This window comes from Canis lupus, chromosome 17, assembly GCF_003254725.2.
Source record: "Canis lupus dingo isolate Sandy chromosome 17, ASM325472v2, whole genome shotgun sequence".
Classification (NCBI taxonomy): domain Eukaryota; kingdom Metazoa; phylum Chordata; class Mammalia; order Carnivora; family Canidae; genus Canis; species Canis lupus.
The window spans coordinates 36,668,747-36,806,489 of NC_064259.1; the positions used below are offsets into that span (position 1 = coordinate 36,668,747).

General features: G+C 39.1%; 3 protein-coding genes across 23 annotated transcripts; 1 reads left to right on the forward strand and 2 right to left on the reverse strand.

The window, feature by feature from the left end:
• Positions 1-5,544: 5,544 nt before the first annotated feature.
• Positions 5,545-41,692, reverse strand: ZC3H8 (zinc finger CCCH-type containing 8). 13 transcript variants are annotated; one of them, XR_007403270.1, is made up of 11 exons: positions 41,523-41,692; positions 29,480-29,576; positions 24,709-24,943; positions 23,788-23,921; positions 22,052-22,174; positions 20,921-21,034; positions 19,637-19,744; positions 18,644-18,693; positions 8,458-10,003; positions 7,629-7,723; positions 5,545-5,958 (listed from the first exon to the last, which is right to left on the reverse strand). XR_007403270.1 is itself a non-coding variant. In XM_049096041.1 (9 exons), exons 1-8 carry the CDS (start codon positions 41,675-41,677, stop codon positions 18,664-18,666), a joined length of 996 nt encoding a protein of 331 aa, XP_048951998.1. In that variant the 5' UTR covers positions 41,678-41,692; the 3' UTR covers positions 5,545-7,723; positions 18,644-18,663. The 13 variants fall into 13 exon arrangements, 5 of the variants coding, with proteins under 5 accessions (XP_048951998.1, XP_048951997.1, XP_048951995.1 ...); XR_007403265.1 differs by having other exon boundaries at positions 5,545-6,146; XR_007403272.1 differs by lacking the exon at positions 8,458-10,003.
• On the forward strand, positions 41,136-109,107 carry ZC3H6 (zinc finger CCCH-type containing 6). 9 transcript variants are annotated; one of them, XM_035700443.2, is made up of 13 exons: positions 41,136-41,197; positions 62,735-62,803; positions 67,088-67,268; positions 74,337-74,456; positions 86,018-86,267; positions 88,621-88,754; positions 93,391-93,507; positions 94,125-94,236; positions 99,848-99,957; positions 100,378-100,631; positions 101,894-102,384; positions 102,904-103,137; positions 106,638-109,107. In XM_035700443.2, the coding sequence occupies exons 5-13, from the start codon at positions 86,042-86,044 to the stop codon at positions 108,101-108,103; spliced, it is 3,144 nt and encodes a 1,047-aa protein (XP_035556336.2). In that variant the 5' UTR covers positions 41,136-41,197; positions 62,735-62,803; positions 67,088-67,268; positions 74,337-74,456; positions 86,018-86,041; the 3' UTR covers positions 108,104-109,107. The 9 variants fall into 9 exon arrangements, with proteins under 9 accessions (XP_035556336.2, XP_025309715.3, XP_048951993.1 ...); XM_049096036.1 differs by lacking the exon at positions 41,136-41,197 and adding an exon at positions 41,204-41,419; XM_049096034.1 differs by lacking the exon at positions 41,136-41,197 and adding an exon at positions 41,456-41,588.
• A 9,996-nt stretch (positions 109,108-119,103) lies between these two features.
• Positions 119,104-136,838, reverse strand: LOC112664988 (uncharacterized). The gene is made up of 7 exons (XM_049095349.1): positions 136,759-136,838; positions 135,444-135,655; positions 131,107-134,513; positions 126,614-126,799; positions 124,885-125,057; positions 121,876-121,993; positions 119,104-120,732 (listed from the first exon to the last, which is right to left on the reverse strand). Exons 1-7 carry the CDS (start codon positions 136,836-136,838, stop codon positions 120,541-120,543), a joined length of 4,368 nt encoding a protein of 1,455 aa, XP_048951306.1. The 3' UTR covers positions 119,104-120,540.
• Between the last annotated feature and the right edge of the window lie 905 nt (positions 136,839-137,743).

Consider the following 137,743-nt stretch of genomic DNA (forward strand, 5'->3'; position numbering starts at 1 on the left):
ACTCCTGGGGAACAGGCTCAGTCACTGTCTACCAAGCACACATTTCAGAAGTCCACATCCTGGCCCAGCCATCCCTTTTTCTTTCTTTCTTTCTTTTTTTTTTAAGATTTTATTTATTTATTCATGAGAGAGAGAGAGAGAGAGAGAGAGAGAGGCAGAGACACAGGCAGAGGGAGAAGCAGGCTCCATGCAGGGAGCCCGACATGGGACTCCATCCCGGGTCTCCAGGACCAGGCCCTGGGCCGAAAGCTGTGCTAAACCGCTGAGCCACAGGGGCTGCCCAAGCCATTCTTTTGTCAAAGATGATCACTTTCTTAGTGTAAGTGCTGCTTTCTTAGTGTAAGTGCTGCTGGGCACCTGGGTGGCTCAGCGGTTGAGCATCTGCCTTTGGCTTAGGGCGTGTCTCTGCCTCTCTCTGTGTCTCTCATGAAAAAATATTTTAAGAATTTAAAATTAAAATAAAAAAATAATAAATTTTAAATAATTAAATAAATTTAGAGCCCCAGAAGAAGGCCATTTGCAGGGGATCCCTGGGTGGTGCAGCGGTTTAGCGCCTGCCTTTGGGCTTCCGGTGCATGGAGCCTGCTTCTCCCTCTGCCTGTGTCTCTGCCTCTCTCTCTCTCTCTCTCTGTGACTATCATAAATAAATAAATAAATAAATAAATAAATAAAAATACCTTAAAAAAAAAAAAGAAGGCCATTTGCAATGAGTACAAAGTCACATTGGGGACATTTCAGAGGCTGATTTTCAAACATGGTGTCCTTCTTTTCTTTTTTTGAAAGAGAAATTGGCTAATGTTATAACTAGTAATGATAGAATTCTATTTCTTTCTGTAGCACCAGCTGAAACAAAGGGCTCAATCAGCATATTTCATAAAGGGAGTCATTGAGTCCAGGGATAAGCAAGGAATTTGGACTCTTAATCCTAACCCTGGATTAGCCTAGAGGCCTGGAAACAAAATCAAAGCCCTTCTCCCCTGGGATCTATCCCTCCCCTGCCTCTCTTCCCCCTCCCCCCTCTTTTCCAGAGGCTTCCCACAGAAGGGGTGTGGCTCTTACTCCCCCAGTGCACCCTCCCTCTGTGGCTTGCTAGTGAAGAAGCACTGCCCTGAGAGTCTCTGCTTTCATCAAAATGAAGTGACATTAGAGAGCAAGGGGAGGACTGGATTACACTCAATTTGTACACTAAGACACAGAATGCATGGCCTGCATTTCCTTTTCCACCTTTTTTTTTTTTAAGATTTTATTTATTTATTCAGAGAGAGACAGAGTGGAGGGAGGGGCAGAAGGTAAGGGAGAGAGAGAATCTCAAGCAGGATTCCTGTTGAACTCGGACCCTGACATGGGGCTCAATCCCAGGACCCTGAGATCATGACCTGAGCCGAAATCCAGTCAGATGTTTAACCAACTAAGCCACCCAGGCGCCCCACTCTTCCTCTTATACAAACAGAAGATACAATTTGTAATCTAGGTCAAAAGTGAGGCGAAACATACACAGATGGGAATTCCACAGAAACTCCTCCAAGGCCAGGCAGGGCCTTCCCCAAACCTGAGACATCTCCCTGGCAGTCTCCACCGGCACCACTGCACACACCTCCCCCTCTTACTGTTGGCAGGGGATGCAGTGGTCAGATCGGCAAGACATTGCCTAGCATTCCCTCTCATGGCTCTCTTTTGCCACACTCTCCCCTTGATAAAAATGAAAAACTGGAATGCTGGGTGGCTCAGTGGTTGAGCATTTGCCTTTGGCTCAGGTCGTGATCCTGGGGAGCTGGGATTGAATCGTGCATCAGGTTTCCCAACAGGGAGCCTGCTTCTCCCTCTCCCTATGTCCCTGCCTCTCTCTGTGTGTCTCTCATGAATAAAATCTTAAAAAAAAAAAAAAAAAAAAGGTGAAAAACTGTGCAGTACTCTAGGATTTACACAAGCCATAAACTGCACCCCTTCACAGCATGCATGTCACAAAGCATCCAAGTATAAACTCCTAACACCTGCTCACTCACAGACAAGACCAGTGACTCTGCCAGCAGCTCTCTAGTTGACAAAATCTGACCCATCCCTGCCAAGACTATCCCATGACTTACTCTAGCCTCAAGAACTCAAATTATTTTTCCTTTAACTCTCTCCTATTGAGAGGGCCCCCAGCCCCCTGAAATGCAAGCTTTCTCTCACTACAGTAAGTAATAAACCTGTCCTAGTTGACTCCAAGTGGGTCCCAGGTGGTCTTAGACCAATGAGCATCAATTTCCAATTTGGGCAACCAGCAGACTCCACCCACAGTCCCTGGATCCACTGGTGTGCGGAGCTCAACCATGAGTGTGTACCATATAGTTGGGGACGACACTGGTTAAGAGTCCTGAATCTGCAAATGAGAAAGGAGACTGGGTAGCATTTAGGTAAAATTGCAAAGCCTCAAAGGCCTGTCACATGTTAAGTGAATGTCACATACAGACCTTCCTTGAATTATGATGGCTATAAGCCCATTCTAAGTTGAAAATATCATGAGTCAAAAGTGCATCTAATACATCTAACCTACTGAACATAGCATAGCCCAGTCTACCTTACACATGCTCAGGACACTTTAGCCCCTGCTCATGTGCTGTTTTAAAAAAAAAAAAAAAATTGGGGGGGGCTCAGGACCCCTTCCTCTTTGGGAGCTTTGTACTATCACTCAGTAAACTTTACAAAATTCAATAAAAATAAAAAATAAGGGGTAGCCCTGGTGGCCCAGTGGTTTAGCGCCGCCTTCAGCCCAGGGTGTGATCCTGGAGTCCCTGGATCGAGTCCCATGTCGGGCTCCCTGCATGGAACCTGCTTCTCCCTCTGCCTGTGTCTCTGCCTCTCTCTCTCTCTCTCTGTCTCTCATGACTAAAAAAAATCTTAAAAAAAATAAATTTTGATAATGATTTAATGAATACTGAATGAGGGTCTTCTATGCACCTGATCCTTGCAGGGAATCCAGCCATGAATAAGACAGAGACATTGAATGCTCTTGTGTTGCTTCCAGAATATCAGGGAGGACAACTGAGGACAAGGAGTGCCAGGGCTGCTGAGCCCAGAAAGGGTGGAGGATGAAGGGCGCCATGCCTGGTATACCTTAAAGCTGGGCCCTGACGACAGAGATGTGGGCCAGGCCTCAGGGGAGAGCAGGCCAACAAGAGGAATAACACCTGCAGGCATGCCTGACGTCCAGGACCCCTATTTTCCAATACTGGGATTTGACCTGGGGGCTGAACAAGAAGTCTTGCTGATTGGAGGGTGGGCCCAGGAGGCTGTTTCACAATCCTTCACGCAGCTCCCATACCATGGCCTAGTCACAGCTATGGTATTCTGAGATTTAACAAAACAGAGGCCATGGGCACAGTGTCTCTCCTTTTGGTACAGGGCACCCTCTTCTCTCTTGCCTTTTGGCCCCTAGATGGGGCAAGGGGGATTGCACACCCCGTTTAAAAAGTCAGAGTCATTCTTCATGTCACCCCCCACCCCCCCCACCCCGTACAGATTTGGTTGGAAGTGCATCCCAAAGAACACAGCCCTGCAGAACTGCTGGCAGGCCAGAGTGGCAGGGGCCAGGGGAGGCCAGGCGGGTTTCTGTTTCCGGAGTGGCCGCGCACATCATCTCCCCAGCTTGGGGAGAACATAGAACCCTTCACAGCAGCACAAGGACAGGCATTCAGGCTCTGAGACAATCAGGAATTCACTGGGACCAGGTTTTCCTTCTTCATGGACTGAAATGACTGTTTTATGTGCATTTGGCTGAAATAAGGAGCATTTCTGTTGATTCCGGGTTCACCTAACAGAGTTCAGCTACACATGGAAGTTTAAATTGGCTTGCAATCTGCCAGCATACAGAAAGCTGAAAAGAGCTGGTGTGTCAGCAGATATGGGGCTGAATCACAAATTTGTTCAGGAAGTCCAAGATTAAAGTCTAGTTTATATTATTATGTAACAAATATACCTGCCAAACAACACATGGAGGCAAATAAATTTGAAGTATTTTTGCATAGGACTCAGCTAGGATATAAAATTTATATTTATCTAAGACTTACTGATGTGAATGGTAAATAAGACCACTTCTGTGGAACTCCTAAAAAAGGTAGTTAAAAATTTGGAACATGAGTGAAGTCCTAAAAACTCAGGAACAAGGAGTATCCTGCCAGAAAGATGAGTCCCTGGATGGCAAGGCAGGAAAAGGGGGAATTCTGAAATAAAAAGAGTAGAAGCTGGCACACATTCAGTCTTCATACCAGTCACAAATATTTCTAAAGTGCAGATAAGAGGGGGGAGAAGAGAAGGTATTATGATGTCAAACAATACTTAAAAGTGAACCAGGGTTTCTACTTCCGGAATGGCAAACTAAATCTCTAAAAATCCACCATTCCATATAAGGCACAAGAGAAATGGCAAAAACAGTCAAAACCAATTTTTTTCAGAATTCTGGAAATTAAAGGCTTACAACAGAGAGAATGTACTCAAGAAAAACAGCTGAATCTTGGTAAAATGCCTTGTGGCAATGACTTGCCCTAAGCTCATTCTCTCCCCAGCTCCACAGCAGCCTTGAAGTACACATGTCTCCACAGCCCCACAACTACAGTAACTGTGAAAACCAGAACCCTAACCCTAGTGGTCACCAGAGAGGGTAGGACAGATTCGGAGCTCCTCAGAAGCTCCATTCCCCGCAGGCTGTCGCTTTTTGAAGTGTGTGACAGTTTACACTATATTCTCAGGGCCTGTCTTCATCTGACCAGACTCAATAGCACTAAGCATACCCAGCACCTACATCTTGGATTATAATTAATATTCCCAGTTAGAAGGAATCTGAGCTCCTCAGAGGCCTGGGGTGGGAATATACAAAATGAGCCCGAACACCTGTCCTTAGTTTATTCAGGTGATTGGCACTTCTTCCACATTATTTGAGGGTTGTTCTCGGCTCTAGACACAAGGCCCTGTCACAACATGGCAACTTATTTCTTCAAGGCCAGTGGGAGAAGCTCCGTTCTAAACTCTGGACCAAGTCTCTTTTAAGGGTTCATACAATTATAGCTTAGGCCCACTTGCGATCATCTCCCCTTTGATTAAACTCCAAACCGACTGATTTAAGACCTCAATTACATCAGAAGTAAAACCACTTCATCTCTGACACATACTGTAAAATAATCATGGGAGTGAAATCCATCATAGAGTAATGCCTATGGAGGAAGTGGTTAAACAGGTCGTGTACACCAGGGGCAAAGTATCTCGGAGCCATCTTAGAGTTCTGCCAACCACAAAGAGAGCAGGGGAAGTTGGGAGACAGAGAGCCAGCCACTCTGCTTCATTTAAGAAACCTTTTTATGTTTTCATAATTTATTAATCCAAAATAAATTTCAGAAGTTTATTTTATATTAAACTTTTGACTATATACATATATAAGTTCAATTAAAAAATTACATTCAAATCTAAACGTCACTAACTTCTTGGCAAGATTTACCCTTTATTATGTACCAGCAAAAAAAAATAACCTGCTGAGTAAAATGTGATATTCCATCAACTGTAAAATTCCAATTGCAGAGATGTTAACTATGAAAATAAAGACATATCCCAGAATAACACATAGCAACGAAAAATACGTCTACTATTTTCTTATGTTATTTTTAAATAATGTGAAAAGTGTTACAAATTTCACAGGAATTGACGCCACTTTGAGGTGAGTTGGGCATCTTATCCCTCCTAACATGTACATTTTCTCCTTTAAATATATTTATTCCTTCCCAGTTTCTGTTCCATGCTGGGAGGGAACACAGCCCTGCCCACTGTCACGTTTCCTCCTCTCTCACACCTGTTTCTTACTCTGTGTTGTCCACAGGAGCAGAGATCGAAAACAGTCTTCGGTGAAGAAGGTGGTCAGGAGAGAAATGTGAACTTTTGCAGACAAATGGAGGTTTGATTCTTGGCTCACATTTACTAGCTTGCCTTTGGCTGTAGGTAACAGGGAACTCAAATCAAAATGGTTTAAAGAGTAAAGAAAATAGGTTATTCATGTGGTATAACAAAATCTGTAGGTTGATATTTTGCAAGGCTGGTGAAGTCCATGGCTCAGTTGTCATCAAGGACCCAGCTTCTTCCCAACTTCCTTCTCTGTCACTTTGGCTGGTTAGCTAGTTCCCCTTGAGGTCATAAGACAGCAACATCAGTTCTTGGTGTCATATTTAGACATGGCAATGTCTAACCTCCTGTGTATCTTAAGAGATGTTAACTCTCCCAGAAGTGTACCAGAGGACATGTATTTATAGTTCAAGCCCAAACCAGCTATTGCAAGAATGGCACTTCCTAGTTGTTGAGACCAGTGGTTTTCAACCTTGGCTATGCTTTAGAATCACCTGGGAGCTACCAAAAATCTCATGTCCACACCCCAGGCTTCCCTGTACCCTGCCCTCTGCCAAAAAAAATCAAGAGTTTCTGGGAGTAGGCTCCAGGCATCACTGTTTAAGTTTCTCTTTAGAAAGATTAAAATGTGAAGCCAAGGTTGGGAACCACAACTTTAGATCCTTGTTGATACAACCCTAAGGGCTGAAGCCAGAGCCCACCATCTACAAAGCACAGATGGTATTATGGAGGAAAGAAGGACACCTAAGCAAAACTGAAATTCTGTTAGGAAAGGGAGAAAACGTGTAATGGTATGCAACTAAGCATATAAGCTATGGAGACTCAGGGCAGGTAATGTCTTCTTACAAACATGGTTTTCTTATCTGTAAATAGCAATAGCAATCACTATTGCTATAATACTCCCTATTATAGGACTGTAACAGGTATTGAAAAGGATTTCCTATGTATGATCCTAGCATTCAGCAGGTGTTTAACCTGAGATATTCTGATCTCACTAAATCCCAAATGTGGCATTTGTGCTTCTAATTGGCAGTATGAACCCCATATTCCTCAGGCCAGATCATCATATCATAGTATTTTGACCTCAACAAGCAATAGCTCAGAAGAAATCTTTGAAAGTAACCCTCCAATGGTTATGCTTATCAAACAGACATGCATCACTGTATGATGGTTATCAAAACCAGTCAGTGAATTGACACACTTGTGCTGGTAGTCAAGAAGCCTATTAAGACAAAGGACAAGTCATTTAACATCTCTGGGGCTGAATTCCTTAAGTTCTACAACCAGATCAAGGTGAAACACTAGAAGACTGTACAGTTCGACTTCTATTATCTTACCAACTGAAAAAAAAAATGAGTTTTGCTGTCTTGTGGCTTTTAGTAACTGACCACAAAAAAAGTTACAGGAAACCTGTCACAAAGAATCTTAGAAATTACAACTATGTTCATTCTACTCATGAAGTAGACCCACGTAAGAACTGTTTGCATGAATTATTAGGAGAGGTGAGGTTTTACATCCCACCTCCATTCTGATAATGAGAGGTTAGATAGCCAGTTTGTCATTTTTGTTTTGGCTCTAAAAAAAAAGCAGAGATAAATTTAAGATAGCCAAGATCACTGTGCTGGCTAAATGATGCAGAAATCCATGTACAGACTTTCCTATCACAACGGTCTTATAGTTCTGGTCCAGAATTTTTTCTGACCAATTATGGTTTTAGTACTCAGGTACTTGCCTGAGCTGCATCAAGGGTCAGGGATATTTACCTCACAGGAGGAAACCAGAAGAGAAGCGAGGAACACATGTCGGCAGGAACTAAACGGGTACAGCTGAGATGGCCATACCATAGGGCACTGAAGACCTGGTGGACAAATGGGTCTTGATTTGAGTACTGCTCGGGGTGGGGACATGGCTAAAGCAGGACACTAGGAAATGGGCTCTAACTGAGGAAAAGAGAGTGAGCTAGAGAGCAGAAAAGTCAGAAAGTGTGAAAGAGGGTGCAATAACCACCTAGATAGAAGACACCCACAGCCTAATGGCTGCTTTAGGTGTGAAGGGGTCTCTCCTCAACTTGATTTAACAGAAGTTAAGAGAGTTCACGAACACAAATATGTTTGCCTCTTTAAAATTGAAGTTGTAAAGGAAGAGTTTTTTTTTTTAACTTCTCTGACTTCTCAGCCCCTCAAACCTCTGCTTGGTCTTCTAAGTTTACAAGTAAGATGATGAGTCCTGCCACTTAGAATATAAACTTATTTTTTTCTTATACATGAACTTTATGGGTAAAAATTTATACCTCATCAGTATTAAAGTATATGTGAGATAACATTATAAGGAAATAAACTGTAGGCTGTCATAGAAGATTAAATATAAGACTTTTTAAGGTTCATGGAAACAGAAAAAATAGAAGGTAAATGTTCTTATTTATTCCCTTTTCTATGCCATTGATCCCATTATCCACCTCAGAGAGTAATATGGCTTATACAAGAAAGTTAAACAGTATTAAAAAAGCATTGTGCCCACAGATGGTAAGTGTGCACAAGTGTTGCTTATTGCTAACCAATGTTAGCTTACATACAGGTTTGCTATAAAACTGACCTTCTAGAATGGTGAGTTATGGGGATCCCTGGGTGGCGCAGCGGTTTGGCGCCTGTCTTTGGCCCAGGGCGCGATCCTGGAGACCCGGGATCGAGTCCCACATTGGGCTCCCAGTGCATGGAGCCTGCTTCTCCCTCTGACTGTGTCTCTGCCTCTCTCTCTGTGATAATCATAAATAAATACATTAATAATAAAAAAAATAAAAATAGAATGGTGAGCTATGTATGACAGGATCTGGAAATCCTTTGAGTTCTATGTGATGTTTAAAAGATACAAAGTATCAATTCTACAGGTAATATAATTACTCCTTTGCACAATTTTATTAAATTATTAAAGACTTTTTTAACGGATCCTTCTGAAGTATCAACTCAACCTCTCTCCTCTGTGTCTTCCACCAATAGCAGCTTTTAGTGCACTGTCTTGCCCTCCACCCTAGCCACCACCAGGAAGTGAACCAATCAACCTAGGAGACAGCAATGGGGCATGAAGAGATGCTAAGGGCATCAGGAGTCTATCCTGATTTCTTCCTTTCCTAGGTCTTGTCTGATAAACCTTTGCTTGAAGTACGTGCAATTCCCTTTCTTGCTTTGGCAGGACTAGGTTACAAGCAAAATAACTGACTCATATTTTCAAATGGACTTGGCTAAGAATTCACTACCTTTGGTATATACTCTGTGTATACAGCAAGTTAGTGATGCTATTATTTTTCCCAGCAATACAACAATATGATAATGACAGTTTCAGTCTCACAGTATTATTCTAATAATAATTAGTACCACTATATAAAAGTACATATTTAGAACCTCATGATTGTGGTTGAAGAATTTTGCCTTTGACTATTAAAGATATCATCACACTTCTAAAATTTACATTTTACACAAGTGTACAATCTCACTAGTTTATGAACCAATGAGAAAGATAACCATTTCCATATCTTGACAACAAAAAAGTTAAGAACTCCAAGTGTAGGAATGGTATAGCAAGAGACATTGTTCCATTTTATTTACAATAGTAAGAAATTGGAAGCAACAAGAAAGTGGTTTTTTAAAAAATATCATAAATCCATAATTTAAGCCATAAAACAAAACTGTGAGCAACCATTAAAAATATGTTGCAAATGTATTTAATGACATGAAAAGATCTAACCATATAGTTATCTACCTATTATCCCAATGTCTTCTTAGAGAAACCTAACAGTTTTCTCTCTTCGATCTCCTAGATCTCTTCATCCTCACTCAGCCTAATCTTGCTTCCTATTTTATTGACAAAACTCAATCAGAAAAGACTTATACAATTTACTACCACAACATCTGCCTACCAGCCAGCATCTCTGCCATGTATGCTACTCTCCTGTTCCACTGGCTGAAACAAGTTGGTGAGGACTAATCCCCTCACTTCTACACTAGATTCTGTCCCATCCGCATCATCCATTAAAGAAGATGCACAACATGATAATGACACAAGAGGGCGCTTTAAATGAGGACGCTTGTAAACCACTCCAAGTCTTGAACGGGCGTAGTCATAAGTACTCTTCATCTATATAAAACTACAGGAAAAAAACAACAAAAACACATCAGCTAGTGAAGATTACCAACTTAGCCACCCCTACTCCCTTCCCTCAAAAAAAAACCATGCACCAGCAGAGAACTGTAACACAGAAATCCAAACTGAATTAAATATCTGTTTAGGAATATGAAAAAACCACCTGATTTTGAAATTCAAAACCTAAGACAAAAACTGAACCAAAGGGCAGACCGGGAGTGCTCAGCTGTTTAGTGCCGCCTTCAGCCCAGGGCATGATCCTGGAGACCCGGCATCAAGTCCGGCATCAAGTCCCACGTCAGGCTCCCTGCATGGAGCCTGCTTCTCCCTCTGCACGTGTCTCTGCCTCTCTCTCTCTCTCTCTCTCTGAATAAATAAAATCTTAAAAAAAAAAAAAAAAAACTGAACAAAAGAATACAAGTAATGAAACAAGAGTTGGCTGATCTCAAAAATGATACAAAAAAGAGATCATGTCAAAAATGTAGACTCTAAGACAGGATAGGAGAAATTTTAATGGAAATTTAATAAGAGTTATTGGATAAAAGTGGAAAAGGAGGGACGCCTGGGTAGCTCAGTGGTTGAGCATGTGCCTTTGGCTCAGGTCGTGATAGCGGGGTCCTGGGATCAAATCCCATGTCGGGCTCCCTGCATGGAGCCTGCTTCTCTCTCTGCCTATGTCTCTGCCTCTCTCTCTCTCTCTCATGAATAAATAAAATCTTTTTTAAAAAAGTGTTAAAAGAACAGAAAGAATAAAAAGAGGAAGAAAGCAAAATTTATAAAAGAACAAAAAAATGCATCATAGAGGGAAAACATATATTTGTAACATAATTTATGTGGTAACTATAATATAAAATGACAGAAGCTAACCTAAACATTCAGTCATTTCAATAAATGTGAATGGGCTTAATTCACTATCAAAAGTAGGAAAGGATTTTATATTTGGCTCATAGAACAAATCCCAACTATATACTACATATAAGAAAGGTTAAAACTTAGACAAACTAAAAAATGAAATGGGGATCCCTGGGTGGCGCAGCGGTTTGGCGCCTGCCTTTGGCCCAGGGCGCGATCCTGGAGACCCGGGATCGAGTCCCACGTCGGGCTCCCGGTGCATGGAGCCTGCTTCTCCCTCTGCCTGTGTCTCTGCCTCATTCTCTCTCTCTCTCTGTGACTATCACAAATAAATTAAAAAAAAAAAATTAAAAAAAAAATGAAATGGTGGGCAAATAAATACTAAAAGCAAATGCAATTAAATTTCCAGTTGCAATATAAAATCTGAAACCACAAGAAGGAACTTTTTGTACTGTTATATTAAAACCCATTAATCTATATTATAGGTTGGATGGATGTTTAATTCATGCATAACCTTGTAACATCATGCCTTACTTATTTGGAAAATATTAGCTTATTAATTTATGCACACCTCTCAAATGTTTGAATTGTACATTATTTAAAACACATCTTAAAATATCACCAGTCTTTAATATCACCAACCAATCTTACTAAAAAGTATAGGAAAGCTTTCAAGCATACAGAAGCAGATCAAATGTTCCAAAATTGTAATTTTTTGCTCAAAAGCCAGAATTTTATCATTGATAACAAATATTTTCAATTATTTTCCTTGAAGTAATGGGATCACTTCATTCATCTGTGAAAAAATACCTGCCAAACATCCACATCTGAAAAAAACTTTGCTGACCCCTCAGTTGTTCGAGTACTCATGAAAAAATGCAGCTAATTCAGCTTGTAATTAAGATAATAGTACACAAATGTTTTTCCTTGAGGATACTTTATACATCTTCCCATTTCGCTACAGGTAATATTGACATGACATTTACTCAAGAATTGAGGTTTAACAACATTAATAATTTTAACTTTCATCAAGAATATTCTTTTTTTCTTTAAGATTTTATTTATTTATTCATGAGAGACACAGAGAGAGAGAGAGAGAGGTAGAGACACAGGCAGAGGGAGAAGCAGGCTCCATGCAGGGAACCCGATGTGGGACTCGATCCTGGGTCTCCAGGATCAGGCCCTGGACTGAAGGCGGCACTACACCGCTGAGCCACCCGGGTTACCCAAGAACATTCTTAAATGAAACTGGCACCAGATACAGATGTTTTCAGAGGTGAATTCTATTTAACTTTCAGAAACCGGACAGTCCCACTAGACAAACTCCTCTAGCGGAAATGCCCCCACTGTTTCCCAATTAAGTATGATGCTCACTTTCTTACTAAAGTATAATATATTTTATCATGTAAAGAAAACATTCATCTACACAGAACTCTACTTCTGAAACTAATAATACACTATATGTTAATTAATTGAATTTAAATTTTAAAAAACCATTCATCTATGTATCTATAATCTATATGTAAAATCTATGACCTGTAAATAGAAAATCTTAAAGCTTCCACAAAAATAGTTAGAATAAATGAATTCAAAGAATAGAAGGATATAAAGTCAACACACAAGAATCAGTTGCATTTCTATATAATAATAATAATAATAATAATAATAATAATAAACAATCTGAAAAGGAAGTTAAGAAAATAATTCATTACTATACCTCGAAAAGAATAAAATTCTTGGGAGTCAACTTAACCAAGATGGTGAAAGACTTGTACAATAAAAACTACAAAGCATTTCTGAAAGAACATAAAGACATAAATAAATAGACATCTTATGTTCATGAATTGGAAAGACTTAATATAGTTAAGTCATCAATAGTGCCCAAAGTGATCTACAGCTTCAATGCATTCACTATCGAAGTCACAATGACCTTCTTTACAGAAACAAAAATCCATCTGAAAATTCACATGGAATTTCAATAGGCCCCAAAGAGCCAAATAATTTTAAAAAAGAACAAAGTTGAGGCTTATACTTCTAAACTTCAAAACTAATTACAAACCTACAATAATTAAATGGTATGGTACTGGCATAAAGACAACATATAAGACCAATAAAACAGAGCTCAGAAATAAACCTTTCCATACATAGTCAATAATTTTTCACAAGGATGCCAAAACCATTCAATGGGGAAATGACAGTCCTTTCAAAAATGGGGCTGGCAGGGCAGCCCCGGTGGCACAGCAGTTTAGCGCCGCCTGCAGCCCGGGGTGTGATCCTGGAGACCCGGGATCGAGTTCCACATCGGGCTTCCTGCATGGAGCCTGCTTCTTCCTCTGCCTGTGTCTCTGCCTCTCTCTCTCTCTCTCTCTCTCTCTGAATAAATAAATAAATAAATCTTTAAAAAAGAAAAAAGGGGGCTGGCAAAACTGGATATCCAAATGCAAAAGAATGATGTTGGAATCTTTCCCAAACACCTCATACAAAAATTAACTCAAAATGCATCAGAAACTTAAATTAAGAGTTAGAACTATATAACTATTAGAAGAAAAGACAGGATACAAGTTTCACAACACTGGGTTCTGCAATGGTTTCTTAAATATGAGACCTAAGGCACAGGCAGCACAAGGAAAAAAAAAAAAGACAATCTGGACTTCATGAAAATTTTAAAATCTTGTGCATCAAAGGACACTGTCAACAGAATGAAAAGGCAACCTATAGAATGGGAGAAAATACTTGCAAGTCCTATATAAGTGAATAAAATCCAGAATATACAGAGAACACCCTAAAACAACAAAACGCTATTCAAAATAGTGCAAAGGACTTGAATAGCCTTTGAATTTCTCCAAAGATGATACACAAATGGCTAATAAGCACTTGAAAGGATGTGCAACAACACTAATCATTAGGAAAACGCAAATTACAACTATGATGAAATGGCTACCACCTCATACCCATTAGGATGGCTACTATCAAATAAAAAAAGAAAAAGAAAGTAACAAGTTTGGTGAGAATGTGGAGAAATTGGAATTCTGCGCATTCCTGGTGGAAATGCAAAATGGTACAGCTACTATGGAAACAATATGGTGGTTCCTTAAAAAATTAAGAACAGAATTATCACATGGCCGAACAATTTCACATCTGCATATATACCCAAAAATGAAAGGAGCTTTCAAAAAGATACATGTACATCATGTTCATACTAGCATTATTCACAGTAGTTAAAACATGGAAGCAACCCAAGTAACCATCAACAGATGAATGAGTAAGCAAAATGTGGTAGCTACATATAATGGAGAATTACTCAGCCTGAAAAAGGATGGAAATTCTGATACATGCCACGTAAATGAACCTTGAGGATATTATGTTAAGTGAAATAAGCCAGTCACAAAAAAACAAGTACTCCAGGATTCCACTTACACGAAGTACCTGGAATTATCCAAATCATAGAGACATAAAGGAGAATGGTGGTTGCCAAGGCTTGGGGGAGGGAAGAAATGGGTAGTTACTGTATAATGGGTTCACAGTTTCAGTTTTGCAAGATGAAAAAGTTCTGAAGATTGGATGCAAAACAATGTGAATATATTTAACTGAACTGAACTGTATGCTTAAAATGGGTACATTATATATAATGTATACTTCAATATAATTGATATTTTTAAAATCTTGTACTAATAAGGCCTAGTCAACAATAAAAATAAAAATAAATAAATAAGAACTGCAAAAAGAATAAAAATCATTATATGCAGATATGTCTACAGAAAAATCCAGAAACATTTACTCATTAATTTAACAGAGAAATTAGCAAAGTTGCTAATTCAATTCAGAAAAATCAACTTTGAAAATAGGAGTAAGAATAACATCCAAAATTATTAAGTATTTGAGGAAAAAAAAAATCTAACAAAAATGTGTAGGCCCACTGGGGCAAATGATAACTTTATCAAAAAAACATTTGAAGACTATAGACAACATATTCATGGACTGAAAAACTCACTTTCAAAAAGCTCTCAATTGTTTCCAAACTGATGTACACAGCTAAAGAAATACTATCAAAAAAACCCCAAAATGGGGATCCCTGGGTGGCTCAGCGGTTTGGCACCTGCCTTCGGCTCAGGGCGTGATCCTGGAGTCCCAGGATCGAGTCCCACGTTAGGCTCCCTGCATGGAGCCTGCTTCTCCCTCTGCCTGTGTCTCTGCCTCTCTCATGAATAAATAAATAAAATCTTTAAAAACAAAACAAAACAAGAAAAACCCCAAAGCATTTGTTTTTGTTTTGCTTTGCTTGGGGGGAGAGGGGTTCGGGAAACTGACTCTAAAATCTACACAGGAGCAAACTAAACACAGAGTAAGCAAAAGGAAGGAAATTTTAAAAATTGATTAGATATCAATAAAAAAATAGAGAACAGGGGATCCCTGGGTGGCGCAGCGGTTTAGCGCCTGCCTTTGGCCCAGGGCGCGATCCTGGAGACCAGGGATCGAGTCCCACGTCAGGCTCCCGGTGCATGGAGCCTGCTTCTCCCTCTGCCTGTGTCTCTGCCTCTCTCTCTCTCTCTCTCTGTGACTATCATAAATAAATAAAAATTTAAAAAAAATAGAGATCAATGAAATCAAGTTGGTTCTTTGAAAGATCAACAAAACAGACATTTAGTTACACTGATCAAGAAAAAAAAAGTAGACTTAAAAGTACCAAAATGAGGAATAAAAGGGGGACACATCACTATGATATAGAACTCAAAATTCTTGACACAGAAATCTCTTCTTGATACAGAAATGTTTTTGATATAGAACTCAAAAGGATTATAAAACAATATTATGGATAAATTTATGCCACCAAAGTAGACAACTTAGATGAAATAGCAAAATTAACAGGAAAATACAAATTACCAAAACTGATTCAAGGAAAAAAAAAAAAAAAAACCCTGAATAAACCCATTAAAAGGAAAGAAACTGAATCAATATGTAAAATCTTCTGTTAAAGAAAAGCTCAGACTCAGGTGTCTTCACTGGTAAATTCTACCACATATTTAAAGAAGAAATAATACCAATCCTTCAAAACCTCTTCCAGAAAATAAAGGAAGAAGGAACATCTCTCAATTCACTTGAAGAAGCCAGTACCCTGACAGCAAAGCTAGAAAAAGACATCATAAGAGAAGAAAGCTATATAGGAATAGAATAAAAATCCTTAATAAAATATTAGCAAACCAAATCCAAAAATATTCAAAACAGGTTATTCGCCATAACCAAGTGGGATTTATCTCAAGAATGCAAGACTGGTTTAACATCTGAATATGTCACAATAATGTACTATATCATGTTAATAGGATAAAGGGGGAAAATGATATGAGCATCTTAGTAAATAAGGAAAACACATTTGACAAAATCCAACACCCATCCACAATAAAAGCTCTCAATAAAATAGAAGGGAACTTCCTCAAACCAATGAAGAGTATCTCTGAAAAACCTACAACTAAAATCATACACAATGGTGAAGGGCTGAATGGTTTTTGCCTAATATCAGGAAATGTCAATGATGTGTACTGTTTCTTCTATGTAACATTGCACAAGAGGTTTTGGCCAGTGAAATCACTCAATCAAAAGAAAGAAAGGCATCCAGTTTAGAAAGGAAGAAGTAAAACTGTCTTTATTCTCAGAGAATATATAGAAATTCCTAAGGAACATACATACACACCTACAGAGCTAATAAATGAGTACAGCAAAGTCTCAGGAAACAAGATCAAAACGCAAAAATCAGTTCTATTTCTCTATACCTGAATATATGATCCAAAAATGAAGTTTAAAAAACATTCCATTCAGGGCACCCGGTGGCCCAGTCAGCTAAGCGGCTGCCTTTGGCTCAGGTCATGATCCCAGGGTCCTGGGATCGAGCCCCACATCTGGCTCCCTGCTCAGCAGGGAGCCTGCTACTCCCTCTCCCCGCCTCCAGCTCCTGCTCTTTCTCACTCTCTCTCTCAAATAAATAAATAAATAAAATATTTTAAAAAATTTTTTAATTAAAAAATAAAAACTATTCCATTCATCAAGAGCATCAAAGAGGAAAAAATATGTGTAAATAAACTTAACACAAGAAGTGTAAACAACATACTTGTACACTGAAAACTATAAAACTGAGAGAAACTAAAATAAATTGAGATACATTCCATATTCACAGAACATAGAACATGGCAATTCTCCACATATCAACGCAAATCTCTGTCAAAATCCCAGCACAGGGCAGCCCGGATGGCTCAGTGGTTTAGCGCTGCCTTCAGCCTAGGGTGTGATCCTGGGGTCCCGGGATCGAGTTCCCTGTTGGGCTGCCTGCATGGAGCCTGCTTCTCCCTCTGCCTGTGTCTCTGCCTCTTTCTCTGTGTATGTCTCTCATGAATAAATAAATAAAATCTTTAAAAAAAAAAATCCCAGCACAGGTTTTTTGCAGAAATTTTCCTAAAATTTATATGGAAAAGCAAAAGATACCAAATAGCCAAAACAATGTTTAAAAAGGTGAATAAAATTGGGGGCAGCTTATATTTCCTTATTTTAATTTTTTTTTTTTTTTTTTTTTTTTTTTATTTATGATAGTCACAGAGAGAGAGAGAGGCAGAGACACAGGCAGAGGGAGAAGCAGGCCCCATGCACCGGGAGCCCGACATGGGATTCGATCCCGGGTCTCCAGGATCATGCCCTGGGCCAAAGGCAGGTGCCAAACCGCTGCGCCACCCAGGGATCCCTATTTCCTTATTTTAAAACTTGATATATGGGACACCTGGGTGGCTCAGTGGTTAAGCATCTGCCTTTGGCTCTGGGTGTGATCCCGGGGTCCTGGGACTGAGTCCCACATCAGGCTCCCTGCATGGAGCTGCTTCTCCCTCTGCCTGTGTCTCTGCCTCTCTCTTTCTGTGTCTCTCGTGAATAAATAAATAAAATCTTTAAAAATAAATAAATAAAAGTAAAAAAAAAAACAACTTGGTATAAAGCCACAGTAATCACAAGACAGTGTGACAACATATACGGATAAACACATGGAACAAGCAACATATAGAGCATAACATATAAAATACAAGGATAAACATATAAAGCAGCAGAACACAACTGAAAGTCTAGAAATTCTTACATTTATAGACAACTGATTTCTGACAAAGGTGTCTAGATCATGAGATCAAGCCCTGCATTGGGCTGTACACTGGGTATGGAGACTGCTTGAGATGCTCTCTTCCCTCTCCCCCTACCCCTTTCCCCTGCTTGCTCACTCATGCTCTTTCTCCACCTCATCAAAAAAAGAAATGTAATGTTGAGTGAAAATAGCAAGTCACCAATAAATACACAGAATATTTATAAAATCCAAACACGGGATCCCTGGGTGGCGCAGCGGTTTAGCGCCTGCCTTTGGCCCAGGGCGCGATCCTGGAGACCTGGGATCAAATCCCACATTGGGCTCCCGGTGCATGGAGCCTGCTTCTCCCTCTGCCTATGTCTCTGCCTCTCTCTCTCTCTCTCTGTGTAACTATCATAAATAAATAAAAAATTTAAAAAAATAAATAAAATCCAAACACAAGCAAAACTAGACTAGTTAGTACATCAAATACAAAAGATAGTGACAAACCAAGAGAGAGAAGCAGGTCCAAGAAGGTGGACATATATATCTATGTATATGTATCAAAAATTTTGTAATTTTTTAGTGAGAGAAGAGAAAGAAAAAGATTTCTATTTTAGAAAATGGAAAAGTCCTATGCTTCCAAGCCAATTTCTAGAGATGCTTCAGAGAGAAAAAAAGAAACATGCTAAATGCTAATTTTACCTTTTTTATGCCTTTTATTTTCATGATGATTTCTTTTCAGTATCCAAAACCTAATATGAAAAAAAATCAATCATTTTTATGCATCAATGTTTAATTCAGCTACATCATAATGCTCTTGTAATTGTCTAGTGATTCCAATACTATTTATTCTAGTAATCGTCTAATATTTACTGTAAGGCCTGAAAGATAACTTTTACATCTATCTTTTTTCCATATATATTTCATACTAGTAACAAAATATTTGGTATGATTTTAGTTCCAGGGTAAGCCTTCATTTTTATAACCTAAAAATATCCAAAAATAAGCATCTTTGACTTTCTAATATTTACATACACTCAAGAGAACCTTCTGCAACACGACGGTATGGCTTGGTTCTAAGATAATCTTTTATTTTCACTTATATTGCAATTTAATTTTGAAGACACTAATTCCAACTACCATACAGAAAATGAGAGTATGTAAATGACTATTATTTTTTAATTTATCTTTCCTTATTGACTAAAAGCATATTTGAAGAAAACTCGTGAAATAACTACTTATGTTTTGATGTAACTCAAAATATTTACCACCCAATGATTCTTAGCATTCCTTCTAAGAGTATAACAGGAGTACAAGTTTTCCTACTTACTTTGTTTTCCTTTGGTTAGCAAAGCTACTAAAGTTGAAATATATTGAAGGTTTTGAGAACATGCCAGTTTATACTTATATAAGTAATAAGTACAAAACAGTAATGACAACATACAACATATACATATACTTATATAAGTAATAAGTATAAACTGGCATGTTCTCACCAACAATAGTATGAATTTTCCTTTAACAAAAAAATACACACACGTGAATAATAATTTTCTAAATGGAAATAAATTCTAAGATTGTCAGTCCTAATATGTCCCATATAGTAACCTTAAAGAACAGTGTGTTTCCAAATTCTCACCCTTAGTTCAAACATATTCTTTAAAAAAGAAAAACAAAAGTTAAAATTATACTTACTTTAGCCAACAATTCCTGTGTTTCAGGAGTCAGTGGAGAATGTGAAAACTTACAATATTCACCCTGATAACATTTTGTTCCTGTATGGTAAAACTTGCAAGGATATTCATGTAATCCCAGTGTTAAGGAGGAGAACAACTTTAATCCAACTAAAATAATTTGTTATTAATTTCCTGATTTTATTTTCACTATATAAAGGCCTTTCCTAGTAGTAGAAACACTAAATCTCTCTTAAAATATGAGACAATACATTCTTAATTGAATTACATGAAACATCTAATTTTAGGATAATTATATAAATCAAGCTTAATAGCTATCATAGGATACTTTTTCTTCATATCTATTTTTATAATAAACTATAGGTATGTTTCATTGATATAAGAAAAGAATGTGTACTTCAAATACTTTAAGAAATGAGATTATTTTTAAACCACTCTTTTGGGGTGGGGGAATTAAAGTCAATAACAATCATAGATATTATAAATCTATATCCTTCAGATATTAGGCTTGTTTAAAATAGGATCAATTTAAACAACTTCAATATTGTTTTCTAGGAAAAAACTCTCAAGTTAGAATTTGAGATTCCTTCTATTGAATGACTGAAGGAAAACAACTTTTGTAATACCCAAAGGTGCTATTATCCTAAAATGTTTATGTTCCACGTTTTTACAACATATCTGCACCATTTGTACTAAAGAGTTAGGGTTATTTACCAAATTAAGGGACAGTTAACCTCTATCCAGTACAGAATATAGAGAAAACAAGTACTCCCAAACTATGCAATTCCTTTTTAAAAAAACAAAACAAAACAAAAAAAAAAACAAAGTAGCTTATATGAGGGCACCTGGCTGGCTCAATTGGCATAGCATGCAACTCCTGATCTCTGGGTTGTAAAATTCAAGTCCCACGTTGGGTATAGAGATTACTTAAAAATAAAATCATTAAAAAAAAAAAAGAAACAACAAAGCAGCTTATATGAATATAAACACAGTTAATGTCACAGCAGAAATTCTGACAGTCTTTCTGGGGGTTGAATAGGTCTTATGAACTTGCTGCTGTACTAACTAGGTGAAGGATCTTCATTTGAGAGAATTACTAAAGAATCTATCTTTTCTTTCTTGGGGAAAAAATATCTATACAATTTAACCACTTTGATACTGGGTTGGGCTTGGATAACATGATTTTACCATAGCTAAAACACAAGTTTCATTCAAAATTATACATATTTAAAATGCTCATGTAAATATTCAGAAAAAGTAGTTATTATAACTTGTGATAAAGGATATTATGCAAATACAGACAGTTTTCACCTCTGGTACAATATCCTTGTACATAAAATTTACACATTTCCTTTTTCTTCTCTATCTCTGCATCATGGTCAAATTTACACTGGTCTCCCTGGGCCAAAAGAAGGAACAACAAAAAGCCATTATTTCTCACAATTAAGTCATTCAATTCCTTTTTCTTTTTTTTTTTTTAAGATTTTATTTATTTATTCAAAAGAGACACATAGAGAGAGAGGCAGAGACACAGGCAGAGAAAGAAGCAGGCTCCATGCAGGGAGCCCAATGTGGGACTCGATCCTGGGACTCCAGGACCATGCCCTGAGCCGAGGGCAGACGCTCAACTGCTGAGCTACCCAGGCGTCCCAAGTCATTCAATTCCTACTGAGCTTAAGATAAGCAAATGATCCCAGAAAGTCTTAGAAGCATTAAATTAAAGTATAAAACTTTTTTTTAAACTACAGTCTAATTTTTTTTAAAGGGATTTTATTTATTCATGAGAGACACAGAGAGAGAGAGAGGCAGAGACAGAGACAGAGGGAGAAGTAGGCTCTATGCAGGGAGCCCAATGTGGGACTCGATCCCAGGACTCTAGGATCACGCCCTGGGCTGAAGGCAGGTGCTTAACTGCTGAGCCATCCAGGCATCCCCAACAGTCTAATTCTTAAAGAACTATCTTATAACTACACCATACCTAACTGCTTAAAATCCTGTTAAGTCCTAAACATTTTTAACACAAAATATTTTTTAAAAAACTCTTCTTAAACATAAAAAGGATGCCTCGGTGGCTCAGCGGTTGAGCACCTGCCCCTGGCTCAGGGCGTGATCCGCGGTCTCAGGATTGAGTCCCACATCGGGCTCCCTCCCTGGAGCCTGCTTCTCCCTCTGCCTGTGTCTCTGCCTTTCTCTCTCTGTGTCTTTCATGAATAAATAAATACAATCTTTAAAAAAAAAAGTAAACATAAAAGAATATTTCAATAAAGTTTTCTAGTTTAATCTTTCCCAAAAGGAAACAATTATAAAAATATATAGGTATGCTTTTAGACTATCTAAGGGAAACAAAAGTTAGCTTTAATACATTTTTGCTATACCTTACATTTTATTATACTTTTGCTTACGTAGGTTTTTATACCTTAATACATTTCCGCTCAAGAAAATATTTACAAATTTGTTTCCCCTTGCGTTCCACCGTATGTTGGTTGATGAATCCCTGACTCATTCTCACATGCTGCTGCTTCTCTTTAGGTTTATCATCCTTTGAAAACAAAAACAAAGAACTAATTGTGAGAAATAGAAATTTAAACATTTTATTCCATTGCACAAAATTATTTTAACTACCTTTGTAACTTTTTAATTGGCCTTCATTTGTAAGATTTGAACTTTTGCACATCAACTGAAAAATAAATATTCTGCCAATTACAATAGCATTCCAGCAATGAATATTTGTGTTTGTGCAATTTGAATATTTTATTATACTTTGCCCTTATTTTTAAAGATTGGATAAAAAAATCTTTTTTAATGAAAGTGCTACTCCTTGTGATAAAAACCAGTCTAGGACTAAGCCTCTTCAGAACAATGGAGACAAAACTAAAACCAATAAAGTGAACCAAAAGCAATGTGATCTTTCATTTCAGGGAGATGCTCACTGAGTGAGAGCAGAGAATAATAACCAGCTCACATTAAAAAATGTAACAACAAATATAACCTCAAAGATGGCAAAAGAGATATAAAAACAGAAGGCAACTATTATATAAAAAACGAAAGGGGAATTGCATAATACATTTTAGCTCTTCAGAAACATAAACCATTTTTAGTTTGTTAACTTGTGGTACAATTTATAGCTTTTGCATACCAAATTTCTGAATACAGTTTTAGAAATTCAGTGTGCAAAGAAGGGACCTAACTACATTTTTGTGATCTGCTCTGTAATAATGTCAAATTTCCACTTAACACCATCAAAGTTACGTGTCTAATAAATACGTGTCAGCATAAATCTTTGGTTTTATTTGACTATATTATTAAACTCCAACATACATGTTTACAGTTCGTTCCTCATGTAGAAGGGCTGTCAGCTGAAAAATTACTTGAGTTAATGTAAACCAAATGAAAGGATTGCAGACAGGGTCGGGAAAGCAAGCTCCAGCTGTGGCCTGGCCCTGTGTGACTCTGAGCAGTTATCTGCACCCCCAGGGCTTCAAATTCCTCATTTGTAAAATACAGAAGCAAGGCAAGATTTTATATAAATATGTTTCAGTCTATTAATATTTGAACTTTCTAATATTTTACCACCCTTAACTCTTGTCTTCTGGACAAAGCATAACAAAAAAGGTTAGTTTCGAAGCCCTGAGAAAGGCAGAGTTCACAGTAGTCACTTATTGTCCCATCCTGAATATATCTGCAGACCAAGGAAGAGGTCCTTCTACAGAGCAAAATCAAAATACCAGGAGGGGTTGGGGGTGTTTTGGAAGGCTAAAGCTCAGGAATATTCATGTTTCATTTCCACAGAGACTGCAATACTAGAAACTCTGTTAAGACTCCGTGACTTTTGAAGTGTTCTCTTAGATACTTTATCTTCTCCTTGCTTCCCATGTTTTTCCAGTCACTGACAGTACAACACTCCAAAATCAAGGGATTTGTGTGCATGTATTTAGGTAAACAAGCACAACACTAAGGCTTCACAATGGTGCTGGCACCTAACAAGTGAGAGGAAGGCAGCTGCAACAGTGACAAGGGATGACATGGAGAACCCAAAGACAGTGAGGACATTTTTCACCATCAGAGAACCCTTGTCTTATGGCTTGTCCCTGAAGTGTAAGATAAAAATTCTGCAACATGTAGGTGTCTTTCTGCATGTCTATACTCTTGTACCTTTTCCAGTGAGCCACTGCTCTGCAGTGAGATGTTTGATCCTTTCTGTCCAGCACCAGCCCATTTTCGCTTCATTTTCTTCTGTTTACCATTTTTCTGAACAGCTTTAAGGTTTTTGTTTTTTTGTTTAACAGCTAAAAACAAGAAAGTTAATCTGATGTGTTTAAATCGTAAACACTAAGTGTTAATACTTTAATTTCAGTTTATGAGAACATAAAAGCACAATAGCAATTTATTCTTAGGAAATATTCTCTACAGGGGCGCCTGGGTGACTCAATGGCTTAGGTGTCTGACTCTTGGTTTCAGCTCAGGCCATGACTTCAGGGTTGTGGGAACAAGCCCCATGTCAGGCTCTGTGCTTGGTGCAGAGTCTGCTTAGGATTCCCTCCCTTTTTCTCCCTCTCTTGCGCAAGTTTTTTTTTTTAATACAGATTTGTTTATTCATGAGAGAGAGAGAGAGAGAGAGAGAGGCAGAGACACAGGCAGAGGGAGCTCCATGCAGGGAGCCTGATGTGGGAGTCAAACCAGGGACCAGGATCACGCTCTGAGCCAAAGGCAGACATTCAACCACTAAGTCACGTAGGCGTGCCCCAAACACGTATATCTTGTCCTTCATATATGCAGAGGCTAAGAATTTACCACTCTCCCTTTCAAAGCAGTCTCCCTTTCAAAGCCTTTGATAACTGCCCTATACTCTCTTCCTACAAACTAAGCATTGTATACTGAATGGCCAGGAGGGGGGTGGGGAGTTTCAGGTCATGTAAACTCGCATCTGATGTAGAGATCCATGGAAAGCATGATCTTACTATGAGATAAAATGCAGGAGAAAATCCCCTCCACTCCCAAATCCGAGTCCAGATATGGATAACAGTGATTGGTTCTCTAGAAAGACTTTAAATGACAAAATAGTTTCACCCCTACCTTTCTGGGTATCCTTCACTCCTTCTTTCTTCCTTGATTCTTCAGAACATGGTAAGGATTGAGCAGCATTTGCCATCTCTTTAGCTTGTATATACTGCTGAAGCTCTTTAGCAAAATTATCTTCTGATTCCTGACTGCAGATATCATTATCACTATACACATCGTAGTCCTTACTTCTTGATTTTCTATATTGCAAATTCTTTGGTGATGTTGTAGAGTTCCCAAAGTGCCTAAACTAAGTAAAAATTAAATTTTCAATTTTAAACAGCTGGCATGATACAAAACAATCTGGTTAAAAAGAAGAAATAAAGACGGGCCAAGAACTGATCATTGCTGAGGTTGGGTGATGGGTATATAGAGATTTGTATACTGTTCTTTCTACTCTTAAATATTTAAAATTGTCCAGAATTTAAAACAAACACAACAAAACCCAACACAACAAATCCATCCTTGAAGAAAATTTGATGGAAAATTCTCAATTTGTACACTAGATGTACTTTACTGAATCAAGAGTAAACCCCAAATCTTAATTATTTGATATAATTTGATTGAACTACAGTATTATAATTTACATTTTATCTCTCCCTTTCCATCAACTATGCTTTTAAATGGTTTAATTCAATAACTCGTCATTTCATAAAAGAACAAGTAAACAGTAATGGCCCAAGTGAAAAATCTACTATACTAAGATATATCACAGCTAGCAAAACCTGTTCTTTTTCCTGTAACTCACAGCATTGGTGGCAGCACACTGATGACAAGGAACAAAGAAGTGCCCAGTTCTCTGTAAGCAAGTTTACTTTCAGAAAGTTTTCTAACCCTGTTGTTGTAATCAAACATAGGCACCCACTGGAATAGGAACCCAGGTATGGCAGTTGACCCTGAGTCAGCCTGAGATGATCACAGCAGACTTTTTTTTTTTTTTAAGATTTTATTTATTTATTCATGAGAGACAGAGAGAGAGAGGCAGAGACACAGGCAGAGGGAGAAGCAGGCTCCCTGTGGGAAGCCTATTAAGTACTTGATTCTAGGACACTGGGATCACGACCTGAGCCAAAGGCAGACACTCAACCAGGTACACCCACAGCAGACAACTTAAAATACTTTGTGTACAAGAATTTTCAAGTACTGATATAGGTGTCTACACTTGGTGACACAAGTATATCAAGTTGTGTAACTAATTACAGTTTGTATCTGGGATACATTTTAATTAAAAGATTTATTAAAAAAAAAAAAGTCCAAGTGCCAAAGGGCTCCTATTTTGATGTTAGGAAGAGATGACATATGTACCGTTAAATTGGCCAATCATCCTGCCCCAGAGCATGCTTTGGGACCTGGACTCTAATCTACTTTCACACAACTGACGAAGGCAGCAGACTCAAACCAAACAAACCAGAAAACCTCCATTATAAAATATACTAGGTGGTCCAACTTAATGGCTTACTTTTGATGGTTAACACAAATCTAGGAGTCATACCACCAGAGGAATGATCTAAGGCCTATAAAATGAATTTGCTCCCTGAGTGAAGAATCAAGGGGAGAAAGTTTCCTAACCTGATGATGGCTCCAATGTACACCTACCTCATCTTCATTACACTTGACAAGACTATTAACCAATCCAACAATACCACGCCATCAAGTTCCCTGTCTCCAAGTTTTCAAGAAAGAGTACCTTTTAAAACTAATACCATGGAACAAACTTGTAAACATAACTTCTGGTCAGGGGTTGGCAGATGTCAGCCTGGCCTCCTGTTTTTGTTAAACAAAGTTTTGCTGGAACACAGTCATACCCATTCATTCACTTCTGTGTTATCTTCATCTGTTTATTTGTGACAGGGACAGTATGGTAGACGATAAGATGCACTATCTGGTCCTTTATGAAAAAGCTGGCTAACTCCTGTGATAATTATTATGTTTACCATGGTTTGGGCCTTTAATTTTATTTAGTGGGCACAGGGAGAGTCCTTCAATTACGCAACAGCTCCCATGGAGTATGGCTTAGTCAAATACACAGAGATGAGATTCGATTCAGTATATCTGAATCAAAATAACACAATGATCTAAATAGTGATTAGTGCTCACTTACACATAAAATTATGTACCAAAGCAGACCCCCTTTAACAGGTGATAACATGTCTGATTTATTTATAATAAAGAGATGAAATGACATGGCAAGATGAACAAAACCAGAATAATCATTAACTATGTTGTTTTATTATACTTAGAGATGAATATTACTAATTGATATGACTTTTCAGAGGGCAATGAAATACACAAAATACAAATGACTGCTTTAATACTTTCTTCATGCAACTAGCTATAAACTCATTGCTTTGATATTTGTTGTTCTCTATATAATTTAGAAAGTATACAAATATACTATAACTTTTTCTCTTTAATGAAGAAGTCTAAATAAAGGGTTTTTCTAAGCAAATGATTTTTAATTCAGGATGATTTATTGAGGTAGTATGGCTTCCTGAGATACCAAATAAAAATACAAAAATGTAAAAATAGCTCCCTAATATTAATGGGGGTAGGGGGGACATGAAGTGCACTCATCAGTAATTGAGAAAAGTTTAACAAATTCTTGGCAAATTTTTGAAAAACAGAAAGTTATAATTGGGAGGTTGGGCTTCGGCTGGAGTGTGAGAATGGGACTATAAATGAGGATGAATTAAAATTCTACATAAAAACAGGGAATCCCTGGGTGGCTCAGCGTTTAGCGCCTGCCTTTCGCTCAGGGAGTGGTCCTGGGGTCTGGGGATCGAGTCCCACATTGGGCTCCCTGCATGGAGCCTGCTTCTCCCTCTGCCTGTGTCTCTGCCTCTCTTTCTCTGTGTCTCTCATGAATAAATAAAATTTAAAAAAAATTCTACATAAAAACAGATAGAGCTATTGTAACAAATTCTCTCTGCCCTGTCCTTTACTAGAATACTTTCAAACAGGCAAAAAAGAGAATAAAGAAATTGAATAAAATGTCTGATAAAAGCTCAGTCTTCTTATGTGGGTACTAAGACCACAGAGTGAAGTCCTCTACATCCTGGCATTTGGGAGCAAGCCCCATCAGAAATATACTCTATCTGCTCAACTTACAACAGGAGTTCTACCCTGCTGTCCAGAAGAGATCCCTCATCCAAACTCATTATAAAGCTGCAATAATTAACATGGTGAGATCTTGGGGGAGGGCTAGACAGATAAACCAGAGGAAGAGAACAGAGCCCAGAAACAAACCCATCAAACATGAACATTTGATTTTTTTACAACAGACCAGCGGGGGAAAAAATGATTCTTTTTCCTCAATGAATGATGCCAGAACAACTGAGTATGACAACAGGAAAAAAAAGTAAAACAGAATTTGTCACCCCTACCTCACAGTATACAGATACAAAAATAAATTATGGATGACTATAAATTTAAATGTGAAAAACAAAACAATCTTTTAGAAGAGACTACAGTAAAATATTTTTATTATCTCAGGATATTTAAGTAAAACACAGAAAATACTAACTACAAAGAAGGTTAATAAATTTGAATACACTAAAATTATGAACTTTTAATTAAAAAATACCATCATGTAAAGCCACAAAATAAGCAGGTATTTGCAATACATAATCCACAATGAAGGGGAAAAAAAACCCTTACAATCCAAAATAAAGAATTGTAAATCAAGAAAAAAACAATCACAGAGAAACTAATAATTATAAGAAGACAGAAAGACTTGAACGGACAACAACAACAAAAAACCCAAATGGGACAAACATATGAAAAGAGGCTCCATCCCAATAGTAATCAAGAAAATGCAAGCTTAGTTACAATGAGCTACTTCACCAGATGGCGAAAAACATGATGGATGACAATATCAAATGTGAAGCCACAGAAATACAGTCTCTCATACGCTACCCCTGGGAATAAAAACTGGTAGAACTACTTTGGAGTAGAGTTTGGCATTAAGGTAAAGGTAAAGATGCTTATACTGTAAGACCCAGCAATTTTAGTTCTAGGTAAATACGAGCACCTGTGCAACAGGATACATGTGAAAGAATGCAGTAGCACTACCCATAACCTCCAAAAATGGAAATCAGACCAAATGTCTACCAACAATGAAATCTAGTATATTCAATATTGGCATATGTTGCAGCTCAGAAAATAAAAAAAGTATATGCTACAACAACTATGAATCTTATAATGTTGAGAAAAAGATAACAGAAAGAACACATACAATACTATTCATTCTCTTCCTATAAAGTGTAAAAACAGGCAAGGAAAATCTGTATTTTTAAGGATGACAGCATTAGTAGTAAAACTAAAACTCTAAAGAAGAGCAAGGAAGTGATTAGCATGCAAGTTAGAACTCTAGTTATCTCTAGTAGGAAACAAAGGAATATGAGAAAAGAGGCATCAGAGGGTAATGCTGTTTCTTGACTTGCGAAGTCTCTACCTAGGTGTTCTCTTTTTAATCAGCTATGATACTACACATTGATGTTTTATGCATTTGCAAGTAGAGCCTGGGTTCGTCTCTCATGAATAAATAAAATCTTAAAAAAGCAAACAAACAAACAAAAAAGGAAAACCAAAATAAAAGCAATACACTAAAACAGTTCATGTTAAATGACCGAAGCTTCTGAATGATAAATTTTCTTAAGTGTTATCAGGTTTCCTTGATATAGGCAACTAGGTCTCCAATGCTGACTAAACGGGGACAAATAGGACCCCTGATAAATTTCTCACACTCACTCCTGTCTGTTTTTTCAATATGCCAACTTAATCTTACTTTTTTGGGTATTCGTTCACATTCCAGTTTTACTTCCCATTTTATTTTCTCTTCTTGTGTTTCTTCAACTTCTGTATCATCTATTCCATCATCGATTCTGCAGCAAAAACATCAAATGACACAAGATGGTTTTTTCAACCTGAAAATGGTTCATACCATTTTAAAATTAAAGCATTAAAATTCACAGATTTGGCTTATCTTCTACTTGCCCTCAAAGAAGTCCCAAATTCAAATTCTACTCCAAATACTCCAAGGAATATTGTACAAATTTATGATAGGCTGTACATGTCAACTTGTGTTTGTAAGTAAACCATAAAGCTGAAATTTTAGTTTACATAATCTTCACGTTCTAGTATCAGGAGCTGTATAAACCACCCATTCATTCATCGCTCCATTCATTCAACAAATATTGAGTGTCCACCATATACAAGGCTGTAGGCTTTAAATCCTGGAATACAACGATGAAAAAGACCTTGTTCCTGCCTTCTGAGAACTTCCTATGTACGTGGGAGGGAAAAAAAAATACAGAAATTTTAATATAGGGATGCTTGGGTGGCTCAGCAGTTGAGCGTCTGCCTTCAGCTTAAGGTGTGATCCCAGGATTCGGGATCAAGTCCCACATTGGGCTTCCTGCAAGGAGACTGCTTCTCCCTCTGCCTGTGTCTCTCATGAATAAAGAAATAAATCTTAAAAAAAAAAAAGAAATTTTAATATAGTATGAATACCATAGTACATATATATGGGGAACTCTTAACCTAGATTTGGGGGCCAAAGTCTTCTAAGCTTAAAAAATATGTAAGGGTTAGCAAATAGGGACACCTGGCTGGCTCAGTAGATAGGGCATGCACTCCTGATCCTCAGGTTGTGAGTTCGAGCCCCACAATGAGTGCAGAGATTACTTCAAACAAACAAACAAACAAACAAACAAACTTTACAAAAAAAAGTTGGGTAGCTCAGTCAATTAAGCAGCTGCCTTCAGCTCAGGTCATAATCCCAGGGTCCCGGGATGGAGCCTGTGTCAGGCTCCCTACTCAGCAGGGAGTCTGCTTGTCCCTCTTCCCCCCAATGCACACTCTGTCTCTATCAAGTAAATAAATAAAATCTGTAAAAAAAAAAAAAAAAGAAAAAAGAGAGAGAGAGAGAGAGAGAAGTTAGCAAACAAAGGAACGTACGGAAGAATAGTATTTCAGGTAGAATCCAAGGTGCCTTTCAAGGTCAGGAGAGGACCTAACTTACATTCAAGCAGGAAGATGAAAAAGAAAGGTGTTTCTAGACTTGCAAGGATTGAGAAGTTGAACATGCAGAGAGACATTGTCTGAGACCATGATTTGAGGATACTCTACCAAAACGAAAAATGAACCCAAGAAAGATGAAGATGGGAAATATAAGAAGCTGGTGAACAAAGATGGCACTGAAATTTATATACAAATCTAAATAATGGCTTACACCATAAATACAGAGGGCTGAAAGCATTTGTATCTGGACAAGCAGTGACTACTGAATAAAAGCTTAAGATAGGAGTTACATGCCAGATTAAGTCAAGAAGGCAATGTGTACTTTCTCAAAAAACGTGCTACATATGGAATGCACTACCAGAACAAGAATGTGAATAGTGGCTTTGAGCTTTCTTGCAGTTACAGGAGGAGCTCAGGCTTCACAGCTTCATCCAATTCAACATTGATTTGTCCCTACAGAGCCTGAGTTTCGTCTATCAGATAAAGCACCAAGTTGTGAGCCTCTATGGAAGCCATCACTGCAAGAGCCATTAAACCAAATGTTGCAAACCTTCTTTGCTCCAGTTATCAGTAATAAATCATCTAACAGAGTAGGAAGCAACATCTCTTGAGGCAAAGCAATCATGACGATAATGACTGTAAGAGCAGTAACAGCAGCGGCTGACACTTGCATTATGCTTACTCTGTTCCAGAAGCGATTCTATGCATATTATCCACATCACAACAGCCCTATAACATATATACTAGGGCTTAGAAGCCCATTTTACAGATGAGAAAACGGAATTACACAAAGCTTTATAAAACTTGCCACACACCTAGTTAACTAGTAGAGCTGAGATTTGAGCTCAGGCAGGCAGGACCAACTTCCTAGCCAACACATCCACCTGGATAGCTACTTGACATATTTTTAATAGAGCCCAAACTGAACTCTTGACCTAATCCTCCTGTTATTTTAAACAGCAACTTCACCCTTCTAATGACACCTTTCTAATCACCCAAAACCTCGAAGTCAACTTAGACTCTTCTTTTAATATTCCCCAACCAATCTGTGAGAAAATAAAGTTTATCTTCAAAATACATCCATATTTGGTCACTTCTTGCTACTAATACCATGATCCAAGCTACCCTTGCCCTGTTATATTCCACTCTCAACACAATCAGAATGACCCTGCTAAAATGTCACTCTCTGTTGAAATCCTCCCAATAAATAGCCTTTCATCTTATTCAGGGTAAAAGCCAAAGTCCTTCTTATGACACCTTACAAGCCCCTACATGATTTGCCTCCCTGACCTTATCCCCAGGTACTTCTCAAGTCCTATTTCTCTTCAAGTCCCGCCACACTAAGTCCACTCCAGCTGTCATTCTAGCCACTTTGCTCCCATCACCTAATCACACCATGCTCACTCCTCCTCAAGACCTTTATATTCTGCTATAAATCAACCTTCCTCACCACCCTACTCAAATATTACTTATCAGTGATATACTGAGGCTTTCTTTAACTACCTTCTATAAAATATCTACCTTTCCTATCCCCCTACCCAGCTTTCATTTTTCTCCATGGCATTTATCATCACTTAAAATACTATTTATGCATTGTCTGTACCAGAAGAATATAAATCTCAGGGAGATGTTTATCTCTTTTATTTATTTATTGCAATAGCCCCATGGTCTAGGAAAATGGCAGGTGCCCAAGAAATGAGTAATCCCATCATAAAATTATTAGGAAAAAAAATCCAAAAACCATAAAAGATTTATTCATGTGACCTTATTTAAAACAAACAAAATAAAAAACCCTTTATGCAATGAAAATAATGCCATAAGCAGAGTCAAAAGACAAATAAATCGAATGCAAAATATCTGCAGACTAGAGATCCTAAAATTTTAAAGAGAAAGACTAATGAAGAGGAAAACGGACAAAGGATATGAACAAGAATGGTTCACAGATGCTTTCCATACTTCAATACTATTCTTTACCTAACATTTTGGCAAAAATCCAGAAGTGTCTTTCATGTAGTTCAGTAAAGTTTTTGTGAATAGAGTCTTTGGTCCAACACATTTCCAAATTGATAGCTGCTATTGTTTCCTTACACACAGTTATTGTCTTTTTTTGTGATGATTCACCTTGCTGAATTCTCTTATGTTTTTTAATAGTTTAACTGATTCCGCTTGACTTCCTTTTTAGGTGATCATATAATCTGCAGGTAGTGTCTTTTTCTCTTTTCAATATTTACAGATCGTATTTTATTTTAGTTGTTTTGCCTTAGAAACACAAACATGGATAACTTAATCCTAGTTCTGCCACTTACACTGTGCAATCTATCCTCTCTGTGCCTCAATTTTCTCATCTGCAAAAACAAGGACAAGATCTTATCTTCAAGGTTAAGTAAGATTAAATGACATATTTCATGTAAAGCCCTTAGTAAAACTCTTGACAGTAGCCTGAATTAAGATAGTGATTTTACTTAAGGTATTTGTGACAGAGAGAAGTGAACATATTTGAGTGCTGTCGCGAGGTAAAAATCAACCAGAATAAGGGATGGATATGCTGAGAATGAGAGAAATAGAGGGAACAAAAGGCTGTGTGTCTTGGTTTCAGCTCAGGGAAACTGGGGGGGGGGAGGGGGGGTACAGGTTTAGAAGTTGGTTTTTAGCACTTCAAACAGAAAAAAAAAAAAAAGTAAATGAATATCTAGGTGTTAACACACTGCACTATACACGTCTCTAAGCACATCAATAAACTAGCACCATTTAGCCAGCGCTGTCAGTTCCTTTCTCAACCTATAGGAAATGTTACATCCCAATGGTGTTTGCTGCTTTATTATGGTCTTTCGGGTTTTTTGATACAAATCAACGAACTAAAGGTAAACCATTCACTATTTACCCTCGTTGCTTCAAGAACTTAGGGTTTCGATTTTTTGCACAAAAAGAAAAAAAGAAAAGAAAAAAAAAGCGTTTAGCATGTGTCAGTGAGCAACCTGTCCGCTAGGAGCTGACGGTCTGGTGGAGGGACGAGTACAGTGGGAACACACGGAGGTTTCTAACCGCGTCTAGAGGGTCAGAAGCGCAGAGAAAAGGGAGCATCCTGGGCCCCCCTTGGCCCCACCGCATCGCCGCCGGGACCCCGCTGCTCCCCTCCAGCAGGGTCCTGGTACCTCTGGCCGTGGCGGCTGACGAACGGAGAGCCCCATCTCCGGCTTCCATCCCTGCGGCCCCAAAGAGACCTCTCCACGCCTGACCCCCCTCGCCGGCCGGGCGGACCCCACGCGCTCGCCCTCCCGCGACCCCGCGGCGTGGTCCTCACGCGGCCGCGGCGGCCTCCGAACCGAACCAGAAGGCAGACCCCGGAGGGGCCCCTGAGATCAAAGCGTGAAAAGACAGGGAATCACCTTTCATCAAAGTCCGCGGTCGGTTTTTTACCCAGAGCCGGGTTGGGGGGTTTGGAGAAAAGATTCTCAAAATCCATCACCCTCGCGAGGGCCCGGCAGCTGGAGTAACAACCAACGCGTGAGAGGAGGTTGGACCCGGCACTGCGCATGGGCCACAGGCCGCGGCGCGCATGCGCCGCCCCGCCCCCGCGCACGCCCTCTTGCTCCTCGGCGGCTCTGCGCAGGCGCCGGTCTGATTGCTTTTTTTTTTTTTTTTTTTTTTTTTCTGGTTCGCTTCTTGATCTATAATCCAATCTATTAGAGTTTTTAACCGGCGACCTTGGGATTCTCCTTCTTTCACTTTCATTAGGGGAGAGAATTGTATCAAGGCAGGAAAATAGAGCACATATTTGGGAAACAGAGCTGTTGAGTTTTCCTTACTATAATGCCTATGGGACACTGGAAATTGCAGGAATAATGAAAAGGAAGCCTCAAACAGTAGGCTAGGCTGGTGACCTGACTGGCTCCTATTGGGGAGGGACTGCTTGATTCCCGGCACGAATCAGGGTCCACTTCCCAGACAACTGAAGGGAAGTTTACTTTTTCTTGTTGTTTATATTATAGGCAGTCCCTTTTTGTATAAGAATCGTTACTAAAAACTGAGAGGAAAATTGGGGATTAAGATATTATCCCATTTGGAGGAAAGTACTAGGTCATACAACTCAGATTATTACCATACATAACATTTTCATATAAAATGTCCAGCCCATGGAAGGAAATTAAAATATGTAAAAAAGCAGCAAACATAGCAAGAAAAACTGACCTGCAAAGGCATCGGCTACTAGCCTTTTCAGATAAAAACTATAAAAAAGCTAAGTATGTGGTAAATTTACAGGAGACCACTGGCCCTGAGGCATGAAACACCAAACTTTCCCAGAAGATAAGGCCTGACTACCTTTGAAAATAGCTGCCACTAATGCCTGTAAGTCCATTCAGTGTCTTTTCAATATATAAGTAAGCATCTGAACACCTGCTTCTGCATGTAGCCCCCCCCCCCCTCCCTTTTTCCCATGCCTTCTTTAAAACCCTCCAGCTTTGGCTGGACAGGGAAGATGGTGTTTGAGAACCACCAGCAAATCTCAAGGAAAGTAGGCTGTTTCTGCTATAGACCAAGGGACTTAGGTCAGCAAGCAAGGAGTACATAAGCTTGAAGCAAGTTAACTCTTAAGACCGACAGGAGTGCTTTTACAGATTGATTTTTTTTTTTTAAAGATTTTATTTATTCATGAGAAACAGAAGAAGAGACATAGAGGGAGAAACAGGCTTCTTGCGAGAAGTCTGATACAGGACTGGATCCTAGAACCCCGGAATCACAACCTGAGCCACAGACACTCAGACACTGAACCACCCAGGTGTCCCCTACAGATTGATTTTTAAAATGGGCCCAATTCTCTACATTTTCCTACATTTCCACATTCTTTGCAATATGACTTTGCAGCTCCCGTCAAGTGCAACTCCTTTTTATTTAATCTCCTCTTTAATCTAAGTTGAATTTGTAACTTACTTTTTGCTAATAGAATGCAGCAGAAAAGGCCTGCCAATGCCAACCCAAGGCTCTAAGAGGCCATGTGTGTGTCTGCTTTGTCTTGAACTCCTGCCTTCTCCAGAACAAGCAGCTCAGGCCACCTTGCTGAAGAGAAGAGAGAGACATGTGGAGGATAAGACAAATGGCAGAGAGTAACAACATCCTGTTAACAGCCAGCAAGGCCCTAAAAGCAAAAGCAGCCAAGCCAACACACAGCTGGCCACAGACACACAGTGGAACCCAGTGGACAACTGAAGAATCTCCCAGATGATCCCAGTCCAAACTGCTGACCAGCATTGTAAGCTAAATAAGTAGTTGTTTTAAGCCAACAGGTTTTTAAAGTTTATTATATAGCAAAACCTGATAAAAAGGAAACTATAAAAAGTGCCATTAAGGAGCTGAAAAAGAACTAAGTAGAGCTTTTATTGATTGATATTTATTTATTTATTTATTCATGAGAGACACAGAGAGAGACAGAGACATAGGCAGAGGGAGAAGCAGGCTCCCTGTGGAAAGCCCGACAGAAGACTCGATCCCAGGACCCCAGGATCACAGACTGAGCCAAAGGCAGACACTCAACCACTGAGCCACCCAGGTACCCCCCCAAGTTAAAAATATGCTACTTTTAGAAGTTAAAAATATGTTACTGAAATTTAAAAAAAAATCAATAGATTGTGTGGTACTTTTAAAATGTGTTCATAATGGGATCCCTGGGTGGCGCAGCGGTTTAGCGCCTGCCTTTGGCCCAGGGCGCGATCCTGGAGACCCGGGATCGAGTCCCACGTCGGGCTCCCGGTGCATGGAGCCTGCTTCTGTCTCTGCCTCTCTCTTTCTCTCTCTCTCTGTGTGTGACTATCATAAAAAAAAAAAAAAAAATGTGTTCATATAGGAATGCATGGGTGGCTCAGCAGTTTAGCGTCTGCCTTTGGCCCAGGGTGTGATCCTGGAGTCCCGGGATCAAGTCCCACGTCAGGCTCCCGGCATGGGCCTGCTTCTCCCTCCTCCTGTGTCTCTGCCTCTCTCTATGTCTATAATAAATAAGTAAATCTTTTAAAAAAATAAAATAAATAAATAAATAAAATGTGTTCATATAGGAATGCATGGGTGGTTCAGTGGTTGAGCATCTGCCTTTGGCTCAGGGTGTGATCCCAGGGTCCTGGGATTGAGTCCCATATAGGGCTCCCCATGGGGAGCCTGCTTCTCCCTCTGCCTATGTCTCTGCCCCTTTTTCTTGTCTCTCATGAATAAATAAATAAATAATCTTTTTAAAAAATAAAATGTGTTCACAAATTCCTTAACACTTTTCCCTTCAAAAGCTGGAGCCTATTCCCTTTTCCTTAAATGTGGACTAGATCTAGCGACTTCTAGCATATACAGTGTTAGGTATTAGATGCTGCCCAACTTCTGAGGCTAGGTGGTAAAAACCACTGCAGTTTCTGCCTTCCTCTCTTCAATTGTCAACCCAAAGGGAAGTCCGTCACCATGTCAGAAAGCACTCCTGCAGCCTGTGAAAAGCCAGCCATGTGAGTGAGCCACCTTGGAAGCTGGTCTGCCAGCACCTAACTCTGGGACAGAACTAACCAGCTAAGTAGCTCCTGGATTCCTGATCCACGAAAATATAAGAAGGTAAATGTTTATGTAACTGGACTTGGGTCTTTGGGCCCAGCAATGGTAGAAATGAGGCTGGACCCCAAATTTAAAAACACAGGCAAGGTTTTATTATAGGGGCAACAGCTGCAGCTGAAGGGAGACACAGTCATGACAAAAGTGTCAGACTGACTGGCTCTCTGAACAATAGCCAGAGAAACTTTTAAGGAGACTGAGGCAGGAAAGGAGTGATGTAGGGGCAGGGAATTCCAGGAAATTGGGGGCACAGGCCCAGTTGACAAAACATGCTTCTTCATATACCGTATATTTCATTTGCATGTGTCCACCTCTGTGTGTGTGCTTTAGCATTATAATGAGTGAAAAAGTCAGTGAAAGGTATATTTGCTGCCTATTTTATCTCAGAATAGTTTGAACCTGGTCTAGGCTTGTTCCTTGGCTGGTGCTTTCTGCAAGAAAAAGCAATAACAGTTCACAGGTTGTTCTGCAAGAGAAGTAATAACAGCCACCCAAGAGAGTGCCCGATGCATAGGGGCATTTTCCCAAGGTCCCTGTCTCATTTATGTTTTGTGTTTTTTTTTTTTAAGGTTTTATTTATTTATTTGAGAGAGGGAGAGAGAGAGGGAGAAGCAGACTCCTTGCTGAGCATGGAGCTCAATCCCAGGATCCTGAGATCATGACCTGAGCTGAAGGCAGATATTTAACTGACTGAGCTACCCAGGCACCCTCATTTATGTTTTAAACCACAAACATTTGGGATAATTTGCTATGTAGCAATAGATAAGTGATGTCTCTATCATTATAAAGCAGCTGGCCTAAACGTAGGATTATCAGATGACCTAGCAATACTATTCCTGGGTATATACCCCAAAGAACTGAAAACTGGGACTGAAACAAATATTTGCATACTCATATTCATTGCAGCAGGAGGGCCAATAGGTGGAAATATCCCAAGTACTGGATAAATCAAATGTGGTATATCCATACAATGGAATATCATCCAGCCGCACAAAGGGATGAAATTCAGATACGTGCTACAACACGATGAAACTTGAAAACAGTAGGCTAAATGAAATAAACCAGGCTCAAAAACATAAACACTGTATTTCTGCTTATATGGAGTATCTTGAGTGGGCAAATCACAGAGACAGAAATAGAGGCTTTCAGTGCTGGGAGAGGGGGAAAAGGAGTTATTGCTTAATGGTTATAGTTTCTTTTAGGAGCAATGAAAAAGTTTGGAAGCAGACAGTGATAGTTGCACAGCAGTGTGAATGTAGTTCATGTCACTGAAACTGTTGCTTCAAAATAGTTAAAATGGCAAATTTTATATCATATATATTTTACCACAAACAAGCAAATGACATAAGATGATAGAATGCTCTCTTGAGTCCCAGTTTCAGTACTAGCTAGATGTTTTGAGGATATATCCTATAAATCAGCAGTCAATAATATGGTGCTGTTTGTCCCATAGTCAGGATTCATGGGTCTGGGAATTAAGCCATGGAAATGCGAATGGACCCTTCCTTTATTATCCCTAGTAGAATTTTTTTGTCTTTAAAAAATTTTTGCTTTTAACCCCCAAAACTTGGGTTCTACTAGTCAAGAGCAGAGTTTTCAACCTTAACATTCTCACATTTTGGGGCTGAGTAATTGTGGGAGACAGTTCTGTGCATAATAGGAAGTTTAGCAGCATAGGGATGCTCTCCCCACTAGATGCCAGTAGCACTCCTTCCCTTGTTGGCACCTTTATAGTGGTTACAATATTTGTGTGCATTAAGGGCGGGGATGATTGTCACAGATAAACAAAGCCAGACATTAAAGCAGCAAAAACAGATTTCACTCAGAAATTACTAAGGACTGAGCTCCATTTAGACTTGTAGACGTGACTGGGTGCTTTAAAGGGAGAATAAAATAACATAATTCAATTTACACGAGATGTTCAAAAGGGCAAATCCTTTTGAAGACAGGATTTGACAGATTATTAGAGACAGAAAGCAGATTATTGGTTGCCTGAGGCAGGAGTGGCAAGGCGGGATTAATTGTAAATAGGCACTTTGGGGAATGGAATGTTTTTGCTTTTTGTTAAAGATTTTTATCTATTTATTCATGAGAGAGAGAGAGAGAGGCAGAGAGGCAGAGGGAGAAGCAGGCTCCATGCAGGGAACCTGATGTGGGACCTGATCCCAGGTCTCCAGGATCAGGCCCTGGACTGAAGGCTGCACTAAACTGCTGAGCCACCTGGGCTGCCTGGAATGGAATGTTCTAAAACTGTTGGTGATAGCTTCATTACTTGGCAAATTTATTAAAGGCACTAAATTGTACACTTAAAATGGGTAAACTTTCAGGTATATGCTTTTATATCAATAAAGCTATTAAAAAAAAATAAAGGGAAGGGGCACCTGGGTGGCTTAGTTGGTTAAGCGTCTTGAACTCAGGGTTGTGAGTTCAAGGTCACATTGGGATCTGCACTGGCCACGGAGCCTACTTTAAAAAAGGGGGTGGGGGTGGGGAGAATGAGAAGTGGGCTATCTGAATTAGCTACAGTAAGACTTAAATTAAGTAAAATAGTCACAATAGACAAAGACCTGAGAGTCTAACTCCAAATACTAATTAATGTTAATCAGACAACATAGATCTGCCTTTTGAGTTTCCTAGTTATGTATTATGTTGAAATGTGGCAAGTGCCTGCAGAATTATCTATCAGTGTGCAGGTCTTGTCAATGGTCACATTCAACTGTTTAAAAATGCAATTTCTTTTTTCTTTTTAATATTTTATGTATTTATTTATTCATAAGAAACACAGAGAGAGGCAGAGACAGAGGCAGAGAGAGAAGCAGGCTCCCTGCAGGAAGCCGAATGCAGGACTCCATCTCCAGACCCCAGGATCAGGCCCTGAGCCGAAGGCAGACGCTCAACCACTGAGCCACTCAGGTGCCCCTCTTTTCTCTTTTTCAAGGTACCTATTCAATTTTTTTTTAAAATTTTTAAATGTACTAATTGCGATTGTGATTGCTTCTGAATGCATTGCATTTACACGTTGACCAAACGCATTACCTACCACAAAGGTATGAGAGGATTTACCACTGTCCATCACTTCAGTACAAAACAAGGAACTTTCCTTCAGAAGGAAGTTAATTTACTACAGAAGCCAAACCGTTTGACACGTCGTTAAAAAAGGTCAGGTTCATAAGTATAAAGACCTGTGATGGCTAGTGTTTGTTTATAAAATATCCGTGTATATTTCACACATGGAATGTTAAGAGGTTTTTACTAAATAACTTAAAGCTGACTTGTTATTTTTATCAACTTTTTAAATTGCTTTTATCATTACGAATAATCGGGTAAATTTGCCATCAACTATGGGAAACAGTTAGGTGCCGAGCTATTTTCTTGAAAACGCTGCCGAGTACGAGACCTCACAAAAGGAGGCGCTATCCTGTGGCAGGAAGCGCATTTTCCCATTATTTTAAGCGACCGAGATTTTTCTTACGAGAGTCTACACCCGCGTGTCCTTTGACCACCCCGCCCAGGCCGCAGAGTGGCCTTGGGGGTCGGGCTGCGAGGCCGCGCCTCGAGCCCCGTCAGCCCGTCCCTCAGCCCGTCCCTCAGCGGGGCACGCCGCGCCAGGCCCAGGGGCGCGGAGCAACAACGCGGGGCTCGCAGGCCGCCTCCCCCGCCCGGTTCTACCTCCGGCGCCGCCCGGCCCCGCCAGCTGGCTGCCGCGTCCGCCGCTTCCCAGACGAGGACGGGGACCCGCCCCTGGCGGTGATTGACGGGCGGCCTCCTCCAATGGGCAACGCGCTCGGCCCCGGCGGGCCGGCCGAGGGCCGCGGCACGCGGAGGAATCTCTCCTGCCCTTTAGTCCCGGGCTAGGTGTTGCGGCAGGCGCCATTTTATCGAGCCGCCTGTCTCGGGTGCCGCCATGTTGGTGAGGAGAAATCACCGTTACGGCCAGTGTCCAAATCCCCGCGTCGCTGCACGCCGCCCGCCCGCCCGCTCCCAAGCCTCAGCCACCGGCGGCGAATAGAGACTAAAGCGGCAGCGCCGGCAGCGCGGGGCCGTTGCCCAGTGTTTGCAGTTAGAACCCCATCTCTCTGGCGTGGTTGTTAATAGACTGGAAAGTCTGTGTCTGTGTCGCTCACTAGTAACCGTGAGTTTTTACCACTTCGTCACCTCTCGGCGGCGGCCGGGAGCAGGTACCCGCAGGCGGCGCAGGGGTCCCCCCGCGCCCCGCCGCCGCCGGCCTCGCAGACCTGTCCTCCAGCCCCGCCCCGTTCTTGACCAAACATGACAGACTCTGAACATGCAGGGCACGACAGGTCGGGAACCCTTCTTGTCTGTCTTTCTGTCGGATGAGAGGAGGGGTCTGGGGCGGCGGGAGCGGGCCGGGGCCGCGCGCCTCCTGCATGACTTAGACGTCTCTGTGTGGCTCCCTCAGTTCCATGACGTGCGCCCTTATGTAAAGCCCAGGCTGGCGGCCGCGGGGGAGGTCGGCCCGGCCGCGCCCGCCTCCCCGCGCCGGGGTCCTTTCCGGCCGGCCCCGCCCCCGGCCGGCACGTGCGAGCCCCCCGCCCCCGGGCGTCTCCGTCTGCCGCTCGGTCTGCGCCCGGCGCCTCCCGCGTGCTGGCTCGGTGCTGCGGTCCAGCCTGGCTGCGGCGGAGCCTCTCCCAGCGCAGGGTCCGCCGTGCGCTTCCAGATGGGACCAGCCCGGAATTTGTAGTAGCTGGTGTTGTAGTTGACTCCTGCCCGAGCACACTTCTAAAAATAAACTTTTCTTTTTTTTTTTTTTTCGGGGGGGGGGGGGATTTTTTAAACAACCCCCAAAGGCCATGTGTTTATTTATATAGTCTTAGTCCTCGGAATTTGAAAGCGTTTCAAATTAAAAATGTGAACACAAAGTACTTAGGCTTTGCGGACCTTAGTGTAGCACAGCTTTCTCCTAAGAGTACAAACTCCATGGATTATCCCATCTAGCTGCGTTTTCTAAATACTGTGTGTGATTTGAACAGTTAAGGGAGATTATGATATTTTTGCTGTGGCTCAAGGGGCCCATTCTTGGTTCCTCTTAGTGCTTTGGGGGGTATTTTCATATTCTGAAAAGCGCAAATAGTCTACTTAGTTGGGTTAGGTTTTTAATTTACATTGCTATCTACCTTAGTCGTAAAAACAGAAAGAGAGGGCTTTAGTTCATTAAATTACTGGAATAAAATACGTGGCATCGGATTCTTATTTAGAATATTTAGAAATAGGAAATTCCTATTTTGTGACTAGAAGTAATCAAAAGTATATATTGTAGTGTAAACTTAGGTACAGATCGCTCAAGTTTTTTTTACCTGTGGAGTAATGTGATGTGCTCCTGGCGAAGCATTACAAGCACTTTTTTTTTTTTTTTTTTTTTGTTAACCTCACAAGTAGAAATAACAAACATCACCGAAATTTGAAATATCTAAACATTTGGCAACCTTGAGAGTGATAAAAATACTTCAACAATTTTAATATCCTAGTAATGAAAGTAGATCTCCAGAAGGCAAGTCAATTAAACATAACAGTAATTTTTTATAAAGTAAAAAACAGTTCTTTAAAATTATGGCTACATAAGCTTGCACTTGACGTATCTTTCATGATTATTTTACATTATCTTGTCACTAAAATGACAGAATTCTTGGAATCGGCTAACTAATGTTTTGAGAAATTTCCTATTATGAATTTCCCACTCTGAGTATCTGTGGACAAACCGATGACTGGGTTTTGGACTAATGCAGCCTAAAGTTCATTATTTTGTATGGCAGAAGGAAATGTGTTCTCTGTCTACAAAGCAGCTTTAGTATGTAGAATTAGGTATTCTGTGTAATGAGGAAACGGGTCACCAAATTCAGGTATTGCAATAACTTTGCCAGTAAGGAACTGTGATGTCAGACTTTAAAAAGAATTTGGAATTTTAAAATACCAAATTACAAGTTAAAAAAAAATTTTTAAAGAAGTTTTTGTGGGATTTATTAACCACTTAGAACTAAGAACTAAAGATTAGATAATAGTGATTTTAGCCTTTTTTAAGACTAAGAAAATAATATTTACTAGTATTATTGAAACAAAAAGCAAAGCTTCATACTCAGTTGTTAAATGATGATACTATTTTGAGGCAAAAAGAGATGATTTAACTTTGACACATTTTTCTTTTCAACCTATACAAAAAGCAAAACAATAACATCAAAAAACAAAGTGAACTGGGAGTCAGGAAATGGTCTAGCTCCAGCTTTGCTACCACTTAGCTTTGTGAACTTGAGCAAACCTAGTTTCTTTGTTGATAAGAGGGTTCTGCAAGAGTTTTTCAAGTTCTTACAAGGTCAGTGTATTTCATCCTCCTCCTGAAAGTTTTTTTTTTTTAATATTGCTATCATTTCTATCAACATGTGCCAAATTGAGAATAACTATACTAGATTAATGTTTTACAATCTTAGCTAATCATCAAAATCACTTTAAGAAATAAAGATTTTTGTCTTGCCCAGAGCTACTGAATCAGAATCTCTAGGGGAAGATTGTGGTAATCTATTTTTAATAGATTGTGATCCTTAAGAAATGTAGGGAAAAACGGACTAGTCTATGGAATCCTGAAATAATTCTGTGCTTCCATATTATAACTATTTTATACTATAACACAAGTTTCTGTGAATTATGTGAAGATATATTTGAATTCTGGTATGTGGAGCCAGGCATTGTTTCGAGGATATTCTTTTTCTGACATTTTTGAAAATTAAGGCATACTGTGAATATAGAGGAAAAAGTTGAATATATGATTTTTATTTACAACTACTGTATATGAATTAAAGTATTACTATTATAACTTACATCAGAATGAGATTTTAAATTAAAATTCACAAAAGGAGCTCTTTTTTCTTTAAAAAAATTGAATTTTACTTGCACATGTTTTGTATGATGAACATTTTGCACAAGATTTGTTTGCCAAATGAGGTTACTTTTTCAAAAAATACTTTAAATATTTTCATGCCTAGAGTGAAAATACGATATTTTTATTTTTATTTTTTATTTTTATTTTTATTTTATTTATATCCATAAATAAATTTGTGGATATACAGAATATTGGTAGAGGTGGGTAGGATCTGAGAAATCAAGAGTAGAGGTGGAGAAGGAGTTGGGGGAAGCCAAAGGGAGATAAAATTCTTGTGTCTCTTTTCATTCAATTCTTCTCTTTCATCCGGTTCTGTTAGGTACAACTTCAGCCACCTAGCTTTATATTTCACTGGATGATGACCCAGTTAAAACAATACACAAACAACTTTTAAAGGCTAAACACTAGGAGTCCCTGTTTGGACACATGTACAGTAGGGTAGGACAGACAAATATACACCTAAGTAACTATTACATAATTTTCTGAAATATGCTGAAAGCAAAAAGGTTTACAGGGTCTGCACTGGGAAGAATAATTTTAACATGAGTAATATAAGAGCTTGTGATTCTGAGAGTCTTTAATTGGTAAGAGCTATATATTATTCCGTAAGAGGTTAATTTATTCTTTGCCCATTATGAATGACTTTCTCACCTTCTTTCCCTCCTCTCTCCACTTTCCTTCCTCATATAAAACAAAAACAAAACTCCCAACTAGTCAGAATCATAGTAGTTTTTTTCTCCTCCCACTCCCAGCACATAATGACTGAAACATTGCCAAGAGACTACACTGGAAAATTAAGGGATGATGACAGAGACGCTGATTACACTTTCCATTTGTAACACGGTTTTCTTTTGATTCTCACATTAATCCCATGAGGTAGTATACTATTACAATGCTCAGTAACTTGTCTACAAGATCCCACAGAATAGGGGCTAGATAAGAGGCCCAGGTATGCAAACTCCTACCTGAAGTATTATTTTCACTCTTCATTATGTTTGCATGGGGATGTAATACAATAAGTTCTAGCTTTTAACTTTCTAAATTGTTAGAAATTGTAATGTGGTACATGTAAGAGAGCCCTACGTTCTCAGTAAAACCTAGGTTTTGATCCTGATTTTTCCTCTAACTTGGTTGATATTTTTCTATTTTCCATGATTATTTTTCTTATTTGTGAAATAAAGTAGTTGAACTAGGTGATATTCAATCTTCTTTCCTACTTTAATGTCAGTAATTTTAATTTAAAAGATTGCAAATGCCTTATTTCACATTAGAGTTCACTTGATGTTCTATAAAATACATGGTTTATAAATTAATTTGTGTACTTGAGCAAATGCCTCCTCTCAGTAGGCTACTAATGAATTTATTTTTAATTGTAAAATACACATGTAAAATTTACATCTCAGCTATTTGTAAGTGGACAGTTCAGTAGTGTTAAGTACCTTCCCATTGTTGTACAACCTATCTTTAAGAACTCTGTTCATCTTGCAAAACTTAAATTCTATCAGTTTATTTTTTACTCCTGAATCTACTAATTTGACTATTGTTAAAACTATCAAAATGAGCTTTTCTTTAGCAAATGTAAAAAACCCAAGGTAAACATCATGTTCATATTTGATGTGGGAAAGCACTTTGACTTATTAGACATTTTTCTTTTCCTAGTCCTTCATAAGTATACTATTTCATTTACTTTTAAATTTTCATTGATTAGATTTTCATTCAGCAGACTTCTGTGCAAAGTATATAGTGTTAAGCACTGGGATTTGCTCTCTAGGATCTTATCATGTAGTAGGAGAAATAGACTGGTAAATACATAGTTATAGCACTAGTACTATAATAAAGTTATAAATTGAGGGCAGTGGTGACATAGGTGGGGGTTTCAGGGAGACATCATGGAATTAGCTACATCTGGAGGATGAGTAAAAAGTTTGGCTAAGCAGATTCAAGTATATGAAAAACATGAAGATGTGAAATGGCATAATGGCTTCAGAGAGGATAAAAAAGTATGTGAAGCATGTACAACGTATTTTGGGGAATGAGGAAAAGGCTTCGGTGAATTAGGGATCTGACCCTGTATGATAGAAAGATCTCATCAAAGTTTTTAATTTTTTTTAAAGTTTATTTACTTAAGTAATCTCTATACCCAGTGTGGGGCTCAAACAACCCCAAGATCCAGAGTCACATGTTCTTCTAACTGACTGAGGCAGCCAGGCAGGTGCTCCTCTCATCAGTTTTTTATTTTTTATTTATTTATTTATTTATTTTTTTTTTTATAAATTTTTTATTTATTTATGATAGTCACAGAGAGAGAGAGAGGCAGAGACATAGGCAGAGGGAGAAGCAGGCTCCATGCCCCAGGAGCCCGACGTGGGATTCGATCCCTGGTCTCCAGGATCACGCCCTGGGCCAAAGGCAGGCACTAAACTGCTGCGCCACCCAGGGATCCCTCATCAGTTTTTTAAACAGGAGAATGTTCAGATGCATTTTTGGCATGATATCTTAAGGGGCTAGGTGGAGGCAAACTACAGAAAGGGAGATCAGTAAAAGGAAGACAAGTTAAGGAACTTTCAATAATTTACATTAAGTATTAAGCACCTAATATTTAATATATGTTTGTTTTGGACTTCAGGAAGACAGCAGTAAAGAAAAAAATCCTTTACCTAATGGAGTTTATATGTTCTTTGGAGAAAGAGACAATAAACATGAAAAACAAATGTGTTCAATGCTGATAAAGTAGAAAGGGAGGTGGCATATCCTATGGGTTCAGGGATGGTATTTCCACTTTAAATAGATATTTAGGGAAACATTCAACTGAAAAAGTAACCTTTGAGCAAAATCCGGAAATGAGAGAGCAATCCAGGTTCAGAATGTCTGGAGGAAAAGCATTCTAGATAAAGGGAGCAAAAGGTGAAAAAAGCCTGGAACCCAGGACGAGCCTAGTGTAATTAAGAAAGAAACAAGGGAGTAGCGTGGCTAGAGAAAAGAATGAGCAAGGGGGAGAGAAGTAGGAGATGAAGTTAGATGGGCAACAGGGGCAATTCTGTCGTGCCTTGTAAAGCCATTTTAAGCAACTTGGATTTCACTCTGAATTGTACAGGAGCCACTGGAGAATTTGAACAGAGGAGGAGCGGGATCATGCTGTGGTAAAGGAATGGTAAAAAGGAAGTTGCTTATAGTAATATAAGTGACAAGTGATGATGGTTTAGGCCAGGGAGGTGAAAATGGTTGGATTTTGGATATGGTTTGGAGATAGAACCAGTTGGATTTTCTGATGGATGTGTAGTGTGAAAGAAAGGAATGAGTCAAAAAAAAAAAAAAAAAAAAGGAATGAGTCAAAGCTACTGTAAAGTCTAGAAATTGGGTAGCGGACCTGATCAAAAGCATTGGCAATGAGAAAGCAGACAAAAGGCAAAATTCATGAGATATTTCTTAGAGTTAATAGAACCAGAGATAAAGATCTGAGAGTTTTTAGCAAAGATGTTAGTTAAAATGATGAGATCATTTTGTGTAGTAGACCATAAAGTGATAGGTGTAGTAGACCATAAAGAAGACAGAAGTTTTCTAGAAGCCAAGAAAGGAGAAAGTTTCAAAGAAGGGACAATCACAGAGCAGATGAAAGGGTTGAAAATTGGCCACAGGATAGCCTAAATTAGAACCTTTAAAAGCATGAATGAGAGAGTGCTTCAGGGTTTGCAAGCAGCTGGCCTTCATGCCTAAAATATGTCCACATTGTTGTTTGCCTGACAGGATGTTGTAAAAATATTTGTGTGTGAATGCTATTAGACTTGACTTGTGTTCTTCATCCTCCACAGTCTTTTCACTGATATTTTCTTTGCAAACTCAGCACCTGAGGTCTCCTCATACAGTGACTTGCCCCACCATGGTAGGCATTTGAGTTTGTGACCCTTTGTTACGTGATAAAGTCAGGTTTTTACCTGGACAGACAGGTGATCTGGTTTCCAAAAAAAAAAAACAAAAAAAAACTGAGGCCTTGAATTTACCAAGTCAAGCCTCCAGTCAGTCTGCAGCTGTCAGAATATTCTTTTGTGCTTTGATGTGCCTAGTGGCCTCACTTCAGTTTTTCAGATTCAGAAACTGCTCAGTCTCAGAGCTGATCAGACTTGGAGATACTAATTCATGCTAAAAAGTAGTAACAGTGGCTTACATTTACATCGTACTTAATATATGCCAGGTTCTGTTTTAAGTGCTTTACACAGATGACTGCATTTAATCTTCATCACAGCGCTACAGAACAGCCCTCATTTTACAAATGAGGAAACAGACAGTAAGAGATTGATGAATTTCCCAAGGCTGCAAAGTAATCAGTGGGAACTCAAGTAATCTGATACCAGAGCCTTTATTTTAATCAAGGATAGACATCCTTATCACAGGAGAATATGTGTGTGTGTATCAGAATACCAATTCAGTCACATAAAATGACTAGATGTTTGTATCAGGGAGGGTATTCTCTCCATGTAGAATGCTACATGGAAAACCAAATTATCGAGAATTGCCTAATGAACAGGAGCATGGAATTAGAATGAAGGAGTTGATTGTAAATAACTGAAATTTTAAATGGCATCAGGCTCTGATACAGTGATTTTTCCATTTTCATAATGTATCTGCCAAGCAGTTACTTGCATCTATCAGTCTTACAGAATATCCACTGTCCTGGGCAGTACTTATGTGGGCACTGGCCATATCTCTGTCTCTCCACCTTTCTTTTTTCATCCTTTCTATTGCTAACCAGTCCTTCTTTCTGATAAGTACATTTCTTTTCATTGCATATTAATATCTTAAATTTAGTCATCTTTTACTTGGTCCTGTGTATCTGACTTGCTCATCTCTGTTTTGGTTCATCTTATTTTGATATTATGGTTGAACTTTTTGAGGATGTTCCTATTTCTAGTATCTTCTTTGAGGTGTTTGGGTCCTGGGAGGTGTTATTTGACTACTGATCCTGTGTACCAACTCAGATAGCAGTCATTGGATGACCTTTGCAAAAGCAGTTTTAGCAGATTATCATTACTCTTGGCAAAGAGCAACCTTTCTCTAACGTAAAATAGCTTTATATATATATATAAACACACACACATATATATATACACACACACACACACATATATATATATATTTGTAAGAAAGCTCCATGCCAGCATGGAGCTCAATGCAGGGCTTGAACTTAAGACCAAGACCTGAGCTGTGATTGAGTCAGACACTTAAACAACTAAGCCACCCAGGCGCCCATGCTTTGTTTTGTTTTTAATGTGAGTTCATGGCTTAACATTACTACTTTACATGAACTCTTAAATACTTCAACATTCATAAATTATACACCCACATTTTTGAGTGGCAGATAACTATCCAAGCAAGTCCCAAGGAGTGTTTAAAGGGAATCCTAAGTTTATTCATTAAGATTATAAAACCACATAAAAATCATTAACAATCTATTTATAAAAGTAATAGAAAAAAAGAACTTAGATTTAGAACTCATGATACTCAATATTTTACGTATATTGCTATTTTTTTTAAGATTTTAAGATTTTATTTGTTCATTCATGATAGGCAGAGATACAGGCAGAGGGAGAAGCAGGCTCCATGCAGGGAGCCCAACACGGGACTCGATCCTGGGACTCCAGGATCACGCCCTGGGCCAAAGGCAGGTACTAAACCGCTGAGCCACCCAGGGATCCCCCATATATTGCTATTTATAATTCATATACTTTAATTCATTTGATCCATGTAGACAGAACAGATGTTAGTATCTTCATTTTATAGTTTAGAAAACAGAGGGTAAATAACTATTTACCACAGTCTGTATCTCCATAGCATTTGGTTTTGTACTCTTTCCCCTGCCACCGTTATTTCATAAAGGTAGTAAATCTGACACCAAATGCTGGATTGGGATATTGGATACTTAAAAAGGGGTTAGGGGGCAGCCCAGGTGGCTCAGCGGTTTAGCGCCGCCTGCAGCCCGGGGCGTGATCCTGGAGACCCGGGATCGAGTCCCACGTCGGGCTTTCCGCATGGTGCCTGCTTCTCCTTTCGCCCGTGTCTCTGCCTCTTTCTCTCTCTCTCTCTGAATAAATTAAAAAAAAATTTTTTTAAAAAGGGGGTTAGGGTTTTTTTTTTTTCATTTTAGATATTACTGATCCCAGGCAATTTCAGTCTACTTTATTGTAAATTCATCTTATATGACAAGAGTTTTTCTAAAGAGATAAAAAATTGAATGTATAAAGAATATTGATTTTTCATGTATTCTTAAAAGAGTATGAAATCAGTTAAATCTAGCTAACTGCACATTTTTAGCTATGGAAAACAAGAATTCTTCCATTGTATCTGAGTTTTAACCTACTAGACAATTTGTTGAAGATACATAAGAGATCAGAAGAACCAACACCTCTTTTGTTTGGATTTTCCTTGATGACTGGCAGTTGACAATAAAATATTAGATCACTGGTTTTTGTGTGTGAGGCTTGAGTTCTTTGTAAAGGCTACTCTTTGGCCCATAAAGGAACTTGTGGGTTGATTTCTACATCCTTGGCATACATAGGAGTCTATTTTAAAATTATGTTTTATGTAAGCAAACAAAAATGGAACTGAATAATGCATTTATGTAAGAAATACCTACATATTTTGGCTGTATATATACATATTCACCAAATATACATTTTTTAAAAATACCAGTTATCCAGGTGTCAAAACCAGCATTTAACCAAACCTTAGACTAAAGTTAGTATCATCATAGATTATATTTCTGTAATATGAATAAATCTGAAATATCCCTTAAATTATTGTAATTATTAGAAATGTTGGTCTATTTAAAAAATAAGACATTCCAGTGAAGCGATAATTTCTCAGCACTGCCTATTACTAAATTACTCCCATAACTACTATAATGCACATCATAGAGGGTCACTTTCAACTGAGATTAGTGGAATACAGGATAGTTGGGGGAACTTTTTTTCCTCTAACATTTTCCTTTTTAAATATTTTTTAAAAAATATCTAGAGCAAAGATGATTGATTATATTACATATAACTTTAGAGCTTTTTCTCATGAAATTTTGATGTAACAGTTATTCTGTTTTTAATTCATTCACAAAAGATGTGAATTCTCAAATAGGATTTCTTCTTGAAAGATTCATGGGGTTAAATAATTTAAAATCTTCTTTAGAAGTTATTTTGTTTAATATTGTGAATAAAAAAATAATATTGTGAATCATTAGAATGCCAAATAATTGAATAGTTAGAATTATGATAAAATTTCTATTATTCCGTTTTGTATTTTTCATTTAAATTTTTACAATCCTTTGTCAGCATAAGCAGTCTATAATATTTTTCTTAAAATCAATAGCTAGGGACTCCTGGGTGGCTCAGCGGTTGAATGTCTGCCTTCAGCTCGGGGCATGATCCCAGTTGGGGGATTGAGTCCCACTCAGGCTCCCTGTGAGGATCCTGCTTCTCCCTCTGTCTCTCTCTGTGTCTTTCATGAATAAATAAATAAAATCTTAAAAAAAAAATTAATAGCTCTACATAATTACAATAATTACTCTCTCAATATTATTACTCTGGTTTTCTACTTGGCAGTTTGAAGATCGTTAGTTTCTTTTATACATAAAACGGTTTTCGTAATCATTAATTGCACATTTTTTCTTCATTAATGAAGATCTCATTGTACTTGAACTAATTGATAAAATTTCAATATGTAAAGCACATGAGATTCTTGTAAGTTATACCTAAAATACCATCTTAACTTGGAAAATGGATATTCAGATACTAATAGTAAACCCAGATGACATGGCTTTTTTAATATATATGACCCACTAAGTTATAATAGTAACTAACCTAAGGATCATGTAATTGCCAGTCATGTCATATGCATGATCCAGAAATGACTTGAAGCAGGCCAAGGCCGAATGGAGAAACATGCTTTAGCTGTATACTTAGGCCAAAGCCTAATTTCAGCATATCTTTAAAAAAAAAATCTACTCCCATGACACTCCCAAAAACCTGGAGCCCCAGTACCTCGTATCATAGGTACTGGGGCTCTGGTAACAGGTAATTTGGCATTTGGGGAACTTTAACAGACCAACTGGGATTTTTTTTAATATTACTGGGTCATAGGCAATTTTACCCAGTTTGCTGTAGATTCATCCAACAAAACTTTTTCGACTTTTTTTCTGATGTCATAATACCTAGAATATTTTCTAGCTTTCAAATTCTAAGAGTATTTTATTTGCTGATTTGTTTCTGTTGAGTTTCTAGCTCCTTCAGCCTGTACTGGAGAGCCTAAGTCAAGAGGATAAATTGAAAGAGAATGAAAGTATATGAATTTTAGCTTGAGCTAACCAAGATAATAAATGAAATATAAAAAATAATTTTTAAAATGTAGTCTAAAAAAAACCTATAGCAAGCAAATACAAAATGTTGTTTTATTACTGTAATAGTCTATCTCTGCTTATGGCATAAAGGATGTTTGAGGAGTAATATGTTTTTTCTTCATGATGTCAAATATAAAAGCTCAAGGATATATTTTAAAATTCTTCATTTCATGGGACACCTGGGTGGCTCAGCAGTTGAGCTTCTACCTTTGCCTCAGGGCGTGATCCCGGAGTCCCAGGATCAAGAGCCAAGATCAAGTCCCGCGTCCTCGGGCTTCCTGCATGGAGCCTGCTTCTCCATCTGCCTATGTCTCTGCCTGTGCGTGTGCGTGTGTGTGTGTGTGTGTGTGTGTGATAAATAAATAAAATCTTTAAAAAAATCTTCATTTCATAGATTGATATACAGCAATGCCTCTTCTATATGGCACTGGGCAGGGAATTTACCATCAATAGATATTTTATTATCAGAAACTAACTTTATGAGGCACCTAGGTATCTCAGTCAGTTTAGTGTCTGCCTTCGGCTTGGGTCCTGATCCCAGGATTCTGGGATCAAGCCCTGCATTGGGCTTCCGGCTCAGCAGGCAGTCTGCTTCTCCCTCCCCCTTTCCCCTGCTCATTCTCTCTCTCTCACTCTCCCTCTCTCTCTCAAATAATTTTATTATAAATATTTTCAAAGGATCTCTTTGTAAATAAAATATGTGGCATGCTTTCCTGTCTTACTAACTAGACAATTACTGATTTATATTTTTCTTAATTATTTTGGATCATCATGACCATCTGTTGTCACCAAAATCACTATGAACCCTAGGAATTATACTTCATCTTACATTTTCTGTTGTGTCCTAGACACTTTGGAAATATGGGAGGCTTTCACAAGGATTGTTGCTGAGTGTAGCTTAATGATAGGATAAAGGAGAAACAGCCTCAAGAACAGACTCCAGATTTGGTCTACCACAGCTGCTTTTCTGCTTTTATTTGTTCGAAATAATTTTTCATTATTTGAAATAATTTTTCATAATTTCCCCTGGAATCCATGCTTTTTGGATTTAGAACTTTTCCCAATTTCTTTTTTTTTTTTTTTAATTTATATACGAGGGAGAGGGAGAGGCAGAGACACAGACAGAGGGAGAAGCAGGCTCCATGCAGGGAGCCCGGCGCGGAACTCTATCTCAGGACTCCAGGATCACGCCCTGGGCCGAAGGCAGGCGCTTGAACCGCTGAGCCACCCAGGCTCCCCCCTTTTCCCAATTTCTATGAAAGTATCTGTCATCTTCCATACGTGTTCCATTAAAATGGATGGGTTTCAGGTAAGTCATAAGAGGAAAGAAAACTTCAGTTGAGGACTATTATGAACAATGCTAAGTAATTACCTAACTTTATCTCAATTAACCTTTAAACAACTTTGTGATGGTAGATTGATTGATCCTTTCTTTGGATGAGGAAACTGAATATTAGGGCCACAAGATAATTGGTTCAAGTTAGTATAGGTAGTATATGACTGGGAAGTAGAATCTGAACCCAGATGTTTCTGGCTCTAAAGCTTTTTGTTCTTCTACCTTACTATGATGCCTTTTTAAATAATCAGTTTTAACATACTACATGTTTGGTTTTTTTTTTTTTTTTTTTTTTATGTTTGGTTATTCTTGTTTAAAACTCCAGCTTTAATTTCCAGGTTCAGGTGACCTTGCTTTGCCAGAATCTTGGGTCCTCATTAAATAAAGTGTGTGTTTGGTTTTGGTTTGGTTCCTCTTTAACTTCGGGTGAAAGTTGCTATTCTGGCAGCCAACAACCTCATCAGTATTTGACTCTTCTGGATGTTGGTGCTTAGCCCCTGTTTTGTTTTTATTGAACAGCAAATCTTAGTGATAATATAGCAGTTTTAATTACCTATAGCATTCCTCTCTTTTCTTTCCATCTTCTGACTTTCATATGGAGGCTTTCACCTTAAGGAAGCCGTTAATCTAAACTGTGCCACTCTTTTTTTTTCAAGTCACATACGTGATCTTTAATAAAATTCAACGGTACTCCTCATCAGAAACCCTGGAGGCGAGAAAGCAGTGGGATGATACATATTTTTTTAAAATTTTTATTGAAGTACAGTTGACATAACAATGTTGTGTTAGTATTGTAACATAGTGATTCAACAGTTCTATACTCAGTACTCATCTCAATAAGTTTAGTCACTGTCACCATACAATATTATTACACAACATTATTGACTATATTCTCTCTGTACTTTTCATCCCCGTGTCTTGTCTTATAAGCAAAAGTTTATACCTTTGAATCCCCTTCACCTATTTTTCCCATTCCTCTAACCCCCTCCACTTTCGTACTCACCAGTTTGTTTTCTGTTCATGAATCTGTTTGATTTTTTGTTTGCTTGCTTGCTTGTTTAATTATTTACATACCATAGTAAAATCATATGGTACTTGTTTTTGTCTGACTTATTTCATTAGCATAATACCCTATATGTCCATCCCTGTTGTCAGATATGGCAAGATATAATTTTCTTTTTATGACTGAGTAATATTTCACTGTGTGTGTGTGTGTGTGTGAGAGAGAGAGAGACAGCTTTTTTATCCATTCATCTACTGATGGATATTTATGTTGCTTCAATATCTTGTCTGTTTTAAATAATGCTGCAATAAACATAGGGGTGTATATATCTTTTCAAATTACAGTTTTCATTTTCTTTGAGTAAATACCTAGTAGTGGTATTCTGTTTTTTTCTATTAGTATATTTCTAGTTTTAGTTTTTTGAGGACCCTACATGCTGTTTTCCACAGTGGATGTACCAATTTACATTCCAGCTAAAACTGTACCACTACTTTATCAACTTGTGTGGGACCCTGAAATGAAGAGGGAAACCCATTTTCCAACTCTATATAATTTGATTCTTTTTACTTTTTCAAAAAAATCTATGCAATAAATTTTTTTGGTGTATTTCCTTTGAACCCCTAAAAAATACTGTTTAGTAAAAAGAAAACCTTATAACTCCTTATAATTCCAAGTCCCATATTATCAATCCAACTGATCTAGCCTGGTGACTGCCATTTCCTTACAAACATTAAAATCACTTCTGTGGAAGTTACTTATTTAAGTTAGGTAATTCATATTTACTTTTGCATGTGAGAAATGCAACCTTCAGACCTTAAAAGTTCTTTGGTATCATCTCTTAAAATACCACTTAAATGTGTGTTGATGATGTTTCTTTTCCTTAGCATTTTATTATGATAAGTTTCAAATATGCAAATATGTGAAGGAAGCTTACAATAAACACACTCATATCCTAACAAGCAGTTGGTGAGCTTCTTAAATAATCTTTACATTCGCTGCTATTAAGTGGTTTGTTTGACTATTTGCAGTTTCTTCCTAAGACCAAATGTGTATAGCTATAATAGCAACATGATAAAAAAAAAACTATGAATCTGGGAATCAGACTGAGTTTGGGCTCTAGCTCTGTCATCTGTTAGCAGAATCAGTTAAGCTCTTTGTCCTCTTTCTCACCTGCTTAATGAGGATAAGCAACATATTTCATAGTTAACATGAAAATGAAGAGAACTAATCAAACATGTCTGCAGCATAGTAAGTATTCAGTAACTTAACTATCATATTAGTGGGTTGTTTTTTTTTTTTTTACTACAAATTTGATTTAAGATACTATTTTACTTCAGAATTACTGTTACTTGGTCATAAACACATCTGCTGGAATTGAAGATAACCTTAAACAGTGAAAGAATTAGGTAATGAAAAGTGTAGACTAAAAATCGCTGAAAATTATATTTAAAGTATTAAAGTCACATATCCATAATCCTCTGATGGCCCCCAGGTTTTTAAAGGTTCCGTTGCAGGCAGTATTTTGGCTTTTATGGGGAGAATAACAAAGTTACCTTACCTTATTTTTTTTTTTTTTTTTAGAAAAGGAACAGTTAAAATGGAATCATTTGCATTTTGTTTGTTAATATCTAGACTTGAGAGATTGATTGCAGGACTGATAAAACAAACTGGCACTATAGTGAATAATGAATATTGATGCTTTCTTTAAAGAATAGCCATTAGCTTTATTTATGTTCTCTTGTTCTTGTTCTGTATTTTGTTGATTTCCTTTTTTTTTTTTTTTTTTAAGATTTTATTTATTTATTCATGAGACACAGGGGGGTGGGAGGGGGCAGAGACACAGGCTGAGGGAGAAGCAGGCTCGATGCAGGGAGCCTGACATGGGAACCCATCCCGTCTCCAGGATCACGCCCCAGACCAAAGGCAGGCGCTAAACCGCCGCTGAGCCACCCAGGGATCTCCCACATTTTGTTGATTTCTGTCCTATATTTATTATTTTCATTCTTCTTCTGGGTTGCCCACTTCTAAGTTCTTCAGTTGAATGTATAGCTCATTCGTTTTTAACCTTTTTATTTTCTTAAAAATGTGTTACATAGAAGCACAGATCTTCTTTAGGACTCCTTTTCTTTTTTTTTTTTTTAATTTTTTTTTTTAATTTTTTTAATTTATTTATGATAGGCACACAGTGAGAGAGAGAGAGGCAGAGACACAGGCAGAGGGAGAAGCAGGCTCCATGCACTGGGAGCCTGACGTGGGATTCGATCCCGGGTCTCCAGGATCGCGCCCTGGGCCAAAGGCAGGCGCCAAACCGCTGCGCCACCCAGGGATCCCAGGACTCCTTTTCTTTGTTCAAGTCTTTTAATTAATGACTTCATGGTGTACTTTGCACCAAATTTATACTGCAAGGTTCACCAGGAAGTTACATTGCTTGAATTTAGATGTTTCATTAATATGTTACTGATATATTCATTACCAGATTATAATGCCTGCTTTGAAAATTCTGAGGCTGTGAAATGATGAGGATTATGTGCTCCTGTGATATAGAAGATGAATACTTTATTCATGCACATTCTCACTACTTTTAAGGAAAATGTTGATCCCATTTAAAGGAATGACCTCAGGAATAATGAGGTGATCTTTAAAAGGTATAAATCATGAGAATGTTTGTAATATACATGGAGGATTGCCTGAAGGATAATAGTCTATTAATTTCTCAGATATTAGTAGTTTTCAGCCTTTTTTTTTTTGCCTCAACACCATTGTAGAAAAAACATTCCCATCCATGATAAAGTGTATGTATTTGAGTGAGGAGTGTCAAGTTAGCAAGTTCTCCAAATGCGTTCCATTCTTCTTTTGGATTCTTGTTTGATTATTGCAGTGGTATCTGAACTGCTTTTGTGCATCTGTTTTATTTCCCCTTTATGTCTGTTTTTTACTCTCAAAGTTATCTTTCAGAATGGAGATCTAATTACATCACCTCCTTTCTTCGAAACACTTCAGTCCTTTCTCATTTTATTAGAATAAACCCCCCCAAATGGCCAAAGTTCTGCATGATCTAGAACTCCCATCATTCCAGCATAATTTTAAACCAACTTTCCTTTTATCTTTATGATCCAGTGATGTTGGCATTGTCTCAGTTTCTGTCTCAGTTCTTTTTTTTTTTAATTTTTATTTATTTATGATAGTGTCAGAGAGAGAGAAAGAGAGAGAGAGGGGCAGAGACATAGGCAGAGGGAGACGCAGGCTCCATGCACCGGGAGCCCGATGTGGGATTCGATCCCGGGTCTCCAGGATCGCGCCCTGGGCCAAAGGCAGGCACTAAACTGCTGCGCCACCCAGGGATCCCCCTGTCTCAGTTCTACACAGAAATTTTGCTTATCCTATTACCTCTGTCAGAGTTCCCTCCACAACCCTTTATGCCTTAGGTTAGATCTCCTCACCTCAGTTCATTCATGACTTCCTCAGGGAGAGCCTTCCAGACTTCCCTGATACATGACTTTTTCCTATTGTGTGCTCTCATAGCACTATTTACTTCCTACATTTACTTACATGGTTGTTAATTTATTTATGTTGTTCTTTCATTGATGTCTATCTCCCCTATCACTGGATTAAAAACTTGAGAGAAAAAAAAATCATGTCTTTCTTGTTTATCATTGTATCTCCACTAAAAAGGTGGTGAATAAATACAAGTAAATGAATGAATGCCACCCCTTTTGTTAGGAGAGCAGAAAATTCTAATGTACATATAGTTTTTGAGAATCTCTGCTCTAGATGTTGTGGATTTCATCCCTGGATTAAATCAGAAGAGCAGAAGAGTGTCTAGCTGGCTCAGTGGTTCAGCCTGCCATGCTTGGTCTTAGGGTTATGAGCTTGAGCCCCATGCTAGGTGGAGAGATTACTTAAAAAAATAAATAAAATCTTTTTAAAAAATCAGAAAATCAGATAATTGCATACTTGGACAATATTAATTTGTATCCTCACATAATTGCTTTTTTGCAATGGATTTTGGCAGCAAGCCTTTGGTTCAAATTGGGGCATGCTATAGGTCATAAACTGTTGCTTTGGTTGTATAGACACTATTGAAGGTAGTGTCCATTGTGTGAAGGACTGACCTTTTTAAAAAATTTTATGTATTTATTCATGAGACACACACACACAGAGAGAGAGAGAGGCACAGACACAGGCAGAGGGAGAAGCAGGCTCCATTCCATGCAGGGAGCCTGACGTGGGATTCGATCCCAGGTCTCCAGGACCACACCCTGGACTGAAGGTGACACTAAACTGCTGAGCCACCCGGGCTGCCCATGGACTGACCATTGTATCAGATAAGTTGTCTCTATGAGGACTCAGGGAAGAAATTTCTTTCTGATCACACTACTAGAAAAACTGTGCATCTCTTGAGCAACTAGTGTATTTTTGTCTTGGAAGCAAGATAAAAATCTTTTTTTTTTTTTAATTTTTTTTTTTTGCAAGATAAAAATCTTATACCTAATCCTTGTTTCCTGAAATTCAGAGCAAGATTTGCAGCTCACATATAAAAATTAGTTAAGGATTTCTGGCATAACCCCATGTAAAATAGTTTTAGTCTTAGTTTCACCTTCATCTTTAGAATTTTAACATATTTTATAGTTTGATCAATAAAAGGCTCTATAAATAGCATTCAAGGAATAATAAAATACACCCAAGATTTTTTTTTAAAGCTAAATTAATATGCTTGCTGGGTAAGAAGTAAGTTCACTCTGTCTCTCTGTGCTTAAAGTGGAAAACAGAAAGGAAGATAAAAGGTTTATTATATATTAGGAGAAATTCTAGGTTTTATGTTCTGATTGGGTCATTTGAGAACTAGTCCTTTTGATTTTGTTCTGTCACAAAAGCATAGAGATTGCTTTATAAAGAAGTCTGAGGTGGGATATGAAAGTATCTGTTAGGCTCAAAGATACAGGATCAGCACTTTGATCCTGAACTTGCTGGGAACTTGGTAGAGTTTTATTTTAGCAGTACCGCCTTAGTCCTACCCTTATAGAACAGCATGCTACGTAGTCACTGTTGTATGGGTTATGATCTTTGCAGGAATCATGATCAAAAGACCTTGGTATTTAGCCTGACTTATAATATGAGTCCTTTTGTTTTCCTTCTGTTGAAAAATGAATTTTTGTACCATTTGATGAAATAAGAACTGTGCAGAAACATAGGTCATTCTGGAGACCAGGCATTGGAAGACTGTGAGACAAGTAAGAATAGCCATGACTATTATAAGAGACTAAAAGGCACTTCAGAGTGATGACCAGATGCCCTCACTTTGACTAGGAGATCAGATCTTAAAATTCAGGCTTATGGGGTGTTTTTTTTTTTTTTTTAAGATTTTATTTATTTGAGAGAGAGAGAGGAAAAGAGAAAGAGAGAGCACGAGCAGGGGGAGGGGGAAAAAGGGAGAGGGAGAAGCAGGCTCCCTGGGACCCTGACATGGGGCTTAATCCCACGACCTTGAGAGATCATGAGCTGAAGGCAGATGCTTAATCGACTGAGCCACCCATGCGTTACCCTGAGTCTACTTTTGATAGCCAAGTTGTCTTGTCTTTTGTTTGAATATAGATTGGTCAGCATTCCCTGTGAATGAATTAGTAATTCATTTTTTTTTCTTGGCTTGCCAGCAAGAAATCTAGAGCTATGCTATTATCCACGACCACCTAAATCAATGATTTTAGTTGTAACTCTGGGGCTTTGTAGTATTATTTATCTTTTCAGTTAATGTTAGTAACAAATTTTGGGTAACATTTTCAAGTTATGTGACCTCCGTAGTTGAAAATAGAGCCTCAAAGATTTCTAGCGTAAAGGGAATATCTGTTTCTTTCTCCAGGGAGATCAATGTCCCTTCAGACACTTCCACAGAAGTATAGTCTCCTAAAGGACATGAGAATGAAATATCTAAAATTGTCTAATTATTATATTTTTATATATAGCTATCTATATATGCAGGTTAAAGTTTGATGAGGCAAATATGAATAAGCCTGTTGTTGATTCAGGAAATAAAGATTAGAAGGGTCACATATGTGAAAATAGAAGTGGAGTTGTAAAAAAATTGAGAAAGAGATTCTTAGTTATCTTTGGGATACATACAGATAACTTATATAGAGTTAAGCAAAATTTATAAAGGTTGCATAAGACTATGGGGGAATGTTAGGCTAATTAGAATTTATAATTTTGCCCATAAATTTGTACCAAGTCTCATTCTTGAAGGAATTTGTATTTGAATTGAGGCTTTGACAAATTCTAAGTTTGGTTCAAGGAGTGAAAAGGGATATGCTGAGTTTCTGCAAACCAAATACATTCCAGAGGATGTAAGAATATATTGGATAAAGGATAAAAATAAAAACACTTTGAAAATTGTAGGTATCCATCAGATTTTCCCACTAGTAATTTGTAAAGAGAAACTTTTGCTAAAACAAGATGAGCCATCTAACATGTAAATGTTCAAGGTCCAGTTTGGGGATAAACATAAAATCACAAGAACTCATGTCAGGTAGCTCTTCCATGGCCCTGATACGACCAGAGAGTGTTTTCCTTGAGAAGAAATACTTAGTTTGGGAGGTACAAGGTAGGGAGTTAGGTCAAGGTTTTATCAAGAGGATCATACGTAAGCTGTCTAGGTTGAAGGAAAAGATCAGAGTAGGCTTGGGCAAGCCTAGACCCAAGCGAGTTTTCGGTTATGAATGCTGACGAATTCAGCCAGTAAAATGCAGTTGATTACATACATAGACAACAAATGTAGGATCACCATGGTGTCAGTTGCTCATGCCCATTGTCTCACTGGATAACACTGAAACCAGAGAAGCCAGATAATCACAGGTAACATGAGTGCTTTTTTTTTTTTAAGGATTTTATTTTAATTAATTATTTATTCATGAGAGACAGAGAGAGAGGCAGAGACACACACAGATAGAGGGAGAAGCAGGCTTCATGCAAGGATCCCGACGTGGGTGGGACTCGATCTCGAGTCTCTGGGACCACGCCCTGAGCCAAAGGCAGACCCTCAACCACTGAGCCACCGAGGCATCCCAACAGGCAACATGAGTGCTAGAGTACCCTGTGGCTGAGGAACAGTAGTCCTACAAGGAGAGTATATGGAGGTTGGTGAAAAATAGCTTTGTAGCAGCACTTCCCAAGATTGTCTATATTCCATATTTTGGAGGATCGTGAGGCATTCTGTCAGGGCTCAGGTCAGCCTGTGCTTGTGGTCGAGCCTTGCCTGTGTGACCTCGGTGGAGACATGTAGGTTGCCAGGTTATCAGTACAGAGCAGTTCCTCTCCATTAGCCATGGTAAAGGAGAAAGGACAAGGTGAATTAGAACAAAAGCATGAAAAGAAAAGTGTTACAAGTAATAGTTTCAAGTATCTGGGAAATTTGTGTTCTGTCATCTTAGGATAAGCAGCCTACTTCTATAAAGTAATCTGCTTTTGTAATGTAAAGACATCCTTGACAGCCTGACAGTCCCTTGATACCTTCTGAGAAATGCCTTTTTTTTTTTTTTTTTTTAAGATTTATTTATTTATTCAGAGAGACACAGACTGAGGGAGAGAGGCAGAGACCCAGGCAGAGGGAGAAGCAGGCTCCTCACAGGGAGCCCGATGCAGGACTCAATTCTGGATCCCTGTACCATGACCTGAGCCGAGGGCAGAGGCCCAACCGCTGGGCCACCCAGGCATCCCTAGAAAGGTCTTTTTTCTGGTGATCATATCAGCTTATCCCAGGACGCTTGTATTTATGAGTAATACGTTTATAATGTCATCCATCAGGAGTACTTGTATAGTCTTTTATTGAGGCTTTTGTGTTTCTTCCAGAAGACTCAGTTTCTGATCTGTAGCTTGTAACAGGCAAGCATAAAGAAAAAGCAGAAGCTACCTGTGGAGGTAAGACTGAATGGTTCAGGTTAAGTTGTTTTAGTAGCAACAGTATCAGAATGGGGAAAACAATCCTTTATGAAGCAAATCAGTTTATAAGGATTTAGTGAAATTTACCTGTGAATAAGAACATATCATGGATGGTGAGGGCATTGATCAATTTCAGAGTTTTTTTTTTTTTTTTAAGATTTTATTTATTCATGAGAGACACAGAGAGAGAGAGAGAGAGAGAGGCAGAGACACAGGCACACAGAGAAGCAGGCTCCATATAGGGACCCTGATGCGGGACTCGATCCTGGGACTCCAGGATCACGCCCCGGGCCGAAGGCAGGCGCCAAACCGCTGAGCCACCCAGGGATCCCCTATTTCAGAGTTTTTAATTTATACCACTGTGCATTATGATTTTGAAATCTAGATATTTAAACCTAGAGAGAAAATCTTTTAAAACCTAATTATTTTTTAAAATAACAGCTTTAGTGAGATAAAATTCACCTTTTTAGAGTATACAGTTCACTGGTTTTTAGGATGTTCAGAGTTGTGTAATCATTACCACTACTTACTTTTAGAACATTTTCATCACCCTGAAAAAAACCCTGAGTGTTGACAGTCACTCTTCATTCCTTCCTCTGATCTACCTGGCAATCCCTAGTCTACTTTCTGTCTCTGGTTTTGCCTAAGAGATAAATTATTTTAAAAATAATTAGTTGGTTAACTAAACAATTATTTAAGTGTCCGTAAACATGAATATTCCTCTTCCTGAAAAGGACATAATGATAATCACTCTATTATTTTACATTAATGAAAAGTCATCCATATTAGAATTGAACTGGGAGCCTCTCTTTTTGATTTATTAAATTAAAAAAAAAACATTGAGTTTAGTAAACAAAACAGCTTTCATAATGGTATTGAGCTAATTCAAAATCTAGAGAATGCTAAGCATTCTTAATTATCTCTTCTATTTTTTTACTTTTCACAGAGTTAGATTAATATCTGATATATTAGTAGGTGCTCAATCAGGATAGCTTTATTTTGTTTTGGTGACAGAACTGGAATTAGAATCTAGCTATCCTCCCAGGAAGTCTCCTCTTTCCCTTATGCCACACATGCTTTCCATTTGTACCCAAAGCTGATTTTTATAAAGCACTTGTAAACAGTTCATGGAACTGGGGGTCAATGTTCTTATTTCCGTTTTCTATTCTATTTCTTATAACCATACATAAATTCACAAGTTTAAATTTGTTATTGCGTAAATGCTAAAATGTTAAATAGGCTAAGAAAAGAAAAAAAGAAAATATCTTTCATGCTTTTTGTCTAATGACAAATGTAAATGCTCCATATTTCACAGTTAAAGAACTTATATAAAGTAGGACATAAATCATATGCATTTTTAGCTTGACTACTACTTAGGTATTTAGGTAGTTCCAGTCAAAATGTTAAGTATGAATTAGTGATTTTAAGATATAAAAAGAGTTGCTTTGAGGTCAAGTTGGAGGAGAAAGGTAATAAAAGAAAGGATGAATGCCAGTAGGTTTTTTTTGGTGGTGTTTAAATTTTGTTACAGTGTAAGGATAGGTAGTAAAGGATACAATTCTTAAATGTACAACTTTTTTGAATTTAAAAAATATTTACTATACTTAAAATTCAATTAATTAACATATAGTGTATCAATCAGTTTCAGAGGTAGAGTTCAGCAATTCATCTGTTGCATATAACACCCAATGCTCATGACATCACATGCCCTCCTTCATGCCTATCACCCAGTTACCCCATTTCCCCATCTACCTCCCCTCCAGCAACCCTGAGTTTGTTGCCTATAATTATGAGTATCTTCTGGTTTGTCTCCCTCTTTAATTACAACTTGATGAATTTTTACATGTAAATATATATATATATATATGCAATAATCACCGCACAGATCAATATACAGAATATTCCAACACCTCAGAGGGTTCCTTAGTACCCTTTTTTTGTCAGTTACAACACTCCAAGAGGTAATCACTATTTTGACTTTTGTCACCGTAGGTTACTTTTGTTTCTTCTTGAAATGCATATAAATGGAATAAAACGATACTCTCTTGTATCTAGCTTCTTTTACTCGTATTTGTATCTATAAGATTCATCCATATTGTGTGTAGCAGTGGCTGATTTTTTTTGCTTTATAGTATAAGTAAAGCACAATTCATCCATATACCTGCTGATGGTGATTTGGGTTGTTAACAATTTTTTAGTATTGTGACTAAAGCTACTAAGTCCATTATTGTGCTTAACTTTTGGTGAAAGTATGCACTCACTTTTCTTGGGACTTAAGGTTTTAAGTGTTATAAAAGTTCAGGACTTTTTTGTTAAAACAGCCAGAATGCCAAACCTGCCTCACAGAAATTTTCAAGTCCACCTAAATGGATATGTTTAACTCTTTGATTTTATTTTATTTTTTTTTAAAGATTTTATTTATTTATTCATGATAGTCACAGAGAGAGAGAGAGGCAGAGACACAGGCAGAGGGAGAAGCAGGCTCCATGCACCGGGAGCCCGATGTGGGATTCGATCCCGGGTCTCCAGGATCGCGCCCTGGGCCAAAGGCAGGCGCCAAACCGCTGCGCCACCCAGGGATCCCAACTCTTTGATTTTATAATAGAAACTGGGGAAAAATAACTTTTACTTCACAGCCAGTTTTGGGTGGTATCATGTGCCTGTTCTATAATGCAAGGGTTATGGATATTACGCATTCATTCATTCAGTGAACAATAGGAAACCATCCTAGGGGTTAGAGACACAGTCACATCCCACTTTCCCAACCAGTATCTTCAAGTTACTCGAACATAACGCATAGATTGCAGTGATAAAGAAATGAGAATTATTAGGGGAATTCTTAAGGTGAAGCATCTCATCTAAACCTGGGTAGTCAGTGGAAGCATCTCAGAGAAAATGACATCTGAACTGAGTCCAATGGAATGAGCTGCAATTAGCCTGGTGAAGGAAGTGGAGGGTGAGTGTTGAGAAGAGCAGGGCTATGAGAGTTTTTAAGGCGGTGTTTAAAGCTTGGTGATGGGAGAAATTGAAAGTAGCTGGGTAAGCACAGACTCAATTATAAAGGGCCTTTTGACATATCCGGGAGGTCTGACGTCCTCAGGTCAGAAGGGAATCATTGGTACTATCTTTTTTTATTATGGAAAATGTCAAGCACACATCCCATAATTTGAGCAGTTACCAACTTATCACCAATCATGTTGATACCACTACCTTCCTCCCCAAGTGGATAGTTCTGAAGGAAGTTTGAGACATCACTTCATCATTGAAGATTTTGAGCAGGAGAGTGACATAATTAGTTTTGTGTTTTATAAATCATATATCCCTAGTAAATTTAAAGTATCTTTACAATGCACACACCACAGTTTGGTTGCATCTCATTTGCTTCCAGTCATAAAGACATTTGTCTTTCTGCACTGTTTATAGCAGTTTGCATTTTTTTCCTAACTATGGAAACATGAGTAAATGCTAAACTTATTTTATATATTTATCTTCTTATGTAGATAAATCATTGTTTAATTTGCCTTAAAAACACTATTAATATTTTGGCTTCTATGAGTATAAAAAGGTCATAAACAATATAAAAGTTTATGTCTAGTTCAGTCTCCTTTATAGCAAAGATGATAGTATTTGGAAAGTGGAATTCAGTTAAGGTTTTACTATGAATATTTTTCCAGATTCAAGTTCAATTTATGATTCTTCTGTGGCTCAGGTTTTGCTCATCTATTTGAAAATCTGTTTTCTTTCTTTTTTTTTAAATCTGTTTTCTTATTGAAGTTTACTTTGATGGTGAGAATTAATATAGATTACTTTTGTTTTAAAACTAATTATAGTTGTTTACATAACACTAAGTAGTAAAAATGTTTACTTCCTAAAGGGCTTTAGCTTAACCTGTTTTAAAAAAAGTGGTGTAGTAGATGGTCACTATTGTAATGCCATGGAATAGCACTGCATTCATGCATGCGTTCATTCAGTTGGTGAGTTAGTGATCTTAATCTAAATCAGAGGTTGGCAAATTTTTGCTGTTCTGTCTGGTTCTTATATATTTGGAGAATTGTTCCAGGAAGATAGGGAAGAATTTGCAATAGAAACCGTATGTGGCCTGCAAATGTATTACCTGGTCCTTTATAGGAAAAGTTTGCCACTCCTGGTCTAAATAAATATAACTTAAATTCTTGGCATGTGCTTTTTTTTCTTTTGGAAATGTTTCTATAAGATTCACTTTTAAATAACATTTGAAAATAAAACTGTCATTGTTTTCTACAGAGAAGATGGTGAATTAGAAGATGGTGAAATAGATGATGCAGGACTTGAAGAAATACAAGAACAGGAAGCAAAAGAGGATGAAAAGCACAAAAATGAGAAAGCTTATAGAAAATCAAGGAAAAAACACAAGAAAGAAAGAGAGAAGAAAAAATCCAAAAGAAGAAAACGTGAAAAACATAAGGTTAGTTAGAATCTACTTTTAATTCTTTTAGTAAATGTTTATGAAATATATTGAAAATCATAAAGTATAAATCATTGCTTATTTTATTATAAAACTTATTGATTAGAAGGGCACCTGGGTGGCTCAGTCAGTTAAGTGTCTGACTCTGGATTTCACCTCAGGTAATAATCTCAAGGTCATGAGATCAAGCCTCCCTTCAGACTCCTTGCTGGGCATGGAGCCTGCATAAGATTTTCTCTCTTCTTCTGCTCCTCCAACCCCCCCAAAAAGCAACTTGTTGATTAGATATTTTTATTTATGTGATTAATAAATTTTCTGAACATAAAGATTATGTAAATTATCTCAAATATTTAAAAATTAATCTAGGTAACTTTTAATGCAAGTTAAAATCTTTTTAATTAATGGAATTGTATGCAAGGATGATAAAGGTTAGAAAAGTTTTATTGTTTTATTCTCTACAGATATAGATTAGCAGCATTGGCATTGTCTGTCCATTTATTCATTCATATGTATTATCATGTGCTTGCTGTGGAAATCTCTGTGCTCTATGCTAGGGTTACAGTAATGAGTGAAAGTCTCTAATGGAAATAGATTACATTGAAATGGGAAGGAGAAGGCAATAAACAAATGAAAAACAAATGTGATCAAGAAAAAAGAGTAGGGTGCTGGATAGAGAATAATGTAGCATAGGATAGGGAAGAAGGGATCATCTATGCAGAGAACTCTAGGAAAAGTGGGCATCTGTGGTGGAGTAGTTTTGAAACTCCCTGAAATTCCCCCATAAAAACAAAGCAGTGGGGATAGCAAAATCAAAAACTCATTGGCAACATCTACAAAAAAAATGAAGTAACAAGTTATCTCCACAAACCTTAAAAATACCGCTGGATGAGGCCAAACCACAGACAGCAACAAGACCCATATAGGATCAGCAATTGGGCATACTGAAGCAGAGGGAAGGTAATGGGACTTCAGAAAACAAATTGCCAATAGGTACTCCTCTCAAATGGAAGAGTCCCCACTCAATGTGGAAAGTCCATGGGCCAAACTGAGAACAGAGCAGAAAGTGAGAGGGGAGAAAAAAGTGAGAGGGGACTTTCAATTCTCCTGTGAGTATAAGGTGACCATGTGAATTTGGGATGGTGCTTGAATGGTCTGGGTCTGATGAACTTCTAATACTAATCAACCAAATCGCTCTTATTAGAGTCCTACACTGAGAATATAACTGCTAATTAGAATCTAAATTGAGAGGACAAAGATACTAGGGCTGGGCAAGGAAAGAAATAGCTTTAAAAAAATGAGGAAAAAAAATGAGGGAAGGGAGCAAATGAGGCATATCTCAGAAGATACATAGCCATATATATTAATATTTCATGCAAACAACAAGCAGTAACCCTAGAGAACAAGATAGGACCATGATTACATTCCGTATAAGTTATAATTTTTAAAAAAACAGAATAATGGAGAGAATAATATTCTTCCATAAGAGAAAGAGTTCCCACACAACATATAAAATATCTAACCTAATATTTCAAAATGATAAAATTAAGAAAGTATATAAGCTATGATCAAACAGCATAAATACAATTTGGGGGAAACATCCTTTGGTCATCTAAGTGAAAAGACCAACTCCCTATTAGGAAAAGAGAATCAGCTTTCTATAAAAATTTTTGATATAGGATGCCTGTGTGGCTCAGTGGTTGAGCGTCTGTTTGCCTTTGGCTCAGAGAGTGATCCCAGGGTCCTGGTATTGAGTCCCACATCGGGCTCCCCGCAGGTAGCCTAATTCTCCTTCTGCCTGTGTCTCTGCCTCTCTCTCTGTGCCTCTGATGAATAAATAAAATCTTTTAAAACTTTTTTGATATAAATATTTTATGCTGGATGATAATGGAATGACATATTTAGATAAGATGTGGTCCAAGAATTTTATATCCAGCTAAATACTGACCTTCAGATATAAAGTTCTCCAAAAAAAAAGATAAAACTCAGGAAATATTGTTATCATGAGCCTTCCTGTAGAATCCACTAGAGAACAAGTTTAGATAACCAAAATGACTATTTGGGAGAGAGGGATCTACATACATGTAATACATATTTCTTTGTAAAACTAGGACTAGGGCAACCCGGGTGGCTCAGTGGTTTAGCGCCACCTTCAGGCCAGGTCCTGATCCTGGAGATCCGGGATCGAGTCCCACATCAGGCTCCCTCCTTGCATGGAGCCTGCTTCTCCCTCTGCCTGTGTCTCTGCCTCTCTCTCTCTCTCTCTCTTTCTCTCTCTCTCATGAATAAATAAATAAAATCTTTAAAAAAATAAAAACTAAGACTAAATGATGGCCATAAGGGGAGCCGTATATTATGTATCTGAACATTACAACTATAAAAAATATCAGGAAAAGCAGAAGAGTATATGGCAAGCAGGATAAGCTTACTGATTGCCTAATATTATTAACTCAGAGTAAGGGGATGTTGCTTCACATTGTTATCCTGATAATGAAAAAGGAAAAGAGGTTACTGACGAATTTTAGTATTGGTCCTGTTAGTAAAGAAATAATATGCAAAGAAGGGACAGGGACTAAGGTTATTGGAAAAGGCATGAAAGAAATAATTGAGGGGCACCTGGGTGGCTCAGTCAGTTAAGCTTCATACTCCTGATCTCAGCTTGGGTCTTGATCTCAGAGTCGTGAGTTCAAGCCTTGTGTTGGGTTCCACACTGGGCTTGGAACATATATAAATGAGTAAATAAAAAGGAATAATTAAAACAAAAATACAAACTTTTCTAAATACCAAAAGGTATATACTTTCCCAACAATGCAAAAATCCAACTCTAAGCTGTGTACAAGAGAAAGATTTTAGAAGTGGGTAAAGCTATGCCAAGCAAATACAAAGAAAGAGAAGGCAGAAATCTAACGTTGATATCTGAAAAAGTCAAATTTGTGTCAAAAGGCATTGAAAGAAACAAAGAGAGACATTTTATGATGTTAAAGGCTACAATTCACAATTAAGTATAAGTTATTAATATTTTATAGCCCCTAAAACAGCCACTTTTATAAAGCAGGAGCTATAGGAACTGCAAGAAGAACTAGGAATACACTAATAACAGGAGATCTACCAATATGCCTCTCTTAATCCAAAGAGATCAATCAAGTGGATGAAAAGGTGGTAAGGATATTAAAGAAAGATTATGTAGTGAGCTCTGAATCCTGAGAATACATCTTCCTCTTGTCTTTATGGCCATATAGTAGGCCTTGTATGCTCCAATTACTTTGATTGAGTGGAAGTGTTAAAAAGAGCAATGTCAAATCACAATACAATAAAACTAGACATTGCCTAATAAAGTCAAAAAACAAAATGTCTTTTTGCTTTGTAATTCAAATGCCTGCTATAAATAGCCTGTGGAGCACAGGGGAAACAGATTAAAACTGCAGAATTTCATTAAAATGATGATATAAAATCTTGGTGTGTAAGTAATGACAGAATATAGCTAAAGCAGTTATCAGGAGAAAAATTACAGTATTGCAGTAATTCATTTATTCTTTGCTAGAAAAGTAGCAAACCAAAACAAAACAAAAAGGAAAGGACTTTTAATTATGTTAGAAGCAGAACTTAATGGATTAGAGTGAAAAGCCAGTAGTTATTCAAAAAAAGATCAGTGATACATATAAGTCATTGGCGAGACTAATCAAGAAAAAAGTAGGGGCACATGCCTGGATCAGTGGGTAGAACATAGGACTCTGATCTCAGGGTGTGAGTTCGATCTCTGTTGGGTGTAGAGCTTACTTAAGAAAAGAAAAAGAAAAAAGGGAAAACCAAAAATAAAATTTAGTGTGTTGAAGCTAAGAATTTTCAAAACCATCAAGTCCCACATCTCCTTTTGAACGGCCTTTCCTTTAATTTGTCTGTCTTTGGCAGATAAGTACTTTCAGCATTTTTCTTGAAAATCTTAACTAGATTACTTAGTTCACTAGACACATTTTCTACTTTCCACATTATTGAATATAACTGTGTTGTTCAACTTTCTACCACTGCATAATGAAGATTTCCGTTCTTCCAGCTTTAATAAGATACCTCACTTTCCTTTAAGTTGTCTCAAAGCCCAGAATTTTACTAATAATCATTTGAGGCAATTTATTTACGTATGTATGTATTTGAGAAGAGAAAGTGCATGCATATATGTGCGTGCGCATGTGTGTGTACGAGGTGGGGGAGGGGCCAAGGGAGAGAGAATCCCAAGAAGACTCCCTGCTGAGCATGGAACCTGACAGAGGGCTCTATCTCATGACCTATGAAATCATGACCCAAGAGGAAAACAAGAGTTAGTCGCCTAACCCATTTTAAAATTATTACTATTTTTTGTATCTCTACACCCAACATGGGGCTCACACTCATGACCTGGAGATTAAGAGCTGCATATTCATTCCACCAACTGAGCCAGCCAGGTGCCCCTCATTTGAGGCACTTTAGACTTTCACTAACACTTTCCTTGAAGTCCTTCCAGTTTCTATCCGCTGCCTGGTTCCAGAACCTCTCCTACCTTTTAGATATTTCTTATGGGGAGCACAGCATTTCCAGACACCAAAATCTTAGTAGTCAACCATTGCTGCACAGTATTACTCCAAACTTAGAAGCTTAAAAGAACAGAAATTTATTTCCCAGTTTTTGTGGGTCAGGAATCTGGGAGTTTAACCAGGTGATTCTGGCTCAGCTTCTCTCATGGGATTGCAGTCAACTCAAGGCTTGACTGAGGCAGGATCCTCTTCCATGTTCACTCACATGGCTCTTGGCAGGCCTCAGTTCCTTACTGACCACTCTAGAGACTGACTCAGTGTCCTCATGAGTTATCCGGCTTCCCCCAAAGCAGGTGAACCAAGAGTGAGAGAGCAAGAGAAAGCACACAAGATGAAAGCTATAGTCTTTTTATAACCTAATCTCAGAAGTGATATACCATCTCTTCTGACATACACTATTTTCTAGCTATTTTTAAAGTAGTCCCAATTGCTAATTTCAGGTTAATAATTACTTTTTAAAAAAAGATTTTATTTATTTATTATATATATAGAGGGACTTGAGTGAGTGGGAGGAAGGCAAGCTCCACACAACACAAAGCCTGACTCAGGGCTTGATCTCATGACCTTGAGATCATGACCTGAAGTGAAATCAAGAGTCAGACACTTAGCCAGCTGAGCCACCCAGGCGCCCTGTCATATATACATATGAAGAAAACAGAAAGAAAATTTTCATAAATATATATATATATATATATATATTTTTTTTTTTTTTTAGAAAGAGAGAGAGAGAAAGTGTGTGTGTGTGTGTGTGTGTCTTTTTTGTTTTGTTTTGGAATAGTCTGAAGAAACTTCTCCCTTAAGTAGAACCTTCTCTTCTCTGGTGGTTTTTCCTGAAGTAGTGTCTTCATTTGAGCTTCTTAATCAGATCTTATCCCTTTAGTGATCTTCAAGTGAAAGGTTTTCCTTTGAGTTGGAGCTGACTTCTACCATTGACTTAGCAAACTTGGCTTTTGAATGGACAGTGTTGAGGGGTGCTAGGTTGGCTCAGTTGGTAGAGCATGCAACTCTTGATCTCAGGGTTGTGAGTTGAAGTCCTGTGTTGGACATGGAGTCTACTTGAGAAAAGAAATGGGCAATATTTATTTCAAACTTTGACCCACAAATATTAGATAAGCTTGAAGCATTTGATAGCATAACTATAAAAAAATAAAAGATTTCTTCATATCACCTATCAAATTGGCAAAAATGGAAATAACACCATCATAAAACTAAACCTGAAAATATTTAAGAACAAAGTGAGGGAAAAGTTTGTCTTTCTTAAAAGAGCCTTTAAGAATGGAGTAGAGGGGGCAGCCCGGGTGGTTCAGCGGTTTAGTGCCGCCTTCCGCCCGGGGTGTGATCCTGGAGACCCGGGATCGAGTCCCACGTCAGGCTCCCTGCATGGAGCCTGCTTCTCCTTCTGCCTGTGTCTCTGCTTCTCTCTCTCTCTCTCTCTCTCTCTCTCTCTTATGAATAAATAAAATCATAAAAGGAATGGAGTAGAGGTAAAAATCCTTTTGCTGTGAAAATATCAGAGTTCAGTTTCATTCAAATTTTTAGTGAGTCAGTATCTTCACTGATAAGAACTTTAAGAATTCTTTAAAGAAAGTGCTTAACTTGGGAAAGTAATTATTTTGACTAGATGGAGATTTGGTGACCTTTTTTAAGGAGTGCACTCATACTTAGAAAGCTTACTCTTGATATTTGCTAATCATTATCAGTTACTTGTGGTTTCCATTTCACTTTTGCCCAATTTTGTGGGTTGGATTTATTTCACATTTATAATTTGATATGTTGAGTATCTTTTAGCTTTAGGGTACTTATGCAAAAGAATAAGAGTGCTACAGACATTTTAGGTAAAAATAACTCATACTCTACTTATGTTCTGTGATCCTTTTTGAAGATCTAATTCCTTTTTTTTTTTTTTAAGATTTTATTTATTTGAAAGAGTCAGAGAGAGAGCACACAAATAGAGGGGAAGGACAGAGGGAGAAGGAGAAACAGACTCCCCACTGAGCAGGGAGCCCCATGCAGGACTCAATCCCAGGATCATGGGATCATGACCTGAGCTTGAGATGCTTAACCAACTGAGCCACCCAGGTGCCCTAATTTAATTCTTTTAAGATTAATTAAAATCTGAGATCACTTTAGAAGTGATCTTACATAGAAGGGCACGAGTCAAAAAAAAATTTCTTTTAAAAATAAATAAATAAATAAATAAATAAATAAATAAATAAATAAATAAATAAATAAATAAATGGCACGAGTCCTTGGACCACAGGGATGATGAGGAGAATGCTGCCATTAAACCCCTAAAAAGAGGAGAAGATATACTTTTCCTCAGAAAATTTTAGAGAAGTTGAGCTGGTGGTGGCCTTTGAAGCAAGGATTTTTTGGTTAATACTTCAGAACCTACTAGGATAATACAATATGCTGGTTGGCACTTCTGGCTAAAAAAAGTGTATCTAATTATTAGTAAAATTTTCTTCCTTTTGCAAATGTGTAACTGTTTTTTCCTTTTTTATAGCATTCTCCATCTAGTGATGATAGTTCAGACTACAGCCTTGATTCAGATGTTGAACATACAGAAAGTTCCCACAAAAAAAGAGCTGGTTTCTACAGGGATTATGACATTCCATTTTCTCAGGTATTGTCTTTTTTTAAAAAATGTGATCAAATATACATAAACATAAAATTTACCATTTTAACCATCTTTCAATTCATTGGCATTAAGTGTATTCACAATGTAGTGCAACCATCACTACTATCCATTTACAGAACTTTTTCATCATCCCAGACAGATGCCGTGTACCCTTTAAATCATAACACCTCAATTCCTCCTCCCCACCAGCCCCTAGTAATCACTATTCTACTTTGTCTCTATAAATTTGCCTACTCTATAGGCATAAAGGTGGAATCATTACTGTATTTGTCTTTTTGTGTCTGACTTACTTCATTTACCATAATTTTTTTTTTTTTTTTTTTTTTTTAAATTTTTATTTATTTATGATAGTCACACAGAGAGAGAGAGAGAGAGGCAGAGACACAGGCAGAGGGAGAAGCAGGCTCCATGCACCGAGAGCCCGATGTGGGATTCGATCCCGGGTCTCCAGGATCGCGCCCTGGGCCAAAGGCAGGCGCCAAACCGCTGCGCCACCCAGGGATCCCCTATTTACCATAATTTTTTGAACATTCATCTAGCTTCCTTTTTAAGGCTGGATGATATTCCATTGTATGCATATACCATATTTTGTTTGTGTGTTTCTGTTTTTGAACACATGGATTACTTCTACCTTTTGACTGTTGTGAATAATGCTGATTATGAACATGGGTGGATAATATCTCTTCAAGACCCTGCTTAAAAAAAAAAAAGACTCTGCTTTCAGTTCCTTGGGACATATACCCCTCAGAATGGAATTGGTGGATCATACAGTAATTCTGTGTTTAATTTCTTGAGGAACCACCAAACTATTTCCCATAATGGATACACTTTTTTACATTCCCACCACTATACATGAAGTTTTCTACTTTCTCCACATCCTTCCCAAACTTATTTTCTGGGTTTTTTTTTTTGCTTTGGGTTTTTGTTTTTGTTTTGATAATAGCCTTCTTAACAGGTATGAAATGACATTTCATTGAGGATTTGAGGTTCTGCCTTTAAGGGGAAAAATAAAATTTTCAGTTTCATTCTTTGCCTTCTGACATTCTGAAAAATGTTTTATATTTTTCAGTATAGAAAAACAGGCATATGTAGATATATGCTACAAATTTTAAGTCTTTGAAAATCATAATCATATGTTAGCTTTCCAGGTCTATCATAACAAAATACTACAGACTAGTGGTTTAAACAACAAAAGTTTATTTTCTATTAGTCTGGAGGCTAGAAGTGCCAGATCAAGATGCCAGCAGGGTTGATTTCCTTTGAGGATCATAATATCTTTGAGGACCATTTCTCCTGGCTCGTAGATGGCTACCATCTTGCTGCTTTGTCCTCAAATGGTCATTCTGCTGTGCATACACACCCCTGGCATCTCTCTGTGTGTCCAAATTTTCTCTTGTAAGGACACCAGTCAGATCAGATCAGGGTCCATAGTAGTGACCTCATTTTAACTTAGTCACCTCTTCAAAGCCCTATCTCCAGATACAGTCACATTCTGAGGTATTGGGGGTTAGGACTTTCACATACGAATAATGTGACATCTACCTCTTTAAGTGCAAAAGCTATCGGAAGTGTTGTAAGTAGAAAAAAATTAAAACAACATGATATACTTTAGATCTTTCTCAGGCATGTTGTACTGTATGAACAGTCTTCAATATAAATAGTATTTTGTGGGCAGCCCGGGTGGCTCAGCGGTTTAGCACCGCCTTCGGCCCAGAGTGTGATCCTGAAGACACGGGATCGAGTCCCACGTCAGGCTTCCTGCATGGAGCCTGCTTCTCCTCCTGCCTGTGTCTCTGCCTGTCTCTCTCTGTGTGTCTCTCATGAATAAATAAATAAAATCTTAAAAAAACATAGTATTTTGTGCTAGAAAAATCACAGTGGTCTCAGGAACACTGGGGAGTATTCAGATCAGTGTGCACCTTTCTGAAAAACCACAAACTTTCTCTGAGTTCTGGTTTCTGCCAATCTGTCAATATGCTTGTCCACAGAGTTCTATTCTTTTTCCTAATTTGGTGTTCCTCATCCCTTATGAGCTTAGAAAACAAAATACTGTGTTGATTAGAGTTATTTCTATTGCCTTCTGTTTCTCTGTTGCCTTCTTTATAGTTGAGGTTGCTCAGTAAGTAACTGTTGAATAAATGAAGTTTATTATAATATCTTCTTTTAAAATTTGAAAAGAATTATACTCTAGTTGATAATTTTATTGAGTTAGGTGAATGTATCCATATATTGAGTGTGTTTGCTGATTTTGGAATAAATGGAGCTGCCATTTCTCAGAACATTTTAACAGCTATTTGTTTGAATTATTTTTACCACTAATGACAGAACTTTTAAATCTATCAAACACTGATGTGGGGGGATGCCTGGGTGGCTCAATGGTTGAGCATCTGCCTTTGGCTCAGGGCATGATCCTGGGGTCCTGGAATCAAGTCCCACATCGGGCTCCCCATGGGGAGCCTCTTCTTCCTCTGCCTGTGTCTCTGCCTCTAACTGTGTGTTTCTCATGAATAAATAAATAAAATCTTAAAAAACAACACTGATGTGGTACCTAAATTTCATCATTTGCAGGTAAATTTATTTTTTTAGAAATAGTCAAAAGTTGTTTAGAGACTATTCAAAACAGTGAAAAAATGCTCAGAATGATCATTACCACTTCAGATAGCAAAGCATTTGAAAATATCAAATAATGAGATTTATAAGCTCTTGATTCACAAGTTGTCACTAAACATTATTCCAGAAAAGGAGGTATAGAATATTTTAAAACAGTGGCAGAAGTATTTTAATAAATATTTTAATAAATATTTAATAAATATGTAGCCTTCTATGGGGGCTACTCTGAAGGACAAAATCAATTGGTATGTATAAACAGCATTACACTTGTTTTAACTGACTCATATTTTCTTTTTTTTTTAAGATTTTATTTATTCATGAAAGACAGAGAGAGAAAGAGAGAGAGGCAGAGACACAGGCAGAGGCAGAAGCAGGCTTCATGCAGAGAGCCCGATGTGGACCCAATCCCAGAACTCCAGGACCACACCCTGGGCCAAAGGCAGGCACTAAACTGCTGAGCCACCCAGGGATTCCCTGACTCATATTTTCTTAAGCATTATAGTTATTGATTGTCATTATACGATTACATATTACTACAACTACAATGTAATTATTTTTGTTTAAAAATTTCAGTTATGAGACCCCTGGGTGGCCCAGCGGTTAAGTGCCTCCCTTTGGCCCAGGGCATGATTCTGGAGTCCTGGGATCGAGTCCTACATCAGGCTCCCTGCATGGAACCTGCTTCTTTCTCTGCCTCTCTCTCTCATTCTGTGTCTCTCATGAATAAATAAATAAAATCTTTAAAAAAATTTTTTTCAGTTAAAGAAATTAAAAGAAAAAGATAATCTTTTATAATTACCCACATTTCACTTCCAGTGTCCTTTGTTCCTTCGTGTAGATCTGAATTTCAGTCTGGTATCATTTTCTTTTAACCTAAAGACTAAATACTTAGTCTTTACTGACACAGAGACAGAGACATAGGCAGAGGGAGAAGAGGCTCCACGCGGAGAGCCAGATGTGAGACTCAACCCCAGGACCCCAGGATCACAACCTGAGCTGAAGGCAGATGCTCAGCCACTGAGCTACCCAGGCATCCCAAAAGTACTTAGTCTTTATTTAGCATCGTTTGTGGTACAGTTGCACTGTCAGTAAAATCTCTTAGCTTTTATCTATTGGGAAATTATTTCACTGTTATTTTTTTAAAGATTTCATTTATTATCATGAGAGACACAGAGAGAGAAGCAAAGACATAGACATACGGAGAAGTAGGCTCCCAATGGGGAGCCCGATGTGGGACTCCATCCCAGGAACCTGGGGTCACACCCTGAGTTGAAGGCAGCCGCTCAACCGCTAATCCACCCAGGTGGATTTTTAATAACTTTTAATTTTGTCTTAATGAATTCTAGAAAAGTTCCAGGAATGGTGCAAAGAACTTCTGTATAGCTTTCACCCACATTTCCAGGATGTTAACATTTTACTGCATATGCTTTGTTTTATTCTTTACCTTTCTTCTCTTTTCTTCAGAGGATCTAATTTGCAGCTAAACCCATGTGTTAAGTTCTTAATTCTAGTATTTGCATTTTTCAAATCTAGAAACTTGATTTTTTTTTCAGATCTGCAGAGTATTTTTATAGTTCCCAGTTCACTGCTGAAATTCTCATGTCATTTACTTGAAAATAATAAGCACAGATATTTTAAAATCTGATCACAGGAATTTCAATATCTGGAGTCTTTCTATTACTGATTGCTTTTATTTAATTTTTAAAATTATCTTATTATTTTTAATATATATATTCATGAGAGACACACAGAGAGAGAGAGGAAGAGACACAGGCAGAGGGAGAAGCAGGCTCCATGCAGGGACCCCGACGTGGGACTTGATCCTGGGTCTCCAGGATCACACCCTGGGCCAAAGGTGGTGCTAAACCACTGAGCCACCCAGGCTGCCCTACTGGTTGCTTTTAGCTGATGCCCTTGCTGATCATGTCTCCTCATATGATTGAGTTTTTTTTGTTTATTTTTCTGTGTGCTGAGCATTGTGTTTGCAAAATATAGTGCATTTTATAGAAATAATTTGAGACCTGGGGTGATGTTAATTTACTCCAGGGAGGATTTTTACTTGCTCCTGACAGATTTTTAGTGACCCTTATAAACTTTATTCCAACTGCAGGGTTTGAAACTCTTCTTGGCCACCAAGATGATAGATTGGACTGTAGCCTCTGATCCACCTTTTGATATTGACCCAGAATTGGTGGGTGGGGGTTAGCTACTAAAGCTTCTACTTTTTCTAGACTCTGGATTTCTCCTTTTGTTCTCATAGATTAAAGGGATAGTCAGAAGCAGTGTTGAATCTTTCAGCTGATTTTTCATGTTGAGCTGATGCTTTCAGAGAAAAACTGCTCCTGATCCTGCTCATTTCTCACGATTTTCATCCACTCCATGTATATATATATATATATATTTTTAAAGATTTTATTTATTTATTCATAGAGACCGAGAGAGAGGCAGAGACACAGGCAGAGGGAGAAGCAGGCATCATACAGAGAGCCTGACATGGGACTCCATCCAGGGTCTCCAGGATCACGCCCTGGGCTACAGGCGGTGCTAAACCACTGCACCACCGGGGCTGCCCCACTCCATGTATATTAAAGGTCCAGTAATCCTTCACACTTTTGATAGCTCTCTCATGTTTATAGTGGATTTTAGAAAAATATTGTGTCCATCTTTTCTACATTTTTTAGGAGGAGAACTGATCTGAATTATTTAGTCTGCCAGGAAAAAAGAAAGTTCAATACCATTTCATCCACATATGTTTTAGAGTTGACTTACTGAGAATAGAAAATACCTTAAGTACATCCTAAAAATCTTATTTTCCTGGATAACAAATGTCTGCTGTATAATTTCTATAATTTAGGCCAAAAATAGAATATAGTATTAACATCTGGCTTTTGAATTTGAGGAGTTAGTATATCTACCCTTTTCCTCATCCTTCCTTGCTCAAGGCCTCCCATTCCCTTCTTTCATGTTTATAGTGATTGTTGTGGGACCACTTTCCATTTTACAGAAACCCAGTCTGCCCTGCAGGCATTCTAGCCAGGAATTTAGTCTAATAGTCAGCAAAGTGATTGGAGAAACTGTATCCTTTGATAGAACTTACAGGCTTTTTCATATCTATTATCTTCTTGCCGGAAGGCTGTAAAAAATACTTGCTAGATTCTTGCTGGTGAATGCATTTTGTACATTCCAGATGATGAACATATGAAGCATAAGGAGGTCTTCTAGAGAACTGGAGATGCTCCTCTAATGTCATCCATTTAGTGCTTCATGGAGCATTAGCACTGCATGGGTGACACCCAGACCCAAACATTGGAGTCTTTGACTGCAGCAGGAGCTCTGTGATGGGGGGCGGGGCGGGGGAAGTTTGCATCATTAGAGGGCTATTAGGAATATTTGCAGTTGGGAAAACTAACTAAGGGGAGAAATAGAATGTTTAGGGATAATTCTATTTTAAAAAGTAGGAATAGGGGGCAGCCCGGGTGGCTCAGTGGTTTACCGCCGCCTTCAGCCCGGGGTGTGATCCTGGAGACCCGGGATCGAGTCCCATGTCAGGCTCCCTGCATGGAGCCTGCTTCTCCCTCTGCCTGTGTCCCTGCCTCTCTCTATCTCTGTCTCTGTGTCTCTCATGAATAAATAAATAAAATCTTAAAAAAAAAAAAGTAGGAATAGGGAGATTATTTTTGTAAAGCCTGTGAAAAATCAGATTAAATTAATACTAAGAATTCAAAGTTTTGGAAGCGCTGGGTGACTTAATCGGTTAAGCAGCTCAGGATTCGATCCTCAGGGTTGTGAGTTTAAGCCTCCCATTGGGCTCTCTGCTGGGGCTGGAGCCTGCTTTAAAAAAAAAGAAAAGTTTGGGGATCCCTGGGTGGCGCAGTGGTTTACCGCCTGCCTTTGGCCCAGGGCGCGATCCTGGAGACCCAGGATCGAGTCCCACGTTGGGCTCCCACGTCGGGCTCCCGGTGCATGGAGCCTGCTTCTCCCTCTGCCTGTGTCTCTGCCTCTCTCTCTCTCTCTCTCTCTCTCTCTCTCCCCCCGTGACTATCATAAATAATAAAAAAAAAAGTTAAAAAAAAAGAAAAGTTTTTACGACAAGCATCTAATCTGCAGAGAAAAATTCAGAGTACTAAAGAGTACCCTTTAGTTATAGAGTACTGAAATATGTCATTGAAGCATTAATGGAATCACATATTTTTGGATTGTTTTTTGGTGTTGAGTTGATTAAGTTCTTTATATATTTTGGATACTCACCCTTTATCAAATTGTCATTTGCAAATATATTCTCCTATTTGGTAGGTTTTCTTTTAGTTTTGTTGTTTCCTTTGCAGTGCAGAAGCTTTTTATTTTGATGTAGTCCAATAGTTTATTTTTGTTTTTGTTTCCCTTGTCCCAAGAGACGTTACCTAGAAAGATACTATGGGAAATGTTGGAGAAATTACTGCCTGTGCTCTTTTCTAAGATTTTTATGGTTTCAGGTCTCACATTTAGGTGCTCAATCCATTTTGAGGTTTGTTTGGTTTCTTTTTTTTTTTTTTTGGTATATGGTCTAAGAAAATGGTCTCATTTCATTTTTTTGCATGTATCTGTCCAGTTTTCCCAGTACCATTTGTTGAAAAGACTTTTTCTTTTATCTTTTTAAAAAAAGATTTATTTATGTATTTAGAGAGAGAAAGCAGAGCAAGCAGGAGAGAACACGAGTCGGTGGTGGGGAGCAGAGGGAGAGGAAGAAGCAGGCTCCTGGCTGAGCAGGGAGCCCAATGTGGGGCTGGATCCCAGGACCCTGGATCATGACCTGAGACAGACACTTAACTGACTGAGCAACCCAAGTGCCCTGAGACTGTCTTTTTCCCATTACATATTCTTGCCTCTTGTCAAAGATTCATTAACCATATAACTGTCAGGTTATTTTGGGGCTTCTATTCTGTTCCATTGATCTATGTGTCTGTTTTTGTGCTAGTACCATACTGTTTTGATTACCACAGCTTTGTAATATACTTGAAGCCTGGAATTATTATACTTCTAGTTTTTTCCTTTTTCAAGATTGTTTTGGGCTATTTGAAATCTTTTGTGGCTCCAAACAAATTTTAGGATTGTTTATTCTAATTCTGTAAAAAATACTATTGGTATTTTGATAATGATTGCATTAAATCTGTAGATTGCTTTGGGTAGTATAGACATTTTAACAATATTTGTTTTTCCTATCCATGAACATGGAATGTCTTTCCATTTGTTTGTGTCATCTTCAGTTTCTTTCATTAGTGTTTTATAGTTTTCAGAGTACAGGTCTTTCACCTCTTTGATTAGGTTTATTCCTAGTAATTTTATTATTTTTGGTCCAATTGTAAATGAGATTGTTAATTTCTCTTTCTGCTGCTTCACTATTAGTGTATAGAAATGCAATGAATTTCTGTACCTTGATTTTATGGGCTCTCTGACCTCACTAAATTCATTTATCAGTTCTGGTAGTTTTTTGGTGGAGTTGTTAGGGTTTTCTATGTATAGTATCAAGTCATCTGCAGTGAAAATTTTACTTCTTCCTTAACAATTTTGATGCCTTTTATTCCTTTCTCTTGTCTGATTGCTGTGGCTAGGACTTCTAATATTATGTCGAATAAAAGAAGTGAGAGTGGACATCTTTGTCTTGTTCCTGACCTTAGGGATAAAGTTCTCAGTTTTTCCTCAATGAGTATGATGTTAGCTATGAGTTTTTCATATAAGGCCTTTATTATGTTGACGTAGTTCCCTCTAAACCTACCTTGTTGGGGATTTTAATCATGAATGGATGTTGTACTTTGTTAAATGCTTTTTCTGCATCTATTGAAATGATCATATAGTTTCTATTCTTTCTCTTATTGGTATGATATATCACAGTAGTTGATTATGAATATTGAACAACTCTTTAGCCCAAGAATAGGTCCCACTTGAATATCCATGAATGATTTTTTTTAATGAATTGTTGGATTCAGTCTGCTAATATTTTGTTGAGGATTTTTGCATCTATATTCATTAGAGATATTGGCCTATAGTTCTCTTTTTTGATGGTGTCTTTATCTTATTTTGAAATCAGGGCAATGCTGGCCTAGGTATTGATTCTTCTTTAAATGTTTGGTAGGGGACACCTGGGTGGCTCAGCGGTTGAGCACCTGCCCCTGACTCAGGGTGTGATCTGCGGTCTCAGGATCGAGTCCCATATCAGGCTCCCTGCCTGGAGCCTGCTTCTCCCTCTGCCTACATCTCTACCTTTCTCTCTGTGTCTTTCATGAATAAATAAATAAAATCTTTAAAAAGAAAAAAAATGTTTGGTAGAATTCATCTGTGAAGCCATCTGGATCCTGGACTTTAGTTTATTGGGAGTTTTTTGATTACTGAATCAATTTCATCACTAGTAATCAGTCTGTTTAAATTTTCTATTTCTTCCTGATCAGTTTTGGTAGGTTATATGTCTCTAGAAAGTCACCCATTTCTTCTAGGTTGTCCAATTAGTTGGCATATTTTTCATAATATTCTCTTATAATCTTTTGTATTTCTGTGGTATTGTTATTTCTCCTCTTTTGTTTCTGATTTTGTTTGAGTCCTCTTTTGTGTGTGTGTGAGTTTGACTAGAAATCTAATCAATTGTGTTTTTGAAAATAACTAATTCCGGATTTCACTGATCTGTTTTGTAGTTTTTTTTTTTTTTAAAAAGATTTTATTTATTTATTCATAGAGACACAGAGAGAGAGAGAGAGAGGCAGAGACACAGGCAGAGGGAGAAGCAGGCTCCATGCTGAGAGCCCAACGTGGGACTTGATCCAGGGTCTCCAGGATCACACCCTGGGCTGCAGGCGGCGCTAAACCGCTGCGCCACGGGGGCTGCCCTGTTTTGTAGTTTATTTAGTTCTCTATGTCATTTATTTCTCTTCTAATCTTTATTATTTCCTTCCTTCTGCTGATTTTGGGTTTTGTTTGTTCTTTTTCTAACTCCATTAGGTATGAGATTAGGTTATTGAGGTTTTTTTTCTTGAGGTAGACTTGTATTGCTATACTTTTTCCTCTTAGAACTACTTTTTCTGCATCCCAAAGACTTTGGACTGTTGTGTTTTCATGTTCAATTGTCTCCATGTATTTTTTTATTTCCTCTTTGATTTCTTGGTTGACCCATTCATTGTTTAGTAGCATGTTATTTAACTTCCATGATTCGTACTCTTTCCAGATTTTTTTCTTGTGATTGATTTCTAGTTTCATTGTGTTGTGGTCAGAAAAGACCATGATATAACTTTGATCTTTTTGAATTTGTTGACACTTGTTTTGTGGTGTAATGTGTGATCTATTCTGGAGAGTGTTCCATGTGCACTTGAAAAGAATGTGTATTCTGTTTTAGGATGGTATGTTCTGAATATATTTATTAAATCCATCTGATCTAGTGGGTCATGGAATCACGTTTTTTTAATAAAGGAAAAGTAGGCACCGTTCAACTAATTAATTAATCTTCACCTAATCTAAGCAATTGTTTTTTACTTTATTTTCATAGTGTTTTTATTTAAAATGTCAGAAACTGCCTCGTAGCTACAATTATAAATTCCTTTCTGAATTTCTAAAATACTAGATTAGAACAGTTCATTTTAAAAACAACAAACAACAAAAAAATTTCTAAAATACTGCTTAAAACAATTCAGAAATCTTAATATATCTTCAAAATTTAAAATTGATGAGCTAATTGATTTTCTTGATATGTTTAGTTAAGTTTTTTTGTCTCTATTTTATAATTACTGAAAAATATCTAGTATTTCCCTGCATTTTGTTAGTCAATTGTTAATAATCTACCAGGGCAGACAGTATTTTTATATTATATTTAAAATGTGCTAAGCTGAAGGTGAGTCATGGCCTGGGCTTTGCTAGATCTTCAAACTGTAATTTTGTGAATTTTTTTTTTTTTAAAAAACAATTGACAGAAGATAGGATTGAAATAGTACAAATATTTTAATGAATAGAGATAGAATTGAATACTATCATTAAATAAAATTGTAGGACTAGGAGTGTCTGGGTGGCTCAGTTTGTTAAGTGTCCGAGTCTTGATCTCAGGGTTAAAAGTTCAAGTCCCACCATTGAGGTCCCATGCTACTTAAAAAAAATTATAGAACTAAAGTATATTCTTAGTTTTCATATGCTTTAGAAAAATATTAATAAAGTTGATAATGTATATTATAATAAATAGTTACTAATGAGCAATTTTTTCATTAGATGTTTTTAACTTTTACAGAAATCTTTGTTAGACTTCAGATATAAACCTTTCCTTTTTCTAAAATTTCCACACATATGGTCTTTTAATTAATTTAATATGCTTAAACTTGTTTGGAACAATATTAGAAGAATATATATTTTCTTCCACCTCAAGCTATTTTACTATATTTTCCGTATTTTCCAAAAGACTTTTTAAATTTTTAGAGAAAGAATTCATGTATAACAGTATAGATTTTTAAGTATACTTTTGTGTACAAATATTGAGACCTGGAACGTGGAAAATAAAACAAAACACACCAGCAAGGATCTATGAACTAAATTTATAATATTTAATAATACCAGAGTAGCATTTAGCTTTTTTTTAATATTTTATTTTTTTATTCATGAGAGACACACAGAGAGAGGCAGAGACAATAGTCAGGAGGGGGAAGCAGGCTCCCTGAGGGGAACAGGATATGGAACTCCATCCCAGAACCCTAGGATCAAGCCCTGAGCCAAAGGCAGATACTCAACCACTGAGCCACCCAGATGCCCCCATTTAGCTTTTTGAGCCTAGTTTTAAATACTGTCATAGACAAGTACTAACCAGGAGTCAGAACTTCAACTGTCTTTTCTTTTCCCCTTCTTCAAATTTCTGAGGGAAAAAGATATCCTGTGTTATTATCAGTTCATTTATGTAACTAAAAAAATCCTGATAATGATTGTTCATTTTCACTTAGCATGGACATTTATCAGGAAGCTACATGACATCAAAGAAAAGTCAACATAACAAAAAATTTAAAAGTAAAGAATATGATGAGTACAGTACATACAGTGATGACAACTTCGGTACCTACAGTCAGGAAACAGAGGAAGATTTTGCCAGTCAGCTAAAACAATACAGACAAGCTAAAGAAACCTCAGCTACTGCTTTAGGATCATCATTTTCTAAAGAACCAGGGAAAAAACAAAGGATGAAAGTTCAGCAAGGTAAGTGTGAAATTGTCAGTCTCTTTTTTCAATATGAGAACCTTATTACAACAGGTAGTTATGGAGTAACAACTTCAGTTTCTTAGTTCCTTCTCAAGATCAGCTTGTTCCTGTGGTTCCTGAATTTGTTTTTCTTTATTTTATAGACTTTGAGGACAAAAATCTACAAATATTTCATTCTGCATGATATCTTAATATTTGAATTAGAAAGATATGCTAATATTTTTTAAAGTTATAAAAATGTAAAACACGTTTCCTATTACATTTTTTCCCTTTCCTTGTATAAGGACGTAAGTATACTGAAAAAATGGCTTGCCTTTTTCAGTTGTTTCTGTTACTCTATACATTGCTTTATATTTTAGACCTGTAAATACAATTCTGGGAAGCTCTTCTTTTATTAAACTTTAAAAGATGATGATCATCTTTGCTGTGCAAATGTACTTATACTTAGGATTATGAATATCCTTCAGGATTGGAAATAACATAAACTAAAGAAATTTCTGGAGTGATCATTAATTCATCTGCTGTGTTGAGGTACATGATCCCTGAGACACCAGGGCGAGTTGCCATAGAAACGGTGGGTCACGTAAAGGTCAAATCAGCCTTAAAAACTGTCCACTCAATGTCTGCTTCAAGAAAACTGGAGCAAGATGATGCTGAAGTGAAGGAGTGAGCACCCAAGCCCTATATGACTATACTTTCTATATTGTTGACAAAAGGAATCAGTTATGAGTAAATGTAGTTATTTTTATGACTTTTATTTTTTCTTGATTTCGTAGCAAAATTCCTTTGAAAAATGTGAATCCAGGCTTTGCTGACCTAAAAGGGAAAGGAATTTGTGCATATGCTACTGTAATTAGTAAGTTTCTTCCTGAAGTCTAGACATAGTGGTGTCAGGAATCACTCCACTTGGGGAATAAGGGAACATGGAGAGATTTTGCTCAGCCATTCCCACCTGAGGTTTCCCCTTTCAAGCTCTTCCTGTTTGTTCTGTTAAAGAATGGAGTATTCTTCTATTTTTGACATTCATTTTTCCCCCTCAGGTGTGAAAGTAATATATGGTCAAATGCAGAAAGATTTTTCTGTATATAGATACAATAATATAACAAAGATCAAAGATAAAACAAAACTAATTTGAATCCCTACACCCAGAAATAATTACTATTAATATTTTTAATGTACATTCTTCCAGAATTTTCCTGACAATTATTTTTAACAAAAAACTATGCATATTGTTTAACTTATTTTTTCCCTAAACTATGGACTATATCTCAGTCATTCTTACATTAATGAGTAGCTTTTAATGCTAACATTCTATTCAATTAAATAGATATGCCATATTTTGTTTGATTCTTAAGTTTGTGTGATTGTAGTCAATTGAGATTTAAGTTGCACCCAGGTTTTTTTTAATTCGGTGATTAACCCTGCATATTTATACACTGTTTCAGAGGATATCTTCACAAATATTTTTTCTGAAGAATAAACTCTGAAATGCAGAATTTAATCAAAAGATATAGCCACATATTTGAAGATTTTTGGTCCATATACCAAATTGATTTCCAAAAAGTTGATAGAACAATTTATAATAATACCCCACCAGTGTGTGAAAATGCCAATTTCTCCAAGTCCCTACCAACATTGTTCTTTGAAGTGAAAATTGGTATGTTATTTTAAAATTTTTAATTTCTTTGACTTTTTTGAATGAGGTAAAACATTTTTTTCATATATTTATTTACTGGTTTGTTGGTTTATGATTACTTAATATGTAAGAAAATGTATTATTAGTTCAATGTGACATTGGTAAAATAAGAAATCATTCTGTAACTTACTACCCTACCTAATACGTAATTTTCATAATTACATACTTTTAAATACCAAGTTTTTTGAAAGTAAAAGATGTATAAATTTTACTCAGAAATATATGTGATATGAACACAAAATTATCACTAGAAGCTCAGTTTGGTCAAATTAACCACTAATACCTACAGTGTCTTCCTTAGGGATGAATATAATATTTCATTCTCTTAAAAACAGAAAGCCTTGTTATTTTCTTATTCAAAGGAAAATTGAAAAGAATAAAACTAGCTTGGATTTCTGTAGCCATGTATATTCTTGTGCCTTGCCTGCCTTATTATTGTTAACATTCCTTAAAAGAGAGAGAGAGAGAGAGAAACACTACCCAGAAAATAAAATGTAAAGATTTACTTAATTTTTTTCACTGAATCTAGAGAAGAAGAAAAAGAATGCACTGTATATTATAGACTATTTAAAATATGCTGTTCCCTATAAACTAATAGATTGACAGATGTGTTGTTTTTTCTATAATATTTGAAGTACATTTTAACTCTTTTAGGTATTGAACAGAGGGTTAAAAGTTTTAATGTTGGTCGTGGACGTGGTTTGCCGAAGAAAATCAAACGCAAAGACCGTGGGGGAAGAACCAATAAAGGGCCTAATATGTTTTCAGGAATGGATGACTTTCAAGAGGTACTGAGACTTTATAGATAATGAGGAGAGCGTTTAATTTGTTTGGCTGCAAAGAAAGCATTGTGATTTTAATGCTACTTTCCTAGTAAATGAAAAATTTCTAGCTAAGATCAAATGAGTATAAGTAGATTCTAAAAAAAAAGAATTAAAAGAATTGTTTTAATTAGTCAAGATGCTAGAATAGAGATGCAAATGTAAGGTGACCTCAAAAAAATTAATGTGTTTGAAAGCACCTCAAAATAAAATTGGTATGTCAGAATGTGGTTCTAGTAGTCCTCTGTTGTGCTTTTCTTTCCTAGAAGTGATCTTCTCTAGATGCAAAGGACAATAAAATGCTAATAGCTCAATATGGTAGCATGGCTAATAAAAAGGGAGATGATACTGTAGTGGTAAATTAACTTATTAGAACTGAAAGCTTGAAAGAGAAGAAAAGGCAGTATAAATGGTTGGAAAGATGAATTCGTGTGTCTTGTATATAGTAGATATTGAGTAAATATATGTTGAATTCTGAACATGTACATTTCAGCCTTGTTGCGACTTTTGGGATTAAAGTGGTCCAAATCCAGTGTTCTGCCACTGTTGCAGTCAGATTTATTGAATCATACAGAGCAAGGGTAGGTTGTTAGAAGCTGCAACCTTGAGTAAGAGCAAAAGAATAGCAATATATGGCAATTTGAAAATGGTTTTCTGATGTCTGGGTTTAAAGATACTGGAAAAGATTTTGTAATATGTTGTACTCCTCAGTATACTATTTAGGGAGATGTTAATGGGTATGACCTAAAAAAAGTTCAGGCCCAAATAAATTTGTGAAACCCAGCACATGCCACTCAAAGGGATTTTCAGTTGACATTAATGTATAAAGGCTTCTTGCAAGTTAGGTGTAAAAAAGCCTATTTTACTTTGTTCAATCCATTGTTTTCAGATTTTACTTGATCCTGAGCTGCCCCCACACTCCCACAATCTATTTTTTTAAAGATTTTATTTATTTATTCATGAGAGACAGAGAGAGAGAGAGGCAGAGACACAGGCAGAGGGATAAGCAGGCTCCATGCAGGGAGCCCGGGTCTCCAGGATCACGCTCTGGGCGAAGGCAGGCGCTAAATTGCTGAACCACCCAGGGATTCCCCCACACCAATCTATTAATATTCATTGAACCACTCACTGTTCCATGGAATGGGAGCTTGGAAACAAGCTTAGAATTTCTGAGTGATTGTAACCTGCCTGTCCATCTTCTTAGACTTCTGTAGAATGTGCTGCTTTCCCTAACCAAATTAATATGAATGCTTTCTGAAAGTAAGGTTTCTCCTATATCCAGTAGTTACACACTATATTTGGGAAAAAAATTAGCTTCCAAAAAAATGTGGCTTTGAACAATTTACTGTCTCTAAGCCTCAGTTTGCTTAATTTGTGAAATGAAAGTATGGTATTAAAATAATTCTCAGGAGCCCTATAAGCACTAACACGTTTACAGATCTGGATTGCAACTAAAAGATTCTTTATCATGTTATAGAAAATCAGAATAAATTATTTCTTTTGCATTCATCAGATTTAGAATATTTTTCCTTTTGTTTATTAAGATTAAAATGTTATCAACTGTGTCAATTTATTGGCTGTCAAGAGAGATTTCTTGTTTTGATTCCAGAAACAACCAGAAGAGTGCCAGAGCCCAAGCAAGTAGCTTATGTTCAGGAGTCATCTGGGGGAGACCTATCCAGGGTAGAGTGAACATGCTAGACTGGCCACCACAGATCAGTTTCCATCCTTTCCAGGGGAGTGTGAGATATTCCAAAAGCCAGATAAATTCACAGATACCTGCATGTCCATGAACTGTCTTGAAAATTCAAGGATGGTTATAGAACAAGCAAATAGAACAAATTCTTGATATATTTGAAGGATTTATTTATTCTGTTTGCCATAAAACTCCTTGTTTTTTTTTTGTCTTTATAATAGCTGTTACATTTTCTATAAATACATATTATTTTTGCTGGTAAATCTTTTCATTTCCTCTTCCTTATATATTTAAAAAATCTTTTACGCTCTTGTTCCTGATGTCAGTATAATGTATCTTCTAGAGTAAATACATTTTAATATAACCAAGTAGATAGTTTATATTTCTTCTCTCCATCTTTCCTTTCTCTTCCTCTTTCTTTTTTTTCCCTCCTCCTTTCTTGAATTGTGTTTTCTTAGAGATAGCATGATACAATGCAAACAATTCTTTGTATCCTGACTGCTAACTCATCGTATGACCCTTGGCAAGACATTTATTTCTCTAATCTTCACTTTTCACATTTGTCCAGTAAGGGTGATGAACTAAATGACTTCTTCTCTTAACAAGAGATCTTAAGGGTAGAGGGCATTCATGTTGCTTCTGTAGGCTCGTACATAAAAGATCAGATCTTCTAAGCACTGTATTTTATCCTAAAATTTTATTTTTAACGTTGCTTTAGATTTTCTAGATTATCTTGATTATAATTAGGTTATTCATGGTATGGTTACTGATATACTTTCTACTCATTTAAACTAAGCTAAGCTAAAAAAACAAAACAGAAGAACCTCTATCTTCTATTAAAACAATGAGGCACATCATTAGAAAGTAATGTAGAGTGAGTTGATGAAATATAGGTACAACTTGGTTATTTTTCAGGGTGGTTTTGGAGGTTTTTTTGGTGATTACCTAATATTTTACTTTCTAATTTCAGTTATATTCTTCAAGTTGGCTTATTGATTTTGTATAATGCATTCTCCTTGGTTTCCTATTTTATTATAGCCACCATTCTTTGTACAGAAGGCATAATGTGAGCTGGTCATTTATATCTACTTTTCTAAATAGGCCTGGAAATAGAAAATGTTTGTGAGTCAAATTTATGTTAATATAAGACATTTTAAATGATCCTATCAGAGTAGTATAAGCGTTTCATTGTGTTTTCCTGGGGCAATTTGGGTATACTTATATTTTTAAAAAGAACCTATAGGATTATCTGTTTTCTTGTTATTTTTGTACTTTTTTTTTCAAAATTCTTAGAGTAAAACATATATTTCAAACTCTCGCACTGAGGATCAGACTTTAAGTCTAGCCATGTCTAGCCATCTTTGCCTCAAGAGTTTGCTGTGAGGCAGCTTCCTATTTTCAGTACGTTGTGTTTTTTTCTACATCTCCTAGCAAATTGAGAGAAAGGGAAACAAATCAAATTAGAAGAATAAGGAGTGGGCAGCCTGGGTGGCTCAGTGGTTTAGTGCCGCCTTCAGCCCAGGGTGTGATCCTGGGGACCAGGGATCGAGTCCTGTGTTGGGCTCCCTGCATGGAGCCTGCTTCTCCCTCTGCCTTGTCTCTGCCTCTCTCTCTCTCTGTGTCTGTCATGAGTAAATAAATAAAGTCTTTTTTTTTTTAAAGAAGAGTAAAGAGCTCTTGAACTCCTACTATATACAAAGCATGGTACATACCAGGTGTTTTGAAAAACAGTACTGTTTTATAGAGCTCATGAATTTAAGTCCTTACATGGCTAAGCATCATATTCTTGTTACTCAGTCTTCTTGTACTCATAGCAAAAGTCAAATAGGGATTGAAGGAGAAAGTAAGGGAAACAGATAGGGCTGTGGGATTTCCTACCATATACTTCTTTTTGTTATTTTTTAAAAGTTAAAGGAAATACATCCTCCCTCTTTTTTTTTTTTTCCTAAAGGAAGTACAGAGTAACCACACATGCAATGTGTCTAATTTTTTAGAGATCCATCTAGAAACATATACTCCTAGATGTGTGGGTATATTCTTCTAGTCTTTTTATCTCTGTTATTATAAAATTCAGGTCAGTTTTCCAGTTAGTAAAGTATTGTGAACATTTTCTTATGTCCTTAAATTGTCTATCTCATCAGTTTGTAATGATTACATAATAATCTACCACTGATCTGCATCACAGTGTATTTGACTGGTCTCTTTATTTGGAATGTGTAGAGTATTTCTTTTTTTTTTAAGATTTTTTTTTATTTATTCATGAGAAACACACAGAGAGAGAGAGAGAGAGAGAAGCAGGCTCCATTCAAGGAACCTGATGTGGGACTCGATACCGGGTCTCCAGGATCAGGCAGCACTAAACCACTGAGCCACCCGGGCTGCCCTGTGTAGAGTATTTCTATGTGTCTATCTGTTTGTTGTTTTATCATGTAAGTAATTCTGTGATAGTTATTTTTGTGAACAAATGTATTATGCCTCCCTGATAATTTCTTCAGAATACTCCTGAAAAGTACAAATTTTGTGTCAAACAATATGGATATTATAAATCTTCTATAACATTGCTATCAACAATACACAAGAATGCACATTTAACATACCTTTGCCAACAGAGTATTATTAATTTTCAAGCTTTTCATAATTTTATTTTTAAAACATAGTTGTATATCTTCATTAAAATAGAAACAGGGTTCTTTGCAACCATTAGTAGCAATAAGCAGTGTATTAGAAGCATACCCCAGCATCTGAATGCCTACTCCTGACCACTTTACATAGTAATTTTTTTTTTGTTTTTGTTTTTTTGTTTTTACATAGTAATTTGTATTGTTTTCCCAATGCATTTGACTATCCATTTTAGTACCTATTTAATATTTCAAATGTTGTATTCAAATGAATTTTTCTTCCTTACAGTATAGTAAACCAGGAAAAAAATGGAAGGTTATGACTCAGGAATTCATTAATCAGCACACAGTGGAACACAAAGGAAAACAAATCTGTAAATACTTTTTGGAAGGAAGATGTATTAAGGTAAGTTTTTATGAGTATCATAAATCATTTTAATTTCTGAAATAATCTTTAAAATGTAAACTCTTTTTGGGGGGGTGGTTAGTTTTTTTCATTTCTTGTATAGTTGTAATAATAAAGCTGGTTTTTCAAAGTGATCTATGGAAAATGCTGCACATCAGAGCTCATTTAATTATATTCTGGGACAGTAATATAATTTGTTGATCTCAGATTTTATTTAACAAACACATAATACGACTGTGTAGCAAGTACTGTTCAAAGTAGATAACTAATATTAAGTGTTTTAATCTTTATAGCAACCTATGAAGTAGTAACTGTTATAATCCCCATTTTAAACATGGCCAAACCAAGAGGTTAAATAAGTGCCCACAGTAGCTCAGCTAGAAATAGTGAGTGCTGGCAGAACCCAGACAGTCACCTCTGAGGTCATGCTTAACTATGTTGCCTCTACACATAGCCACATCCACTGTCTTGGGCAAGAATTCCCAGGGATTGTTTGAATGTTTATTAGATCATTATTTTTATTTGTAGACTGAAGATATGGCCATAGTTCTCCATGAAACACCAAAGAGAAAATTTAATTGTTTTTTTTTTTCCTCTTTCTTTCTTTTTTGTGACAGGGAGATCAGTGTAAATTTGATCATGATGCAGAGTTGGAGAAGAGAAAAGAGATCTGCAAATTTTATTTACAAGGATATTGTACCAAAGGAGAGAACTGCATTTATATGCATAATATCCTTTGTTAAAAATATGTTAACAGGGGATCCCTGGGTGGCTCAGCGGTTTAGCGCCTGCTTTTGGCCCAGGGCGTGATCCTGGAGTCCCGGGATCGAGTCCCGGGATCGAGTCCCACGTCGGGCTCCCAGCATGGAGCCTGCTTCTCCCGCCTTCTGGGTCTCTGCCTCTCTCTCTCTCTCTATGTCTATCATAAATAAATAAATCTTAAAAAAAATACATAGCCTTAAAAAATATGTTAATGAAAATATTGAAGTTATAAAACATTACTGAGGTTTTAAAAAAATCCTAAGTGCAACCTAGAAAATCTACTTTGGTTTTAAATTAAAATAGCATGTTACATAAACCAAGTATAGTTAGCCTTTGTGCTTCAAAAGGGCAAACTGAGTTTTATTCTTTACGGAAATAAAATAAACTTTCCTTTGGAAAACAAAATCTATGAAATAAAGGTAGTTTATATTTAATATACTCAGATTATAAGTATTTCAAGCAACTGTCTTCCTGAAAATATAGTTGGCAAAATATTTATTCTGTGACTTAATTGTTTTACTTATGAACATAAGTAATAAATTATCATTGTTGAAAATTATAAAACCAGTCTCATCAAACCTTACCACCCAGTGACAAGCATAGTATATTCTTCCCTACTTTTCTTTTTTTTTTTTTTTAAAGATCTTATTTATTTATTATGAGAGCCACACAAAGAGAAGCAGAGTTACAGGCAGAGGGAGAAGCAGGCTCCCCACGGGAAGCCCGATGTGGGACTCCATCCCAGGACCCCAGGATCACTACCTGAGCCAAAGGCAGATGCTCAACCACTGAGCCACCCAGGCGTCCTTCTTCCCTACTTTACTCTATAGGAATCTATACATTTAAGTTATAACTCCTGTCTCTACCCAAATTGATTTTTCATTATATATAATTTTATATCTATATCTATATATAAAATCATGCATCTTTCCATGTTAACTGCCCCCCCCATTATGTTGCTGCTTACTCAGTACCATTTATGACTAATGGAGCCTTTCCTCATGGATTTGAAACTCCATCTTCATCATAGATGAAGTGTTTATATGTATGTTTTTGTTTTGGACTTTCTTTTGGGCCCCATGGATCTATTTGCCTTTATGTCTGCGTTGCTTTACTGTGATTATTTCTGCCTTGCCAACACTGATATTTCATAGATCCTCATGTTTCTCTTCCACCTAAATTTTAAAGTAGTCTTGTCCAGTTCTAACAATAATGTAAAAAGAGTAAGTGAAAAATCCTTTTTTATCATAGATCTAAATATAAAAAATGAAACCATACAAATCAGAGGATTGCATGAATGGATTCCTTCATAATTCAGAAGAACAGAAAACCTTCCCAAGTCTAACTTAAAAAATCCAGAAGCAGGGTATCTGGGTGGTTCAGTGGTTGAGTATTTGCCTTTGGCTCAGGTCGTGGTCCCGGGATCCTGGGACTGAGTCTCGCATTGGGCTCCCTGTGGGGAACCTGCTTCTCCCTCTGCTTATGTCTGTGCCTCTTTCTCTGTGTCTCTCACGAATAAATAAATGAAATATTTTTTTAAAAATCTAGAAACAATAAAGGAAAAGATCGGAAACTTGCATGAGAAAAATACGACATACGTAAAGTTAAAGATAAGTAATAGAAAAAAAAGATAAGTAATGAGAAAAATTATTTGCAACTTTTATCACTTACAGAGAGGTAACAGCTTTAATGTATAAATTTCTAAATATTGAGAAGAAAAATGGACAAGATGCAGATAATTCACAGGAAGAGAAATGCAAATGTTCCCAAAACGTATAAAGAGATGCTTAATCCTGTTCATAATAAGAAGAATGCAATATAATGTATGTCGAGGTATCATTTGCAGCTATCAGATTTGCAAAAATGAAAACAAAAAGTGATAGCAAGGTTTGTTAGCAAGGCTGTGAAAAAATAAGATAACACTCAGATAACACTCAGCATGTGGTGGGAATGCAAAATTGTTCACCCTTATAAATGGGAGCTTGGCAGTGTCTGCAAAATTCCACATGAATTCACCCTTTGACTCAGCAGTCCTACCATTTTGCAAATTCCGATTGGATCCAGGCAGTGATTATTGATGGCTACTCAACTCGTTATCTGACATGTTGGCGAGCAACTTTATGATTGATAGATTGGGCTGACAACATCAGGGCCAATTGCTTAGTCTTAATATCACTAAAAAATCAGGATGCCTGAGTGGCTCAGCAGTTGAGCATCGGTCTTTGGCTCAGGGTGTGATCCCGGGGTTCCAGGATCAAGTCCCGCATCAGGCTCCCTGTGAGGAAAGGAGCCTGCTTCTCCCTCTGTCTATGTCTCTGCCTCTCATGAATAAATAAATAAGATCTTTTAAAAAATCTATCACTAAAAAACCCACTATACACTAAATGCTTCCTAATATGTTGCAATAAGGAGTATTTTTTAAAGATTTTATTTATTTATTCACAAGAGACACAGAAAGGCAGAAATATAAGTAGAGGGAGAAGAAGCAGGCTTCGTGCAGGGAGTCTGATGTGGGACTCAATCCTGGGACTCCAGGATCACGCCCTGAGCCAAAGGCAGATGCTCAACCACTGAGCCACCCAGGGATCCCAGTAGGGAGTATTTAAACACCATTTATGTATGACAAATATTAAAATTAACAAATCGTATAAAAATCAGACTTCTAGATATCAATAAAGGAAATGTGGGAGATATATTAACTGGATCGAATTTGTAGATCATGTTTGGATCCTCATGTGAATAAACCAACTATAAAAATAAATTTTGGGGGCAGCCCGGGTGGCTCAGTGGTTTGGTGCCGCCTTCAGCCCAGGGCCTGATCCTGGAGTCCCAGGATCAAGTCCCACATTGGTCAGGCTCCCTGCATGGAGCCTGCTTCTCCCTCTGCCTGTGTCTCTGCCTCTCTGTCTGTGTCTCTCATGAATAAATAAATAAATAAAATCTTAAAAAAAAATACATTTTTTGGAAATAATCTGGAAAATTTGCATATTGGTGGGGTATTAGGTGAAGTTTTTTTTTTTTTTTTTTTTTTTTTTTTTGTATTAGGTGAAGTTAATGCATTAATTTTTCCAGGTTGATGGTAAGGTAGTGATTAAGAAAAATACTCCTTATTTGTTTGAAATAAATTTAGAAATATTTTCAGATGAAATGTACTTGGAGTATGGTATGTTTTACATACTCCAGTGTTTGGGGAAAGAGTTGTGAAGAGAGTATAAGAGTGAGAGAGATCTTACAGAATTCCAAATGATGAAAATTGTTGAACCTACATGGCAATCAGGAGGGAGCTCATTTTTTTATTCTCTCTACTTTGGAATATGTTTGATAATTTTCAAATAGACTTTTTTTTTTAATCCTAAGTGATCTCACTCTTCAGGGATAACCATGCTAACAATATGGTGTAAAGTCTTTAAGATTTTTTTCCATGCATAAGATATGTATGTGTGGCTGAATATATATATGTATATATTTTTACACATAATATTCTACAAAAACGTAATCTAGCTATAGGTATGAAGGTTGTAGTTTTTAAAGATGTATTTATTTATTTGAGAGAGCATGCACGCAAGTAGGGGATGGGGCAGAAGAAGAGAGAGAAAAATATTTAAGCAGACCCCCTGCTGCTTAAATTGCACATTGTGCTGTTTGTTCCCGTTTAGTATGTTTGATATGGGCAAGTAATTCTTATTTATTCAAGAAAAATAAATCCTTTTTTTTTAAGATTTGGCCTTTTAGGGGATCCGTGGGTGGCTCAGCGGTTTAACACCTGCCTTCAGCCCAGGGCGTGATCCTGGAGTCCTGGGATCGAGTTCTGCATCGGGCTCCCTGTGTGGAGCCTGCTTCTCCCTCTGCCTGTGTCTCTGCCTCTCTCTCTCTCTGTGTCTCTCATGAATAAAATTAAAAAAAAAAGATTTGGCCTTTTAGAAACCAAATACCTTATTGAACTAAAAGCTTTCAGCCTATTATGATTTCCTCATAGTCCTGCCATCTGTAAATAATAATAATTCTTATCATATTTGTACTAATTAATTTTCATTGTATTGGCTACACTTCTAAAACAATGTTAAATAATAGTGATTATGATAGACATAATACATGTTTTAATGATAGCACCCTTTTGCTTTGGCTTGTGACTATAGTTTTTTTTTCTTTTTATGATTTTATTTTTAAATAATCTCTACATCCAATGTGGAGCTCAAAAATAGAACCTTGAGATCAGGAGTCCTATACTCCATGGACTGAGCCAACCAGGTGCCTCTTGTGACTATAGTTTTAAGATAGATTTTTGTTTTAAATCAAGTTAAGTAACTGTTCTTTATTTTAGTAAGAGTTTTTTATTTTATTTTGTTTTAATCAAAGAAGGATTTTTGAATTTTATCAGTTGCCTTTTACATCTGCTATGGTCATACAATTTTTCTCTCATGGTCTTGTCAATGTACTGATTACAGTGATAAATTTCCTAAAGCCTCTCAGGAATTCCCTGAACATAAACCACCTGAAAACGGCATATTTTTCAATAAACTCCTGCATTTAATATTTTCTTGAGAAGTTTAAAGTGTGTTTCCAAAATCATGAGGTAGATTAGCTTATAGTTTCCATGTTGGGATATTTGACTTTAACATGACGTATTGAGCCCTTTTGTTTCCTTCATAGGTATAAGCTCTTGCTACAATTTTTTTTCTTAAGATTTTATTTATTTATTCATGAGAGACACAGAGAGAGAGAGAGAGAGAGAGGCAGAGACAGAAGCAGGGTCCATGCAGGGAGTCCAAAGCGGGACTTGATCCTGGGTCTCCTGGGTCTCCAGGATCAAGCCTGGGCTGAAGGCGGCACTAAACCTCTGAGCCACCTGGGCTGCCCCTCTTGTTGCAAAATTTATTTGCTTTGTATACAGTTTTTATTGTGGAAAATAACAGGACTTACATAATTAAGATACTATAGTATTTGCTATAACAATTATAAATATTTTTTTCTTTAAAATGTTTTCTAGAGGGGATCCCTGGGTGGCTCAGTGGTTTGGCGCCTGCCTTCGGCCCAGGGCGTGATCCTGGAGTCCTGGGATCGAGTCCCACATCAGGCTTCCTACATGAAGCCTGCTTCTCCTCTGTCTGTGTCTCTGCCTCTCTCTCTCTCTCTCTCTCTGTGTCTCTCATGAATAAATAAATAAAATCTTAAAAAAAAATGAAATGTTTTCTAGCTTTATATAGTAATATTAAATTTTTGAATATTTTGCTGCATAATTAAAATATTTAATCTTAAAAATGAAATTAATCTGACATGATTGTAAAAAATTCAGTACAGGAGCACCTGGGTGGCTCAGTCAGTTAAGCACTTCCTTTGGCTCAGACCATGATCCCAGAGTCCCAGATTTGAGCTCCGCATCAGGCTTGTTTCTTCCTCACCCTCTGCTGTTAACCCCCACTAGTGCTCTCTGTCAAATAAATAAAATAGAAATCTTAAAAAATATATTCAGTACAATATATAGTAATACAGTCTTATTGACTCAGCACAGTTATGTTTTGGAGTTTAAAAACACTAGAATTTTATTTCATTTCGTCTGTTCCTTAATATTTTTATTTACATGAATTTCCGTGTAAGTTCTATCATAGTGGAGCAAAATGTTACCAAGGAGACAACTGTAAATTTTCACATGATGATCTGACTAAAGAAACAAAGAAACTTTTGGACAAAGTGAGTAATATTTTTGTACATCAATTATTTGTTAGGTCCCACTGCAGATTCATATGACTTGAATCATGTTTTACAAATCATATTTCATAAAAACATGAAATCTCTTGAGAAATCAAGGATTTGTTGTTTTATGTTTTAGTCTGTTAATGTAGCATGTTAGAAAAGCAGAAATATTGGAATAAGAATTAATCTTTTATTCTTATCCTTGTTCTGCCATTAAAAAGCTAATGTACTTTGAGAAATATCTTTACCACTTTGAACCTCATTCTCTGTCTAAAATGAGTTAGCTCTCTCTGATCCATTTTAACTTTAAAATGACACTTTTCTAATAACAAAACTAGTTTATTGAAGTCTTCACAGTTTTTAAATGTAAGGAAGAAAGCTTGTTTTGGAATAGTAATCTTTGCCGATTATTTTTAGGTGTTGAACACTGAAGAAGAAGCCATAAATGAAGATGAACGAGAATTAGAAGAACTTAGAAAACGGGGCATAACTCCTCTTCCCAAACCACCTCCAGGAGTTGGTCTTCTGCCAACCCCACCAGAGCATTTTCCCTTTTCTGATCCTGAAGACGATTTTCAGACAGATCTCTCTGATGATTTTAAGAAAATCCCATCTCTTTTTGAAATAGTTGTAAAACCTACTGTGGATTTAGCACATAAGATTGGGAAGAAGTAAGTTACAATTTTCAAAGATAGCATCATTTTTTCCCCTAAAAGTTCATATTAATTCTTATTAAGAAACTAACTTGTATTCCATATTAATCACATAATTAAACTTAGGTAGAGATAGCAGATACCTGGCATTTACCCTGATTGATCTTCCTGCTTCCTCTTTGTCTCTGCTCCTTGCCATCAGTGCTTTTCTCTATGGAATCCTTAACAGCTTCAGAAACCTCTTCCACGTAATAATCCTGAAGGACACTGCTAGGGGATGGAGTTGGTATTTCTCCCAAATTGTTTGTTATGAAGCTACATTGACATTGATAACATCTTCAGATAGTGGCATTAGCATGTCTCCAGAATATTTGGTTCTTTTAGAGAAATATTTCCTTGGGCTATTAGAGGAAAGCCTTTGGATAAGCTGGATCGATCCAGATTTGCATTTTCAAACTAACCATTCTAGTCCTGCTGCCCATAACCCAGGGTCTGTGCACCTGGGCCTTAATTCCCACTGTCAATTATTTTAACCCTGAACACTCAGGGAAGTAATGAGATCCCAGCAAGTGAGGAACAGCAGATCTACAGGAAACGTCACAGTTAATGTGAACCATTAAAATTATTTCTGTTAAGGTCAAGAAGACAGGCACGTCCCCTGTTTGGCTAATACTGTAGATCAGACCTTAGCCAATGCAAAAAGAGAAAGATATAAAGATTAGAAATGGAGAGGCAGCTTATTATTTGGGCAGATTGCCTCAGTAAACCCAAAGGAATCAACTGACAAAACTATTAGAAATAGTAATTAAATTAGTAAGATGTCCAGAAAGAACAACAATCAAAACCTAAAGTTATTTTTATATACCAGCAGTACTCAATTAGAAATTGAAAAGTTGTATGTTTATATAGTATAATTCTAATGTTGTTATATTAAAAGAAAGGTCTGTGTATACCTAGAAAAAGTCTAGGAGAGAACTAATCAAAAAATTTATTTTTGGGTGGTGGGATTAAAAGTGATTCTTATTTATCTTTGTACTTTTCTGTATTTTTCAAAGTATCTGTAAGCTTTAGAACAGCTGATAGTGAGCGTCAATTGAGACTAGGCTAAAATGAAGGCAAGATGCATATATTGGTGTTTTCATTTAGAGATAATGTGGAAAAAATTGCTTCTTAAAAACACATTCTAATACAGAAAACACAACCAATACATATTTAAAAATAGATCATTCTTGTTTGCCTCTTTTCTTTGAACTAAGAAATATTATTCTTTCTGCCTATAGGCCACCAGCATTTTATAACAGTGCCTCACCACCAGGACCACAATTTCAGGAAAGCAGCCCACATCCTCAACATATCTATAGTTCTGGATCAAGTCCAGGTCCTGGACCTAATATGTCTCAGGGACACAATAGTCCTGTGATGCACCCAGGCTCTCCCGGACATCATCCATGTGTAGCAGTGCCACACAGCCCACCTTTGCCGCCTGCTCCACCTGGAATTTTAGGTCCTCACGGTCAAACTGGAGCACTTGTTCAACCAGATACACCTTTGACACCACCAAGTATGAGTGGTACTTACCATTGCTTTCCAGAACACATGATGAAAGTAGCTAGAGAGAATCACTGTTCTCCAGGTTCATCGTACCTGCAAAGTACTGGTGAAATGCAGCTCAGCACCAATTACGAATCCCTACAAAACCCAGCTGAATTTTATGATAATTACTATTCACAGCATGCTGTACATAATTTTCAGCCTCCCAATAACTCTGATGGTAAGTGTACCTTTTCAATAACTCATTTTTAATTTAAAATCTTTGGAGTTCTCTATTTTTCATTAAAAACATAATGTATGTTTTTAATAAAGCTAAGTAAAATTTAATGAAATTGAAACCATAAAATATATTTTACATTTAACCAGCATTTGTTACACCAGAACTTTAGACAGCTTTAAAAAAATATTTACAGTCGGGGTGCCTGGGTGTCTCAGTTGGTTAAGCATCTGAGTTTCAGCTCAGTTCCTGATCTCGGGGTCATAAGATGGAGCCCTGCATCCAGCTCTACACCCAACATGGAGTCTGCTTGTCCTTCTCTCTCCCCCTCTGGCTACCCCCCAACCATGCTCGCTCGCTCTCTTTCTAAAATAAATAAAATCTTTAAAAAAAAAGTTTACAATCACATAATAACTTGGTAATCAAATGTAGTAATTATTAGAGCTTCTATTTCTTATAACTGACCATAGTACTCTCTAGTGGAGTTCTGTGCTAAATCAGTGTCTGTCTTTCTGTGTATAGATGGGATGTGGCATGTTGACTTTGCCCAGCATCAGCCTCCCATTGTTCAAGACTCCCCTAACTGTGGGAGTGGATCTAACGGTAGCACCAACATGACAGGCCATGGCCCCCTGCCTGCACCAGGTCTCCCCCCAGCAGTGCATCGAGCTCTTTTTGTCAGACTTACTCAGAAGTACCAAGAGGAAGATGAACCAAGCAGCACCCAGCCTCACAGGGCACCAAGCAAGGAAGAAGGTATGTCAGGTGTTATGGTAGCATTTTACCTTGGATTATGCAGTTCCTGAATTTGTCTTGAATAGGTTAAAATTTGAAAAATGAGTTCCTCTGAACTATCTGTTCTATTTCTAATATACCTTGTAGCTCCTGTCTGCTTCAAATTGATTGTGGTTTCCAGTGCTATTAATGCTTTAGTAATTAATTGCAGAGAGTTTGACCAGAAGCAGTGAGTAGATCTGAAGCTACAGTGTGAGGCCTGGTTGAAGCCCTTCTGGAAGAAAGAAATAGATTAGGAACTGGATATCTTCCATTTCAGGAATTTTTACTTCTACCCCAAGTTTAAAATGATTCAGTTATTAGAGAAGTCTTTATGGGCATAGGCTGTACACTTAAGGTTCTACTACATATTATGCAGGAATATTATTTTTAATATAAAAGATGTAGAGATACCAAGTTTACCTTAGTGTTTTTGATATTGATAAGTATACAGCAGTTAGTTAATTCAGTTAAGGAAAGAAAGCTTAATGCATCCAGTTCTTCTGATAAATTATGAAATTGATATGTTTGCCCACTCTTTTATATATATATATATTTTTTTCTTTTTACTAAGTAAATTGCATGGCCAATGTGGGACTCGAACCCACAACCCTGAGACTAAGAGTCTCATGCTCCACCAACTAAGCCAGCCAGGTGTGTGTTTGCCCACTTCTTAAGCATAAAATTTGCAAATATGTAAAACCAGATAACATTAGGTAGCTACAAGCTATTATATAAATATTATGTTACCTTTTCAAAGAAGGTAGCACTAACTCTTCATTTAACATCACAGGGAAATGAGGGATTCCTAATAATTTCCTGTATAATTTATATTTGCTCCTTAAAGAGCTTAATTTTAAGAAAAGAACTATTTTAATGATAATCTTTTTATAAAATCTTACAAAGATTTTATAAAAATATATCTTGTTTATTTTCATAAACAAGAAAATTGTAATTTTTCTGGATATAAAATTTTATACTAAAGAAATATAATTGATAATGTTTTATGAATGCTTTTTCTTTGTATCCAGAAAAAATCTTGAACAGCTGGGTTTTAAAAAATTTTTTTAATTCAATTAATTAACATATGGTATATTATTAGTTTCAGAGGTAGAGTTTAGTGATTCATCAGTTGTATATAATACTCCAGTGCTCGGGATCCCTGGGTGGCGCAGTGGTTTAGCGCCTGCCTTTGGCCCAGGGCGCAATCCTGGAGACCCAGGATCGAATCCCACGTCGGGCTCCCGGTGCATGGAGCCTGCTTCTCCCTCTGCCTATGTCTCTGCCTCTCTCTCTCTCTCTCTCTCTCGGTGTGTGTGACTATCATAAATAAATAAAAATTAAAAAAAAATACTCCAGTGCTCATTACAACACATGCCCTCCTTAATGCCTCTCACCCAGTTACCCCATCCCCCCACCTCCCTCCCCTCCAGTGACTCTCAGTTTGTTTCCTATGATTAAGAGTCTCTAATATTTGTCTCCCTCTCTGATTTCATCTTGTTTTATTTTTCCCTCCCTTCCCCTAAACTCCTCTGTTTTGTTTCTTAAATTCCACATATGAGTGAAATCATTTGTCTTTCTCTGATTAACTTGTTTCACTTAGCATAATAGCCTCTAGTTCTATCCATGTCATTGCAAATAGTGAGATTTCATTCTTTTTGGCGGCTGAGTAATAGTCCATTACATACACACACACACACACACCACATCTTCTTTATTCATTCACTTGCTGATAAACATCTGGGCTCTTTCCATATTTCACTATTGTGGACCTTGCTGCTATAAACATTGGGGTGGAGGTGCCCCTTCAGATCACTACATTTTTATCTTTGGGGTCGATACCTAGTAGTGAACAGCTAGGGGTTTTGTGTGTCTGTGTTCATTTTTATAAATTTTAGTGCCCTTTTAAATTGTATCTGTCCTTTGATAAAAAGCTGTTAACTGTCATTTCTTATCTAATACCTCTTTTCAATTGGCCTAGCTCTACTGGTTTGCATTCCTTCTGTTCTATATTTATTCTCATTCCAAAAAGGATTTAAGATTGCTTATGAAATATATTGATAATGAAAGTTAAAATAGCATTTTCCTTATGTGGGTCAGATTTGAATCATCTTACCTATTTGGATCATGTAACAAATTCTTTGAGGAGTGAAATTGCTATGCAGAAATATTTGAAATAATGGCAACAGGTAAAAGTGAATCAGTAGTTCAGCTTTGGTCTTCTTGAGGTCAGAGAGAGAAGGAATAGATATCTAGTGTCTAGAAGTAGTTTTTTCTGACACTGAAATATGAGTGAAACATTTTTCCATTGTGTTGGGGTGCCTTGCTGGCTGAGTCAGTGGAGCATGAGATTCCTGATCTTGGGGTTGTGAATTCAAGCCCTATGTTGGGTGGAGAGATTACTTAAAAATAAAACCTTTAAAAATAAAACAAAACTTTTTTCCATTGTGATATATAACCTATATGGTTATAAACCACAATTCCGCCCTAAATACCAATGCCTGTATTCTCACTCTGTTCTAACTTAAATATGTAACACCAAAGTACCGTGTAGTAGAAAATTGTTAGCAGTGAGATAAGGTAAAATGAAAATATGTACAATATCCAAGATATTCTAAGATATTTATGTATATGCTGTATGTGTGTACATGTGTGTTACCAATTCAGAATTGATGTGTGTATGTTTTAATGGAAAGGAAGAAGACTACCTCCTGTATCAGCATTTTGTAATCCCTTCTTTCCTACTATAGAGAACGCCTCTGTTAGCTAAGCTTCTTAGCAGACTGTCTAACATACTAGGGTTAAAAAGACTTTAGGATAAGGCCCAAAGTGTTCCCATAGAGTTAAGGCATATAAGTTTCAGGATATTAGTTTTGTTATTTTTACTTTTAAACATTTAAGTAGATAATATATTCACATATGTCAAACATCTAAAAATATAATAAGCTATAAATGAAAAATCTCTATGTCATCCTTCATTCGCTCAGTTGCCATTGCTTCCTTAACCAGTACTATTAGTGTTTTTGTTTTCTTTCAAGATTTTTGAAAAATAGTTCACCCTTGTTATCGTGATAAATCCAGAGCTACGAAGCTTAAGTATTACTTGAATTAGAGAGGCCCAAAACATTTTAGTATTCTTTTCTAAGAGTACTTTTTCTTCTTCTCCAACTCTGTCATAGCACACACACTCTGAGTTCCCTTTTGGCCAGTCCATATGAGCAGTCCTGACTTCTCCCTGACTGGAAGGAGTAACACATATTCTAACATCACACCTCTTTCTTTTAGAGTATGATGACTAAATTGATCGTTGTGATTACAGACCTAATTTTGTTCCAGGTTTGAAACTCTGGCATTTCTATGATGCATTTTCTTGAAGTTATATTATACTTATTCCAGAAATAGTATGTGTTTTAAAAAATTATCTTAATTAAGGTCAAATATAAATGCTTCATTCTTTACAATAAGTTTTTGTCTGCATTTAGATGATACTGTTAACTGGTATTCCAGTAGTGAAGAGGAAGAAGGAAGCAGTGTGAAGTCAATACTGAAAACATTACAGAAACAAACAGAAACTTTAAGGAGTCAGCAACAGCCTTCCACAGAACTCAGCACTCCTACCGATCCAAGACTTGCTAAAGAGAAAAGCAAGGGAAACCAAGTTGTTGACCCTAGACTTAGGACTATCCCAAGGCAAGACATGAGAAAATCTTCTGAGTCTACCCCATTGGATCTCAGACTTGCATGGGATCCCAGGAGACTAAGAGGGAATGGAAGCAGTCATGTAGGATCTTCTGTTGGTGGAACAAAGTTTGATTCACATCATGCAAATGCTGGCCCTGTCAAACACAAAAGAGGAGATGACGATGATGAAGATACAGAAAGAGAATTGAGAGAGAAAGCTTTCTTAATACCTTTGGATTCTTCCCCTGGCATAATGCTCCAGGATCCAAGGTCACAGCTAAGGCAGTTCAGTCACATTAAAATGGATATTATCCTAACCAAACCCAACTTTGCAAAACACATCGTGTGGGCTCCAGAAGACTTACTTCCAGTCCCTTTACCTAAACCTGACCCAGTATCTTCAATCAATTTACCTCTGCCCCCTCTTATAGCTGACCAGAGGCTCAATAGGTTATGGAATACAAAAAGTGATCTTCATCAAAACACAGTGCCCGTTGATTCGAAATCAGCAGCCAAAGCCAAAGTGAATACAACAAACAGAGAAGGCTACCTAGAACAATTTGGAGACTTACATAGTTCAGGAAGTAAATTAGGAGATCCTAGGCTGCAAAAAAATTTTGATCCCAGACTTCATAGACTGCACAGTACAGAGTCTCACCCAGCGGTTATGAAGGACTCACATACATTAAAGGGCACCCCTCATTTAGCCAGGTCAAACCCTGCTTCATCACAGCCCACAGGGGCAGTGACTAGCAGTTCTGGGCCAGGGGCTTTGCCTCCATATGCCCCTAAACTCTCCTCTTCAGCTGGCCTTCCCCTGGGAACTCCAAGTTCAGTTCTTAGTGGCATTAGTTTGTATGACCCTAGGGAGCATGGTTCATCATCTACATCAGAGCTAGCAACAGAAAATGCAGAGAATCAGAAAAAAAGTAGTTTAAAAAGTAGTGACAAAAATGACCCTTCTCCTGGAGAAGCAGTCCTGCCACAGAAAACCAGTGCAAATGTGGAAGCCACTGTGGATGGGCTGGCTGACCCACAGGCAGATATTCTCAGGAGTTCTGGTGTGGTTCAGGTCCCAGCAGTGCACAGTCTTCCTATTCAGGCATTAACAGGCTTAATTAGACCCCAGTACAGTGATCCAAGGCAGTCCCGGCAGCCAGGACAGATGAGCCCCACCCTAGAAAGTGATCCCAATAGAGAACCAGATGACAAATCTCTGAAGGAGGTTTTTAAAACTTTTGATCCAACTGCTTCACCATTTTGTTAGCTATTGTGTAATTAAGCAATTCTTTTCACTCTGTGACTATTGCAGTCCTCTGCTGTTTTGTAACTGGTTTACCTCTATAGTTTATTTATTTTTAAATTATAAATACTTTTCAGCTGCTAGTATCAGAACCACATGAAGTTATATCCTCTAAAGCCTGTGGTATTTTATATAATATTTTTATAACTTTAAGAGACTGTAGTAACTGACATAGAAACCTATATATCATGTTAGCTTCGGTAAAAGTACTTTTATCATAAACCATCATGAACTCAACACCCTGCCCAAATATATGCCATTTGTCTTTCATAATCAATGTTTAGATAAATGATTACCACTTTTATATGGTTGTTAGTTTCAAGCAATATTATGTACATTACTTTTGAGCAACAGTATTTTGACTAGGATCTTCTCTATTTGTCAACACAGAACTGATTAATATGTAATGCTAACTGCTAACTAAAATGTAAATGAAGTAAAGAAAACATTTTAAAAATCACAATTAGCAGAGCAGTTTGTGTTTAAGGGCATCACTTTTATTAGTATTGGCAATATTATTTGTGTAAATGAAGCATTTGAATGTCATATCTTTTAAAAGTATTTTATTCTATACTGTATCATAGAAGTTGGAGATATATAGATTGTTTTTGCTAAAGTGAAAAACTCCTCAAGTTCTCTAACATAATTTTTTAAATTTAATTTTTCATATTAAATAGTTATGAGTTCTTGCTGTGTCACATTGTGATGTTTATGTGTTTCAATGTGTTTTTTGTCTTTAGCAGCATAATTTATATTACTTTTTCAAATGATGTAGCTGCAATAATTGTATTCATCATGACTTTGGTAATTTTTAACAAAATTTTAAAAGATCCAGTGACAGTCTGTAGTGATTATTGCATTGATGATGTTTTAATGTCCAGGTTCTATATTTTTTTCTTAAATAGCAAGAAAACACAGAGATGGTATAATCAACTGTATATGGCTACCAATAAAGAATCTCTTTCAGATCTCTCCTGACTGGCATTCTGTAACAAAGGAGACTGCCTGGTTTTTTAAGTATTTATTTAATGTCCTCAGAGTTTGGAAATCTCCTAAATTGAGTAGAAATTGTATTTTTATGAAAAATAATTTGTATTAATTTTTGTGTCTTTTGTGCAGTATATAAATAATGGCAGCCCTGTTTGTTTTATACATATATTATTTATAATGGAAACTAAGTATTACACTGATACTTATAACTTGAACTGGATCTGTGTGGCCATGTTTGCTGGTAACAACTCCATAACTAACTTGAGACAGAGCATTTCACTATAAAAAATAATGAAAGTGGAGGAAATCAGTCCTTGGATGAAAACAGTTACCCTGGAAAAGTGATTTTAAAAATATATGGCAAAATATTTCTGTGGGAACCTAACACTTAGCTAATATTATGGTTTAATATTAATGCATATTTTTTCTTATTCTTCATTTTTTTTCTTTGATTCCTTTTTTTTTTTTTTTTTTAACTTTGATTCCATGCTTAAATCGGGTTGCAGCTAAGTGAACAGCAACTCTGCTGACCCAGGAAGTTCATTGTGCTCTAAGTGGAAGGACAGTTATTGAAGGGGATGTGAATTTTTCCTGTTTATACTTTAAACATTGTTGCCTAAAATGGCTCTGGATTACATTTTTGGGTTAAAAATGCATTTTAAAGCCACTATAGAAAGTATTTTCTGATTTACTGTACCTATGAACTTTTATAGTTAATTGAAAAGTCAATAAATGATTAAAACTGACAGAAAAAAAGTGTGTGTGGGTATACACACATACACTTATATACGTACATATTACTAATAATTATTAGGAAAAATCAGTAAAACTGCTGAATTTTAGTAATTAAATTAAAATTTTTAGCAAATCTTTAATTCCCTCTTGTATTTTATAATTAAATTAAGTAACGATGTTCATATTTTAAATATCACATGAAAAAGATAATTTTTCTTGTTAAAGATCCAAATAGAATCCAAATCTTAACAGAAGATCCTTCTTACTTAAGGTTAATTAAAAAGTAAGGTTTAAAAATCAGTAATTCAAAGTATAATGTCTTTTTTCTCAATGTTCTTGAGTCCCTATTATGTCAGCCAGTGTCCTAGAGGCTATTTTATAAGATAGTGTGGACATAGTTGCAAATTTAACAATATATTTTATATGAAAATGTTTTACTTATGTTTAAAATAATGATTTTAATTTGTGGTCTTTTTTAATCGAGATAACTTTAGCTTAGGAGATAGTCTATTGTGTCCTGTCTATTTAGATTATTTTAAACTCTTTTTTTCCTTTTTCTCAACAACGTTTAATAAGTAGCCACTTTCCCTGATGAAGAAGTTCCTCTTTAAGGTGAATCGGTGTTTGTTAGAATCCATGTAAGTCAATTTACACTTAGCACACTGAAAAGTACTTTATGGCTCTACTCTTACAAGCCAGGCATTTACAGGTAACGGAAATAACTTGTATCCTAAAAGTCTGGATGAGACTCATTGATTGAGATGTAACTTAACTATTCATACTGATTTGTGACAGAGGGTTTATACCTGTTTATTGTGATGTTGAGGAGAATGGGATCTATCAAGGTGTTGAATTGGAATACCCAGATGACCATAATTTTGTTTGGGCAACTACTTCCCTACGACTTCAGGTTAGTTTTTGCTCCAAACTCCTGTCTCTGGATCTTTCCCAGTTAGGACCTCATTCTGAACCTGTAAGTAAACCAAATATTGGAATGATTTCAAATTCTGCTTCAGCAATTACATCTGCTTCTGTAGGCACCCTCTGTGTTACCCAGCCACATGTGCCAGACCCCAAAATTAGGTTGCAACTGAAACAGCCTAATTATAGGATGGTGTTTGCTTAGGTTTCTGTTTGTCTTCTAACTTGCTATAAGGACTAGTTTTCCTTGCTAGTCCTACTTCTTTTAAGAGTGGAAGAATAGTTGATTAGTAAAGAAATCCTATATATGCATACATATAAGCCAGTTTGCTGGATTAATTTGAAGAGAGAGGAGAACTTAGGAGGGCCGGAGGCTTAAAGACAATTCATATTTTTGTTCTGAATTGATTTATAGGTGTTTTTTCTCCATGTCCAGTTCCTTATCTGTGAAATGGTTATAATTTTGACTGTTCACAGATTTGATGTAAGGAGTGAATAAATTATTAAAGTATTTTTAAATGGAAAATTGGTTTATAACTTTTACGGACACAATCATTACACTTCCACTAGGCTGCATTAGGCTGTACAAATTCTAAAATAACATGGTCTCTGTGGTTCACCAATTTTATGTTGTTTCAGGTGATGTACATTGAAGACAATAGAACTGCGTGAGAAGTTGTTTTAGTATATTAACCCATTGCTAGCAATTCCCTTCAACATTTTGTGTGTTAGTAAGACATAGGACTTTTGTAACTTAGAGCTGTGTGGACTTGTAGTGTTTATTCAGGATCTGACTGCTCTGCCCATTTTATACAAGATGGATATTAATGGAGGGTTAAAAATGGTATGACAGTCCATATTGCATGGTGTATTCATTTATAGCATGTGTGGTGTGGGCAAAATGGCCAACTTACTCATTATAAATGCTATTGGCTCTTAGAAACAATAGAGATGTTTACTCCCACTTCTTAGTGTATATTTCTGCAACACATGACCTGGAGGTCTTTCTGAGTGACCACTTGCTTGATGAAACTATCATTTTCCTTTGGTTAATGGCAACATTTAGAAGTTCCTAGAGACCTTGAGGTGAGGTCTTGTCAAAAATCTTTCCAATTGCACAACACAAAGTCAAGGTAGAGATGTTCTCCCTGAGTTTACCCTTCTGGGCTTGAAATTACACCTCGGAGAGGTGGTCTGTGCTAAAGGCACAGACTTGGAAGTGTGGTCTGCAGTGAGTGGTCCACTGATAGGGCCCCTGCAAACTTCAGTAACTGGGCTTTTGTGAATATCTAAAACAAAGAGTTGTAATTATTTTTTCAGAAATGGGTTGGCAGCACTTGATCATAGTATGGTCAATATTAAGTCTAATAGGATATATAAGTAATTAGTAAACAATTAGTTTAAGTAAATGTTTAGGAAATGTAAGCTTTAACAAAATGTAACTGGACAGGGCTAGTGTTTAAAGCTGTTTTCCTCATGTACCTGTTATGATTTAGCATTTGTGTAATGCCTTTCCCCCAAGGAGTTTAATGTGATTTACAGAACCAGTTTCAGTAGGTACCAATCACCAAGTCGCTGGGATTTTGTTTTTGAGTATGTTATTTATCAGCAGTATCTGCCAGTTATAACAGAGCCCAAATTAATCTGCTTTTCTTGGAAAGGATGCAGACCTAAGAAAAGACTTTAGGTTAACATCAACATAATATTTAGAATTTCTAATTTTTAAATAAGAAATAAAAAGCACATTTTAAGTGGAGGCAGGACCGTTATGTGCCTCCTTGCTTTGTGCTTCCCCACAGCAACAAGCCTAGGTCTAGGCACAGGGTGGGTGCTATGTTAATTGCTTCTTAACTGCTTCTGGACATCCACCCAAGTTTAGGTTTTGATGTGTCAGAGCCATTCCATAATTGTATCCAAGAGTACAATTCATAAAGTACACCTCTTTCAGGAGACACAAGGCACCTACCTTCTCTCTGTCTCTCTCTCTCTCTCTCTCTTTTTGCCTCCCCTCCCCGCTCCCACCCAAACAATGTGAAGGTAGGGTTATGGCAGCTTTACTTAGGAGTTAAATGTTTCTACATTAATTCATAACTCTAAGAGTCCTCTAGATTTACAAGATCACTGTTTCATGGTGGAAGTTTGAATTGATCAATAATTTATTCCTGTAGATCTATGAAGGATTCTTTCTATAGGCAGAACTGCATAATCAGAGCCATATTTTTATTTTAAAATATATTTCTCTAATTTCTCTCTTCCTGTTTTCAAAATATCAACCACAATTATGAAGGTATGCCTAACCTAGTGAATTTCCAATAACATTTGAATTTCTTTTTATCCCAACACCATCAATGATAATTTACCCTTTAAAGTCATGAACTGGACTCTACGTCAGGTCTGTGTATTCCTTAATACCCTTCATTACCCTTTGGAATAGAATAGTCATGTGTTAACAGTAGGCAAAATCATTGTGGGCATGGAGAAAATCTATTTCTTCAAGCAAGATTGTGAGTTCTTGGACTAGTATTTTATAGTCTGGTTTATCCTTGAATCTCTTGTTTTTAAAACTTTGAATTTGTCAGAAAAATATATATAGCTAACCAGAGCATTTTAGAAAAATATTAGCTCTGTGAATTACCAGACCCCATACTTCCTGGCTCATTACTGATTTTAATACCTCTGTGAGGGTATTAAGGTTAAGAGGAGCTGTAAAATTTGCATTAGCTAATATTATTTTGTCAGAGGTCTGATCTATAGTTTATTGTAAAAGAAATATATAGAGGTCCGAATTAAAAAAAAAAAAACTATCCATGTTGTTCCCAAACCTCCATTATGAGCAATATTTTGGTGTTAGTTGTCAGTGATAGACTATACATTTTATATGCTTTTTAAATAGAGAAAGTGAAAAATTATAAACAAATCATTATTACAAGAGGTTTTTTTGTCCACCTCTGTTTTACAGAAGTTTGCCCTCCAGTTGTTTGGGAGGGAAGTCAATTAAGATAGGAGAATATCTTTTCAAGAGGTGGAATGATATTTCCTTATAAAAGTGACAATCAAGAAATAGTCATTTGTATACTTACTTGCCAAAGTTTTAAAAAGAATTTTACATTCCTGACCCTAAATCCACTGCTCCCCACCACCCAGGATTCAGAAAGAGCTCAGCATAGATCCAAGTTTCCAGGGCCCAGGTCATTTTGTTTTTAGTCTAGGGCTTCTATGCCTGCGCACAGCAAAGGCATTGATGGCACTCGTGTCCTACGATGCAGTGTGTCTCTATGTGTGTGTTGGGGGAGGAGGGGGGTTGTCGGGGGGGACATTCTGTGTTCAGACTTATGATCGTCCATTTTCTGTCAGATCCACAAGCACCATCTGTGGGCTAAAATGCAGGTTAAATCTATTCAGAATGAAGTGGGGTTTTAAAACAAAACATTTCTAGTGTTATCATTTTGATTCCCCAAGTTGATCTCAAATGCTGGGGAAATGCTGCCTTGACTGTTTCACTTTGCAAGGTTTTAGTAGATACCAATTTAGTAAATTAATTAAACTGTTAATCTATTATCTGTTCAAAAGATACCAGCAGGATATATTTTGCTGAATTAATCAATTATTCTACTTATGGACTAACAAATCATTTGGTAAAATCAGGAATATTATTTCTTCTCATTTACTAATAAACTTTCCAAGTTACTTTCTGTTGTTGCAAGTTTCTGTAATTTTTTTCTGTGACACCTTTTTATTGTCTGACTTTAAAATAAAAACATTTCTGATAATATCTGTCTGGCACTATGTTGCTTTTCTTTAATAAATCTTTATCATTTAAAGACAATACAGGGGCGCCTGGGTGGCTCGGTTGGTTGAGTGTCAGATTCTTGATTTTGGCTCCGGCTGTGATCTCAAGGTCGTGAAATCAAGCCCCATGTCAGCTCCACGTCAGCTCCACGCTTAGTGGGGAGTCTGCTTGAGATTCTCTCTCTTCCCCCCTCCCTCCCCCTGCTCACACATGCTTTCTCTCTAAAATAATCTTTAAAAAATAATATTATTAAATAAAGACAATACAGGGGAGCATGTACTCATATAATAGCTTACAAATGGAGCCCGTTGCAGACCGTCCTGAAAGAAAGGGATGGCAGTCGTCTAGTACACAAACATTGTGTTTCACTTAGCCACACAGATTAAAAGCATCTAAAGTCCTATTTCCTGATACTGCCTTTATTCTGGGTACGTAAGCCTCTCTTACATTAGCTTACATTAATTTTCGATTGAAGGATCTGAATCTAAGAGGCTGCTAGCAAATGCCCTGCTTAGAGCAGAGCAGGAGCTCTCCAGGACGAGAGTAGAACCTCACTGGAGAGGAAGGGCTCATAGGGGTGTGTACTCAATGGGGTGTGTACCCCCCTTCAAGATCAGGAGCAAAAAAAGTGATCATGCATCCCTCAAAGGTCCAGAAGTCTTATCAAAAGATGTTTCCTGGGAGTGCCTGGGTGGCTCAGTCGGTTAAGCGTGTGCCTTACAGCTCGGGTCATGATCCCAGGGTCCTGGGATCAGACCCTGCATTGGGCTCTCTGCTCGACAGGGAGGCTTCTTCCTCTTCCTCTGCCTGCTGCTCCCCCTACTTGTGCTCTCTTTCTGTCAAATAAATAAGATCTTTTTTAAAGATGTTTTTTGGTTTCTGTTCTAGTATGTTCAGTGGCCAAGGACACACTGTCTCAATTAAGGGAGCCTACCAGATTCCTGTATTTAATTATTGAGCAACTCTGTAGAAAGGTCTTCCTTGGGATCTAGCAGTCTTGTCCTGGTGTACACTATCCTGAGCAATGTTAACACCGGGCAAGTCATGACCTCCTGAGTATCACGTTCCTCATCAACGAAATTGGGATCCATCACTCATTTAAGAAAGACTGAACACTCACTCAGTATATGCTATTAGGTGTTGAGTTACAGAGATGGAGAAGATGAACTGCTTTTATAGCCCACATTTCCCTAAAGAAAAAGGTATGCGAAACCCGGTCTGCAAAATGGAAAAAAGTGGAGACATTCTGGCTGAAGTTGGGGTGGGGTGCTTGGTCCCAAACCTACATTACCTCTAAGGAACAGGCGCACATTTGAGAGCCCTAATCTAAATCCTCCACCAGCAACCAGCTCATTGTAAAATGCAGCTATCATCTTACCTCGTGTTGCCTTAAAAAACCCTCCAAGGTTTTCTTTATCTGCACAAAAAGTCCAAGCTTTGTGGCTTGGCAGTCCAGGCTCCTTTTCCAGCACCTTCCTCATTCTGGTTGTCATACTCCTGGATCAACAGAGAACTATTTGTTCTTTCTGTGAGCTGGAAATCTGTCCTCTGTTGCATGATGAGCTCTAGTTTGATTTGCCTCTATCTCCCTGGGATGTCATACTGGGTCTATTCCTCAGCAGGAGCCCTATCAGTGATCACTAGGACGTGACAGACCAGGATTCCAAATCAGAGGCCTTTATCCATTTGGGTGGCACACTTCCAGGTCCCACAGCCTTTTCAAAAGTCTACAGAAATACTTGAGACTTGTGGGGCACCTGGGTGGCTCAGTGATTGAGTGTCTGCCTTCAGCTCAGGGTGTGATCCTGGTGTCCTGGGATCAAGTTCCGCATCGGACTCCCTGCAAGGAGCCTGCTTCTCCCTCTGCTTATGTCTCTGCCTCTCTCTCTGTCTCTCATGAATAAAAAAGTAAAATCTTAAAAAAAAAAAAAAATGAGACGAAAAAGAATTTTGGTTTCAAAATGCTGTAAGGCATTGTAAAGGTGAAATGCTTAATTTTGAAAGCAAAATTATTAAGTATTTTCACAATGTTTATAATGAATAGTTGTATACATATAGATTTTACCTGTATATATAAACACATCCATAAATATATGTATCCACCCATACACTTAGGATGGACAATGAAGGGCAGCCCCGGTGGCCCAGCGGTTTAGCCTCGCCTGCAACCCAGGGCGTGATCCTGGAGACCCTGGATCAAGTCCCACATCAGGCTGTCTACATGGAGCCTGCTGCTCCCTCTGCCTGTGTCTCTGCCTCTCTCTCTGCATCTCTATGAATAAATAAATAAAATCTTAAAAAAAAAAAAGGATGGACAATGAATACATTTACTCTGCTAGCTTTAGATCTTTAGAAATGAGAGTACGTAGGGCATATGGAGGTCAACACATGGCCTTGCTTCCAATCCAGAATTTAAAATCAAGAAATATCCTGGAATAAAAGAAATGGGGCTTATACTGTAAACCTGGAGCTTCACTACTGTTAATTATATTTCTTCATATATATACAAGAAAAATGGGGAGTCCATCTGCATAGTTTTCTATGCTTTGTGCAAGATGTTGAAGAGGAAGATAGGTTAGCTAGTTGTGAGTAACTACCTAGGCTTTACGTATTCATTCGTCAGATGGTAAGCACAGCACCTTACTGCCTGTCAAGGCTCAGCAAGGCGCTGGGGATTCAGATGCAACCGGGACAGAAGGCCTTGGAATTTACAGTTGCATGGAGGAGCCCGGCATGCGGTGAGCGTGCGATTACAGTGTGCCGAGGGCCATTTCTCAGGGCCTCTGAGCCACAGGGTGCCCGGGAGGGACGGACCGAGGGACGCAGCGGCAACTCTCCGTCTCTTCCAGGGAGGCCCTCGGCCGTCACTGGTTTCAGCCGCCTCCAGGCAGGACGGCTGGGTCTGAGCGCCCCCTGGAGGCCATGCTGAGTAACTGCTCACGGATGGGGTTCCAAATCCACCCCCCCACCCCGCGCATCTTCAACCAGCACTGCCCGCTTTGTGCTAGGTTTTAGGGGTGAACTGATGAGGCACACACATGATGACACCGACCCCATCCTGTGGCAAGATTCAACCCGGAATCACCCCACCCCCAGATCGGTACCCGCGTCCTCACACGCCTTTCCCAAAGGCTCCCCTCACACTGTCCGGGGCATCGGGGAAGTGACCTCTGCCTCCTCACTATGACGCCCGGGTGGAGAGACTGGTGCCCGAGGAGACAAGCCTGCCCCTAAAGTGCTCTGCTCTGATGGCGCAGTGGTTCTCCAGTAGGGGCTGAAGAGCGAGCGGCAGCAGGCTGGCGCCTCATTCCTGCTCTGCCCTGTGTTTGCCGTGAAGGATATGAAGCCACAAAGAGGCATGAAGTTGCAAAGTAGAGAGGTTAGCATGCAACAATGGGGAGCCTGGGTGGCTCAGTCCGCTGAGCGTTGAGCTCTGACGCTGGACTTCAGCTGAGGCCTTGATGTCAGGGTTGTGAGTTCAAGCCCTGTGTGGAGCTTCACGCTGGGCATGGGGCTTGCTCACAATAGATAAAACATAACATCACATAACATGGCAACAGTGTGGAGGACGGAACAGGTGGAGTTGAGGTGAAGCAACGGTAAGGAAAAAAAGCCCAGTCAGCAAAGGGGAAAACTGCAGAGAAGAAGCCCATAGAGGAGAGAGTGTCAAGGAGGAAGAGGTCTCTGGAGTTGGATGAGTCAAGAACTCAGGGAAACGAAGTTCTGAGAAGAGCCCATTGCATCTGAAACATTGGGAAAAATGTAAAACTAAGCCAGATTTTTAAAAAATTTTTTTCTTTTATTTATTATTTATGATAGTCACAGAGAGAGAGAGAGAGAGGCAGAGACATAGGCAGAGGGAGAAGCAGGCTCCAAGCACCGGGAGCCTGATGTGGGATTCGATCCCGGGTCTCCAGGGTCACGTCCTGGGCTAAAGGCAGGTGCCAAACCGTTGCGCCACCCAGGGATCCCCTAAGCCAGATTTTTGAAGAATTGGCGGATAATAAAGAAACAAAATAGTAGGGATAGACTAATATTTATAGGAACTTGGTTCTGAACAGCAGCAGAAAAGGAGACTCAAGCCTGAGCCAGAGACAAGGTAGTTCAAAAAGAGAAGTAAGTACTTCCCCTGCTGACTGAGACAGAGTAACAGAGACCAGGTCCATACACATACCCCCATCCGAGGGCACAACACACCCAGATGAAATGTACAAGAGTCTTCAGTAGGGGACCCCAGGCAGCACAGGATAGTCACCCTTAAGAGGGATTAAGCCCAACAGGCAAATTCACACTCCTGGTTTCAGATTTCAATACCCCTCTATCAAAATGGATAGAAAAAGTAGAATGAACATCACAGAGGACATCGAAGACTACAGCATCAGAGTTAATTAACTTGCCTCGGCTGGCATTCATACAACACTCCACCTAACAACAGCAGAAAGCACGTACTTACCTAGTATGCATGGAACATTTATCAGGATAGACTATATGCCAGGCCACAAAACAAAGCTCAAAAAATTTAAAAAGATTCAAATAATACAAAGAATGTTTAATGATTACAAAGAAATCAAATCAGAAATCAAAGCAAAAATACCTGGAAATCCCCCCCCTCACATACTTTGAAACTAAATAACACAATTGCAAGTAATCCATGGGTCAAACAAAGGAAATTAGAATGCATAATGAGAAAGAAAACAATAAAAATTGGAGAATAATGCTAAAGTAGTGCTTAGAAATTAAGCACTAAAAGCCTGTATTAGAAAAGAACAGTGGTGGAATACCTGGGTGGTTCAGTGTCTGAGCATCTGCATTCAGCTCAGGTCATGATCCTGCGGACTGGGATCCAGTTCTGCATCAGGCTCCCCAGAGGGAGCCTGCTTCTCCCTCTGCCTATGCTCTGCCTCTCTCTCTCTCTCTCTGTCTCTCATGAATAAACAAATAAAATCCTTTTTTAAAAAAGAAAAGAGTAGGGACCCTGGGTGGCACAGTCAGTTAGGCATCTATTCTTGATCTTGGGGTTCTGGGGTGGAGCCCTGCATCAGGCTCTGTGCTCAGCTGGGAGTCTGCTTATCCCTTTCCCTCTGTCCCTCCCTCAGCTTGTGTGCTCTCTCTCTCTCTCAAATAAATAAAATCTTAAAAAAAAAAAAGAAAGAAACACACTACAGAACATGATCTCCCCTTCTACATTCAGAAACTTGAAAAAGAGAGCAAGTTAAGCTCAAAATCATGATAAGAAATATTAAAGAGAATCAATAAAGCAGAAAACAGAAATCTAAGAGAGAAAGTCAATAAAACCCAAAGTTGCTTATTTAAAAAGCTAAGTAAAATGGAGACATCTCTACATTAATCTTTCAGAAGAAAACATTGGAGGAAGTCTTGAGAGCTAAGGGTGGCAGAGTCCTGAGGAGCTGTGAAGGATTATCTCACAGTGATCATGCTGAAGGAAAGAAGCCGCAGGGGAAAAGAAGAATGCTACTGCAGGATCCCAGTTTTATAAAAATCCTAGGAAATCCAAACAAATCTTCAAGCAGCAATGCAAGCAGCTCTTGTAGGGAACCTGTCCCAGGCTAACACCACCTCAGCTTCCCCGTATCTTGAACTCAACTGGCCTCCCCAATCTAACTTACAAATCTTTCAATACCTGGCTCCCCGTACAACTGGGACTGTTCGCACTTTGCAATGCCTCTGTAAAGGCTTAAACTAACGGGGCATGGATGTTCCCCCCCTCCCTTCCACAGTCTATAAGCCCAGAAGCAGAAGCATCCTTACCAGGATACCAGCCTCACCAGGGGCCCAGGGACAGTCCCCCTAACTGGGGACACTGCCAGAGCAGCTCTAGGTGAGGGCCAGCCTGTGTCCCCATAGGCTGACTCAGCCTAAAAGGCACTCCCCACTCTGGGCTGCCCATCTCGGGGCCAAGGTATGCAACAACAGACAGTCTGACTCGGAGACTACTTCTCAGACTTTAAATAAATCCTTCTTGAACCAGGGCTGCTAGTGTGGGGGGCCCTTTGGTGCTGGTTTTTCGCAGGCCTAGCTCATCACAGTCCAGGTTTGAAGTCTCTCGAAGTCTATGCCCTAGCAGTTTTCTTCTCCACTGCATGCAGAAGGCAGCAACTTCCAACTCTTCTGGGTCTGAGGAAGGTTGTCTCAAGCCCTGGAAGAGAGAGGGGTAATATTGTGTAATGGCGGACACTGTGCACATTTATAGGAGCTCTCAGTTGGGGACTCCACTGAGTGAGATTGGAGCTGATTTTCTGACATTTTGACCCTAATTTTTTTAGTTAATAAATTAATTAGTTAATTAATCTCTACACCCAACATGGGGTTCGAACTCATGATCCCAAAACCAAGAATTACATGCTCTTCCAACTGAGCCAGGCCAGGTGCCACTGGCCCTAATTTTTTTTTTTTTTGACCCTAATTTAATAGAGATCAGGGAACTGTGTTTGAAGAGGTCCTCTGAATTAAAGCCCACTCATTCACTCGCTCATGAAAGAAACACAACAGAACAAAGAATCTTATGTTCTATGTCTAGAACAAAGAATCAAATGTTATGAAAATGTAGCCAATTAAAGATCCTCTTTCTACCCCAAATGCTGCCTCCTTCTGAATCTTGCTGTATTCACTTTGCTTTATGTGAATGATCCCTGGGCCTTTGGCTCCACACTGCAAGGACACAGCCCCACACTCAAGGTCTCTTGCACTCAAGGGGCCTGGACACTGGGCTGTGGGGACTGGCCCTGCCTCAAGTGGTGCTGCAGGGTCCGTGGGGGGCTGGGACTGTGTCCTGTAGGGGCCAGGCCTGAGCTTTTCTCTCAGCCTTCTTCATGGCCAAGAGACTAGAACCTATAGCTAAGATATGCACATTTTTCAAATGCTTTTCACTGGGTATGTCTATTCCACATACTCTTTGAGCTTCACTGGTATGAAGTTTCTTTAAACTTGAAATGAAAATTCTCGTCCATTTATTTAGCACCCCTATGCACCAACCTAGGTCTGTGGCTTCACGGAATTTGCTTTTTAAAAATTTAATTTCAGGGTAGTTAACATACAGTGTTCTATTAGTTTCAGGTATATAATATAGTGATTCAGTACTATTTTATATTTTACAGTTTACATTTTTTAATTTAAATTCAATGAACCAACATACATCATTAGTTTCAGATGTAGTGTTTGATAATTTATCAGTTGCATATAACAGCTAGTGCTCACTTACATTTTAATAAATGTTCCTCTCAGCCTGTGACTCTGAGCCATGGTGCCGTGCTCATGTACTCTCTGCAATGCCCGCACTTACCCGGAGACTTGCAGCTTCCGTGGTCCTCACAGTCTTGGAGACCACCTGGAGGAGCTGCTGTGCATTTTCCAGCAGGAGCTCTTCAGAGGACCTGCTTCTTACCAGAGAGGCCTTTACACTTGAGAGTTTATAGGAAAAAAGCAGACATCACACCAGGTAAGAGGTGCGATCTCACATAAACTCATACCAGAAGGTTCTACAATGTGAGCCTCTTTCAGAAAGCTGGGATGCCTTTATTGGGACTATTCTGAGAAGAAAATGTTCCAAAAGCAAGTTTTCACATTTTAAAAATAAAATTTACATGTTAACGCTATGAAAGGATGAATCATGTAGTATCTACAAATTAACAGGAAGTGTGTTTTTAGGGGCACCTGGGTGGCTCAGTGGTTGAGCGTCTGCCTTTGGCTCAGGTCGTGATCCTGGGGTTCTGGGATCAAGTCTCGCATTAGGTTCCTCACAGGAAGCCTGCTTCTCCCTCTGCCTATGTCTTTACCCCTCTCCCTGTGTCTCTCATGAATAAGTAAAATCTTTTTTAAAAAAGTGGTTTTTTATTATTTTTAATTTTTAATTGTTATTTTTTAAAAAGATTTTATTTATTTATTCATGAGAGACACAGAGAGAGGCAGAGACACAGGCAGAGGGAGAAGCAAGCTCCATGCAGGGAGCTCGACGTGGGACTCGATCCCGAGACTCCAGGATCACTCCCCAGGCCAAAGGCAGGCACCAAACTGCTGAACCACCCAGGCACCCAATTTTTATTTTTAAAAATATTTTATTTATTTATTCATGAGAGACACAGAGAGAGGGAGAGGCAGAGACACAGGCAGAGAGAGAAACAGGTTCCCTGTGGGGATCCCGATGTGGGACTCCATCCCAGGACCCTGGGATCATGACCTGAGCTGAAGGCAGACACTCAACCCCTAAGTCACCCAGGCATCCCCACATTTTATTTTTAAGTAATTGAGAATGGGGAAAATTAACAAGGCAGGAAACCACAAATGTTGGAGAGGATGCAGAGAAAAGGGAACCCTCTTACACTGTTGGTGGGAATATGAACTGGTGCAGCCACTCTGGAAAACTGTTTGGAGGTTCCTCAAAGAGTTAAAAATAAACCTGCCCTACGACCCAGCAATTGCACTGTTGGGGATTTACCCCAAAGATTCAGATGCAATGAAACGCCGGGACACCTGCACCCCGATGTTTCTAGCAGCAATGTCCACAATAGCCAAACTGTGGAAGGAGCCTTGGTGTCCATCGAAAGATGAATGGATAAAGAAGATGTGGTTTATGTATACAATGGAATATTACTCAGCCATTAGAAACGACAAATACCCACCATTTGCTCAACGTGGATGGAACTGGAGGGGATTATGCTGAGTGAAGTAAGTCCATCGGAGAAGGACAAACAGTGTATGTTCTCATTCATTTGGGGAATATAAATAATAGTGAAAGGGAATATAAGGGAAGGGAGAAGAAATGTGTGGGAAATATCAGAAAGGGAGACAGAACATAAAGACTCCTAACTCTGGGAAACGAACTAGGGGTGGTGGAAGGGGAGGAGGGCGGGGGGTGGGGGTGAGTGGGCACTGAGGGGGACACTTGATGGGATGAGCACTGGGTGTTATTCTGTATCTTGGTAAATTGAACACCAATAAAAATTTAATTTATTAAAAAATAAATAAATAAAAATAAAAATTCACATAACCTGGTCTTGGTGATGATTGATTGATTGATTAATTGATTTTTGCCTCACAACAACTGATAATAGTTTTAACTATCAAGCTTTCCCAGAATATAAGAATATTTTGAATATGGGTTTGCTACCGACAAATGTGCCAAAGTGGGTATTGGGAGACTCAAGTTGAAATGAAACCATTGCATGCTTACATTGTGATGTTCTGTATTATCAGTACAAAAGCTGCTATAAGGAGACAATTAGCATAAACTGCTCAACTCCAGTCTGGGCACATTAAATGAATAAATCTTCTTTTTTAAGGTTTATTTATTTTTAAAGAGAAAGAGAGTGAGAGTGAGGGGGAGGGGGAGGGAAGAGGCAGAGAGGAGAGGGAGAAAGAGTGTCAAGCAGACTCCTCACTGAGTGCAGAGCCTGATGAGGGCCTCTATCTCACCACCCTGACATCACAACCTGAGCTGAAACCAAAAGTTGGACACTTAGCTGACTGTGCCACCCAGTGAATCTTTTTTTTTATTTTATTCTTTCAAGTTTTATTTAAGTAATCTCTACACCCACCACGGGGCTCAAACACAATCTCACAATCAAGAGTTGCATGCTCTTCTGACTGAGCCAGCCAGGGTGCCTAAATGAGTAAATCTTTTTTTTTTTTTTTTTTTAAATGAGTAAATCTTAACATAAGCTTTGTACTGGCATAATTTTCCTTAGGCTGATGACATTCACAGTGCTTTGACTTTGTAACTAATGTACTTTCAGACAAATGGTTTTTTGGTTAGATATGATTAGTATAAAAACAGAGAGAACTAATGGTCAAAATTTAAACATGATTACAAAATAGAGATAAGTCATTTAGGTTTGTAGATTAACTCCAATATGATGTGATACGGCAGGACCACTGGGGCAGGTGCACAGAGCCATGAAGGGAGGGGGAGACTTGAAGGGAAGCCTAAGTTCTGATGTATTTGATTTTTAAACATTCCGTATGGTTATTTTATGTTCACACCTCCTCAGGAACTAGTTTTGCATGTCAAATATTTTTTTCTTTCTTATGTATATTGCTACATATAATATTTTTGGGATAAAAGAAGTGACAGTGCTTAAGATGTAATTTTTTTTTGTCCCTTGTAATAATCCTCTATATTTTCAACATTTGTTTAGTATTCTCATCATACATGTAGACTCTTGGAGGAAACATTTTAAAAAGCATACAAACCCCCTCCCCCCAAAAACCCACCAAAAGATCTGTCCCTCCTAAGCCCTCCCTCTGGCCCTTGAGAAAGCAGAGCATAGCAGTTGCCACCACAGTCGTTTCCTACCTGGAGATGATGCGGAGCTGGTTGCTCATCATTTGAATCTGCTCTACGACACACAAAAGCTCCTGGGAATATCTCTGATCTATGCAGTTCTTAGCAATGATGTGGATAAATCTGGCGAAGTTTTGTCCAGAAGTTGCAATTTTCTTAGCAGAGGTAATGAGCTGATCTTTGGTCTATATCAAAGAAATGAAAGAGTAGGTAAATGGTGCCCTTCCAGGTTTTCCCTAAGAAATCAGTGGCATATTGTAAAGCATCCAACAGGGCGCCTGGGTGGCTCAGTATGTTAAGCAGCTGACTCTTGGTTTCAGCTCAGGTCACAATCTTGGGGCGATGAGATTGAGCCCCACATCAGGCTCCACACTCAGCATGGGGTGAGGGGTCTCTCTCCCTCTCCCTCTGCCCCTTCCCCTGCTCATGCTTGCTTCCATGCTCTCTAACTAAATACAAAAACAAACAAACAAACAAACTAGGGATCCCTGGGTGGCGCAGCGGTTTGGTGCCTGCCTTTGGCCCAGGGCGCGATCCTGGAGACCCGGGATCGAATCCCACGTCGGGCTCCCGGTGCATGGAGCCTGCTTCTCCCACTGCCTATGTCTCTGCCTCTCTCTCTCTTTCTCTCTCTCTCTCTGTGACTATCATAAATAAATAAAAATTAAAACAAACAAACAAACAAACAAACTACCCGTAAATCATCCAAAACTTGTTTGGCACAATGTACTTCAGCTCCAGAATAAACCTGTTTTACCCTTGGTCTAAAACCATGATCTCCAGAACCTCCTCCAAAGGCTTCAGGGGCTCACTCTTGAAAACCAGCAGAATGAAGCAGTTGGCACCCATGCTTCCACAGGGAAACTGCTGAAAAGAAGGGAGCCCAGCTTCCTGGTAATGGTCTAGCCCTGTTCCCACAGGAGCTGCGGCCTGCACTGGCTCAGGTTAGTTTTCAGCAGGCCCAGGGCAGAGATGAGGCCCCCGAGAAGGGCCAGGTATGGGGAATATCCACATTGAAAAGGATCTCAGCAAAAAAAAAAAAGAAAGAAAGAAAGAAAGAAAGGGATTCAACTGCAGCAAAGATGCAAAGGACCACAGTGGAAAAGCAGCCCCCTTCCCCTCCAGGCTATGTTGGTCCTGAATGGCTATCCATCAGGAGGTTGCAGCTCTCTTACTTCTATTTGAGGGAATTTTTATTTTTTTAAAGATTTTATTTGTTTATTCGAGAGAGACAGAGTGTGCACGCACAAGAGGGGGAGAGGAAGAAGCAGATCCCCGCTGAGCAGGGAGCCTGATGCGGGACTCAATCCCAGGACCTGATCATGACCTGAGCCAAAAGCAGATGCTGAACTGATGGAGCCACCCAGGTACCCCTACTGGGAATTTTTAAAGATGTAAACAGCCCCCTTCAGTTCATCCTTTTGGGATATGAATGAGTCCTTGATGTTAGTGAATTGCCATTTCTGACAAATTCTCTTCCGTGGTGCAAGAAGGCAGAGACTTTGTGATTGAGCCCAAAAGAGGAGGGGAAGAGAGAAGTAAACTCTAGGACGTACCCAGGTAGAGAGAGAAGAGAGCATGTTAAAACATTATGTGCCCATAAGCCCAAAGCCAGGTGCTTCCTTCCCGGGAGCTGCCCGGTCTGGTCTGCCCGGGCTCCCACAGGACAGCTATAGGGGGGCTCGCTTCCCCCCAAGGTGCCTAGCCCTTCCACCACAGTGGCCCACTGAAGGCCAAGTACCAAGATAGGTCCTCTCTTCCTCAGACTCTGAGCCATCAGGAGCACCTCTGCGGCCATCTCATGGGTAATCTGGATGATTCTGCTCCCACCATCTGCGCTGCCATCCTCTGGGAGCAGCTGGTCTGGTGCAGGACCCAGCAGGGCCTGGGCACCCGGAGAGCTGGATGCGGGGCTGTCGGGCTGCTCCTGCAAGAGGACAGGGCATAACTAGTGAGACTCCAAATGCTCAGGCCTTTAAATTACTGTGAGGATGGCAAGGGCCATCCCACCACATTTTAAAGAAGAGTGAGAGTCAAGAGGGCTTTCTGATTCCCCACGTGCCTGCAGCTCTGGCAATGGTCTGCAAGTCCCCACTGCAAGTGGGGGAAAGAGAGTCCCTATTATTCGGTGCTCTGTTCATCCAGAGCTTGTGTAAAAAGTATGCCAGGACCATGTTCAATATTCCCTTTTCTCTCCCTCTGTAAAGTTTCAGCCCTTACATGGGAAAAGGGAGAATCTATAGCTTCTTGTGGAAACTCAGGAAGCCTTCAATGTTCTAACTTTGGGCACCCAGAGACTTTCTCACCAATCATGGCATATGAAAGGACTTTACAGTTCTGATATGATGAGGAATATTCCCCCATGAACTTACTTGTTATTTTCGAGTGAGAAAAAGAGCTACCGCTGGCACCCAGGAGGGAATGGGGCACTCACTGCTGGGCCAGGTTATGTTTTTATTGGACCCTTCCTGGAGCCTCTCCATCAGCCTTTTCCAGACTCTGGAATTGAGACAGAGGGTTGTTCTGGACAAATACCATAACGGAGGATCAAGAGTGGCCTTGATGTCTCTCGGCCTTACCCACCAGATCCTGAGCTCCTCAGGGCAGGGCTGTGCCTTGGGTATAGGTGGGCAGGGAACAGGGTGGGAGGGACCTCTGGGCCTGCCCCCAGCCCTGCTTCTTCCCCAGGACCCCAGTGTAGCATACTAATGCCTCAGAAGGGATAGAACTGTCAGATGTCACTGTTGGAAAAGTATGAGGTCGTGAACATGATAATAAATTCTATCTAAATTGGAAGATACAAGTTCCAGATTCTATTTGGGTCGAGACTGTAAATGTAGCAAATATTTGGGCAAGAGAGGAATGGAAAACAAAGGCCAGCTCTTCAAGGCCTGTGGAAAGACCCGCCTGTGTTCCTTCCACCCCCACCTTGTTGGGTGGCTACGTTCAGTCTTTGTCATGCTTCTCACTGCCAAGCACACAGGAAGGGGTCTACAGCTAATGGTGTGGAACCAGGAGACCAACCATCCAAGGAAGTGGTGGGATGATTCATATCCTTTTGGCTGTAGCTGTAGAGTTTAGGTGGGTGTGGAATAAGAAGTTGCCATGGGAAGATGTGGTAGAGGGGGGCTTGAGTCTGCGGCCAGGAGTCCAAAGAGGACAAGATCCAGAGGACCCACCCTGGGGTCTGGGTGCTCCACAGCAGTGCACTTGGCCTCAAGCTTGGCCCAGGAGGAAGTAGACATAACAGCTGCCATGGCTGTGGGAAGTGTCCTGATGCTTCAGGCTGGACTCAGAAGCTGTCCAGGTGTGGAGGGCAGCAACCAGCCAGGTGGGTGGCTGGAGGTGGTGCAGAGATTCACAGTGAAGGCTTATCTTCTGATTGCTTTTCTCTCCAACCATAAAGTATTCACTTTCATGCCAGGAGAAAATTTTAGCCCTGGCACGCAACACCAGACTCACAGGCATCCGGAAGCCCTCTGGGTACCAGCTCACCTCAGAGATTTCATTGCCTAGAGAGTCCCTCCCATCCTCACGGACAAGACAGATTGCATTGCTTCCTTGGAAACTCAAGACTGCCTTCCTCTTAGGAGACACCTAGAACACCTGTTCCATCTCTCCCATGACCATTTTGCCCCAAACTCGAACCTCTTCTGCACCTATAAGCTATCATTAGCATCCTAGCAAGCATTCAAAATCACTTACTGTGCACCTGCGATATGTCAGAGACTATGCTTGGTTTGAAGGATCTGAAGACAAGTAACACTGTGTCTCTGAGAGCTAAGGCTTTCTATGCTTGTGCGTATTGAGGAATCATCTGGCTTTGCTATTGTTTCGTGTTACTTCTTCAATTAATACTCCTCCACCTTCTGAAAACTGTTTGTCAGCCTTCTTTCAGACAGCTTGGGATGTCCTCTGAATGCTGGGAGGGGTGAGCTGTTCTGGAGAGGGACCAAATTCCACTAAGGCTCTCTGTTTCCCCAGATGGGGCCCCACAGTAGGTGAAAAGGAAAGAAAGAGGGAGAGAATCCAGGTGAGACTCTGACTGAACCGTAGTGACTGCCAACAAGGGTAAAAACGGCAAATTGAGATGTGTGGTCCTTGAGTCAAGGGTTAAGAAAGTAGGAAATATTCTTTTCAACTCATGTCACATAGTCAACTGTCAGGGACTTGAAGCATTCAAAGCCAGAGGTGTCTCCAAGCTCTTTATTTTTTTTTTCTTTTCTAAATTTTATTTATTTATGATAGTCACAGAGAGAGAGAGAGAGGCAGAGACATAGGCAGAGGGAGAAGCAGGCTCCATGCACCGGGAGCCCGACGTGGGACTCGATCCCGGGTCTCCAGGATCGCGCCCTGGGCCAAAGGCAGGCGCCAAACCGCTGCGCCACCCAGGGATCCCCTCCAAGCTCTTTAATAAGGGAAAAGGCCTGGCACTGTGTGTGGAGAGTCCCTTAACTGGAATAAAGAATTTCCACTTGTGACTTCCAAGTGCCCAGAAGATGGACAAGCCGCTTCCCAAACCCACGTCCTCCCTCGACAGGTTAGGGGCTCACTGTTTGAAGAGCTGTTCCAGGCTGTACGAAGGGTGAGTCTCTGTCCCCCCAGGAGCCCCGGGGAGTGGGACAGCAGAGCAGACAGATACCAGGGATGGTGGTCCTCCCTTTTCTCCAGGCCCTCACCTCGGGGGCTGGGCCCTCGAGGCAGAGCCACTGTCCCTATTGGAACAATGTGCGCAGGACAGCGCTTGCTCTGTGGTAGGGACCTTGGAACGTGACCCAGGGGCAACCGGCCTCTACCAGGAGAGATGAGATCCCTTCACGGATAGGAGAGACGACGAAGGCCGAATGGGCTTGCTGTTCTCGCTATTTCAGGGAGTCAGACCTGGGCCAGCCTCACCCGCCCTGGCGCAGCTGTTTAAAATGCTCCTGTCAGGAGGTTTTGACAAGAAGGAGATGCATGCAGCAGGTGAGCTGACAGAAATAGAACATGTCAATGTGAAGTCCGTGGCACCAAGTAAGCGTCAGAAAGACTGTATGGAGAAACAGGTAAGAAGGAGCCTGCAGGATACAGATTTCGTGAGACCAACAGCTATGCAGCAAGGTGAGCCTAGAAGACAGCAGGGGAATTGGAGGCAAGAGGCCTTAGGCTGTAGGGGGAGAAGCACAGTGCCTGCTCTCCTCCGGGCTACTTTGAGAAGAGGGTCCCTCCCATGGTAATGACCCTTCAGAAAGAAAAAGAAAGTAAAGAGTAAGGGGGTGGAGGCACAAGGTCTGGTCAGCTCTGTGTGGGGAGAAGGGTACTGCTAGGGAATTTCTTGGGTACTGCCAACCTAGTGCACCTCGCACTGACTTTGGTCACAGCTGGTGTAAGTCAATTAAATGTCTGAGCTCCACAATGGCTCACTGTCCCACCTGGTGCCCCAGAAGGAAATGGAAGGTGTTCAACAGACCCAGCACCCTTCCAATTAACCTTCCTTTTCGCCTATGCTGCTTCAACTTGGATCCCTGCCATTTGCAAACCAAAGAGCCCTGACTGGGGAGGGGAGGTAACATCACAGAGGTCGAGATAGCAAGAGGTAGCCTGAACCACAGGACGGGTGCTGTCTGTCACAGCAAGGGGACCTCTTCCAGGTGGGGCAATGAGGGAAAACTTCACAGAAGTCAGTAATTACAGCCACTAGTTAGAGGGCGCTTCCTACATACGTCCAGGCAAGTGCGAGTATTTTACATGGAAGCTTTCATTAGCCCTCTGCCAGGAGAGTATCAATGTGCCCATTTTCTAGACTAGAATCTTGAAGTCCAATATAGCTAAGAAAGCTTCACTGAGGTCTCAGAGCTAGGAAATGCGAGAAGCGGGCACAGCCCCAGGGAGTCTAATTTCTGATCTCAGACTCTCAAAGGCTGTACTGTGCTGCCTGCCAAATGTGCATTACACATGTGGGCACCAAGACAGCTTTTTCTGGAACTTGGCAGTGGCCTTTGGTTATTAGAAAGAGGGCTGTGGGGCAGCCCAGATGGCTCAGTGGTTTAGCGCCGCCTGCAGCCCAGGGCCTGATCCTGGAGACCTGGGATCAAGTCCCACGTCGGGCTCCCTGCATGGAGCCTGCTTCTCCCTCTGCCTGTGTCTCTGCCTCTCTATCTCTCTGTGTCTCTCATGAATAAATAAATAAAATCTTTAAAAAAATAAAAAAAGAGGGCTGTGGTGGGGGAGGAGGAAAGATGCTGACAGCCCTACCGTGTCTAGGTCTGCCTCGACTGTCCCAGTGATGGCTGGATCAGCGGCATAGGTCCCCACTGAGCTCCCTGGGGTGTTTTGGGGGGCAGCACCCTGAGACTCCACTCTGTTCACTGCAACAGCTTCTGATGCACCCTCCTCACAGCAGAGCTGGGGATGGGCAGAGTCCTGTTCACCCCTGGGTTTCATCACTGCCATCTCCTCACTGGGCTTTAGGCACTGGGCCAGGAGTCTCCAGGCCTCGGTGTAACCACCTTTCCAGGCCTGGACCTGGGCCATGGCATGATGGGCCCTGGCTGCCCACTCCCACTGAAGCCAGTCCAGGATGTGCATTCTCCACTCCTCTGGGCAATCTTGGAGCACTGGGATCCTCTGGGCCACCTCCTTGGTGAGGACAAGAATGCTCTCCAGAGCCATTAAAAGGTCTTCTTGGCAGGTCCCATACTCCTGACTTCCTGCCACAATTCTCTGTGCAGCGAGGATACCAGACACCATTCTTTCCAGGGAGCTTTCTCGTCTGGTCTGAGGTTCTCTAGAGACAGAGAGCCTTGGACAGAAGGCATCTTGGAAGGCATGTTCATAGTCTGCATTAATGATGCTCAGGTGACCAGTCAGGGCCTTGGTTCGAAAGGAGAGCTCTAAGTAGAGAAGTTCAAAGCGTGTGGACAGGCTGGGAGATGGTTTTGGGGAAGAGGCCAGGATCACTGCCACATCCAGCAGAGCATCTGTGAGCACATGAATTTCCCTGCACAAAAAGGAGACCTCACCTTTAACCTGCACATCTCTGCATAGGAGGCTAGACAGCCTGGCAGCCTCTTGTAGCCTCTGAGAAACATCTGCTGCCTGGGCCAACCCTTCCTGCAGTCCCTGCTGCTCCTTCATGGCTTGTCTCAGGGGCAGCAAGAACAGGCCTTGTCTCCTGCTGAGTCTCTCCATGCACTGGAGTAGGTCTTGGACAGCCACTGACCATAGAAGGCATTCATCCTTAATGCTCTCCTCCCATGACTTAGGGGCTTGGAGGCCATCAGAAGCCAGAATCTTGTCCAATAGCTGTTTGCCATGGGTCTCCACCTCCTCCAATCTGCCTTGCATTTGTAAAAGTGCTTCTGGACGCCCAGTTGAATTAAGGTCCTTCCCTAAATCCAGAGGCCCACTTTTGGCTGCTAGTTGAACCACTGAGGCTAAATTCTGCTGCAGCTCTATGAAAACTGCCATGTTCCCTGGAAGATCAGCTGCTGGGTTGTGACAAAATAGCTGTTGGCACAGAGGGTACCAGTCACCAGCCCTGGCCACCAAACTCTGCCCAGTTTCCTGGGGCCTCCCAGACAGCTGGAGAGCCACTTTCAGAAGCCCATCAGGTCTAGCAGTTGTGCAGTGTGTTATCTCCCTTGTTAGGTCAATACCAGAAGGTGCTGATGTTGGGATTTCTTGGAGTCCAGGCATCTTCTCTGACCCCAGAGCCTCTGGAGGTACATCCATGTCTGCATCCTGCTCCTGCAAGTTAGTGCTAGCTGAGGTCAGTGCCTGGTGGCTCTTGCTCTCTACAGCAAGGATGAGTTTGCTGATGCCTGGGTGTGGAGTGTGCCCCATCTGGGGATGGATGTCAGGAATCAAGAGGTAGGAAAGATTGTTCCTCGGTGGATAGGAGGTGCCTGGGTTGCTTTTCTCCAGCACAGGTTCCCCCTGGTGTTTCAGTGCAGGAGCTGTAGAGTCCAGAAGGCTGGGGAGAATAAAATAAGGTGGTCCCTTAGTAGTGTCAAACCTTTGGACTTGGTTTCGAAGAGGGCTAAGGATATCTGGGTGGTTAGTCCCATCCAGCCCCTCTTGGATGCTCTGGGCTGAATGGATCAGGTGTTTTGCCATGGTTAGAAATGCATCTGTACCCCGAGTGCCGTGCCCACCTGAACAGCACTCAGCAGCTGCACTCAAGAACCGTGAAGACTGGTCCAGCTGCTGGATCAAGACTCTCAGGCCATTCCGGAAAATGGGATCTCGATCTTGGTCCACGTACCTGCTCATCACCTGCACTATGTGTGTGGCTCGACCCTGTAAATACGCCACAAGTTGGGAAAACTCTCTGGAATCTGGGTTCCTCAAAGTCCATTTAAAGAAGTCCAAGTACTTGGTCATTTCTTGAATGGACACACTCAGGAACTCAGGAATATCCAGAACGTCGTCAAAACATGCCAACGAGCCTTCAGATGCCCTGGTCCATGCCTGAAGCAGGGCCTGCAAGGCGGCAGGGCTCCAGTCCAGACCAGACCCTTGGGGGCTCTGTGAGAAAAGTTGCTGCACTCTGACCACAAGCCCCCAAAGGCCTGCCATGGTGACCTCCATGTCTTTGCCAGTTTGTTGTCGCGGGCAGCAAACCAAGACCAAGCGCGCCACTCTGAGCATCTGCTTGGCCTGGTCGTGGAAAGCAGCAAGGCAAAGCTGGAAAGTCTTTGGCAAGGCCTCGCCATCGCACGGGGCGCCGACTGGGCGAGTGGCCAAAGCGGCCCGGACCAGTCTCCGAAGAGGACTTTGCGTGTCGGTGAACGTGTCCAGGATCTGGCGCAGCAGCCCAGTGCGGACTCCCCGGGAGAGGGCCTCTGCCGCGGCCTGCAGCGCGGCGCACTCCTGCCCGGGCTGCAGGCTCCCGGAGGCCCCGCCGGCTCCCGGGGGCCGCTCGATGCGACCCAGGCGCTGGGCGCTGCGCAGCTCCAGCAGCTGGCCGCAGCGGGCCACCAGGCGCAGCCTGTCGGGCGGAGGGGAGCAGGCGGCCAGGCGCATGCAGTGCCACACCACGGCGGCCAGCGGCGCGTCCAGAGGGCCGCCGACGCGCTCGGGCCCCGGCGCCGCCAGCAGCTCGCGCAGCTCCCGCAGGCGCCCGGCGAGCGCGCCGGCCTGAGCGCAGGCGGGGGCCGCGGCGCTGGGCTCCAGCTGCGCCAGGAGCTCGCCGAGGGTCCTCCGGGTCTGGGCGAAAGCGCGGCGCCGGGCAGCGGCCAGCTGAGGGTCGCGCGGACGCTGCAGGCGGCCGCGGGCGGCCTGGAGCAGCGCGGGGACACAGCCCCGCAGCAGGCGGCCGGCGCGGCCCAGGCGCTCCCCGCGCCCCGGCGCGGTCAGGCGGCCCAGGCGCAGCAGCGCCGCGGCCAGGTCCGCGAAGGGCCCGCGCGGGGAGGCCGCAGCGGCCGTGGCCTCCAGCGAGTCCAGGCAGGTCAGGCACCAACCCGCCTCCCGAACCATCTTCCTCGCCGTCGCCGCGTCTTCCAGGAGCAGGACCTGTTCGGGCAGCCAGGGGAAGAGAAGGTTGACCATGCTGGATCGTTCCTGGAGCGAGAGCAAGCAAGGCAGCGGCTTCCCTCCTCCAGGTTTATGAATAGACGCTCCCCCAAACGCCCTCAGCCTAAAGAGTACAGACTCTCGGCCTAGAAAATATAGAAACAAGGTACCTAGGAGTGACCTTCAAAGTAATTATTTGGCTCCGCTGAAAACGTGAGGCTTCCAAAATTTGAGCTACATTTAATGTGACGGCCAACTTGGTTTTGGAGTGGGCATCTGGTTAGAAGCAGGGCAGTCAACTATCTATGGGGTAACCGACACATAACTAAGGAAAAAGTATTTAGGAGGGACTTATTATTTGGATGAGGCTAATGGGGGCTGGAGAGATGACCTGTCCAAGAAGTGTCTCTGAGAATCTTTCCTAGCCTGATTTTGCCCATCCTGGAGGGATCTATCCAACCCCTGCAACAGAGCTGGTACTCAAACACTTTCCAGAGCCTGCCCTTCTTCCCTCTGCTCCTCCCTCCCATCAGCAGGTGCCCAAAGCCCTCTAGCTTTGCCTTCACATCTCTCCATTTCCAATCTCATTTTAATGAAGATCTGCTAAGTTGCCAATACTGTTCCCCGCACGATAACCCACACTATTAAAGCTCTAATGATGAACGTTAATAATATTGTGGTAATATTTAAGGCATATAGATCCTAATAGGGAGCAATGCCCCAACCTTAAAGAATTGTGCCATATAGTGGAATGTCAGGAAAATGGGGAGTATTTGGAGGCCAAGAGGTTATTCTGCCCCCCTGAGATCCTTCCAGCAGACCGTTTTTATTAGGGGTTGATAAGCTAAGTGTGGGGGATAAGGGAGCACACATGGGTTTAAGGCCATAGACCCTAATTTAGAAGGTCTACTGGCTCCCTAGGGCATCTCCCACACAGCATTTATTAAACTGGTAATGAAGTCTGTGCTGTGATCTTGTTGGAAGCTCGGGCAGGGGTGTCTCTCTGCAAGGGGCATCCACTGTGGGAATAATGTGCCCAATCCATGCTTTCTTGCAATGAGCTATGTCCAACTAACCAGCAAGTAGATCTGATATCAGCCTCACCTTTGTGGTATCCACCAGGATCTGCTGAGCTGTAGTCACTAGTTCCTCCTGGTAGCTTTGACATTCTGGCTGAAGATGGAGCTTCTGAGCTACTAGCATGATGTTCCTCCCAGACAGGATCAGAGACTCAGCAGCAGGCCCCATTTCCTCCCAGAGCCACTCCTCCTCAGAGTCTCCTGCCAGCCTGGACAGACATATTCTCAAACAGCATTACCAATATGTCCATGAATGTAATGATACAAAAAAGAAACATACCCATAAGGAAATTATGATACATAGGATTTACAGAGGACTATGAAGCCCTTAAAGTGGTGAGGTAGGCCTGTATTTACTGTGATAGAAGCCTCTCCAGGACATAATGTTAAGTAAATAAAACCAAATTATACAATAGCATGTATGGCAAGACCTCATTTGTTTTCAATTATGTACCAGGCTACATAGAGAACTATCTATCTAGAGGATAATCAGCAAACTGTGGTTATATCTTGGCATTTAAAAATATGCTTCATTCCTTTTTGAATTCCTCTCTCATTTTCTCTGCAATGAACATGTATAATTACTACAAAAAAACAAACAAACAGGGGATCCCTGGGTGGCTCAGCGTTTTGGTGCCTGCCTTTGGCCCAGGGCGCGGTCCTGGAGTCCCAGGATCGAGTCCCGCATTGTGCTCCCGGCATGGAGCCTGCTTCTCCCTCCTGCTGTGTCTCTGCCTCTCTGTCTCTCTATGTCTATCATAAATAAATAAATAAATCTTTAAAAAATATATAAAAAAACAAACAAACCAAAAAGCCTCTTTTTGTAAGAAATACCTAGAATCTCATTTCAACCCACATTATCAAGAGGAAAGGTTGTGCACAACAAAAATCAATTTCCATGAACACGAATGTCCACAGCAACTGCTTTAATGTGATGCAAACATTTCCCTTTCAATAGTAATCCCTAATTACACAAAACACAGCATAAGTCCCAAGTCCTCTGGCTCCCTTATGATTATTCTTTGCAAATGAAGCTGAGCTCTGGGCCTTTGGAATTGTAGAATGAGAGGACATAGGAGTGCCAGCCAGAGTAATCACTAAGAATCTCCTCTCAGCTTTTGGTCCCTTACGTAGTTGGCAGCCAATTTCAAAGCCCCTCATCCTGGCCTGCTCCAAACATCCCAGCCACCCTCGTGAAAAACATCCCCTGAGTTCCCACTGTGCAGAGTCACACAAACCAAACAACCCAAGCATGGCAAAATGCTGAAACCTTCCGGGTGAAGAATGTGTGACAGCTGTCTCCTTCTCTCACTTTAACTCCTTGTAGAGAACTTGCTCATCAGCTGCAGTTGACATGCAGTCTGCTTGGCCCGTAAATATGACTCGCCACATCCCGGCAGCTGTTCGATTGCAGAGCTTGGACCTTCACCTATGCAGCCTGACTTCCTGGGGTTTCTCATTTCTCAATGTTAAAAGGAGGGGGAGAGAAACAAAGCTGTCAAGGATCAGGGCTGTCTGTGTGAAATGAGGCTGTGGAGTCCTGTGTTAAGGACATTTAAATGGCTACTTCCTAATATACGTTTGAGTACTAAGTGCTTCACACAGAGAATCTCAGTAGATACCCTGTGATGACCTGCTGGACTTCCCCCACGCTCCTCCCTCTTCCTTGAGACCCGGGGAACATTTTTGTTTTCCCCTCACCCCTCATTCCTATCCATGCTTTTAGATTTGGCTGAGATAGTTTAATGTAATTCATTTGAAGCTACAGTAGGAATTTCCCTTAGCATTTCATTTTCTCTTCCAAGAATTTTGAGTCTAAAGCATTCCAAGACACAATACTATTATCCTGTACAAAGTTCTTTTCTTCTTCATCTTCCCTTAGCTTGAGGTCTCTGGTTTGTTTGTGGGTTTGTGTTGTTAATCATTATTTTTCTTGATTTTCTTGGTTTCTGGAATCGGGGTACATGGTGGTAATAGTCCTTGCACATCCGCACCATATATGTCCTTCCTGTGCTCAGGGGGAATGTAATGGCAAGTGGCCATTCTCTGAGGCAGGCTTTTCCGCTCCGGTGCCCATAGATCTGATTCCAGCACCTTCTGGCCTCCAGAGGTACAGGTGAGAAATCCGAGGCCAGTCTATTCAACACCAGTCTAACTGATTTTCCTTTGTGAATAATCCATTTTTCCTGTGTCTGAAAGCACTTAGAGTTCAGGAATTTTATCAACATATGCTTTATGTGCATCTTTTCTCCACAGTCTCACCGAGAACCCAGGGAACACTTTTTATATATAGATTT

Excerpts from the sequence above, each read along its gene's own strand:
- ZC3H6 (XM_025453930.3), top strand. The coding sequence starts at position 41,557 with ATGACAGACTCTGAACATGCAGGGCACGACAG. Across the intron at positions 99,958-100,377 it reads CAAAGAAACTTTTGGACAAA|GTGTTGAACACTGAAGAAGA; the intron begins GTGAGTAATATT and ends GATTATTTTTAG. Across the intron at positions 100,632-101,893 it reads GCACATAAGATTGGGAAGAA|GCCACCAGCATTTTATAACA; the intron begins GTAAGTTACAAT and ends TTCTGCCTATAG.
- ZC3H8 (XM_049096041.1), bottom strand. The coding sequence starts at position 41,677 with ATGCAGGAGGCGCGCGGCCCCGGCCCGCTCCCGCCGCCCCAGACCCCT. Across the intron at positions 23,922-24,708 it reads AGTGAAGGATACCCAGAAAG|CTGTTAAACAAAAAAACAAA; the intron begins GTAGGGGTGAAA and ends TCTTGTTTTTAG. Across the intron at positions 18,694-19,636 it reads CACAGGAATTGTTGGCTAAA|GTTTTGGATACTGAAAAGAA; the intron begins GTAAGTATAATT and ends TTTTCATATTAG.
- LOC112664988 (XM_049095349.1), bottom strand. The coding sequence starts at position 136,838 with ATGTGGCGAGTCATATTTACGGGCCAAGCAGACTGCATGTCAACTGCA. Across the intron at positions 126,800-131,106 it reads TCGAGGCAGACCTAGACACG|GAGCAGCCCGACAGCCCCGC; the intron begins GTAGGGCTGTCA and ends GTCCTCTTGCAG. Across the intron at positions 125,058-126,613 it reads GGAAGAGAGGACCTATCTTG|ACCAAAGATCAGCTCATTAC; the intron begins GTACTTGGCCTT and ends TCTTTGATATAG.